The sequence below is a fragment of the Myripristis murdjan genome, chromosome 20 (assembly GCF_902150065.1).
Source record: "Myripristis murdjan chromosome 20, fMyrMur1.1, whole genome shotgun sequence".
NCBI lineage: Eukaryota > Metazoa > Chordata > Actinopteri > Holocentriformes > Holocentridae > Myripristis > Myripristis murdjan.
Genome location: NC_043999.1, coordinates 22997361 through 23101747, shown reverse-complemented (window position 1 = coordinate 23101747; position 104387 = coordinate 22997361). Strand labels below are relative to the sequence as shown.

Here is a 104387-nt window from a genome sequence, read left to right as displayed (position 1 = left end):
AAGCGGGGCCCGGGGACCTCCAGTGGTCTTCAACGAAATGAGCAGTCGCTTAATTTCACTGTAATTCACTAAGAACTGACAATTTTAACCTCTGTCTTTCTGCTTTAAACTCAGCATAATCTGTTATTGTTCAAGCATGACACTAATATAAGGCAACTGGCAAAAAATACAGGGAACATAAAAAAAACAAAAACACCCCCATCCTTCCAAAAAAAGATAACAGAAAAATGACATCCACCAAAATTAAAATAACAAAAATAAATAAATAAATAACAATGATCATGAAAATGATCATAATACATAAATGAATAAATAAAAATTACAATAAATTATTTATAATGATTAAAATTATATTTCTAAAGGTCCAGTCAGTGATGCTGAATCTCATTCAGACGCTTTAAACACAAGAAATCAGACACCTTTCACAAGTAATACTGAACACAAACGCAAAAAAAAAAAAAAATCTCTAAGGGAGCCTGCAGCTCACTGAAAGTCAACATGGGGGTAAAGAACATGAAAAAGTTGGAAACGGCCCGATTCAGCCCCTGCGTCCTGCTGAATGAAGTTAAATTCAGCCGCTTAGGTTTAAATCCTTACAAGTTGTGACTGTAAAATCGCTCTGCAACCGCTTCTTATTGACCATTTCATCATTTTGCAGTTAGGAAGCAAGAAGTTGTGGGGTGATGGCGTGACTGGCTTCTATTTGCTTAGTAGATTGTGTGCATGAATGTGTGTGTGTGTGTGTGTGTGTGTGTGTGTGTGTATGTGTGTGTGTGACAAACCCTCGAGGACTCCTCATCACCACCGTGGGACATGGGGAGGGGAGATGTTGTGTCTGTATTGATGCATCTGCCTGGGTGTGTGTGCGTGTGTGTAAGAGAGAGTGGGTGCGACCAATTAGGGCAAATGGAAGAAGTGGGTATGAATGGTCACGCAACCTTGCATGGTATAGGATTATAGGTTTTAGTGTGTGCGTGTGTGTGTGTGTGTGTGTATCAGCCCCTCCCACCTCTTCCCCCACAGATCCAGCTGTCAACAAGCATCACTTTGCTTACACTACAGTTGCCCTGAGCTCTCACTCCCCTGTCCTGATTGGACCGGCTCTTTTCATTGTTCTCACCCTCTCTCCTCTCTCTAACTTGTCTTCTGTCACCTCTCCATCTTGCTCTCTCACTCTGCCCCACTCCCTCTCTCTCTCTCGCTCTCTCTCTTTCTTTATCTTTGACTTTGTCATTCTCGCCCTTTTGTCTCCCTGCAGAGAACAAGTGTCATACAGATGGCGTGCTGGAAGATTGCATGCATGCTGACGAATATTAAACATTTAATGTGGATTTCCCCACCCTCACCTCCACCGCCACCCCCCTCCACACACACACACACACACGCACACATACACTTCCATCCTGGTGTCAGTCATGGAACTACTCTGAGACAAAAGCAAAGTACTCCTTTGGGAGAGAAAGTTAGTCACTCATGAAGAGAAGCCTGGCCGCAAGATAGTGTGTGTGTGTGTGTGTGTGTGTGTGTGTGTGTGTGTGTGTGTGTGTGTGTGTGTGTGTGTGTGTGTGCGCGCGTGTGCAACACAATTGCATATGGTAATTCATGTTATAGCTGTTGGAAAGAGCCGTGGTTCTCATTCAAGCTGTTCTGACGCTGCGTGGCGGTAAATGGAGTGGTGTGCATATTCCATTATGCCTCTTCATGCTGTTTCCATTGTTTGAATGTGAGCACACTGAACTGAAGAGCAAATCAAACACGTCCTTCTCCTGTGAGGGAAACAGGCCAGAGCTCTGAAACTCTGGAACGCCGTGGGTTTTTCATGGATGATTATGAATTAGAATGAGTTATGAACATTGTTTAGACTGTTTTTTTATTGCTACATTTCCTGATGAAAAGGCATTTCTTTCTCTCTGGCAAGCGATCGAATCACGTCAGATTTCTGGTAGGCACTTTTTCATTCAGACGCTGCGTGCAGAAGGGAGATCCTCAGAAAGTCCCAGCTGAAGGCCAGGAGAAGCTCGACGCCTCACCTGACACACTGATGGCCACAGAGCCTGCAGTCTCCAGCAAAATAATTATTTAATAATCAATAATGATATATTCCTTTAAAAAAAAAAAAAAAAAAATTAACAATTTTTTTGTGGTAATTATATTGTAATTCCTCTTGTAAGATAAATTTAAATAATACTTAGAATACTCACTTTTCTGATTTTTCATTTTTATTCATTTATCTATTTATACCAATTTTATGTTAATTTTGTGTTTCTTTTTGCAAATTTTATAATCATCTGTTTTTCTTTTTTTAATGTTTTTTTTCTTTCTATTTGTTTTTTTTTTTTTACTGGTCTTTTGCTATTTTGGGGCAATTTTGTTGCAATTTTATGGCAATTTTCATGCTCTTTTTTTTACTTTTTATCTGCAATTTTCTCTGTTCATTTTGTTTGTTCATTTTGATCATCAGCTATTGCCATCTTCAGTTAAAACTCTCTCTCTCTCTCACACACACACACACACAGGAATCAATATTGGTCTTAAGAAACCCACGGGCTGAACTCTAGTGTGCTGTGAAAACACCTCCTGTTCTCCAGTGTACACTGTGAGCCACCAGGTGGGACTTGGCTGGATCACATCATGGCACAAAAGAAGAAGAGGGTGGACTTTCTGGAAATGCTGGATGGTGGAATAAGTGGAAGGTCGATGGAAAAATCCTTTTCAGTGAAGACAAAGATAAAATGCATTGGAGTGATGAAGTGAGACAAGGAGAAACAGCATCTTTAAAGCAGGAGCAATGGCTTGAAAGGGAAAAGATCTTCATTTTGATCAACTCCAGCACTGACAGTAAAGGATGTGACATAGTCTGCCAGGCATCTTCACCATGGTCTCATTTGTTTGAGACAAAGAGTAACAATTCATTTGGTTACATGATAATATATCAACAGTCTCTGTTTAATGCTCCAATGTGGATTTCCACTATATGACATGGTGACGCTGCTAAAGAATAGTTGCACTTCCATACACATGCTTGGAATGATGTGCACACACACATCATACACACACAAGCAGATGTTTAACATACTAGAGGAGGGAACAGCTCGAACTGTGATCTTGAAGATGCGCTTGTGCAAATACAACTGGTTTTTACAAGCTTCTTGTCAAACATGCACTGTGTATTAAGACACACACACACACACATACACACATAGACACACAAATCCCTGTTCTCACCTACCCTGGCGCATGTTGCCATTCAAGGCCTTGTTAGTGTGCCAACAGTGCTGCAGTCATGCTGAGTGATTGGCATGGCCATTCAAGTCTGACAAGTGTAAACCTCCACCCTTTATATCCACTGTGTCTGGGGCCGGGCTTTACTGTAAGCTCCGCAGTGGATTAAAGGCAACCTGACGCTCATTAGTGTTAGAGTATCAGTGAGAGACAGCTTTTTCTGTCTGTCTCTCTCTTTGACTAAAATGTCACCAAGATTTTTAAGTCATTCTTAAACATTTTAAACACTGAGAGACTGAGAGACAGAAATCATCATACCAGGTAACAAACTGTTAACATCCACTTTTTCCCTTCCCTTAACATTTTGGTGTTTATGAAACATACTAAAGTAGATGAAATAACCTTTTATAAAAGTGATTACTCCATACCCACTGATAAATGTGATACTGCACACCTGTATTTATCTATGTTTGCTTTTGGCATTTTGTTTCTGTTGCACACGTAACAAAAAACAAAAAAATGACCAATTACAGTTGCTATCAATTATTATGAGTGCTGCCAGTGATGGTGAGTGATGTAGAAAAGCAGAAGCTTTTTTTTTTAACTTCTGTTTAAACTGTCTTCATGTTTGGGATCAGAAAGTCTAAGCCGGTAGAGAAAGAAAGCCAAGCCACGGCCGCTGGCTGCTGCAGGACAGAGGAATGAGTGCAGTATAGACTTTGGCCATCAGGGGCAGTGCCGAGTAAAATACATGGTGGTCAATGGGGCTAAATGCAATACAATGACCACTACAATCCAAATATTTAGCAGTAACTGGATTATTCCTGTCATTGTTACACAGCCCAATATTTACTCTGTATGCAGAAGGGAGATCCTCAGAGAGCCTCTGTTCAGCTGAAGGCCAGGAGACGCTCGATGCCTCACCTGACACACTGATGGCCACACAGCCTGCAGTCTCCAGCAAAATAATGATTTTTTTGTATTTCTTGTATTTCTAATTTTATTTTTCAATTTTGGTGGTACTTTTTATTTTTTAGTATTTTAAATGTTTGTTTGTTTCTTGTTTAGTTGGCTAATTTACTATCATTTCCTGCAACTTTTTGCAAATTCTATAGTCATTTTTAAGAATTTTCTTGGATTTTTGTATACTGAGGCTTATGTCCTGTTGACAGGTTGGATAACCAGTGTTTAAAAAAAAGCTGTTTTTTTTTCTCTTAGTAGTTCCAGATTTTATTCATCTAAGCACATAGAAATGTGGATCTAGACAGCAACACAGATACAGACTCCCCCGTTGTTTAAGAGAGAGATACAAGAAATCATTCACACCCACCGCAATACAGATGTACAACTCCTCCTTCTGATTCATTCACCTAAGCACCCTGAATCCAGCACTTTTAACTCTTTTAACTTAACTTTTTTTTATACGCACATTTTATCAATATATTTATTATCCATTATTACTGTGTGCTTTTATGTATTTTCACTTCTGTGTCCCATGATTTTGTGTTTGTGTTGTTTTTCTCTCCATTGTCATGTATTTCTTTTTCCTTGCTGCTGCTTGTGACATTTTAAATTTCCCCTTGGGGATTAATAAAGTAATCTATCTATCTATCTATCTATCTATCTAGCTATCTATCTAGCTATCTATCTAGACAGCATCTATGATAAAAAAATAAATAAATTTTGCTACTGCTACTCATCTGACTCTGTTTAGCCAAGTTTTAGTGCTCCTCACATATTCTTCTAGGCGGAATATCACCTTATAAAGACTGTCTCTGGTTTCATGTCATTCATGAGAGGAGTCTAGTGCAAAATATTACATCTGGTGGCAAACCTATAGAAATAAAACCTGTTGGACATTCACACTGCACCTCCTGTTCTGATGATAAATGATGAATGTACTCAGTCATGCTTGTGTGAAGGTTGCAAGAGGATTCCCTATAATTTCATTATCAGCTATAGAGCCTGTTTGCAAAAAAAAAAAAAAAAAAAAGCGGAAAAAACAACTATAAGCTGTTGTTATCTGGTGCGTACTAGATCTCACATGCTTGTACACACAAACTCATAATCATCCCAATGAGTAAAATCCCTCCTAACTGATCCTCATATATCCTGTAATTCCGCATTAAGCTATACTCCAACTGTGGTGAAACAAACAGGCAAGGAGGGATTAGCGGGCAGGGATGACGGCTGTTTAGGAATGAGGGAAAACCAGTCAGAGAGTCGATGCCGCTGCAGGTAAGAATCACAGCGCATCAAGCAGAGCTCAGGCCCGCAGACCTCCGACAAACTGACGACAAAATCTGCCTGATGCTTGTTTCCATCTCACAGTCAGAACACTGTGATCACGGCATGATGCAGACGCTCCAGTTAGCTCAGCGGCTTGTTAATCAACACATCCTCGTGTCTCTTTGGGGGCCTGCTGATGTGTCCTTGAGCAAAACACTGAATCCCTGACCTCTGACCTCGCTGGAGAGAAGATCATTTACTGCAGGGATCATACAGTCTCATTACTGTTGCCAGACTTGAGCAACATGATGAGATATAGAAACATCCCAGTATGCAGGATGCACACTGTCCAGTCAATACAAAGTGTACATTAACTACTAACACACAAAGTATATGTGTGCATTTTGGAGCACTTTTTCTACATAAATTTGCATATTCATGACAAAAAAAAACTCATTTTCTTGTCTATAACTGCTAAAAGTTTTTTAAGACATGGATTTGATATTAATTCCACCCAAGTGTTATGTTATCCATTAAGATAGATTTTTACTTTATATGTTCTTGCTTTATATTATTGTTTGCCCTATATTTAATATTTATTTATATTTATATCATTTTTTCTTCTCAGTATGTGTTATCTGCTACTGCACTGATCCGATTTCTCTGCTAAAAGTTTCGTCTTATTTAATCATCTCTGTGCAATATATTGCACAGAGATGAGATGCTCAGCTGACCCAAGAGAGCTAAACTTGCACTAATGATAAAGCAGGTCTGTTGCCCAAATGGAAAACGTCTCTTCAAGATGAAAACAGCTTTTCATCTTGAAGCCGCACAGCAGATTATGTCAGAAACAGCAGCAGCGGCTCCACTGCAGTGAAAGTTCAGAGGTCAGAGACCACATGGCTCTGAGTCTGCATTTAACTCTGACCTTTTATTAGTCTCTACAAAATGCTCTCTTTGACTGCTGAACTCCTGCAGACCTCTGCCGCTCCCTCTGAACGGCACCAGGAAGGAATAATATAAGCCACCGTAATCTACAGTAGTAATTCTCTGGAAGTCTCTCTCTGAAGTAAGGGATCATGGTAATAATACCAAAAGGTCTAATTCTCTTAGTCGTGACACAGCTGTTGTGAGGCTGATCTTAGGGTTAGAGTTAAGAAAATACTCCATGTAGCCTGTCCAGGTTGCATCCATCAGTTTTAAAGTTCTCTGGGCATTTCTAGACCACTATACTTGGAATAAATGAGAGCCCTCCATCATATTGGTGATGGATGACATGGACTGGCTAGCAGATCATGCTGTGTCTGTGTTCACTCCCATCACTGCAATTGAGGCTTTGCAGGTGTGTCACAAATGTATTATGGTACTGTCAGAGTAATACATGGAGTAATACATGGAAGTCCAGTGGCTGAGGGAGCAAAACTGAACTTTGGTAGTGTTGGGTTGTATGGTTCCCTGGGTGTGTTATGAGTCCACATGGTGCTGAAATCTCCTCAGTAGTTGCTCTGTGCTCCTCTGAGCTGCTAATCCATGATGCTGTATTTCTATCTCTTCATTCACTTCCACGGTGCTCCCAAAAAATGACATGACATGACAATGCCAATATATAAACATTTTTTTTTTTTTGTGGGGAAATTAAACAGTGCTTTACTTGTTATTTTCCTGTATGAATTGGAAAGTAGATGCGACAAGTATCATCTGCCAGAAACTTCCACATAGTAACCTTACACCAGGAAGAACCAATCTGATAGAACTGTCACAAATAATTGTAGCTAATGACATGAAAAAAAAATGGGTACTGGGACTAGCTGTTTTTTTATATTGACATAATTTGCTTTTCCTGTTTGTTTCTATGCCAAAAATGTTAATTTGAATAGAGTGAATGGAGAGATTCAAGTAAAGTATTATGAATTAGTAGCCACGTTTGAACACAGAGCAGCTAATGACAATATTTTAATATTTCACAGTTTGTACAGTTATACTTTAAGGTTTTGCTTTAGAGTAGATTTGTTTCCAAATGTTGTTTACTGTAACACAGTAACTGTCCTGCCCAGTTTCTACTCCAAAACTCTGAGTTGTAGCTTGAAGAGTTAGCTCAGTTAAACTGGACAAACTGTTGGTTATGGTTTGTTAGTTAGCTAATTAGAACACAGGCTAATGAAACAGAGCAACTGATGCAGCCACTAGCCTCAACTAACGCTTAGAAAGAATCATTCTAGTTCCTGGTGTCCTATGTTCCCAAGGTCCTATGTTTCCCAGAATTTTATGTCACATAATGGGAACATAAAAAAGGGTCCTGTGCTCCCAAGGTCCTATGTGGATTAAAATTAAAGTTAATTAAAGGGTTAATGTTAATGAGCGTTAACAGAATATTGAACTGGGGAAAAATAGGACCTTGGGAACATAGATCCTTAGGAATTTAGGACCTTGGGAACATGGGCCCGTAGGAACTTAGGAACCTGGGAACATAGGTCTTCACAAACTTGGAACCCTGGGAACATAGGTCCTGGGGGACTTAGGACCCTGGGAACATAAGTCCTGGGGGACTTAGGACCCTGGGAATATAGGACCATAGGAACTTAGGATCCTGGGAACATAGGACCATAGGAACTTAGGATCCTGGAACATACGTAGATGCGCTCCTGTTTGTAGTACGTACATTGTATCATGTGCTAATCAGATGCTAATAATAAGAGAGCAATGGCTGGCTGAACAGATACTATGGTTGACAAGCTGTCATCTTAACACAAAATTAAAAAGTTCTCAGTAAAAAGCTGCTGGTTCTCATTCTAGTCAGTTTTCAGCTGAATGCAATTAACTAGCCGCTGTGACAGAAAACCAGCAGCACTCTGAGGTCCAGGATTAAAGGAGCGCTGCTGTTAGATGATGCAAGCTGTTTCTCTGTGTTCTTGCTCCTCTCTTGCCCTCTCGCTCCCTCCCCTCCTGTCTCTGGATGGCGACAGTCCCCAGGCTCTAACCCCTGCCCCAGCCTGTGGTAAGAGATGGGTGTTAAGTTTCCCTGATCGTGTGAAGGAGCTGTCATGCCGACTTTACAGCACATTAATCATACAAGCGATGTGGCTAGAGATATTCAGTATCCTGTTCTGTTGAGTATTCATTATTAATATAGACACAAATCATAAGGATGAAACCACATTTGGTATGTTTTAAAAATTCAAAGGTGACTAGAGACAGCAGTTTTCTACTGAACAATAGAAACTGGCTGCTGTTCATAGTGGAAGCAGTTCTGGGGTGCAGGTGGCATATAAGGCTAGCAAAGTGATCAGATATTGAGGTCATCACTTGTTAATGAATTATAAAATTTTTCCTATGACCTTGACCTTTTGGTTTATGTGCATTTGCAAGTGTGCATGATTTCGTCAAATATTTTTAGCTCTAACTCTGCATTCATTTGATTCTCTGATTCTGGTGTGTCTTTCCTTCACATTCCTGCACATTACTGATAACTGAAAATGAAAAAATGAGCATTACAATCAAGGTAAATAACATAATCTGATTGCTTTCACTCACCTTTGTATTGCTTTACTTATAAAATAACTAGAAAGGAAATTTAATTCCAATTTCATTCCAACTGTAATAATGATATCTGTGTAATATTGTGTAAATTCAAGTTTTTTTTCTGAGGAATCCAAATAGAAATTATATATTTTTTTATTTGCATCAGTAATTTGATTTTTTTTTTTTTTTTTTTTTTTTTTACAATAACTGACATATTACAGCAACCACCCTTCGTAATACTATTACTGAAATAGCATGTCATATGCTACTCGCCAACCCAGCTGGCGGTAAAGTCCCGCCCAGTACCTTATAGCCAATGTCAAGAGAATGAAAACACTTGAACCACATTTTCCATATAAAGAACAGTCTTTTAATAGAGAAGTCCCATTTGCAAAAACACATAGAAACATTGGAAGACACTGCAGTCTGTACACTGTGTTCGCTACCTTGCAGCTACCTCCTCCGTGAGACAAGCCTGTTTTCGAGAGTCTTGTTAACATTTATCAAAAAGATACAGAAGAAAAAGCCTTATTTATTGTCCTTAGTGAGACAGCAAAGCCTTCAAAACTTTAATTTTTAAATATACACTTCTGCCTCTTACAATAAATACGAATCATCAAACATTTACTGAACAGAACACACAAAAAGAAAGATAAATTCAAAAAGGTGACACCACTTGCAGTTGTGCGTGTCGAGTCGACAACCTGTCTGGGTAGGCTGAACTTGAACTGAAGTACTCCCAATAGTGCAACTCAGAAACTACAACAGTAGCTTCACAGAAACTGAGACTTTGATATTGACTCATAATTTGGTGCTTTTAATTCAGTTGTGCAAAAAATACTGATTGTGAAGACTATAACTGATGATTTTTTTTTTTACTTTACAGACACAATACAAAATGTGTATATTCATTTCAATGGAAACATGACAATGCTGCAGTGAGATAGGCTATAATCAAGTTGAAATGCTGATCTTGCCATAAACGCTAATCCAAAGCTGTACAACATTAGTTTTGACATAAAATGACATAAATTAATATAATATTGTATGCTTGACAGGGGTTTCACGGTGGTGACTTCAAATGATGAAAGTTTGTGCGCATAACAAGAAAAACTCGAACCTCAAAAACAATGGACTGCCTTCTTTTCCTTCCATGAGAACTAGATGACCCTCCCCCCCAACACACAAGCTCCCTCACACACACACACACACACACACACACACACACTCACTCACTCAGGCACACATACATACACAAAACTGGTCTGAACAATCCTTCAGTTACTTGTAATATTCGGTTTAGCCAGCGGCATGCAAAACATCTCGTTTGGTAAATGGTCAACAAGTAAGGTCACCTCGGGTCTCATGCTGTCACGGATTGGTGCTACTGTAGCTTTTTACATGTTTAAATTGATGATAGTGCATAGACAATACAGCCACAAGTTATAGGTATCTGACCTCTCATTTAATTTGATATTCTAATTCAATCCTACAGGAAATCCTCTTGTCCTGCCTCCACAAGAAGGTCAGAAGTCACAGAATGCGCCACCCTGCTACCCTTATTTACATTGTTAAACTAAATTTCATGGCAATAGAGATTATGAACAAATCTTGTGGGTATATTTAAGTCATCAAGACTGGTTGCTCCTTATGTTGTTGCCATTGACTCCCAAATGTGCTTTTCCAAATCACCCATCTCTCCTGAATAAGCCCAGAAGGGCTAAAGTCGCCTCCTGTGTACAAAGTAAATAATAAAACAACAATCTTTTTACAGCGAAAAAAAAAACAAACTTGTTCAACCCCCCACAAAAGCCAGGTGTACACAACACAAAAGAACAAAACAAAACTGTGTGTCTAGACAAGACTCGCGTCATAGTCACTATATCCAAAAGTGCCTGGAAATGATAACTACAAAATTTACTCCTTAGAAACGAATGCAAATATCCCAAAAACTGGATCGAAATGATTGATTTTGATTGTCACAACGCTAGTCTGTCAACCTGAGCCTTGTTTGTGACCTCTTCATCAAATCGAAGAAGTAATTTAAACGCTAATATTGTGGGAGTCCTTATAATCAAAGACAGTTCATGGTAGTCTGAAACTGATAAAAGTATCATGTACTACAATGTACATACTCAGATTGTGGGAGGGAGTAAGTACTTATGTGAAGTTTTACAGGGATGCATTGGCCAGTCTTTTATTGCATATATATGTAGGGGTTGGATTTGTGGTGCCCTGTGCTCATCACACATGGCATAACGTTCCTCGGACCGACCATCATGGACTGACCCATGTCATGACCACTTTCTGACCACGGGGGAGAGTCCATGGGCTCCCGCTTGATTGAATGGATAAGCCCATGACCTTTGAACTCATAACTGCCATGCTTGTTATAGTCCTGGGGCATGTAGGCCTTGTGGGGGTCCAGTGTAGCGCCTGGATAGAGGTGCGAGTCCATGAGGTTGATGGATTGACTGCTGCACAGAGGGTCTGAGTGAGCAAGTCTCTGAGGACTAAACTGGTTGTCGTTGTTGCTATTGCCCATGTCTTTGTCGCACTTCAACAAACGTCCAGCAGCGTTCCCGCTGTTGTTGATTGCATAGTTCTGATAGTGGCCGTTGTTGTATGGCGGGCTGATCCCTGCTTTCCCTCGCTGGCAAGGCGAGTATTGCTGATCATAGTAATCTCCCTCTGATTTGAGCTGGAGGCCGGTGCTTGGGTCGTATACCCCGTTTCCGAAACGGCGATCGATAGACTCTGGATCGCGACAAGCCCATGGTCGCCCGTAGGCATCGCAGCCGTTCTCTGAGTCCGAGTCGTGCTCCACCTTGATGGGCGGCATCTCAGGCATCAGATGGCCATCGTAGCATTCACCATAGCCGTTCTCGCTCTTGACCAGGTCCACGCAGTAGACGTCTGGATCTGTGGGACTCTGGAGGTTCCCGTAGAGCTTAGAGACAAACACCTCGCTGCCTCTGCTGCTGTGGCAGCTAGGGGAAAGGCGGTATGGCTTCCCATATTGCCCAGCTTTATTCAAACGGTTGGAAGGGATGTAACCAATGCCCTGACCTGCTCTGAGGGGTCCTGAGCTGGGGCGCAGAGGCCACCCTCCACCCAGGCCTGGGCTGAGGCCTTTGTGGGGAGCCATGGAAGTTTTGCAGTAGTTGAGGGGTTCCTCCTGGTTATAATAACCATCAGGGCGGTACTTGAGGTTGTCTTTGGAGAGGGGGGTCCAGGGGGTGTGGTGACCTCGCTGGCCACCACCAGGAGTGGGGCAGGATAGGAGGAGAGGGTCTCCAATGTCACCCATTCCTCCACTGAGAGAGTGCCGCCGGAGGTGCTCCCCTCGCTCACTGTGAGAGAGAGGGATGGCAAAGGAAAGTGGGGTGGGGAGGAGAGAAAGAAGAGAAGGAGCATTAGTCACAACACAAGAATCCAGCTATATAGATTCAAACATGCCGTCATAGCTCTTTAGGACATTAAGGACAAGGTATTCTCTTTAATATCATAGGTCCACCCAGCTGTCAGTGTGGGAAAGCCCACAAATTGCTGTTTTCTGTTTTACTTCTGATTGATGAATGAGTCAAAACACAAATATCTAGAGTTGGTTCACTTCAGTCCATGCAAACATCTTTCCAGAGGTGACTCATATTTCCCAGGAACCGTTCTCATCTAAAAATTGAGAACAGAGCCACAGCCAGAACCCACAGATCAGCTGGGTCTCTGCATAACTCAGGAATTACATAACATCAATTGGGAACTTTCTGTTGACTCATGCTAGTTCATTTACCTCTGAACGTCATGCACTATAAATGTCAGCTTATTGATGATCAATCGATGAGGGCTGTTTGGTGGATCAGACCTCATAACATTGCTGCCGCCAGTCAGCTGGCACTTTGAAGTTTCCACCGAGCTTACTGGATTGTCAATCATACACAGACGGCTAGGCAAGGTGGAAACTATTGACTGTAATAATACCAAGCAAGGCTCCAGACAGTGGGGGTCTTAAAGTAGTCAACAGTTTCCATTTGCCAAGTGTCTCTCAAGACTTCCCTAGCTGTGTTTCTAACCATCTGTCAAGTGAACGAAAACACAAAATTTCGCAACAAGTAAAATGAGTGAACAAATTCTGTCTTCACATGGTTTGAAGGGAATTAACTCATGCCCTGAATGTGAGAAAAATTGTCCAACAGAGAAATGTAATTTAAGAATTGGGTAGTGTTTGTTTGTGTTGTTTGAAGTCAGCTAATATTGGCTTTGTTTCATGTTGTCTGAAAATGAAAATAAAGAAATGTCTTTGGCAATATTCTAACACATCAACTCACGGCCATGACACCATTTGTCATTTGAGAGCAAGTTATACATGGAATCAACAGGTGCAACATGTCTCTGAGGTTGCAATGGACAAATATTTGAAAGACATTTGAGAAACTCCAGCTTGTCATGCCAAGCCTATGATATTACTTGACTGGTGAAAAAAAAATCCACTTCAATGAGCATAAAAACTCTATTCTTTTCTGTTTCCCTTCCTGTCCCTTTTCTGTTTATTTACATATAATTTAAATTAAAATACAGAGATTGTGATAGTATGGTCCTCTTAATCAATTCAGGTTAAGAGCTTTGGAGCCAGTATTGATTGGTTATACACTATATGCAGTCAGTCAAACTGTATCTTTCATATGAGAAGTGGATGACACTGAGGCAAATAACTGAAATTTAATGAAAGGCCCATATTGGCTTGATAGATCAGCAAATCGACTCATAAGTCCAACCCTAACCCAAGCCCCGGACACAGCTTCAGTAAGTATTTTCAACTTTTTTTTTTTTTTCAAGCATATAGCCAGTTCCCAGGGAAACGAAAAATGACTAACTCTTACTAATGTGTTCAGTGTGCCCTGCGTATCACTCCACCTCTCCTTAGCCCCTCTCTGCACTCTCAGCTAGACCATAAAACAATGTAATGAGGAGAAGAGAGAATAAAAGATAGCAGATATGGCTTTGGAGTGCTATCAAAGCTCTAGAGGTAAGTATTTTCCGTGGCTATATCTTTGCTCAAATTACTTAAAACAATCCTGTCCTATTACGGTATCTTTGTGTCAAAGGCCTTCATGATGTAAAATCATGTGCTGCACAGGTGGAGACGCACCGGCAAGGCAATGGCATCATCTGTGTAGATCCTGACTGTACATTCGCAGAGCATGCATTCACCCAAATAGTTGATAAGCACACATGGAAGCAATTTAATCTTCTCTCTCCAGCAGACTTAAAAAAAATACACATTGCATTATATCAAGCCATATTAATATTAGCTAGTGCTCATTCTAGGAGTGTTGGTAGAGGGAATGAGTCCTAACTCTTGGATACCTCATGGCCTCCTTATCCAAACTGCCCACCTGCTGTCCAGTTGTAAGTCATTTGTATTTTACAGAGCAAACTAACATTATCCATGGCAACTTGCAGGACAACAAAGTTTTGGAGTAGAAGTAAACACAAGAGGTAGTGGAAAGGCTCTACTGGCTGACTGAGTGCAGCTCAACTCTTGGCTTCTGCACCTCCCAAACTTGATAATGATGCATAAAGCAACGAGAACCTTTTCCAAGCTGAGATGTGTATCTGCTGCTAATTGGCCACAGAGACGCCGTCCAGCACTTGTTTGGTTTGGTGTCAGACGTTTGCAAGAGCTCGCTGGGGTGAGGGAGGCTTGTGTTCATGCATCGATGTGCAAGTGTGTTTGTGTAGCTACTGCTGGGTGAAAAACTGGTATCTCCAAAAAAAAAAAAAAAAAAAAAAATCAGCTCAAAAATGTATTAAAAAGTCTAATTTTTTTCATTGATGTATTTTCATTGCACTGTTTAATACACCAGTGCTGTTCTGAATGACTTTCATAGGTCCTTAGTTTGGTACATAAATACATTTGTTTATACATTAACTATGCATCTAATAATGAACTAACAAATGCTGTCCTCCATGAATGATGCAGGCACCTAGCAACAAATTCCACCCGGTATCACTACGCAACAACTCGCCTCAGTGCTGTACGTTTAATTACACACCTAGCTGGGTGAAGCTGTTACGCAGTGATACTGAAACAAAGTAGTTCCACCGGTTAGAAAGCAATAGGCAATGATAATGATAATGATAATGTTGATAATGAGTCCAAAACAAATCTGTGCTATTGTGCATCCCTCAAAACATTCTGTAGTAGCAAATACTATAATATGAGTAAGAACCCAAACTATCATTTAGTGGCTAAATCAGGCCCATCAATGGAATATTTTTTTAATACGAGTACCAAAATGCATCATCTCTTTGAGTTTTGTCAGTCAGAGCAGAGCAGATTATATTTGAGTTAAAAAAAAAAAAAAAAAACATTTGACCTTTACATGTAGTGTTCACATTTGGCCACTCTGTGTTTTTTTTTTTTTTTTTTTAAATGCTAAAATGCAGTACAAAGATGCATCATCCCTCCAAGTTTGATAAAATCTGACACTGCTCTCTGAGATATCACTTTAACTTATATCAACCCCCTCAACATTTCCCCTAAATTCATGTTCCTAAATCCAATAATCACATTACACTTACTAATCAAACTATTCTGTCATTACATGCATCATGTAAGTTCTTCAATTATCTGCATGACTGATAGATAGAAAAAAATCATCAAACGTGACTTTCATGTAGTCTTGTGCCACAAATGCCTGACCTCTCGTGACTATGGCTAGAGTTTGTGGCAGAGACAGGACAAAAATGGCAGAGCAGTCTACAATGTTTAAGGGTTGGAGAAATGCACATTACTTTCAATTTGTTGGAGACAGGAGACAGTGAAGTGCAAACTGTGTTGAGGCCAGAAACAACGATCCACTGCTGTGAGCACAACATCAAATCTCTCCAAGCACCCGCAAAGTCAACATGCTAACACAAAGCTACAGCACAGATGAATGTCATATGTGAGGTTTAATGTTAGATTGTTAACTGGTGAATAAGCAACAGTGCATCTTAGGCAATGTTGCAGAGTAATGCATAAGTAATGTCAATGAGTAGTGTAACAAATTACTTTCCACAGGGGTAAATAGGAAAATTAATGCATTACTTCTTTTAAAAAGTAATGACTAATGTGTAATACATCATTTTTATGGAGTAAGGACCCTAACACTGCTCACTGCATGCTGCTGTATGAGGTTTCTTTTCCTCTTACCCGTGCTCCAGTGCAGAGATGAGTCCTCCTCCTCCTCCTCCCTTGCTCTTTCCCCTCATCAACATGGTCTTCATCTTCATCTCAGTGATGGATGGCAGTAGGAGAGGTACGGCTACACAGAAAAGAGCCAGCTGCGGAGGCAGCAGAGCTCCGGAGGCCGACTTCTTTTTCTGCCCGTGGAGAAACTTCAGCCGGCCCTGGAACTGCATAGTCTGGAAACAGAAAAGATAACTGATTGACAGACTTGACTCGATTAACTCACGGTTTCAAGGATCAGACAAAGGCTTAAAACAAGTCATCCGATTTTAACGCCTTAGAACGTATTAAGATGTTTTGTTTTTTCACTAAGCAATGATAAGTTTCTCTCTTAGATTCATGCAGAATCAGGTTAGAAATGCTTTTGTTTCCATTTCATCATCCACACTAAACACAGTTGGACTTTATGCTGCTTAAAATTTAATTTCCTGTTGTCCTTTTCTTATATTGGCCATTTACAGTTTCAGGACTTTCATTAGCTATGTTCAACCTGAAACAGACTGGGTTTATTTCATCTTGGTTTCTTTATTTTGGTTTTAAATTCAATTCCAGGTAGCTTTTATAAGGTTTTTAAAATGTGCTAAATGCTTTCTGAAAACTGCAGATACAGTGTACCCTCATTTGATAATTCTGGCAAACCAATATATTTGATTTACTACTCCACACCAGGGACTATATTGCACACATTATTCTTTGAAAAAAACTATCAGAGATAACACAATAAAGCAAACAGTCCTATTATTAACAGATAATCAAGATGCTGTGGCCTTCTGGCTGAGCACAGGATGAGGATTATGTGCTAAAACAATATTTGTGTCTTCATAGCAGCTGACTGGAGTTGATTGATGAGGGAAAACATCTCATGTATTAGCAACCATTACTCACCACATAGCTGCAAGAGCTTCCAGCACATATAGTAAACAATGTCAGAAAAATTGCTATCTGTTGTCCTGCCAGCGCAAGTGCAGCCAGAGCGGACTTTGTGAGCGATGAACTCTCCTGACCCTGATAAAACGCGCCAAACGCAGTATTCTTGGTTCTCTATCATCAGACCTCATGGCTTTCCTTTGCTGCTGTCCAAACCAATCTGGTCACAGCCATGAGGGGTGAACCAGGCTGCTGCACTGCTGCTGTGTCCAAGCACCAAATCTCCTCATAATGCCTCGCAATACAGACTATAAATAACTAGACACAGTGCAATTATAAACTACATTTTGTTGCGCCAAATGGGAGATATTACTTTTTATGGGTCTCGGGTTTTCTCTCAGACAGAGGGCAAGTTTTATTTCAATCTCTAATTTCAATAGTTATTCAACCTTTTTTTTTCAGCATTAAAACTTTGAAAATGAAGCCGCAAGCTTAGCTTAGCTGGATGTTTGGGTTGGACCACTTACCAAGAATCCAGAGGTGCTGTCCAACAGGCAGCGGACCCTGGCTATGAAACATCTGTTAAGGAAGGAGGAAAGCTCAGGAGGAATCCCCCCCGCCTCCGGAGAATGGAACAGGCTGCTCACAACATAGTCCTCACCTGGCAGGTAGAGAAAGAGAGAGATGAAGGAGAACAAAATAAAGAAGAGGTGTTATTTGTGGAACAATTTTCAAAAGCAAAGATGCAATATGCTTTACAGTTAGGAGAGTAAAAAGTTACAAAACAAAACAATATCACTCTGACCAAACAAGTCCTCCAGAATTTAGAGATTGATGAGATTTCAGCAATAACTTTTTCCCCAAAGCATACTCTGTATAGATTTTATTTTTAAGAAGTGATTTTGACAAAATATTCTGATTTTGCTGTCCCGATTTCAGATTAGGCAGATTATTCCAAAGCCACCACACTCTTGCAGGCCAAGCGTGATCAACTTTTGATTTGAGATAACTAAAAGAGTCCTGCCTGATGAGCTCAGGCCGCACTTCTTCATTAACATGTTGATGAGGTAGGACAGCCACAGTTCAAAAGCAATCAGCAAGTCAGCAGAACTACCCACCAGTCCCTGGAGCTAGCTGGCTCTCCTGGTGCTGCGATGGCGCCTGGTGCTGCGGAGGACACATGGCCCAGTGGAGCTGGCGTCTGAACTCCTGGCGGTCGTCGATGTGGATGTAGTCAAACACATTCTGGTGCATCACATCCGTCTGCCAGGGGAAAGCAAACAGGCATTCAAAAGGCACCGGTTAGTTTAGTACACTTGAATTTGATTGGAAATTTCAGGTATGAACACGTAAGAATAGCTGTTGAAATAGTGATCAAGATGGACTATCAAGAGCATCCTGTCCGCATTTCCTGTCTTACTCCAATGTAGACGATCCCTCTCAAGTAAAACAAAACTTATGACAATAATCTAAAAAAAGAATAAACGGGAGATGATTTTGAGTAAAGTCCATCCATGATATTTTTCTGATCAGCGTCAAGCAATAAATGAAAACATCGGCTTTCATGTTTTCACATTGCACTGTAAGTGACTACAGACACAGGGTTTGATCAGGATTGCGTGTTCGCAGCCACATCAGCAGTGTGAATTTGGACGAGTGTGTGATGCTGCTCAGTGCCATCGGTGCAGCTGGTAGCTTTTGTGTGGAGGGCTTTTCTCTCCTGCCACTGCTCCTCACACAGACACACACACACACACACACACACTGCCTCAGGATGCACAAAAAGCAGGTGAACTGTCCACACAAACAAGGAACATACCCACATGGTCCGTGACAGTCCCTAAAACATACACATGCACACTTATATACAGATATGACTGCAGATATCTACACACACACACACACCGGGAACAATTTACAGACCCAATACAGTAAAAGTCCTAGGGCAGCTGCAGGGCTAGTGAGGGCAGCTGTGTTTGTCAAACATCGCGTGACATCAACTCCCGAAGAGAAGTCCAGCCCTACTTACCCTCCCCAACCACACACACACACACACACACACGCACACACGCACACACACACACACACGCACGCACACAGTGAGTCGGGTTCCAGCCCACTCTCGTCATGCCTCTCTCTCTTTTCCAGCAATAGCTTTGCTTTCTGTCATTCCATGACAGATTCCTCACTAAAATGTTCAACCTTCTCCTCTTCCCTCTCTCCCTCCTCCCTCCTCTCCCTCCATAATTTCCACACTGGAGGCACGCGAGGTTTTTTGATCGGCTGCCTCTGAAAACACAATCCGTTCCCACCGTCCTCGGCGTGCGCTTCGCCCTGTGGTTTGGTTCCCTACCGGCAGTCGGGCAGACAGACGGATCGGGTGACTATTGTTTATGTTTCTCGTAAAAAACAGAGAGGAAAGGAAGAGAAAAAAGGAGAATAAGTGATATTTTCAGTGACCTTCAAAGGGGTAACTGCCACAGCAACAAATGGGATCAAAGGCCAATTGGGAGTTTTCTACTTGACTCCAGAGCTTTCTTGTGGTGCTACTTAGTAAAGCCCTCTTATTTTAGTTTTGCTCTGTGGCATATTAGGGAAAAAAAGTGTGTTTCTCGCTAAGATTGTGGGCACAAAATGATGTGACATGTTGTCAAGGTCTTAAAGCAGAATATGTGACTTAAAAAGAAACACCAGGTCTCCTGAAAAAAGCAACCATTTGGGAAAGGATGGGAGATACGTCGGTGACAGCTTCATTAACATAAAGGATTGATCATCTGCAAAAGCTCAAAAAAAGATTTTCAGTTTCTTTGAAGCACTCCTCACGACAAATCTACGCACGTGACAAAGTCAAATTCCTCATACGATACAGCTTCAGTGTTCCTGGTAGTTTGGCTATAAATTCTCAGTCAGTTAAATCTGATTAGAGAGAACAACATCATTTGAATTTACAAGCTGATAATGGTGGGGCTAGGGAGGCAGCGATTTTTAAACAACAGAGATCACACCCTAACCTCAACGCACAAAACGGTTTGGCTGATTTGCATGCTGGGATGCTTTGGTTCAGTTCTTGGCAGCACACGGTTTTGACTATCTGTCTAAATGCCCTGCAGCCAGATAAACACTGCTATACCTGCTCCCTTTTGCTCAAGCTAGAAACATTTTTGAATAAAACTTTGTGCCTTCGTCAAACGGGACTGGCACGACTGGCGTGACAAATGGCTCAGTCTCACGCCGCAACAGTTGAAAAGTGGCCTCTAGATTGTTCTTTTTTAAAATAAGTGTTCCCTCTGATCTCGGAGGAAATGTCTAATGCACTGTTGCTGCCATGTATAAGGCAGCCACTGTGGTTGTACGGGTATTAGATGGTGCATTAGGCAGCATGACACATGGCCAAGGCTACTGACACAAGAATAACAACTTGCTCAGTGCTAATCACTTCTTGAAAGACTTCTCTTTTGTCTTGTGAATGTGTTTCGGCTGCAGCTACATTCTGTGGAAGCTGATTTATTCACTTCAACCGAGCTGCTGGAACCGAACCTAGCCACATTTTATTTTTTTGCAGCATTTCCAAAAATGTGCTTATTTGCCTGACAATTGAATGGAAAAATCGCTTTTGGTGTAATAAACTTTTTATATTAAGCAAAGTGCTTCACAATTTTAAGCTTCTTTGTCTGCCTTTTCACGGTTAAAATCCCTCCTTTGCCCTCATGTCTGTGCACACACACACACACATGTACACACACAAACAGACAAACACACATAAAAACTGACACACAGCAGACTATGGCAGCATCTTTCAGACCACTTTGGTTTTCATGTCGATTTCATGGCGTTGTGTTACTGCCCCTGACTGCTTGTAAGCCAAGTGGGAGCGCCGTAGCAGAAGAATCTCTACTCCAAAGTGTCAGTCTGTTGTGTGTGTGTGTGTGTGTGTGTGTGTGTGTGTGTGTGTGTGTACAGACGTGAGGGCAAAGGAGGGATTTTAACAGTGAAAAGCACTTTATTCATGGTTTTGAAAGAGGGGGAAGAGTTAAGCGTAGCAGGACAGGCGGGCCCGTGTTGATATCATCCATAATTAATGACTGGCTGGTAGAGTCGGCGGAGATGGAGCTTAACTGTCGGCAATGTGTTAGTGCCCCCCACACACACACAGACACACACACACACACACACACACACACACACACACACACAGAGTCTATTCCAGGGTGAAACAGCGGTCTTGACCTTGCTGTGGCCCCTCTGTCTTGACTTCTTTGTAGATGGCGAGTTATCAGGCAGCCAGAAAGAGAGATTTTTTTTACTGGGTCTAGCTGGCTGTGGGCTAAAAATGGAAGGGAAATGTGAAGAGAGAGAAGAAGGGAGAAAGGGAGGAATGGAAAGGAATGGGGGGACGAAAAGCAGAAGGCATGGGCTGGGGGAGAGAAGTGAGGAAAGGTAAACTGGCTGAGTAATGGAGAGCGCTGCCTGCGCTGACCCTCCTGACTCAGGGGGGGTTGACCCTACGTATCCAAATATTGCAAATATGTTGTTTATTTGACTGCATATGTAGGTACCACTCCACAATAAGACTGCCCTTATTAAGGAATTTGATTTTGAGTGCTTTATAATTAGGTTATTAAACACTTTAGAAATCATTACTAAATAATGCAGGCTCACTATTTGGCAAGAGCAAGTCACTGCTGCACTGCATCTATTGCACTGCATCCTGTAAAATCTCAGATCCTGCCAGTTGCTTAGTTTACTGGTACAACTTTACAATAAGACTAACCTTATGAGCCTGCATTGATGTCAGAAAAATGTGTTATAACTTGTTTGAAATTTTTATTAATGATTTATAAAGTGTTTGCAACCTAATTATAAACCATTCATAGATCCTTTATAAGGGTGGTCTTATTTGAAAGTGGTACCCAAATTTATTGTAACTGATCAAGATGATGAAGGCAAGTCTAGCAACAAAACAGTTTAAAAAAAAAAAAAAAAAAAGATTGACAGAGCTAAACAACAAGACCTGTGAACATCAGCTGTTCTTGTAGCTGCTGTTTCAGGAGCTCATTGATGTTAATTACAAGTGTTGGGACGGGACCTCGGGCAGCTGGGGGTGAGCTGCTGCCTCAAGGAGAAAGGTCGCATATTGTGGTTTTGATCAGGTTTCCATCCTCATTTGCCAAATAAAATTAAAATGAAACTCCAAAACTTTTCTGTAACTATAACCCTAATGTCTGTGACTGTATTTCAGCGGTGTAATGAGCAAAAGTAAACTTTACTGCAAGACAAATAAAATATGTCTCATTGTTACTGCCATGACTCTGGCCTCTGATTGGCTGGCTTCCAGCTTATTTCCAGGGGAAAAAAATCTTGACTGTTCTCCTTTCTCAAGTTCTAGTACCACTTGTCAAGATTACGATCATTATTAAACATTTCCATGACTTTTCCAAAACCTCAGGGATTTACCATAGCAACCCTGCATGTTTGAAAATGATACTGTCTGTGATTCTGTTGGGATTTGCTGAACAGACCATCCTTCATCTAAAATGTGAATGACAAGACGTTCAACCCACCTGATGGAAGCCAAGATAGTCCACAATAGTGGAGGAAGCGTAAAAGACCATCCCATCGCTGCTCACCACCAAGGCAAAGCCTGTCAGAGACTAGACACAAACAGAGAGACGCCGTCAGTGACTCAAAGTAGTTCAACAAACAAGAACACGTGTAACAGATATATTATTGACAAACACAAACAACCCCCATTTTAACTGCTACACTGTTCTAAAACTGACTGCAGATGCCGTCAGTAAACATATTGAACCTGCATCCGAGTGCAATCCTTTTGGAGGATCACATGGTTTACTCTCCAAACCATTTCTGTCATCACTGCAGGCGAAACACTGCCAAATTTCAAACTGCAGCCAGAACTTATTTTATAGCACAATGCCCAATTTCAAATGTACCATTATTTCCATTATTCTCAAAACAGCAAATAACAGTGGAGAGGGAACAAAAGATAAAATCACACAATGTTGAGGAAGAAATGAAAGACAGGTGGTTGTGGGACCAAGTTGGCAAAATAAAAGCTGTTGATTTGTGGTGCAAAATATTACAGTTGACTAGGACTTTTATTATATTTCCTGGTGGAATTTATATTCAGGATCATTTTTCCAGCAAATAACTTGGAGATGACATAAACACCCATACTCGCCCACAATCTCCCCGCGTTAAAAAAGAGATTTAATGGCTCAACTGCGGTATAAATTCAAAAGTTTGAAACTTTGATAATTTAGTCTATTTGACTAGAAGCATCCCCTCTTGATTCCTGATACCAAACATGCTGATTAAAAACAGAGGAATATAAATATATGGGAATGTACTCTCACTTCTTCTTTCTCACACACACACACACAAATCCACACCCACTGATGAGGCTAACAGAGCTTACAGTGACAATTATTCATTAAACAGGATTTGCACAACAAATACACAATCGGGTTTGTTCATATTCAGAGGGAAGGATGGACAGATGGAGTGGGAGAGGAAGGAGTGAGAAGGAGAGACAAGAAAGTACAGGAAGAGGTCTCCCAGTGTGTGCGCGCATGTGTGTGTGTGTGTGTGTGTGTGTGTGTGTCCATGCTTACTGCTGTGATAGCGTGACTACTGCAGTGCTACTTGACTTGCGTGACTGCTGCTGCCAGAGTCTGTCACCTCTAGTTTACTGCGAGACTATGCAGGTCTTCCCTGTTGTGTGTGTGTGTGTGTGTGTGTGTGTGTGTGTGAGTGTATGGATGTGTGTGTGTGCGTGTGTGTTTTATGTGGCGTGTACCCCTGTGGCTTCCAAATTCACACCCATATTCTCCCCCTAACCCCGCCCTCTCGCTCTGCCCCCCCTCCCCTGTCCTCACAGTGATCTCATGGGCTCGGCATGCAGTGTAATCCTGTGCTTACTGGACATGCTCCATGCTAATGGCCTAATGGACACTGATACCTGTCTGTGAATTAAACACTTGAGACAGGTCACTTCATTCACATGCTGGCCATTCTTCATTCACATCATAATCAAGGGCTGGGAAACCTGCCCTCGGGGTGTAAGGATGAACCAGAGGAAAATTCAATTTGGTCTTTCAACAAATACATTTATCTATATAAAGCTATCCATCTATCTATATATGCACACACACACGTATATATATATATATATATATATATATATATATATATATATATATATATGTGTGTGTGTGTGTGTGTGTGTGTGTGTGTGTGTGTGTGTATGTGTATACATTTATATACATATATATATATATATATATATATACGTGTGTGTGTGTGTGTGTGTGTGTGTGTATTATATATAAAAAATTTAAAACAAATTATATTAAAAAATGTAAAAAAATATTAATCTTCAGTGAGCAAGCCAAAAGAAAAGCCTCAGCTGCTGTATTGGAACATCTGTGAGGTTAGCCAGGTTCGATGGTTAGTTAACGTGACTTCACGTTAGCTTTGTATCTATATCTACAGGCTATACGTTTCAAGCTAAACTTGCGGTTTTAAGTAATTCATGTCACCTATCATGCTAGCATTATACAGTATTAGCTAAAATTTAATTGATCTGGAATTCTACATTAATGATTAGTTGCCAACTTTATTCTTATCACACAAAAAAATTTGAATCATTTGCCAAAAAATCTCAATGTGGAGCTGCTTAGGGTGGATACATGGTTCAGGTGCAATTATCCTTAAATGTAAACCAGACAAACATCACTGTTTTCCGTTCCCATAGAAATGGAAAGTGGAAAGAAATTTCTGGGGGTTCATATCGATGAATTTTGAAACTTTGAGTTGGTGTTCCCTGAATGGCTTGGGACACTATTTACTTTGTTCTGAAATCCATTTTAACTGTACTGTTATCTCCACTTGCCATAAATATCTATTTATTCTCTCTTAACTCTTTACTCAACGGTTTGACTGAGGATATAGACATTTTTCGACCATTTAATAGCAGTTTTTATGGTTTTAGATTAGTCTGAGGTGTTTTGTAGGTTACTGTAACATACATGCACATTTTCAAATCTATATCTATAAAATGTATATTTTAAAAGCTATCTGTTTAGTGTCTGGGACCTTATTTTCAGCCTTAATTTCACTTAACAGGGTGTCTCATTCTCACATGTCTCGATTAGCCTATGTCTTATATGATTGCTTTTGCACTTTAATTGGTTTGGGAATTGAACTTGAACTTTGTCTGCAATGCCGCAGAAAGGCTGTGCAACACATTATATTACTAACGCTGAAAATAAAGCCTTACAATTCATAGCAATTCAACTGAGCTGGTCTGGCTGCAAAAACAACATTGACAACATTAAAGTGGTGAGCTGCTGACATTAGTGGGTAGCCTATGGATGTTCCCTTGTTTAGTCTTTGATTTAGAGCCTCACCAGCTCTGCTCCTCTCTCTGCAACACCACAGGATAATTATGACATGTATTTCTAGCTATGTTTTAAAAATGTGTCAACTTTCTTTCCATCTGTTTCCCACCCCAATAATGACTTAAATATGGCTGCCAATTCCTAATGCTGTGCCAGTGAGAGAGCTACTGGAAGAGGGTGATAATAAATGGCACCACAAATTACACCACTTGAACGTGTTAATTGGAAATATATGGAAAACGCAAGCATTACGTTCAGAGTGGATGGTATGCGGAATCCACAGCAGTGGAGCAAAGTAGGGACGAAGAAAATGAATGGAAAAATATGTATGATATGAAAATATATGAGACTATGAAAACATATGGCGGGTGGAGGGTGCAGAGGGAGAATCAGAGAGACAGAGGGAGCTGGGACGTTCAGGCGGCAGCCACCGGCTTCTTCATGGCGTAGAGGCTGACAGTGTTTGACAAATTTAACTGGCACATATTTCTGCAGTTGAGGGGGGCACTGTGACCCTGCACACACACACACACACACACACACACACACACAGCCTCCTCCTACTTGCCTAGTGTTAGCATGCACCCATGAGCGAAAACACATCAGGCTGCACACTGCACTGACGTAAGGAACAGAAACCTCCTGGGAATGCATTTCTAGCTTTCAAATTCTCTCCATTAGTAGTGATTTGGACCTGAATTTGGACCTGACTTTCCATTAATTAAACCCGGTTTGCACACTGAAGATAACCTTTAAGGCAAGTCTGCTTTTTTATCAGGGAAATATTTACTATCAAGAGCATCGCAGTTACGCTGAGGGCCACTTCATGTCCTCTGGTCCGCTCTGAGGCTTTTGAAACAGAGCTGGGGTGATTTGGGATCAATATACTTCACTATAGTTTCCAGTGTATTAGTGTTGAAAGTAATAGAATTGGTCACTTGGGGCTGTGCAAACATCTGGTAACAGTATGTCAGGTCTAAATCTAATATATTTATGCTGAAAACAGTATATTGTGTCCAATTCCAATGTGTCGGTGTTGAAAATATGAAAATGTCTGGTTTTTAGACCAAGAATTTGACTTTCTGGGATCTTTGCTGTATTGAAACCATCTGTTTGAGGTGGGACGGGGTGTTGAAGCTGTGAAGCGTTTTGGTGTACAATGTAATCCAAAGCTGTCATATTGCTTGTCCTATTCAAGTGCATCCCCGTTCATGCTACATACTGAAAACATCCTGTCCTGTTCCAGAGCTCATCGTGATTGAACACTGAAAATTTGAGGGCTCTAGCACCTACCCTACGTATGTCCAAAAGTCTTGTAATGACTGAGTTATTCTACATTTGGTCAGAGCCTTGTCCATAAAAAAGCATATGAAAATGACTTGCATTTACGGGAATGAGATGTTGCCTTTATGGGGTCGTGAAAGGACATAAAAAGGCCAAAATTAACATGCTGGGTTCATTTGGATTTATTCAGCCAGCTCACCTTTCTTCATTTCTCTTTCCCAGCTTTTGAAATGCCAGGATAAATTTTAAATTCTGGACCCCCTCTTTTTATTAAAATTTGGCATTTTTCTACCTCTGGAACAAACAGGCCTTGGACTTGGATCCTGAAACAGCATCTGCAGGTCAAAATTAGTGAATTTTATAGACTGGTTAATTTTTATTGGCTTTCCACAATCCATAGTGGAGAACAAATTCCGTGCCATTGGGTTTGATAAAAATAAAAAAGAAAAAATGTTCCACAATAATCCAGAAACCATTAAAGGAGGACTGGATGCTCCATTCCCAGTGACACAAATCACAGTATAAAAGAAACGCTCTCCTTTGACTTTCCTTGAAATACTAACGGCTTATGTCCATTTTAAATCAACCACAAATATGTAAACAATCCTTCTAAAAAAATAAAGTGTGCCCCATTTGAATCAAAAGAAAGCAAGAAAGAGAACTTCAGCTTCCTGCATGGAGGCTGAGCAGGTCTACATGCTGTTTCTGTGTGTTTTGTTCATACAGATTTCTCTCAGTTCCTCGCATGCTGAAGTGTTTAGGTAATGGAAACAGGCACCTGCTGCTGGCCCGGTCCACCACATATCTGCAGCGACGACGCCCCCGGCTCCCATAACCGCCCCTGGGAGGTTAAAAGCTTTGACTTACAAATCTTAAGGGGCGCTTTGCACGCAGAGCCCAAAATAAAATATATGTTCACTAGATTTGGAAAGCATGGACAAGGGCGGTGGGGGAGAGCGGAAGGCCATCCTCTTCTCATTGTTTCGACAGGGTTTCTTTGGTTTTTCCTGCCGCCTCAATGCCAGAGAGGCAGAGATGAAAGCGGCGATGATGAGGTCACGGCAAACTGGGAGACCTCCTGCCACCAGGAACTCACCCACATCCTTCACACACACACACACACACACACACACACTAGGACTGCATTCATATGGATGTGGGAAGCTGAAGCCGATATTTTTTTGGATTGAATCTGGATATGATATGCTGACAGCCTTTAGCTTTTCCCATTTTCGTCCTCTCTGTCAATTTTATTAAAATTAATGAATAAAAAAAAAATGATAAAAATAAAAATACATAAATAATAATTAAATTAAAAAGTAAACAAATAAATACAAAATAATTAAAAACAATAAATGAAATAAAAATTGAAAAAGTAAATGAAAAAATAAAATAAAACCATTTAAGTGCTGGATAACGCTAATGCTAATAAGGTATATTTATGTCCCTGCAGGGATATCTGATTTAAATGTCTAAACAGCATCAATTTATCAAATAAAATATAGAATATGTATGTAATTAAACAAATTAAAGCAGTCATATGCATCATATCAGTTAAATAAATTAATAGAGCTCACATATACACACTAGTGCTTGGAACCTTAAGTCAATTAACTGATTAGTCGATCAACACAAAGTGCATCAGTTATAGCTTTGATAATTAATTAACTGTTTTAAATTTATCAATTAAATATACCAAATAGTTGCTTCACAAAAGCTACTATAAAGTCTGCCTGCTTTTCTCAATTTTATATTGATCCGTCTGTGATGGGCATTTGTTATTATTTTAACATGTTGTAGACATAGTTATTAGTCGATTGATTAATAAAATAGCCAATAGCTCAAACAATAATGTTGTCAGTAATCAGTGGTTGCAGCCCACACACACACACAAACACACACACACACACACACACACAAACACACCACTCTCCTCTCTCTCCTGGGATCCCATCACCATAACAACTAATGCACAGTTTGCTGTGGGGCCCCGGTGCGGGTCGAGTCACGCAACGGGAGGCGACACATTGCCACGGTCAATCTAGCCCTTTGTTTACCAGCCCTATGAGACGACCTAACACATTAACAGAAGCATCAGTGGATCAGCTCTACTCCCTGTGTGTGTGTGTGTGTGTGTGTGTGTGTGTGTGTGTGTGTGTGTGCGCACACAGGCGATTGTTGGGTCATGAACAGTGTCATAATTTGTTCTATGACAGATAGCTATTAGGACATTGAGTGTGTAACAATGATCTGATGTCAAGGCCAATTCCCATGTAGCCAACACTGGGACACCACTTTGATTACAGAAACCTGCCGGCCCCGTCGCCCCCGACAACCACAACTTCTCCTTTCTAGGAGTATAGGAACCTAACGCCACCTTTTTTTTTTTTTTTTTAGCCCAAAATATTCAAAGTATATGTCATGTTTCCCAAAAAAAGGTCAAGTCCAACTGGGTGGGATTTGATGTCAAAGGACTGAGAAATGATTCGTCCCTTGTTGATTCTCAAGCCGTCATGTTGAAAGGAAGAGAGGAGAAGCCAAACCCGATGCTGCTTTCTCCTGAGCGACTTTTGGGTTCAGTGTCAAAACTTGATCATGAGCAGCGTCGCTACGCCCATACTTGTCCCGCAGCGCGAAAGTGAGTGTAACATGGTGAGATCATTGCAATGGATGATTGATCTGCGATTGAAATGTGATTTTGGTGTCTTCTCGACAAGAGCCGAGGCTGCTTGGTGACACGACATGCCCCAGGCCTGTTTACAGCTGATGAGAAACAGATTCCATATTTGCTCTCATTACCGCTGACACGCTCACTGTTTTTGTTCTCACTCTCTTCTGCTCACATCCACACATACACTTAAATACACACACACACACAAACACACAATTCATTGGTTCCCGAAGCCTTGGGCATCTATTGGCCCCCACCTCCACCATCAGCACCGACACTCCTGTCTCACCCTTCTGTCACGCACCACAGCTCCGTAAAAGCAGGTCAGGTCAAGGGGCAAAGGGCGCACACACACATACACACACACACACACACACACACACATGATGCCGTCTTCTCACAGACACACACACACACTTATGCACATGGTTGCCTGAGAGGCTGATGTACAGTGATGCGCAAAAGATGTCCACATTCAGAGTCAATCTGAATAAGTAAAAAATGTTTGACAATATGATGTTAAGGCAAAATAAAAACAAAACAAAAAAAAAAAATCACAATAACCTTTGGAAACTATTTTGCACTGATGTGAGAAAGATGTTTCTGATTAAAAAAACAAACAAACAAAGCAGATATCAGCTACAGATGACTGCACAGCTTTCATTTTATTGCTGTATTTGTACAGATTTTCAATTTTGGAGCAGGTTGTCGCACAAGTGTCTGTCCAGTGTCAGACACACACACACACACACACACACACACATGCATCCACAAGCACTAGAGGAATGATTGCACACATTGCTAGTGAACATGAATGGGGCTCCCATGCACAGAAAAATACTGAAAGAGACAACAGTGTCTTACTTCCAGAAGGAGGTTGCTTTCAGTGACGGTGGTGCCCAGCGGCAGGCTCTCTTTCCTGGGCTCGGGGTTAGACGATGCAGGGCTGATGATGTGCTTCCTGGAGGATTTGTCTTGGTTTGCTGGAAAAGAGAAGAAAGTTCAGATGAAGTTGCTGCCTCACACAGCTTATTGATAATTCACGTAATAACACCTTTGTCATAATAAAAGATACAAGGATGGTGAACAGATTGGATATGTGCTTATGTAGTGTTTTAAATACTTAAAACTATGACTTGACTACACTGTTGCTCACTTCTGTCCTGTGTTCCCAAGATCATAAACATAAAGTTAATATATTTGAGGGCCCGCAGCACAGACGAAAAGCAGCGTCGACATGGAAAAAGTTGACAGAACTAATAACAAGGCTAAGTCTGTTTTTCAAAGTATGTTCTGCGATCCTCCCACAACCCCAGCGGTATCTCAGCGAGAGAGCTGGACCGGCGCTCGGACAGACATGTGGCGGACACATTAACTATGTCAGGCGAGCGTCTCCTCCTGCACTGGACCTAATGCCAGGTATTAGCCCGTGTGGTGGGCCTGTCTGAGAAAAGAAAACAGTGTGGGATTTCTTGTCTTTACAGGATTCCTCTCACACGATAACGCCACATGCCGAGAGCTTTGCCTCAGATGGGGAGAGAGAAAGAGAGAGCACAACAGCATCTAGCGCCGGCATCTGGGACGTCTGATTTGGGCCGATTGTTGACTAGCATGAGAAAGTCAGAGTGGGTCAAACACGCAAGTCCTGTGTACTTGCTCTCAGGCTCACGCACATTGCAAAAATATCTGTTTTGACAAGTCAACTAATCTAGCATTTTTTCAATATTTTTTTTTTTTTTTTTTGAACAAGTCATGCAATCTGCCAGCAGGGTGAAATCATTTCACTTGTTTCCAATGCAAATCAACTTGCCTCGAGAATTATCCCTTAATCAAGTGTTTTATTGATACTAGTGGAGCGATCCGCCTCATTCGGCCTTGTGTCAAGATGCTGGCAGCCATTTGTCGACAAGTCAAACTGCGCAGGACGCAAGTTAAATCATGGGCCCTGACATTTTAAGAACAATACGATTTTAAGACAGCACATGAGATGAAATGACTTATTGAGTTGGACAATTACGCATCGCTGGCGTTTCACTCTCGCTGCTTTTTATCTCCCCGCATACAACACTAAATCAACAATAACCAAAATGCTCCCATATGGATTCCTGGGACAAAACCTTATCAAATGGGGATTCATATTTGGGGGGTTAGTGGCATGGAAACGTGGCCTGGATCACAATAAAGTAAAACATTATTACTTGAGCCCGCCTCCTCATCATGCTCCTGTTCTTCAGTGTCTAAAAGAACATAAACGCCTTCCAAAATAAAATAATAATAAAAAGAAAACGGGACACAAATAAACCTCCCTCTTCAACAACTGCTGCACATGCACCTTCTGTTTTCTTTCCCCACTTACAGGGCGGCCCACCCACCTGTTATACAGTGTTTGTACAGGCAATTAGCCCACACGACTGTGGCGTGCAGAGCTCTCGCATGTGCAACGCTCGGCCCGTGACGTACTGCGTTGCGTGTTGCGAGGCATGTTTGCGTGTTCCTGTCATGGCTGTGCTGTCAGGGGGCATGTGGCTCACTCCGAGAGATCAGCCCTTCACCCCCGTCACTCAAGTGCAGCAGGCGCAGATTAGTCACGCGAGATACACACACACGCGCGCGCACACACACACACATCACAGTCTCTGTACGAGAAACGATCTAAGTATGTATGTGTCTGTCTGTCTTCCAGGGCTTCATATTTTACCCCACCCCCCCTCTCAATAACCCGATTACTGCTCCCCCTTATTAACCTCCAACCATCCTCCACCCCCTCTTCGTCAGCCCTCATCATTTCTCTCCCTCCTCCTCCTCCTCCTGCCTCCACGCCTCCCTTGTTCAGCTCAACATCGCAGGCAATCGGCAGCTGATTTCGTGATGTTAAAGAGTTTCCCCTTCTCTTAATTTCCATCCCGGAGCACGCAAAGCTAATGTAGCCGTCATTTTTTTTTTTTTTTTTTTTTATCCACGCTTTTCGTGTTTTTCTTTTTTAAAAAAAACATTGCAATCATTTATTTGCCCCCTCCCCCTTGCTACAACGGTGGGTCTAGTCATGCTTAGGGGAAATAAAGGCGCCAATGTCTGTTTGTCTGTTTCTATTGGTGAAAACTGGGCTAAATGTTAATGGCTGAGCTGCGACGTGGCCTTCGTAAACTCATAAATGCCAGTAATAAGTATTTTGTCATCACCTCCCCTCGGTGTAAACAGACTCAGACAGACAGACACACACACACACAAAACTATTCTCTTCAATCACCGCAATATCATCCGACCAGTGGAAAGCATTGCAGAGGGAAACCCATCTAATAAGCCTCTTTATTTCCCTCCTTCAACGCCCCACGTATTTTTGTTTTCTCTCTTACGGCAGGTTTTGGAGAGGATGCGGCGCCGGGAAAGACAAACACACGGGATGATTAATTATCGGGACCGGCACTTCCTCTGCCAACAATACAGGCTTTATTCATCGCTTCTCATGTCTTCAGGTTTGCTTTTCTTTGCCTCTATTTTCTCCCTCGCTCCTCTAAAAAGGAAAACAGAGTAGGTAATGGTGAGGCGTTTATGTGCTCTGTGTGAGGACAGGGTGTTAAGTAAAAAGTGACAAGTAGTGGGAGGTTGATGCTGCCAAAGGGTGGGGCTCAAAGTGTCTAGCTCGTCCACTCGGCCAGGCCTGTCTTTCCACTTCCACTGAGTATGCAAAATATTACGACCACCTTGTAAATATGAAGCTGTACCACCCCCTCTTCTGCACAAACTGTAACTGTCCTGAGGTCAAAAAAGTCTTCTTCGTGCTCATGAAGTACAACTGGCTGGGATCAATAAAAGATTTTAGCTTTTGTCCATCTGTTTGACTGAATATCCCGCAAAGAAATCGGCGATGTGCAGGATTCTGCAAAGGTCAACATGAACCCAAATGAGTGCAAACTTTTCACAGTGTGAGACTCTGGCAGGCAAAAAATACATATTCAAACAGCTTTATGAACTGGTTTGAGATGATATCAAATAGGTATTTAGCAGGGATGGAGAAAAAATTGATACAGCATAGTATCGCAATATTTTGTGTGGCAATATTGTATCGATACATGGGTGCCAAGTATCGAGGTGCAAGAGGTGTTGCAACATTTATGACAGATTTTTATGACAGAGATGGTCAGTCTGTCTACTTGATCGTCCCATTTTGCTGCTGTAAAAGTGACTGAAGTGAGATGAACAGAATAAATCTTGTTAGATAAAACAGATTTTGACAAAGTTTTCAGCTACAGACAACTACAAACAGCTCTCAAACTTTCATTTCAGCGCGATATTCACACTGCTTTTCAGTGTTGGTGCAGGCCGAAACAAAAGATAATCACATTTTATGGGCGGTTACTTAAGGTAAAGAGATGAGGGGGAAGTGAGAAAAGACCTAGAGAGACGTGAAAGGCTTAACAGCTGATTGGTTTTGATTGCTGAGTTGATCCTGCTGCTAAAATGAACATGTGAAAGCACAGGCGCAAAGCTCAGCCGCCTTACAAACACTTGCAAACCTGCCTTACAAAACACACCACCGACAGGAACACATGCACGCAGAGTTGACTCAGGCTCTGCTTAACTAAGTTGCATCTGTCCCCTCTCCACACACACAACCAGCAAACACAAATTCAGGCTTCAGCCGTGAGCAGGTATACAGGAGCCGGGAGTGAGTGTGAGTGCTTGCATGTGTGCAGGAAATATTTGCTTGATCAATCAGACATTAATCTCAGCTGCCTCTAGGGGGTGAGGTGAGCCTGGCCATGCGCCTGTATGTACAATACAGTCTGTCTGTATGTGCGTGTGTGTGGGGGTTTTCAACATCCCCTCTCTAAACCACTTCCTCATACACTTCCAATAACAGTGACAAAACTCAAAGAAACAGAAATGATAGAAAGAAAAAAGCAAAAACGCAGAGACGCACATCGGTTTTAGAGAGAGAGAGAGAGAGAGTGACTGGCAATGAAAAGAGAGAGCAAGAGAACTGTGGTGTAGCATGCCATCAGATAAAACGATCAAATCGTCTGCTGACATGCTCTTATTCTAGGGATAATGTGGAAAAAATACAAAGAAAAGTGCGTAAAAGCGATGACAAATGCAAATATGAATAATTCAACACGATTGGGAGATACTGAAAGATGGCAGGGCCTGACATTATGTCTGCGTGTGTTGCACACCTCTGAGTTGTGCTCTGACTTGTGGAGTATACTGACCTGAATGGCAGAGGGAATTCACGGTCCATTCAGTTTCAAATCACATGAAAATGCTTTTTACATAGATAGATAGATAGATAGATAGATAGATAGATAGATATACAGGTTTGTGTTATCTGCAATTTTTGCTGCTGCTGGATAAAAACTCCAACAGGTGGTAAGTGTTTTTTTTTTTTTTTGTTTTGTTTTTTTTTTTAGTATTTCTGTCAGTTTCTGGGTTGAGTTAAATGCATTTCAAAAGCCACTTGTGCCTTTAGATCATATTAGAAGTTTCACTCTGTTTGAATCATATTGTCTTATCCCTAAATGGAAGCTTCATTTTCATAAGGGAGAATATCAACTTTCTGCACCTCACTGAGAGAATGAAACTTTCTACATGAGTGATGCTCTTGCACATCAGCATGTTATCTGTCTGCATCCCGGCTCTCTGCCCTCCCCCCACCACCCTCGCTCAACAGCACGGGTGCCATCTTTTGGCAGCTGCGCCTCTTGCTGTATGTTTGGCTTGTAAAGAAACGCTCCGCTCCTGAACATGCAAACTCTGTGCAGCACTGCAATCCCTCCCCTCCCACAAGGCTTGCGTGAGTAGAGAGTAGTGTGTGTGTATGTGTGTGTGTGTGTTGAGGTTGGTTTGGCTTACAGCCACCTCCTTTGACTATTCCCGCCCCCATCCCTCACCCTCCAACCCCCTCCTCTTTGCAAGCACAGGAAATCCACAGAGCAGAGAGAGCAACACCAACAGAGAGAGAGCGAGAGAGAGAGAGAGCTGGCCGATCGAGGGCTGGTTGTCACGCGAGCGAGCCGTCTGTCAATCTCCCCCCCCTTCCTCCTGACAGTGTGTTGGCGGCCCGCCAAAGCCTTGCGTGCAAGTCGGCGAGCCACATTAGCCCATAAAGAATTTCATAATAGCAACAGCTGTTAAATATTGATGACTGTTGGCAAGCGCTCAATGGCGCTCCGCAAAAAGGTTAAGCCTGCAGTGTAATGGAAGCTAATACTTCATTATGCCACAGATCAAATGTCCGGATCTCGCCCCATCCAAATCCAACCCTTACTCTTTATACTTTTTTTTCTTGTTTTGGCAATGTGGCTTGAAATGGAAGGATGGCAGACGAGAAGAAAAAAGATCTCGCTCTGAGAGTTTTTGGCGTTTTCATGATTTTCTGAGCAGAAACAGGAGCAGATTTTTTTCCACTTGCTTAACTCTTGTTATAACTGCTTGGATATACAGTGCTGTAAATGCATTACACCGTAATGATACAAACATCAATAATCCTGGATTCAATGTTGACCTTAGACCGAGGTCGGTAATCTGGATCTGAAATATTAGATTACATTTGGATTTAGAGCAATTTCCTTTGTTAAAAAAAAAAAAAAAAAAAAAAAACCCTACAAGAACTCTTTTCTTGAAGTGGTGAAGTGGGGGTGGGGATCATAAAAATTCATCTTTCAGTGGAGATTATAACGTGAGGAAGTGATTTCATGGAGAGCGTGTGCATCTGGAGCTGCGAGGGGAAGCCTATCTCTAAGGAAGGAAAAAAAAAAAGATTCCTCTCTGAATAGAATCTAAACAAAGGCCTCGGTTGTGCGCCCAGAGACCGAGGCAGAGGGGAAGTGATATTATGACAAAGCAAATGGGATCACACAGAATGAAGGTCGGGATGTAAACTTGATTGTTTCCACTTCTCTGTTTTGGTTGGCAGGCAGACGCTCCAGTCACCATGTTGTACAGAAGTAATGTGTCTCCGCACTGCAGCCCTTGGGCAAAACCGACTTGTGCTGTAACTTTTGTACAGTGTGTTCACTGCTACTGTATGTGGCTTGACTGCAGACTCATAAAAGTGGCGCCATAGTGTAAAACCATTACAGCAATCATATTCTTAATTGACTCTATAAATAGAAAAAAAATGACTGGCTGCAGTGCAAATGTTTTATGGGTGCGTTCTGTTCCTCTGATGGCAAAATTGGTCTTGCGATGAACCCGCTGCCATTTTTTCATGGCGAGTTTTCAACAAGCTGACTGCAAAAGTCAAAATCACGAGGGTAGTGACAGCCGTGGCAAATATGCAGATTCCTCTAAAGGGACATCTAAATAATGCTTGCTTGTCAGGCCATGGGAAAAGTACCCACAACAAACGGCCTAATTTAGTAAACTATTTATTCAGACAATTAGGAAAACTCGAATGCAAATTTCAAAGATGCCTGAGGAGAATATGCTTGAGCGGGAGATGATGTGTTTTCTGCGCGCATACACACACAGCATTCAGTTGCGTGAGATGAGCCAGTTACGCAGCAAGGGCCTTTTTTTTTTTTTTTTTTTTCGACTGAACCAAATGAATGCAACAGTGTATTTCTAATTGAGGACAAGAGCCTCAAGTTGTCCCACTGCTGCCAGGTACCTGACATGTGCCACCGGCCAAATATCAAGACTGGCTCTGCGTCTGGTCAGGAGGGGGGTGAATTCAGGATACAAAATACTTCATGAGTCACATATATTCTAGCTAGTATCCCACCCGGAGGCAAAATGAGGACGCATGTCCAAGCACGCATGCACACAGCGGCAGTGACTCACTCGTACACTTGCGGAGCTTATTCTCTAGAAGGCGAGGGGAAACTCTATTGTTGGGCGGAGGCCTAGTCGCCGTTCTCCCCCAACGTGTCTCCTTCTGTTTCTATATTTATCAGTAGCCATCTCAAACTTCCTGTGATAGGCTCATTCAAACAGTGACATAACTCCTCTCCCTGTGGGGCACCTCGGTGTCCAGACACCAAGACGGTGGTGGTGGAGTTTATATTCTTCCTGGTCTATACTAGGCTAGACAGGGATGGGCTGGGACCCAATTTATGTAACTACACCCCCTGCGAAGAGCACACTTCCTGCCCGCTCCAACTCGTCCAGCTCGGGCACATTTCTTTTTCGATTGTTGACGCATAGTGAGAGATCTGTTTGTGGTCGGCTAACTGTGGAATGCAAAATTGCAAGAAGTGGAAACTATGTGAAGTTAACAGCCATTACAGCCGTAATAAAAGACTGGAGCATTGCAGCATGTATATCTGCTACTGAGGTTGCAGACACAGTTATTGGGTGTAGATTTGGGTTATTCTGTGTGTCTGTAATGATAGTAAAAAATCTATTTTGGAGAGCGGGAGGCCAACTACTTGCTTTGAACACCAACAATTGCATCTGCAACATGGACCTCACACACTGAACACGCTTCATTACAGTGTGAGGTATCCGCTCCTATTAATCCAGTGCTGGTGCGTGTGTGTGTGTGTGTGTGTGTGTGTGTGCATGTTGTGTATGCATGTGTTTGTCTGTATGTGTGCGGTTATTCTGTAAATAGCTCATCCTTGGATGCATGTTTTGACGAGAATGGTGGTGAAGGAGCTGGTGGTTAATTCAGCAACCCCACCTGGCCACAATAAAGCACTCGTATGCTATTTCTGTAATCACATAATCTCTATTTTCACAAGCAGTCTGAAATATAATTCAGCACTGTTGTAATTGCTCCACAAGGGCTTGAAATTCATGTACAGCCCCTTAAACTTTTGTGGCGTGCAGTTTATGCACAACACCCTCGCAAGTTGTCATATTCAATAAGCTGTAAACCCTGTGTCACTGATTTCAAGTTTAATTAGAGACAAATTTGAAATGAAAACTCCTTGTGTTTTGTAAATAAACAAAAACCTGGGAAACAGATGTGCCACAAGTGGTGAATTTTATTGTTTTGAATTATTTATGGAAGATTGGAAACACAGGGAGACAGACTGATAGGAATGGGGAGAGAGAAAAAGAGACAGAGTGAAAGGGAGCGTATGATATTTTGGCTCCTTGTAAGCCAAGTTTTTCTAAATCTTGGTCTTGGTCCAAGGGCCCATAAAGTAAATTCACTTCATCAAAATCTTGAGTCAGACAAATATACTGCAGAGCACAGGACCTCTGGCCCACAATGTATAGAATAAACAATCATAAAGAAGCCATTATGTCTTTTTTTTTTCATAAAAGCTACGGTGTACATTATCCATCTCACTCATTTCACTCAGTCATCCTGCACTATTCAGCACCGCAAAATCAGTTTTTCATTACAAGAAACACCAGTTGTTTTGACTCTCCTGCTTATTCATCCTGAAAAAGGAAATACTTGAGACAAGTCAAACAACTCTGGGAATAATTATTAGTTTTCTACCCCTGTATTTTAGTCTAGTTGCATTCTTGCACGAGAGGGGAGGAGAGAAAGAGAAAGACAGACCAGATATAGAGAAGGTACAGTCGAGGATAGACGACTTGCACATGCATCTCCACTTTAGAAAACTACTGGTCCATCATGTTGCGTGACAAGCAGCGCTGCTCACATTATTCAAAATAACAGGGCCAGAAGAAGTGCAGCAAGCCTCAGACTCTCCCTCCCATATTCTCCCGGTTGGCCGGTCAAAAGCAATCATCACTTGTTTTCTGAACACCGTAAACAGCAAATTCAACAGGTTTCTGGGAGAGAGCCATTCCATGAAATGACAACATTGATTTCACCAGCAATCCCCTAAGCATTTTTTCTTTCACTCATGCTGCCTGTCAATAACAAGGGAGTAATCTGTTAAAAAGATTACGGGGCTGTTTCGGCTCATTGAGGCAAATAATAATGGGCAGATGGTCCCTGGGGCTATATCCATATGGGAGGGAAACTATGCTAATGCTGCTGTAGCACGCGATGCTAAACAACTGCTAACTGCTATGCAGGGCTGGAAAGTGTATATACTTATTCTAAAATAAAAGTACTGATAATGTGCTGAACTTTTATGTGAAGAGAAGTAAAGAATCATTCTGTCAAATGTACTTAAGTAAAGGTAAAAAATACCTCCCTGAAAATGTAGTCTGAGTTATACTGAGTTATGTGGGAAACTATGCTAACACTGCAGTAGCACATGATGCTAAGCAACTGCTAACCACTAAGCTGCAGTGGTAAGTGTATATACAACTACTAAAGTGAAAGAAATGATAATGTGCTGAACATTTAGGCCAAGAGAAGTAAACCCCCTTGTAAAGGTAAAAAGTATTTCCCTGAAAATTTAGTCTTAGTAATACTGAGTTATAAAAGATAATGAGGGAAGCTACGCTAATTTTGCTGTGCCATTCAAGGCTGAACAAATGCTAACTGCTAAGCAGGGGTACAAAGTTTGTATATTTCTACTGAAGTAAAAGTACTGGCAATGTGCTGAAATTTTATACTAAGAGAAGTAAATTTACTTGTGCAAAATGCACATAAGTGTTTTCTTTCTAGAGTACAGTATTTAAAAGTTCGGCTGGAAATTGTACGTGCCATGCTAAAGAAATGCTAACAGCTAAACAGAGGTGGAAAAAGTGGCAATCCTAGTACCCTGGAAGTGAGCATGCTGTTAATTAGCTTAGATTTTATTTCAGAGGTGATTGGTGTCAAACTCTACTACTTTACAGAATCCACTACACACACACACACACACACACACACACACACACACACACACACACACACACAAGCTCCAGCAAGTGTAATTAAATGGGTGCGAGGTGGTTAATGTGGCCGGGGTTGGGGGAGATCAAGTGATAGCTGTGATGCAGATCATGCTTTATGCATGAAAGCCATTAACCTGTCAGTCAAAAGGCGCTATCACAGGTGTTATATGTCTATTGTGTGTGTGTGTGTGTGTGTGCCCAGGACCAATCTGTGAAGCAGGTAATACAGAATAAGGCTGTGTCATGTAGTGTCAAAGATCTCTCTCTCTCTCTCTCTCTCTCTCTCTCTCTCTCTCTCTCTCTCTCTCTCTCTCTCAAACATACACACACACACAGACACAAGATAAAGTCATTAGGTTTTTTATGCACATTGCATAAAAAGCCAATCTTAAAAAGCCATTCGGTCATATTAAATCTTTTTTGCCATTGCAGCAAGATCATTCCACTTGTTTCCACTGCAATTACACTTGTTGCAGGAATTTTCTGCCTGCCAAATAAAATTCCCTCAATATCTAATTCTAAAACACAGAAAAAAGCAAAAGAGTCAGCTAGCATCAAGAGAACCTCTCTTAATTCAAGAAACAAGCTGATTTTCACTGGAAGCATGTGACTCTGTCTCACATTTGAAGCAAAAAGCAGCCTCAGAGCTGGTTCAAATGGCTGTTAGGATGGATTTCTCTCCAGTGCAAGGCCTGATGGCTGCAGCCTGATATCACACATCATGACTTGATCTCATCTGTTAACTTCACTGCAGCACCAGTGAGTCACACTGCAAAAAAAAAAAAAAAAAAAAAATCCTCATGTTAGCAGGCTATTTAATCTCATATTGTGTTAAAAACTTGCTTCTCTTGACAAAAGTGAAAGTGGGAAGAAGTGGGATGAGATTATCCCACTTGTTTAGGAATTTTCAGGGGAGAAGTAAAAGTATGATGAAACAAGGCATTGGTTTATCTCATCTCCCTGGGACATTTTTTCAATCGTTTTTAAGATTTTAAAGCTGAATATGTGTGTCCTTCTCTCACAAAAATATCAACAGTGTGGCCTCTAATAGAACTAAATCCAAAAGCAATCCGATGATCTTTCTACCAGCGCCTCATCGCCACGTTGCAAAGTACCGAGCTGAGTATCTCGACTGCTTCTTTTTTTAATCAACACTTGACATCTATAAAAACTGAATGAATGCTGGCGAAGCGAAGAGTAAAACGTTAGCAAGGCGATGGGTGAAAGGGCCTTCCTCGGGTCTCGACATATCGTGACTGTCCACTTCACATTCTTCCATCTGTGCCTCTCACATGTCAACACAACACTCTAATCCAGCCCTGTTTATACTAACAGTGTTTCCTACAGCCTGCTCCGATCACTTCATTTGGCACAGGGAGGGAGGACATATACACCCTGTGTGAATCTCCCAGCGGGTGATATGTGTGTGTGTGTGTGTGTGTGTGTGTGTGTGTGTGTGAAGGGTATGGAGGGAGGGCTTGACAGGGAGTGATGGTGGGATCACGCAAGCCTGCTAAAAGAGGAGAAGTCAGGAGAGAGTCACGCATGGTAGGGCTTTACTGCAGACGCCACTCAGTCACCACTCTGCTCCCTGGCATCTGGTGTTAGCGTGATGCTACGAGTGTATGGATGTATGTGTGTGTGTTGTGTTTAATTCCCAACCAACTGAGGAGATTTCTAGAGTGTAAACAAACACCAACTTGTCTGCCCTTGCCAACCAGGCTGTCACTCTAAATAGGAGGACTATTTTTCTCACTGTACATGCAAAGCCCCCCGCCCCGCCTTCCCAACTCTCGCTCACTTGTTTCTTCTCTCAGGACTAATCAGAAACATGAATACAATACATAGCTGATTGGATTCGCTGGTTCTGCGGAGACGGAGGGAACGTTTTACTACTGTGGAGCTGGAAGCGGGTTTGCATCGCTGTGAGATGAGGACCAAATGTCCTCGCGAGGAGAGAAAGACGAGGAAAATCCTCCAACATTTGGACGCTTAGATGAAGTTTTAAACAGAACCATGTTGAAAATAACCAGACTTTATTTTCTTTCTCCCTTTTTCTGCCCTTCCTTTCTTCTCACTGTCCCCTCACTATTATCATCAATGTATATTATGGCTTCATTTTTATTACCCTTTTTTTCCTCTTTTCCTACTCTTTCTTTCCCTCTAATTTTTGCTTTTATTCCTACTTAATCTTCTTAATTTAATAAATTTCAAGTGTTTTGCACATAATGTCAAACGTCTGTTCTCTTTCTACCTGTTAACTGTCTTTGTGTTATTGTCCACAATGTTGTCTGACTATTGTCTGTCCATAAATGTACTTATCCAATAAACAAGAGAAGAAAAAACAATATAAGCAGAATCATCCTTTAGGTTTAGGCATATACTTTGAGAGGGTGAAGATCATCATTGTAGGTCCTTACAAGTATAGCAGTACAAATGTGTTTGTGTGTGTGTGTGTGTGTGTGTGGTTTTATATATCTGTGTATTTGCATTTGTGCCCTGTGTTTGTATCAATGGGTACTCCATCGTACGGTTTGTTTGTGTGTCGCTGTGTTCCATGTGTGTGTGCAACAAAGCAATTGTTTGTTTGTGTGTGTACGCATGTCTAAGCCCGGTGATGATCTCATTACCATGCGGTTCGATCTCTCCATCCACTAAAATGAAACCCTGCTTCTCACGGAAGCCTGGTGTGTGTGTGTGTGTGTGTGTGTTTCAGAGAGAAAGGGGGATTGTTTTAGACGGCTCAGTAGAGTACAGTAGGGCAGAGCAGGGTCAGCAGACAGAATCGGGACTCTTCGTCCACTGACCCAAAAGCTTCCCTGACCCTAAATCGCCATTATCAAAGACACTACAGAAGGAAAAAAAAAAAAAACACTAAACTACATATTTCGCAGGCTGTAATCTCCACTGTCTGGATATGATCCAAAATACGGTTCAGGCTAAATGGGGTTTTGTAAGTCACAACCGATATTTCGTGCATATTTCATGATCTTTGATTCTGACCATCTTCATGCCAAAAAAAAAAAAAAAAAAATTAGAATTACTCAGTATTTCCCTCAGAATTTGATTCGTGGCAGGGGGGAGAAGCCTTTGACCACAGGACCCTGAAACCCAGCATAATAATAATAATAATATGTTCAATCTTTTTTTTAAAAATATTGTTTAGCAGTTAGTGGTTCATTTGATGGTTGATAATGGCAGGAGGATGACATGCAAAGAGGGTCCCAGGCTTTGAACCCAGGATGTTGTGGGTACATGGTATGCATCTAAGCCAACTGAGCCACCAGGAAACCCCGTATTATTGCATATTTGTGTGGAATCTGGTCCAAATGTCGCATTAGAATCAACTCAGGTTAAGCGATTCACATAGAGACCCATGTAATGCTTTTCAATTACACAATTAATGTGGAACCAAACAAACTGCATCATATCCATCATTTCAGAGCTTCAGTCCAAAATGCATTTCAATTTCCTCGGTGGAAAAGCACACTCATAATATTAAAGACATATATTTAGATGATAAATTGGCGCCTTCATGTATTTGTGCTTTATGGTAATCTGTCGATGGAGAAGAGCAAATTATTTTAAGACTGAGACGAGGGACAAATGTGGAAAAAATCTCAGAGCAAATATTGCAGGCTAATTTGATTTATGTAATTTGTATGTAACTTGCAGTAATTATATAATTTGATTTGTTGCGACTTATGGGACTTCTAAAGGCAGCCTCTTTCAAAATCCTGGATGCGACGCGCGGTGAGATCATGTGCATCTGATATTTGTTTTCAAGTTGGAGACAAAAATGCGATCAAACGGAAAGCCACGCATGTATCTGTCAGTGTCTTTGAATCCAGCGATGGCCGGTGTATAAAGATTCCTGACGTGACTTATGATGTTTGACGTTCAAAAGTCCTGCGATTGGATGCAGTCTGACAACCAGAGGCCGCTGAATTGTCGAAGCTCAGAGAGTCGCTCGGCGCCGTCACAACCAGCAAGTGGTGTTTTCCCTGAGAGGAAGAGGGGAAGACTAAAGAGAGGTGGAGAAACTTGCGTAATGGCTGTGCGCTACACTTCAGGAGCTCATGTGTGGCACGCTTCTCACACAGGCCTAGCAATTATCGCCTCCGCACTAATGAACTTCACACACCACCCTGAGTGAGTTAACCACGGTTTGGGCTCAGCAGCAAATAAACCTCCACTCTGGCCCTTTGGTGGCAGGCATACAGCTGAGACCTGTGGGCAACACAGTTGGACCAAGGCCCGAATCAGCGGGTTAACAGCTACATGTGGCTGCTGTCGTGTGAAAAATGGAAGGATTACATGCTGGTCTACGGGTGGAGAAGTTGCTCTAACCTCTTGGGCTCGTGAAACCCAATGCACTACTGGCATAGACCAAAAAAGCTTTTACTCTTAGATTCTGCCAGTTTTAGAGTTAAAAGGTTTGTACCCTAGTGACAATGTGCCACTCACTGAACAAGCTTATTTGTTCATTTCCATCTGTAGATTTTTGTCAGATGGTTGCCTACAGTGCACATCTGCACTATCTTTACACTCTTCCATCTGTACACCTGATTGTGTGGATGCACACTTGCTTATCCTGTTCAACCTCTTCTGGTGATGAAACATGCTGCACCTTTATTTCATGTAAAAACCTCACCATTATTCCCACAATATTCTTCAGAACTCAGTGTTTGTTTCTTTCTTATCTAGATCGCACTCGGTTGCTGTAATAATCAGAATATCATCTAATCTAATCTCACTATGGTGTGGTAAGTGAGATCGTGGCCTTTAAAAGATAAAATACTCTTGAAGAGACATCTCAATTGAAAATGCACCGCGGTCTTGTGGTTTGGAACGCAGATTCAGAGATGAAGTCGTTGCTTTGGCCATTGTTGGCTCCAAAATCAACTCCAGTATTATGACTTGCCTCAACCACAGATATTTGGCTTAGCCTGAGCCTTTCCATCAATCACCTATTATGAGCTGCCTGTTATGCTAATAAAAACCTTTTAATGAATGAAAGGTTTTTACTATACTGTACATAGCTCACATTTTGAGAATATTTTCACCCAGATGAACTCGGAGTGTGATTTCCAGGTCAAGAAACCACAGTTGAGACATCTTACACCAAACATGCCGGTAAAAGTCTGAGGTAAAAGTGAAAGAACATGTGTTTCCAAAGCAGCTCTTTGGAGCTGAAGGGTACGTCACTCCGCAGGCGAGTCCTCCATTGCGTTCAGGCTGCAGCCGAAGCCTGATTTACGAGCATGACCACAGGAATTCTTCTGCAATGGATTCAGGATGTCTCCAGGAAGAGAGGAATATTGCTGATTTGGGAAAGTATTAGCAGCTCAAAACACTCCTTGGTGTCACTGTGAGCAGCTCACGCAAGGCAAGGCATCTCTCTGTGTCCTGTTCCTCTCTCTCTCTCTCTCTCTCTCTCTCTCTCTCTCTCACACACACACACACACACACACAGACACTGAGTTACAGCTTGTTTTATGTTCTTATACTCGTCCGTTCTGGTTTTTAGCAGTGAGCTGTGAATTCCCTTGGGGGTCAGTCTGGATCTGCAGGGACTTTCCATCATTCTTACCTGAATAGACTTGTCCATCACTAGCATTAACCTGATATATCGGCCTAACACTGGCCTTTTACAACACAGTGTGTACACTTGCTGTCAAAGGGAAGCCCTAATCCCTCTGAAACCTGAGCAAATTCACTTTTGTTTCTCATTTGTTTCAAAGACATGGGAAAAAGGGGATAAGAAATGACCCGAAAATGAACAAGAAACAAGAAAATAGTTACAAGAAAATTACCAAAAAAGGGTTTTAAAAAATAATAAATAAATAAATAAATAGAAAATTTTAAAAACACAACAGAAATTCAGCAAATTATTACCAGAAAATTAACGACAAAAAGGTTAAGCTCCTGGGCTTCAAACAGTTAACCTGAACTGATTCTGATGTGGCATTTGACCAAATTAAACATTTTAGCATGATTATACTAGAGTGTTTTAGTGTCCCATGATTTTCTAAAATTTCTCAAGAATAAACTTTTGTGAAAAATACTGAATTTTTTTTTTTTTTTTTTTTTTTAATGTCAGATTTTAAAAGTATGGAATCTCCAGTCTAGTGCCAGGCATCAAAAACCCCTGTATGTCAGTCTCTAGTGATGACTCAACAGGTTAAAGCCAGATGGTGAAAACTCCATCTTATCTGACAGAAGGTTAACCTGCAAGTTCAAGTCTTACTGACACCCATCACATCACTGTTCATCAGATCACAGATCTGATCTGGGGCAGGTGAGAAGAGAGGTGAGAGGCTGTTCCTGGGTGTTAAAGCAGGAAGCACACATGTTAACCTCTTTACTGCCAAAGAAGAAGAAGAAAAACAGAGAGCAAGAGAGGATTCGAGACGGGCGAGTGAGGGCAAAAAAGTTTCTGCTGCAGTTTGGAGCGATCGTCACAAATCATTCCAGGCCCTGATCCACTTACAGTTTGGTATGCGCACAGACACACCCAGATTCAAATGAAGGCATGATGCAAGCATGCACACATTTACATTTCACATATTTGGCATTTAGTGCAGCAGGAATTTGCTGTCTTGCTCAAGGACACCTCAGCAGGACACGTGGCTGTTGCTGGAGATGAACCATCCAGTCAGAGGGTGATCCCTCAGTACACACTCACTGTCCACAAATGAACTAAACATGCACACACACACACACCAAATACCCACATCCTCCTCTCACAACAACACTGCTGCAACTGGTGCTCATGTGACAGAAGGGGAGTGAGCTGCTGAGCAGAGGGAGTGGCAAGGAATAGCGTGCGAAGACCTAATGCAACATTTCAACCCCAGATGGGTCACATCAGTAGCCCGCAATCAACAAATTTGGCCCTGCCAAGTTTACACGCTTTACATCTCAAAAAGGGGACGGCAGAGAGCGACCTGTTTCTGCTGTTTTTTTCCCCCCATGCTGCTCTTTATCGCCTGCCACAGCTTATAATTATTAATTACTGTGACTGGTTTTTCCATTGTGCTGGAGAGGGCAGAGGAGGAGAGGAGAAGATAAGAAAAGAGGAGAGAAGAGCAGGGAAGAAAAAAGAAGAGAGGAGAAGAGAAAAGAAGAGAAGAAAAGAGAAAAGAGAAGAGAAGGTGGAGTTGTTTAAGAATAGATGATAAGAGACACTTAAGTGAAAATCAAAGGAAAGAGTTTAAAGTAATCATCCACATTTTTTACATAAATAGTCATCTGTTTTCCTACTCCCTTTCACTGATTCATATAATAGATGAATGATTCATTCTGTATCCAGTTCAGGGCAGCTTTTACATTTTCTGTGGAAAACACAAAAATCCTCTGCTGCACAGGGAAGTGATAAACTTGTGACACACACTGTTTGATTTCAAAGTGATCTGTGGGAAGTGCCGAGGAGAAAAACCACAGCAGTGAGCACTTTCAAGCAAAAGCTCAGACATAATAAGAATAAGAATAACAATAATAAATATATATGTATATATAAAATATATATAATGCCTAGGATTACCACTTAAAGAAGAAGACAGAAACAGAGCAGGATGGGAGCAGGAAAGCCAAATGGAGCATTTCATAGAAACTTTGACCAAAGAGGTACAGGAGAAGTCAAGAGTCATGGGACGGCGTTCATGTCCACATTTCAGATGTTTCAGACATGCGAGGGGAAGCGTTCAGTAACAGCTGTGCGGTTGACCGATCCATTTCCTCACTACCACGGCCATTCAGCAAAACACCAGCGATTATTTCCAGCACCGCGAAGAAATGAGTAGAGAAGTGTATGGGTTGACACACAACACCTTTGTATCTGTCCAAAGTGGTTAAGATGAGCCCGGAGGACACAGGGTGTGTAACTTTGACATGGGATGGCTCCTAATCTGTTCACTGTGTGTTTAAATGAGGCCAACGATATCGCTGCCCCTGGAGAAATAAGGTTCAAGATAACGACGGTTCCAGTGAGTTAAGCAAACATGATGCATCCTGCTCCAAATTATCAGTGATAAATCGCACACCACGCATGCTTGCATTTGCAAAACAAACCCCTCAACATACCAATATGTATGGACTCTCTCTCTCTCTCTCTCTCTCTCACACACACACACACACACACACACACACAGAGAGAGAGCGGTGTGTGGTCTTGTCATTCAGGCTTTGTTTCCACTGTGGTCCCCTTCTTTATATAGACTATAGTCATTTATCCATTTAAACACACACACACACACACACCTACTGTAGCTTTAAACTAGATTTTACAGCGGCCAGTGCTGGTTAAAATCTGCTGCTCAGACGGGACTGAGAGGTCTGAGCCCAGATCTGCCTCCAAGGTTTTCCACATGACACCTACAGAGGATTAACAACAGTGGAAACAGACCACCAATGGTCCTGGAGAACTTCCACTGAGTTTCTCTGCTTTTGGAACTTGTCATTTTTCCACGCCAACAGTGACACACAATGAAAGTGATAGGGATTAACTAATGAACAGAGTGTCAGAATTAAAAAACGAAGAAACGGAGCGGCACCACCCTGCAGCTATCTGCTTTAGGTCAGAACAAAAGTATTTCGATTGATGTTGCTCTGAGATAATGATGTGTTAGACTGAGTATGTGCTAATCGTCATTATGTCCCATGCCGTCATCTGAGAGTTCACTAACAGAGAAGACAAGGAATGTACTCCGCTTTGGAGAAAGACAGGAAAAGATGAAAGGAGGTAAGGGAGGGAATTGTCATAAAATGAACAGAGGATGAGATTCAAAGTCATTTTCCCGACGGACAGTAAAACATGAAAAAGAACGTGACAGGACGAAGCAGAGGTCCTCTCACAGCTCCAGTGTGCTGTGTGAGACCGAGCGCTCCAGATGTGTCTCTAACATGGTTCAGGTTTCATGGAGGTTCTTAGTGGGTCCTGGCGAACCGGACCCGGGTTCTAATAAAACCCAAGGCGGCCCGGCCTGGCCGTGTTCATGCAGAGCCAGATGGCTAGCATATGCTACGCTGGACCTGTGTTTTTACTCTCTTCTTTCGAGGTAATTGTATAACTATGTTTGATATAAACCTAGAAAGCATCCGTTTGTACTGTGTACTGCTGACATCTTAAACAGGCACAAATCCATTTCACAATCACGCTCTCCTTTTGTCTGTGTAAATTCAGCGCACCCCTTTAATTTGCAGCGATGCACTTTCACCGCCCCCTAAAAGCCCAAATTCATTGTGGCATGTTTCTATTTAAATTTCAAGGAAATCCACTGTTTCGACAATTAAAAAAAATAAATAAATGCATGATATTTCCAAAGTCAGTGAGTAACTGTGTTAATTAAGTGGAATCTTAATATTGACCAAAATAATCATGATTATGATTTTTGCCGTGATCAAGCAACCCTACCTGGATCCCTGCTTCAACAAAGCCAATTAAAGCATTTTGTTTACAGGTACAAAAAAGCTTTACATAGGCAAAAACAAAAGACAGCTGTATGGACACACTCTGAAAGCAAATTTTACCTGCAAGATAACATTCATAATTGTTTTTTGTTTGTTAGACCCATCATCCAAGTAGCACCTGTGTGCATTTTGAACAGATCCTGTGTGTCTTATTTTATTTTATTTTAATATGTAGAGATGTGGCCAGAATCTAATTTGGTACACTTACAACTAAATATTGCCAGCAGGGAATACACACCTATATTTTCAACAGAATGTTCTATGTACGCATGCATTTTTCAGGATTTTTTTTAATTTTTTTTTTTTATTTCTAATACTTACATACAGGAAAATATATGCATGTGCAGTTCATGGAAGCAGAATGCCAGAGGATGCAGAAGATAATGTAACAGCTCCGTCATCTCATCCCAACACCTCCTGAGTGTGAGAGTCGGCGACTGACATCACCTCTCAAGCCCTGCGTCTGTCCCCCCGTCCTGCTCCTCAGCACACGGCCACAGCTTCTATCTGTCCAAACATTTAGCCCATTTATGCCACATACAGAGAAGTTCACCGATGATGCCTGGGGGCGCTTAAGTGACGCAGGCTGAGGTTCAAGACACAAAGGGGAGTGAAGAAAGGAAGTGTTTATGCCTTGTTTGCTCCATTTTCAGGTAGGGAGTTACATAACAAAGCAGGGCTAAATAAGCCGGGCCTTCACTATGTGCCTTTATGCCAATACAGGAAAGAAAAAGCTGAATGGAAGTTGTATACATTTAGACATTTTGCTTGCATTAAACAGGTCTGCAAATGCATAATACGACCATATCGGACAACATAAAAAACAAATAACTTGCCTAATACTAATCTTGACGGACTTGAGTATTTCTGTGTTAAGGAAGTCAAATTATTTACAAACGTACATCTAATTCATGTTTTATTTTTTTGCGACGTTTCAAACACTCCCGTAAAACCACTCAACAACTGGCTGGAAACGTTGCTTTACTTACAACGCCATACCTACCTTAATTTGACTTCATTTTTTTTGACCTCAGGCTTAATTAGCCGCTGTGATGTGCCGCCAACTGGACCATAAACTGCTTCTGGCTACTTCTATGCTGTGCACTTTTCACTCCAGCATTAAGGCGTAACTCTCATCTGGGGCAATTATAAATTATTAATCTGGCAAATAATCACATAGTATTGTCAATTAAGGAGCAAAATAACGTACAGCTTGCGAGGAGACGGAAAGAAAAGACAAAATACTTTATTCTTTGCCTGATTGCTTCTCCAGGTGTAGATGGTGTGTGAGTGAGTGTGTGTGTGTGTTGCTTCTTTGTGAGTGATTTCACCTGATCACTGTTAGTTATGACAGTTCTGTATCCTAGAGGTGTCTGTGCGTGTGTGTGTGTGTGTGTGTGTGTGTGTGTGTAAGGGAGTGTGTGCATGTACATGCGTATTATGCCTTGCATGTGTGATTGCACCTGATCAGTGTCAGCTTTGAGTTTTGTGCTGTGTGTGTGTCTGTGTACATGTTGTGTCGTTGTGTGTGATTTCACTGGATCAGAGTTAGCTCTGACAACACTACATCCTGGAGATGTGTGTGTGTGTGTGTGTGTGTGTGTGTGTGTGTGTGGTATGTGTGTGGGAGGGAGAGAGCTGGGATTCCCAAAGCGTGTTCAGTAAATCCTCAACCGGCACGGATTCCCAAGCATCGCGTGCAGCAGGGCGGGACTCCCCAGCTAAACCACACCTTCACACACACACACACCACACACACTCCAGCAGCTTATGACAGAGGCTGGTTTAACAGTGAGGTGTAAGGCTCAAGTTGGTGTCGTGGGAGGGTTAATGGATTTCAACCATTTATTCACCTGTCATCCCCATTAAATCCATAGCTTGTCCTTCCGTGACCAAATGAGACCTCTTATCTTTATAACAGCCCTCGTCTGGTTAACCTCAACCCCCCTTGCTCTCCAGAGTGTATGTCAGTGGAAATGCATATCCCTTGTACACTCGCGGCAGCGCTCATGGAAACACAGAATGATACTTATCTCATGTAAATATGAGAGCATTGATCCCGTATAGCTGCCTTTAAATGGATCGGTGCGTACGACTCGGAGGGAGAATGCCTTTGGACTAATCCTCGGTGTGTTTCCACTTGAGGGAAAATGTTTGCAAATTTGTCAAGGAGTGCCACGGAAGCACCTTGTGGCAATCGTGGTTCTGAAGAGCCTGTTTGGCCAATAAATCTCACTTGGCGAATGCGTGTCAGATGCAGCGTGGGTGGTCAGTCCACAATAGTTTGGTGCACTGACAGGAAAAACCAGTCGAACTGTTTGTCCTGTTTGTGTGTGTGTGTGTGTGTGTGTGTGAGGGATGGTGGTGGTGGTAAGGGGCAGGGATCCAGTTATTATGGCCGACTGTACCAAAACATGTCATTGCTGAAGAATAGCTGGTTCTCCGCCAAACTATTCTCAGTTAGCCTCATTAAGGAAACCCATGCACTTTTCATTCAGGACAGTCTGGACAAAATGCTCTTTCATTTTTGATTGCAGCAACGTCTGTCAGGGAACTTGAATTTTAGTTTGGGAATTTTTAAAAATTGTGATGTGAAAAAGTCTGTGTATCTCTAAATTATGAAGTACTGATGCTGCTATGTTTCAGGCAGTTCCAAGGCCCACCAAGGTAGCCAACACATGAACCCTTTGTTAACCCTTTAAAACCTGAGCAGATTCACTTGAATTCTTTCGAAAAGAAAAAAGGCGGAGCAAGAAATGACCTAAAAATTAGCCAGAAAACCATAAAAAATGAAAAACAAAAAACAAGAATACCACCAAAAATTCCTTTTCAAAAATTAGTGGGAAAAAAATCTGTACTAAAAATGACAAGAAAATTACCTGAAAATGACAAAAAATTAAAATAAATTAAAAAAAAAAATAAAATAGAAATAAAATTTCTTATCAGAAAATTAGCCAAATTTGGTAAAAAAAAAAAAATAAAAAAAAAAATAAAAATAAAAAAAAGCAAAATTTTTTGAAAAAGAAAAAAAGCATATTTATAAATATAATTATTATATATTTAATTTGAATTTCAAAATTATCAGAGGATTAAAGCAGTCTGTGGCTAAAAGCATCTTGCTGCTTCTCCCTCATTTGCCAGTCTGAAGCCTCTAAATATCAGTTTAGTTTAGTTTTAGTTTAGTTTAGTTTAGTTTATTTGCACATTATATAACTTACATAAAAACAGTGAAAATAATACATTTAAACATTGTGCAGGAGAGGTAGAAGCCGAAGAGGCTTATAAAAATACCTCCCCTATGTAAAAATTAAAATAAAAATAAAGACAAAAACAACAGCAGTGGTCTATAATACAGATAATACAGAAATTCATGTCACAACAAATAAGAGAAAGAATAGGAGAAAGAAGAAAATAATAATAATTATAATAATAATAACCAATTTGCACAGAAAATGAAAGATCAAGATTGAAAATCCAGAGGTGCTACAACTTGTGGCTAAAAAATGATTTTTTCAGTTGTTTTTTGAACAAAGCCAGTGTAGATATTGACAAAGCCAGTGTAGATATTGAAACATTTTGCCTGTCTGACATGCTGGGCTCTGCACTGTGGGATGGGTTGCTTAGACCCGGTGAGGTCAGTCCAACAGTCCACAGTCTTCTTGAGAAACATTTGACATGAACTCTGGTTTATAACAAGTCCACAACACCTGAGAAAGAGCCTCCTAACAGCTACTTGGCACGCTTATGAATCCAGAATCAGTCCTGACGTCAGCTGTCATTAGCTGCTTGAAATATACTTACTGCCTTGGAACAGGCTTTTCAATTTATTGAAACAAAGTTTTTAGAATAAATCCCTTCTGTTTCTAGTTTGAACCAGAGTGTTTAAGCTGTACGCCTCTCAACTCTTAGGAAGCAGCATACCTGGACCCCAGCTTTCTGTGCTCTATCAGCTCTGTCACAACAGTCTTCACTATCACTAGGTGAACCACCACAGCGCTTACTGTATACATACCCCCCTTATCTGTTAAAATACTCCATAATAATAAGAAGCAGATAGATAAGAAACTCCAGGGATGGCAGCTCTGGACAGATTGATTACTGCACCAAACCTGTGCAGCTCACAGCCAAAGTGGAACATCTCACTAAACTATTTGGTTTATCAGTTTGATTGATTTGTATTTTCAGTTTGTATCTGAGTTGCATTGTTTTGGAAATGCACAGGAGTTAAAAAAAAAATAAATAAATAACCCATGGGATGGAAAATATGCAGCCAGTGTGTGCACACATGCTCATCGTGTATATGTGCTAATGTGTTCATGCAGACTTAATGTGTAAACCTGACACCATTACAGCATGTGATGCACACCACCTGTGCAAACAGCACTACAAAGAGATCCCTGTTTTCACGGACTGGCCCTTTAATTAGCCTTTAATTGGGCCACAGCTCCCACTGTTAAGACAGTGAGGCAGAACCAGACAGCTGCGGAACGAACAGGAGAAGAGAATTGAGATTTACTGTATGAATGGCTCGGAAATTACTTTTTCCCACATCAACCAGTCACTAATCAGTCATTTTGAATGGTGTGATCAGCATTTATGATGATTACAGGGAAGTGCATGCACAAAGAGTATGGTGAAGAGCATGCATGTTAAACTAATCTTCCTCTGGCCAATAAAAGTTCCAACACAGATGATGATTTAGTCCTTCATTTCCTCCAAAACAACATGCGTACGTATGTAGGAGATACGCTGCAGCACAGGAATGAAGACCGACTTCAAAGTCAGAAAAACACTGGTGTGATGGAAAAGTAAAAGCCATTAAGAAACAGGAAATGTTGATGGATATGTCACTTAATTTGCATGAGGGAAGAGGTGAGCTTTTCAATCAGACATGCCTGCCAATACACACACATACACATACACACACCTTTCTCTTCCCCCAAAAATACACTATGATTTACAAACCGCCTCTGAGAAGTTATGTAATGTTCAAACATGTGGCCAGTATTGAAAACAAGTCGTGGCACGCAACGGCAGAGAGGTCACTTTATACACAGGAGAAACTGCACTTTCCCTGCTCTCTCTCTCTGTCTTTCTTTCCTCTGTCTCTGCATCTCTCTCTACCCGCACTCCCTCTCTCTCATTCCCAAAGGAGCACTTGTGCAGCTCACAGGGAATGCGGTCAGTCACTATTAGCTCAGCAACATGCCATTGAGTTTCTCCCGACATAAGTCCGCGTCTTAAATGGGCTTTACGCTGCAGCATGGACACGCGATGGCCTCTTCTTTTGGAGTCGCTGATGAAAATAGGAAGCAATCTGTTGACCACTCAGAAAGCATGTGTGCGCCGAGCCTGACCAGATGGAAAAGAGAGACCGAAAACTCCGTATAACAGAAGTAAACGGCACTGGTCTTGATTTGGCACGGCAGATGCGTTATAGAAAGGTTGCTGAGATGATGACCTAAGGCCAAGAAAGGCAATGGACTGAACTAAAGCATGTGCTCGCTGGTTGATATGAAGCATCTGAAATCTTCTTTGAGATATTATTTGCTGTGTAATTTTCAGTTAATCGCTGCCACACTGGAACGGCCAGACAGAAAGTCACGCCATAGATTTTATACCAGCTCCAACTCAGCTTCACCATGTCACATTTATTAAGACACAACCAATGAGGCAACAGGACTCATATAGTCACAAAAAGTTTGCCTGTGTGAGGGAGGTGCGCTGGGGAGCTGGCACAGACAGCTGTTTACAGGAAAAATGTGTTTTTATGATTTGATTATAGCAGCCTTGGGAGCCTAAAAATTCTTATGCAATTATAATTTGATAACCATTCCATCGTGAATTTGGCAGGACTGTTCATACTAAACACCAAAGAGACTGTAACCACTATAAATCTGGTGTGAGATTTGTACATAATCAGGGATATAATGGAGCATTTATGAATAATAGTGGTTATTAATGTTTTTGGATGACACAAATCTAAATGTGAGGCAAATATATACAGCACACAGTTAGGCAAAGACAGGGTTGTGACAGCAAGAAAAAAGCATGGAGGAGGTCACCCAGGTTATTATTTGCAACTGCATCACTAATGATGTGAAAATGCTTAAAAATGGTAAACTTGGCCTATGGATGCTTGCACCAATTATAATCCTATTTCATGCAGAACATAACAGAGCTGGAGAAAAAGAAGAGTTTTGTCCTTTCATGCTCTGCATTACATCCTCTGTCTTATTAGGGCGATACAAGCTGGATTTCATGGGACATTTGAGAATCTCACCAGCAGGTGATCTAAATCAACAGTCGACTCAATGTGAATGATTTTTTTTTTTTTTTTTTTTACAAGAGAGGAGTCAGCAGTTGTAAAGTAAATGGGAACAGCATGTGTGGATCCATTGTTCTGTGTTTGAGTATGTACAGTATGTGCGCGTGCGTGCATGTGTGTGTGTGTATGTGTGTGTGTGTGTTGCACTTGTGTATGCGTATGCTGCTTCCTCTGGAGAAGCAAAGGGAAACCATACCATTGTGTTGGGTGCGTGCTACAAGCTGCCACCTCCTTCCTACCTGCTGCCTCTGGTGACCAACACTACCACTCAAAGGAACAAACAACAATAGAGCAATGTTGTTGATGTTTTTTTTTTTTTTTTTTTAAGTTTTTTTTAAAGTTTTTTTTTTTTTTAAGTTTTTTGCTTTGTAACAAGTTAATTTAAGCACTTAAGCGTGAGGCCTGTATCACACAACAACAAAAGGAAGGGAAAGCACAATTCAGTTTGACAATAGCAAAGCAGCTTAATATTTATCTAAGGAAACTTCCTGAGACACCTGATAAAAAAAAGGGAGAAAAATCATTTATTAGGCAGATGCAGATGCAATTTTTGTTTCAAAAGTGCCTATTCTCATCTAAAAAAAAAAAATGTATAAAACAAAAAAACTATAGAATAAAAAAACTTGACTTTTTTATCCTTTAAAAATATTTACTTTTAATTTAATTTTAATTTATTAAACCTGTATGATATTTAATAATTTATTTATTATTTATTATTTGTTTTATTATCTATGTCTATATCTTTGCTACTATCATGCAAAGAAAATTTGTTTATTCATTTATTTATTTATTTATTATTGTTTTGGATTCTATTCTCAACAGTTGACTATTGCTGCGGATTTTTTTTTTTTTTTTTTTTTAAGATTTGTGAAAAGAAATAAGGGATTTTTTTGGGAACATGTTTAAAAAAACATGTCAAAATCGATGGGATCCTGGGTTTCAGTGGATAAACACAAGAAAGGCCCAGAGGAGGAAACTCTTCTCATCGTCTCGTGCAGCCGCAGTAAGCAGATTTCTGCACCATCCAAGGGGAAAATCTACAAAAGGTGCAACTTTTGCAGCTCTGGTCACCAGACCTACTTGGTGTCGTGCAAGACGCAGGACACAAAAATCCTCTTTGGAAACGCAGCGGTGGGGTACGGAGCTTCTTCTCGGATGCCCTGGGACAGGAGAGAAATGCCTCCATATACATTGCAAATGACAAACCATTAAATTCACATTTACTCAAATTCTGACGTGATGCACCAGCTGCGTGGAGAATGAATTACTACATGTACTACTACTACAAGGGATGGAGGGATGCAGGGAGGGATACACATATGGAAGGAGGGATGTATTGGCACGAGCTGGCAGTAATGTATCGCTTCCACAGGATGCCCCGCACGCTCAAAACAAGCTGTAATTGGCCTAGATCACGCTCAGCCATTGAGATGTACAGTGAAAGTGACAGGCAGAGAGAGAGAGAAAGAGAGAGAGAGAGAGAGAGAGAGAGAGAGAGAGAGAGAGAGAGAGAGAGATGATAAAGCAGTGTGGCAGAGTCATTTTACAGAGGAGGATGAACTGTAAATATTGACTCTGGAGTGAAGGCAACACACACACACACACACACACACACACACACACGCACACACAAAAGCTTTTACAAAATGCAGCCGCTATGGATCTAACAGCAGCGCAGAGGCGAGATCCCATCGCTGCACATTACGCATCTTCATGATGGTTATCTGTTTAGCCTCAGAAGCGATTTTAACAGTTTACTAATCACTTTTAAGGCACGCACGGGTGTGACACTATCTGAGCTCCTATTGGCTGTTCAAAAGCCTAAATTAAAATCTGGTGGGTTTTTTTGTCACCAGGACTCCTCGGCCACTGAATCCAAATCACCTTTTGAATAAAGTCTTGATACTTTTATAATTCAGTGTAATAACCCTTTATGAATTGTCTTTGACCTCCTATTCCTGGTTTACTTGTGTTTTCCACCTTGCCTTCTCAACTTTTTTCATTGCTTTTGCTGTTGATTTTTGTTGTTTTTATGCCTCTCTCAGAAATGATCTTCCTGCTCTTGTGTCTAAGGGGCAGCAGTATTATTTTTATCAGGTTCTTGTTAAAGTGCCATGTCTGAAAAGCCTGTATTAGTAAGCTTTATGAGCTGGGTGCTGGACCGTATGAATGAACGAGTGATTTTGTTTTTGTCACACCATGAAGTCCATGGCCCATCATCCTACATGAGATTACAAGACACCCACAAACAATAGCACATTTTATATTAGACTTCCGGCATTCAGCATTCAAAAAAACAGCTTAAAGTAACATCACTGCCTACCTGCCTGCCACACACAATTCCAGGAAAACAGTGACTAACTGTCCAGCACATTATTTCTCAATGTCCATGCTTTTTCTGAGAAGTCTGCAAATAAAAGACTAAAAATAAGTTTCTTTCTCAGAGAGATTTCTCACTATTTCATAGTCTTCCAGTCAAAAAGAGTGATGGTTCTTGACTATATCAAATAAAACCTTTAAATCATAAATCAACGGACAGTGCAAAACAAAGCACTTTCAGTTTCTTGAAGACTGCAAGTTCTGTTTTTTTTTTTTTTTTTTTTTTTTACATTTTTCTGCATTTCAAAAACACTTCAGAAGCATTTGGCTCACTCGTAGCACATGCATATCAGGTTTCCTGGCTTCCTGATGAGGTTAGCCATGCCATTTTACAACATTACATTGTTTGATCTATGTGAAAAATACTGGTTGCTTGACTTACACTTACTCATAAGTGGATTTAATGGTTGCCTGATGGAGCTATAAAAAAAACAGGTTGCTCATTACAGATACTCATATTTATCAGGAGTGTGCGGTCACTATTCGTACAGTGTCACGGTTTACTTCTGACTTTCATATGAGCTCTTGCAGAGGCCACCACGTCTAAATCCACATGCTTTTTCCTCTTGTGGTTGATACTTTGTTGAGGATGTGACAGTAGGCGGACGTCACATCCTCTGGGTGTTGCTGCTCCCTCCCCATGCGGTCAACAAGGTTGCCCACTCTCACTTATTTGGCATGAGACAAACACTTTCAGGCTGTCTTTCACACTCTCCAAACAAATCTCACGGCAGTTTAAAATATAGCAAGCGTTTTAAAACATTTAAAAAAGCCTACAGCGAGATTCCACTAGGCAAAGCGAGTAGGCTATTGTAAACACATCATCTTGCACACAATATTTTCCCCTACATGATGAGCTCATGTTGGCTGAGGACTGGCTGGGGATTGGCTCATTTTCTCCCGCAGCACTGCTGTGTGTTGCTTTCTGTACGCACAGCACTTTCTGAAAATCCAGCAGGCGGTTAGAAGAAAGACACTGATGAGTAAGATGATGTGTTTCTATATGAGTCAACATGGGCTGTCATTATTTCTCGACTTAATAAGGAAAAAGCAAATGATGATAATCACACTCAATTCATTGTAAAACTACAGGGAAACACCTGAGCACCTCACTTCTCGTTGTTTGGAGCATTCTCTTACATTCTTCGTGTGCTCACTTTCAAAATCGACGACTTTTCACTCACAAGCAGCCACCCAGCTCCAAAACTGTGCACATACACAGCAACACAAATCAGACATTCAGATGTCAACGATTAAAGCAAAACAGTATTTTTACTTTTTGTTTCCATTGTTATTTTGATTTATGTATCTTATGTAAAAACGACTGGACCCGCATGACTGTAGAACGTGAAAAAGTCAAATACTCTGATCTGTTCTGCTGTATTAGTTTTTGTTATTTTTTAAACAACAGGTCCCACGCCGTCTTACAAGCAAAAGTAAAATAATCAAATTATATGCTGTCAATCAAAACTCCAGACAGCGCCTCACTGCAGTCTTTGTGGGTATTGTTGCTGTTTTCTGGGTCAGCGTGTACCTGACAAACAGTGGACTCTACAGACAGGATGCGCTGTGGCTGATTGCATTTTGTGTGCGAAATTAATTGGTCAAACGGCATCTTAGCGCTGACAGCTGCATTCAGAGTTGTGAAAAGTGACTTCAGTACCTGTCATCGAATGTCAACAACTGTAAAAAAAAAAAAATCATGTTTTATTCTTCTCCGCCGCCTCCTGTCAAATGCAACCGATTTTTATAACGCTGACTTGAATGTGAAACCGCTGTGTGAGAAAATGATTACAAAGCACACTGATAAGCCTGCCACAGGGTATTCTGTGTTGACTATAGAGGTCTATTTAACATCACAGGCACAATGCAAACATCAGAGCGCCGCAGACTAAATCAACAATTTGGTAATGCTACTGGCATCACCTGTAGCTGATCTTTGATGATATTTGTTCACTATAATGGCACTGTTATAGGGTTATGCACATACTTTCTGGTGTTTGACATTCGTAACACGAGGCGCCACGGTGTCTCACTCTGCAGAGCGCATGCCACATGGCACTAAGGCCTGGCACATGACACGAGGTGGCCAATTAAGAGTCTTCTGTGGATATTTATTCGAAATAAATAATTGTTTGTGGTAAAGACAGGCAAACACATGAATTACAGCACATGATATGAAATTCTCAAACCACCCAGCTGACCAAAGTTGGCAGTTTTCCTGGCGGCGGGTGAGCGAATGCTGAAGTAGTGCTTTTGCCTCTCCTACAGGGAAGATGAAAACGAGGACTTTCTAATTTGATATTTTTCTTGAGAATGATAATCACCGTCCACTGAGAGTTCCTGAAGGTCTGCGATGAAACGGCATTTAAGAGTCTGCATTTTCGACAGTATGCCACTCCAGCAGGCCTGGCTGGGCTTTAGTTCTCCTTGTAGGGAAACATTATTGTTGACAACGAGGAAAATATTCTGCTTGCTGGGACTGAAGTAGCTGCAATATGTTACGTAGCTAGTGATGTGATATGTAAGCCATTTTTCACAGGGGACACTAGCAGTGGAGTTGATGTGAGAAAGCCAAAATCTGATCAATTTCAGGTGTCCCGGTGTCAAAAAGCAGAGATGCCAAAAAAACTAATTGTCACAAATGTAAGATTGATTTATATGCAGGAACAGCACAAACATGGGAAACTTGAGGGGGAAAAGAGTTCCAAGCTATAGCTGTAAATTAACAGCTACTTTACCACCTCTTTTGGGCTTTGGGGTTTTTTTATGTAGCACCTTACTGCGTGGTGCAGTCCCAACGGACCTAACGTAGGTTTTTAACGTTGCCGACCGCAAAACCTCCTCCAGGCTTCCCCCGCGATAACCTGCGGTGGAAGTCGGAAATCTGTGGGTCAGAGCTCCGACCTCTGAGTTGTTTTGAACACAATAAAAACAAGTGCTGCTCCGTCATAGTTACATTTTGGGGTTTTGCAATTCATCTTTGCGTAATGCATTCATGCTATTCTTGCCCTTTCTTGTAAACTTTGTAAAGTCTGCTTTTATATAAATGCCGTGTAAGCACAGTTCGTTTTTTTTTTTTTTTTTTTATTCTAACTATTAGTAGTAGTCGTATTATTAGGTTAGCTGTAATGTCAGTTTTCCAGTTTCAGTAGTGAGTTATTATTGGCGATTTAATTTTACAACGTTATTTCCCAAGACGCTCACAGCTGCCAGGCTTTTAACAAGCGCGAGGCCGGTCCTCACTTGCTCCCTCTCCATGGTGAAGCACTTTCTCGCCTGTGTTTTTGGAAAAGGGATACATAAACAAAGATCATAATGACCATCACACAGTCTCTCTCCATCTCCGTCTCTCTCGGCCCTCGTCCTGGGCTGCCCTCCCTCCCTCCCTCCCTCCCTCCCTCCCTTCCCCCGTCATGCTGCTTGTCCCTGTTGAGCGACTCATGCAGGGATACAATGTGCTGCACTGTTTCCCCTGAAGGCTAGCATTACGGTTCACACGCAATCTGCACAGTACACCGATATGTCTCTCTCTCTCTCTCTCTCTCTGTTACTCTTTTTTCCCTGTCAGCCGCCTTTTTCCCTTTTTCTATCCCTCTTTCATGGGCAGAGCTGGGTAAATTGGCTGAGTTACACTAATATTCTTACTTTTCCGAAGAACAAGCGTCTTTGATTCCAGTGACAATGTTACAGTTAGCAACCAAAACAAACAAGTTCCCGAGTTCCTACTTTTGTAATCGCACCCTCGAAATATCAAATTGCTCCCATCCCCCGGTCTGTTTTCCTCAACGTTAGCCACCGTGTTCTGAAGTGCACATGAGAAATCAGAGGGGGAAAAAGCCGACTTCCTGCGAGTGACTCATTACTTTTATTTTATCGGGCCAAGAGTGACACAACATTGGCCATCCTCGCTGTTTGGTTTCCTTATCATTCTCAGGAGGAGAAACTGAGTTATCATAATGTAGTTGATGATTTTGGGGATGTAGAAAGCTAATGTTGTTATGAGTTACTGGTCCCAGAGAGTCAAAAGGTAATGTCACAATATTACTTTTTAAAATTGAGTTAATGAATAACAAATTAAGGTAACAAAGCAACACACATGTAGTCTGCATGTTGTTGAATCCGGAGCCCCGGGAGCTCGGTCAGCAGAGTAAACTGGCTCTGTTGGAACTTACAGTTTTCTTTGGTTAAAAAAGTAAAACCCTTCACTTCCTGTGCTGCGGAGGATTTCCCCCAGAGAGATCTGTGTTTAGAACAGCAAATCTGAAAGTTTCATGAACTGGATATGCGCTGAACCGCTGTTAAGTTGTATCATTCAGTCTATCAGATGTATTTATCGGAAAATGTCACAGATTATTACTTGAATGATCCCCTCCCCCCGGAGAAATCAGGCCGTGGCAGCAGTCAAATCATAGGATAAAGCGCAGAAAATGAAGTATAAAATAAAAATAGATCACAAGAGCAAGTGTGAACTGGTTCAGCCCTCCTGCTCCCATGGACGGCTTTGTCATTGCTTTGTTCAAACCCACAGAACTTTATTTTAAATTCTAGTGGCCATCCCAGGGTTTCCACAGATCCCAAATATATCCTGCTGAAATACCCTTTATAAAATGATGCACAAGTCCTCTGGACATTTTCCATTTGATGAAAAGCCACAGCCATAAAACAATGGCATCTCGGCACTGAATATTACACTCAGCATAAGTGTGATTCAATGAAGCTGCAAGCAGCAGATAAACAATACAGATGTGTCACTGTCTTACAGAATAAATAAAGAATATGTACGAAAATACAGCAAAAGAATGCAGCAGGAAACAAGTGGGGGAAAAATGGCAAATATCGAAACATATGCGTGCAATAACTGAGAAGAGTATAAGTTCTTCCTTCCGTCCTTCCTTCCGTCCATCTCGGGCTAATTGTTTCCATGTGGCCGGCCACAGGAATCGCTCTTTGACATTCAGAGCATGCCATTCCCACAGAAACAATCTGATACCTGACTTTCTCTCTTTCTACTCGCTCCTTTTCCTTTTCCTCTGAGCCTCGACGACAGGAGTATTTGCTCTCTCTCTCTCTCTCTCTCTCTCTCTCTCTCTCTCTCTCTCTCTCACTCTCTCCCTTTTTTTATATCTTTTTATATTGCTGCCGTCCGAACATGCTATCTGTTCCCCTGCATGACTTGGCCTTTAGTTTGGTTCACTTAGTAGTCATGGATCAGAAGGAGACTGATCTGAGGCTGGCCTCTAGTAGATCAGGAGGTGTGTGTGTGTGTGTGTGTGTGTGTGTGTTTGTCTGCAAATCCACCAGTGTTTGAATACCTGTAGGAATAGCTGTGGAATTAAGTACAACTGTGAGTGTGTGTGTGTGTTGCTCCCCAGTGCCGTACAGTGAGTGTATTAAGTGTAGGAAGCAAACGAACTCATTTCTGCAGGGCTGGTCTCTCTCTCTCTCTTTTCTCTCTCTCTCGCTCGCTCTCTCTCTCTCGCTCTCTCGCTCTCTCGCTCGCTCTCTGCTCGATTCGACAGATCGTTTTCATAACCACTTTTCTGAGGTCACAGCCTCGTCTGCAGTAGTCACGCAACCCCTCGCCGCTCAGTCAGCCTGACACACACACACACACACACACACACACACACACACACACACACACACCAACAGAGCACTACTACACTACACTAAGCCCAGCCTTAAAGAGACAGTGCACCGCTCTCTCTGGGCAGCCACAACATGTTATAGACTCCTCTTTTTTAAAGGCTCAGCCTGTCTATTTTTGGCTCTGCCTTTTCAAAGCATTCCTCCAGTGCTGCCATCGCACATGCAACCTGTGGCTGCTGAGTGGAATCGCAGCGCAGGCAGATACTGCTTTAACTCCCTGATTGCAATGATTTGAAATATTTTTACATCTCCTTTGCCATGTGTGACAATGTGAGGAAAGTTAGGTGACAGAAACATAACAGAAAAATAATTTTTATCTCTAGCACGCTGACCTTTTATGCTAATGATGATGTTTTTTTTTTGTCATTGATAAAACATTGTGGTGTTACGCACTTTCTTGCAACATGCATGAAAAATACCACGTGTTGTCTGTGAGGAAAATAAATATTAAAATGATGTTGGTAATATGGCTGTTCAGCATTCAGCCTGAGGGGATTCTTAAGTCTGTCTCTGCAGTTAGCGCATACTTAGGAAGCAATTGCTCTGCTTCGACTTCATAAACCACAAGTGAATTAGTGATGTTGGCTGTTAGCGCAGGTGGGAGTCGACGCTAGAGCAGCGCACGCAAAGGCACGCACACACACACACACACACACACACACTCACACTTTCACAGGATTGTTACTGAGGAAAGGCGAAGGAAGGCCAAACAGTTTTATGTGTCCATTTGAGCTGCTATTTTTTGCTTTACGATCTCCCTTTGTCCCTGATGGTCTCTTTCTTTGTGTGTGCTTCTTTGCTGGTGTGTGTGTGTGTGTGTGTGTGTGTGTGTGAGACATGGTAGTGACCGTCTAGAACAGTTGAATTCTGTCGGCTCCCTGCAGACAAAGACTCACATTGTCCAGTCCTGACCCGGCCTGCCCGTCGCTCCCTCTGTCTCTCTCTCTCTCTCTCTCTCTCTCTCCCTCCTTCTGTCTCTCTGTCTGCCCCAACACCTCTCGATCCTCTCAGCACCTTCCCATTGCCAGCACTGCCTAAGGAGTAATATAACTGCAGCAGACAGGGAGCCAGAGGAAGAGAGCGGGCACACAGAAAATGAGTGCCAGTGAATGGAAGTGAAAGAGTAGAGAGCAACCGAGCCAGACAGGAACAGGCAGAAGGACAAACAAAGGCTACATTCACGCAACAGGCCTAATACTTCACTTCTGAATTGCCGCTCATATCTGATATTTTTGTTGGATAACGAATCGCGTCTATTCTCGGACATAAGTGATTTCTGACACTAACAAGCACCGACGGCGATGTCGAAAAGACACACAAGGAGAGGGAAAATAATAAACGCCGTCACATGTGTTTAGGCGTTCGTGCTCCTCCTGCTTGTTTCAGCACCTTTCGGTCACCGTGTGCCTTCATGTTGTGGCAGAGGTGGTTGAGGTGATCTCCTTAACCCTCCTGTTATGTTCACATTTTTGAACATCTTTTATGTGTGGGGTCAATTTGACCCCTGCAGTTTAAACTTCCACAAAATTATTATAACTAAAATTGTTATCAAAGATTATGTGTAAAGTACTTCATGTTTCTTTGTTGATTACCTAAATAGCCCTTTAAATAAAACATAACTCCCTCCCACCCCCACTTATACATCCAGTATTCCTATTATGCGACAATGGAAAAATATTCAAATCACCATAAAATCTCACTGATTGATCTAAAATTGGAAAGAAATATTATTTTTTGGTGTTTTAATGGCTTTATATTATTTCTAAGTACAGATTTTTGTTATTTATAACCAATGCGTTACAAAGTGTGTACAGGACATTGAAAACATATCATCATGTCAATTTCATGTTTACCCGGTAGTGCCCATTACATTAGGAACACTCATTAAATATGAAGCAAAAAAAATTATGTTAATCATTTATTTAGAGACGTTAAACATTGGCTGGGGTCAAATTGACCCCAAACATAATAGGAGGGTTAAATACCACAAATACTATTTTATACTCTTTCCATTCAAAATAGTTACATCTCTTTGTCCTCCATGCTAATACCAGCTCAGCCAAGCCGTGCAGTTGTCTCAGGTAAGTTTTCTGCTAACAAATTCCAACTTGAGTGTTCAAATATAGGTGTGTGTCATTTATCTGATTCCTCTACATAGCCCATATATAGTTGGATAGAGAGACAGATAGATAGACAGACAAATAGGTAGTTTATTGATGCCAAAACATCAGATCTGTGTCACATGTATTGGAAAACATGCTTGCAGCTGCAGTGTGAGTGCAGCAGTGCTGTGTGTTTCCAGCCTGAGAGCCGCTGCATGAGGTTTAGCTCAGTGTCTTAATTAAGCCTTACTGGCACACACCAGTAATGAACCCTGGGACCATTAGCTGGACACAGATGGCCGGCTGCAGACACTTGATGCCAATAGCCTTAGTTTTGTCTAAAAGGCTCTGTGCACATTTTTGCACACATGCCCATGCGCGCCTTCCTGTGCAAATGCATGGACGCACACACACACACTCACACGCGGCCATGCACACGCGAAACCTGGACGATTTCAAATATCATTACCTGCGCTCTCGCTTCATAACTGAAGCTGACGTTTTGACACGCAGTCCACGCAGAGTGCACAATAATTCTTTACAAGCTGGAATGAGATTTTCCAGCTCATCGAATCCCAGTTTGTGTTTTTCGTCATGACGTCACTGGTGGGGGAGCGCGGGCCAGAAGACAGCCTCGGCACGGCCTGGGAATTGACCGAGAATTTGGCCACGAGAGGTTGCATGAGAAGGAGAGGGACTTGAAGTAGCGGGGAGGAGTGTCTTGCCAGAGAAAAGGCTCATGCCTGAAGGCTTTTGGCAGGTGTTTTGTCTCTGCTATCCATCCAGCTGCTGACTGCAAACATGAGAGGTGTTACAGGAGAATCTGTTTGCTGTACAGAGAGACAGGTCGTAATCTCTCTAATCTACTGTCTTAACTGTTATTTTTTTCTTCAGGGGTTTAATGTTTTTTTGTTTTTTTTTTCTTGGGAAAAAATGGGATCACAGTCCTATCTCTAGGCGGATCCCTACATAACAATTTTTAAGATCCTGGATCGCGGTGCTGTTTCACATGAACTCAGTCTGGTTCTGGGGCTGAAAAGCTTGGCTTTAGATGCAAGTGAGCTGTAATTCATCTTCCAAACAACCCCATGAATGTTTAAACAGATTCTGCAAATATTTGATGAACTAGTAGGTAAAGAAAAAGACAAAGATAAAGATAAAGAATAAGATACAGAATAAGATAAAGATAAAGAATAAGATACAGAATAAGATAAAGATAAAGATAAAGTTAAAGATAAAGAATAAGATACAGAATAAGATAAGGATAAAGATAACGAATAAGATACAGAATAAGATAAAGATAAAGTTAAAGATAAAGAATAAGATACAGAATAAGATAAAGATAAAGATAAAGAATAAGATACAGAATAAGATAAAGACAAAGATAAAGTTAAAGATAAAGAATAAGATACAGAATAAGATACAGAATAAGATAAAGACAAAGATAAAGTTAAAGATAAAGAATAAGATACAGAATAAGATAAAGACAAAGATAAAGTTAAAGATAAAGAATAAGATACAGAATAAGATACAGAATAAGATAAAGACAAAGATAAAGTTAAAGATAAAGAATAAGATACAGAATAAGATAAAGACGAGGATAATAGACAAGATTTAGCTCACCATGAGCAGCAATAAAACTTTCAACAAAGTAGCTTAAAATATTGAATCAAATTTAATTCAGTGAATTCTATGGTGGCCCTGAGAGCTCAAAGTGCTACAAGTTAAGAAAAGACATGCAACTACACAAAACCCAAGCAAATTAAGAAAACATCTTCAATGTTCAGCATTTAGAAAATGCACTGCGATCACACTAAATGGCAACACAAGTGTCTCTAGATGACACTCAAAAGCGATTAACACATCTAACCTGTTCACATTAGCCTGTCAGACGAGCCACAGGGACTGACACGGCGGGACAGAGCTAATCAGTAGCTAGCCAGTGTTAGCGTTACCCTGCCAGTGTTTTTAGCTGACCTTGTGTTGGTCTATTTACATTAGTCTCCTTTAATGGAAAACCCATTTTCAGGGGCTCTAAATTAATTTTGGGGGTCACTGTTCACAGTAACCAGACATGTTCATCACTTTTAAGTGTCCTGTTTGAGATATTTTTTTTCCGTAAGATGGCGATGACTTAACTGGCTTATACTCATTCTCTGCAGCCTTTCCCGAATCGCAGCCATGGCCAATTTATGCCTAACCCACATCTGAACCAATAAGCCAAAATGACACCATCCAAGGAAAAAAATGTTGCATTCTGTAACCAGTGACCAGATCTAAGCAATGTGCATGTGTTGCCAAAATGATGAAGATGTTTTCTTACTTTGCTTGCATTTTGTCTATTTGCATGTTGTTGTTGTTGTTGTTGTTGTTTTTTTTTTTTTAAGTTGCAGTGTGCTGAGCTCTCAGGGCCACCGCAGAATCCTCTTGTTTATGTCAGATCTTTGTCTGCCACAGCAGCCTCATCAGAAATCATCTGGCTGTGCCAATTAGGTCAAGCCTCAGAGCTTTCTATACGAGTTAGCCCACCCGACAGCTAATAAAGATGTTGGTCCAAGGATGGATGGATGGATGGATGGATGGATGGAGAAGTGGCATTGTGATGGCCCAAATGAATTATGCAACAGGGTCTTGCTCTGTTTTTTCACTACCCCATCCTTTCTTCTCCGCCTCGTTACGCCTTGTTTCTGCCTTGTGACCCCCCCATCCAGAGCTGTGTTAAAGTCATTCATGGCGTTATGCTGTTGCGTGACACGCTGCCCTCAATGCGAAGCGCCTCTTGTTTAGCGGCATCCATCTGCCAGCGACGCCGCGAATCTCACTTACAGTATCTGTTCAGTGAAACCTTGCTGCTCCCCTCCCCTCTTCTGTCCATTTTTCCAAAAGTCATTAGGACAAAGAAAGAAGGGTGGTAAGCTGTGATCAGGGGAGAGCAAGAGAGATGGGTGGAGGCATGGAGAAAGAGCAAGGCGGGGTGCGGTGTGTGTGTGTGTTTAACAATAAAAAGAAAGAGACAGAGGCCTGAATCGCTGAGATAACAACAATCCGAGGTGAGTGAGTCAGCCTCGCTCAGTGTCCGCTGATCTGGCGCTCAGAGAGAGAGAGAGAGAGAGAGAGAGAGGGAGAGGGAGAGAGAGAGAGTGAAGCTGAAGCCACGCCAGGAGTTCGCAGTCAGGTTGAGGCTGTGCAGGCCTACGGGCCAAGGAGTGGTGGCACAACCAGAGAGGAAGGATTAGATTCAGATCCACGGGCTCAGAGTTAACCAAACAAGATAAAACATACGCTGTCACCTGAGAGCTGAACACAAACACTCAGTAGCAGAGGTCAGGGGTCAAGAAAACATTTGTTAAAAAAGAGAGACGTCAAAAGACCTCAAGTGCTTGTGATGTGAGAAAAGGTGACAAAAGTGCTGTTGATATATATGTATACTTCCCCTAAAGTGTTTAATATTGTGTTTAATATTTTAAGTCAAATGAATTGAATTTCTACAAATGAGCTGAATTTTGATGTGTAGTAAGTGTGCATGCACTGAGTTATTTTAAAGGGACGACTGAAAGCAGCATCAAGACAAACAGAAGAGGCAGACCGACAAGACACAGCGATGCATTCAGTCACACAGTGGATGATCTGCGCATCAACAATGCATTAATTCACTGATACATAACAAAGAAGAATGAGTAAAATATTTGCTGGTTTACTCTTCGTGCGTGTATCAGAGCGCGTATTTACAAACCTATCATCACACTATCATGCCTCAAACATGTGAGCGGGTGCGGCATTTTCATCCTTAACTCGTTTAGGACATATTGAGGTCATTTTCCCCGGGTTTACACAACATTGCGTGAGAAGGGAAGGGTATCCGGTGGATCCAATTGCCCTCTGTGAGGGCGGCAGCGCCTCCATGAATGTGGCCTTTGAGCGGCGAGGCCAGCAGACATGCAGACAGCCTGTACTTACTGTATCTGGTAAATAGGGCTGATGCGACTTCAAACGGCCACAATGATGTTATTATGGTGCCCCCCCCACACACACACACACCCCTCTCTGTCTTTCTCTCGCTCTCTCTGCCTCTCTTTCTGAGAACTTGTTGCTCATGAGTCACAAGGAAGGAGTCTGCAGCGATCTGTTGTTTACCCTCATGGTCGAGCCCGGACGAATCAACATTTCAGTTTCAGTGATATTATTCCAACAACCAATCAAAGAAAGATGGCTCTCTGGTTATCACCCCCACCAAGAAACTGATTGAAGTTGAATTATCCAAAAACTATGATTATCCCCATTGTCCTTGATGAAAATTAAGTTGGCTTTTTCTGGGTGGAGGATTTGACTTTCAGAGCAAACGGATGACAAGAACATTGGGCATTAAAGCTGTGTGGTTTTCCGGATCATTAACAGAGGAGGGAAAATCAGGACTATTCCAGATTTTTGAAGGTAGAAAGGGTTATTCTGCGGGGACTGTGACAGAAAAATAGCATAACAAGTACTGGAAGAAGTAACTGCTCCCAGTGAGTAATAAATACTGAACTGAAATTACTTTTGAAGTGACAATTGACATGTTGACCCCCGGTTAACTTGGCTCTCAATCTGGACAAACAAGCGGTTCACACTGACTCTTTTCAAACTGGCTTATCCGCGGCTTTTTAACTTTCAAGTTTTGCACTTTTTTTCCCAGGAAAACCAAATAACACCCCTCCCAACAAGGGGCTTTGTCGCCAGCAACGTGAAGGACGTGGTCAAAAGTATTTTGAACTCCTAAGAGGAACATACACTGCAAAAAATCAAAATCTTACCAAGATTATTTGTCTTATTATATATATCTACTTATATCTACTTGAAACAAGTGAAAATTAGCTTGAAACAAGAGACAAATTTTGCCAATGGAACAAGCAAATTTTTACTTGTTCACTTGTGTCACAAGTTAAAATTTGCTTGTTCTATTGGCAAAATTCACTTGTTTCAAGTAGATTCACTTGTTTCAAGTAGATTTTCACTTGAAACAGTGAAAATTGTCTAAAGATAAGTTATTTCTGAGCTGATCGTGTCTTAAGTGTAATGAGATATTTTGACTAGAAATAAGACATTTTTACTTGAAATAAGACAAATAATCTTGGTAAGATTTTGACTTTTTGCAGTGTATTTAAGCCCTGATTTGACAAAACGATGCAGGTAGCAGCTAGAGACTTTAATTTTGGTGTGAGATTTGCACAGATTTTCAGTGTTGTAAGCCAGAGTGTCAACATCTGTTCAGTGTCAAAATGTTTGTTGGGCCGCACTAACTTTTGGCAGCGGCAGCCTGGGTTGGATTTCAGAGTGACAATTTCATCACATTCTCACTGTCAAATCATGCTGCAAAAACAACAACAACAAAAATGTGTCTTAACAAGCCATTCAGACCAGTATTGAGTCTTATTTTTGTTAAAACAACTGAGCATATGTGCCGATGGCGGTTGAGATCATTTCACTTGCCACTTGTTTCAAGTCAGTTCTCACTCACCGCCCGTGCACTTGTCTTTTTTGTGGTTGGTAACAGTTGACACGGCTTCAATTGAAATTGAGATAACGGGCTAGTTAATTCAGTCAACACATGGGCATGCCAACATGCCACTCAGTTCTCCCTGAAATCTCCTGTGAACTCCAACCAAGTCTTCTCCCAGCCTCTCAGGCTGAAGTGAAAAGCCCTTGCATGTGTTAGTCTGCAGTAACAGCCAGGCAAAGCAGTGAGATCTATAATAAGTTGAGAAATCCTTCATTAGGAATCAAATATGATTGAAAAATTACGGGAGTGGTGTACGAAAAATAAACATGGGTGGAAGCCGCTTCTAACAAAACAAAACAGCTCTAAATTTGACAGATGACACTGCATGAAAACAAGGATTAGACTGTCAATGTCCCGACTGGATAATTGTGTATACATGTGTGTATGTGTGGGTGCGTGTGTGATGCATATTTAAAACATTTGCAATCTGATGATGAAAACAAACCCTGGCACATTAGCATGGAGAATTTCCCGGCTCCGCACGCAAACTTAGGCTAGGGGAGGGCCCCAGTGTGTGTGTGTGTGTGTGTGTGAGAGAGCGTGTGTGTGTGTGTGTGTGTGTGTCTGTGGGTGAACCCGGCAGCTGTTTAAATTCAGTCTAACAGTGTTCTCTCTGCAACATGCCAATTTAAACATGATCCTCGGGGACGGAAACAGAGCCTGACACTTCTCCTCTCTTCACCACCTCTCTCTGTCGTTTTCTCTCTTTCTCCGTGGCTCCGACCGTTTCCTTGTTTTCTCTCCGTCTGCTCCTCTTCCTCCTTCCTCCTCCTTCTAGCTAATCGTGCTACTTTGTCGGCAGTACTTCCTCCTTTTCGCTTGCTGTCTTCCCTCTCCTCCTCCTCCTCTCCTCATCCTCCTCTCTCATCAGCTCCTGTTTGCATTTGCTAAGTTGGAAATCAACTTAAGAAAATCAACTTAACTGTGAATTACGACTTTTTACCAGAAACTACCTCGGAGCGGTTTCTCTTTTTTTCCACGTCATCTTTCTTTTTACACCACAGAAGCTAACAGGCGCTCCACACTCCTCCTCTCTCCTCCACATTAGCTTGTGCACTGAGCATCAAGTCACATTAACCCTGATGAGCCGATGAGCTCCCCCCGCCCAGTATGATATTATGATATGACCGGTCCCTTGCTTTCTGTCATGTACCGTCTTTAAAAGATCGTGCCATTGTGCCTGATGAATAAGTCATTAGATCAGCGCTGGGCTCGTTCCTGAAAGGCCCAGAGGCTTCGTGCCTGTAGCTCGATTTCTAATAAGGTCACGAACACAAAGGAGCCGCGATGACAGACAATGGCGCTGCCATGATCTGGATCAGGATGGGATGGTGGAGCGCATCACTCAGTTGTAAGTTAAACTACAGGGTCAGATCAGTATTTGCTTATATATGGGGCCAGCATGGGCCCCAAGAACAGTGGCCTGTGTGCTCTCTGGGACGCTGCAGGTTTGGCTCCTTTGACATCGGCACAAACACAAACAGGAAATCTTCACCAGCCACAGAAAGTGAGGGATCAATGGAGACAACTATTTCTATCTTTCCATTTTGACCTTATGTTGACACGAAAAGGTTTTTGATCAACAAAAACGGAACTTTTGGAAAACGCTGTCTTCATTTTGTCGCATGGACAGATGAAAGTGAACACGATTTGGAAATGCTGATGTCACACAGGTGTGACTTTGATAATGCAGTTATTTTCAACAAATTGTATTCATTTGGGACTTGCAGGAGGAGCTCAACCTCCTCCTCTGTCCATACAAACCGCTCACCTGGTTTTTATCATTTTACTTTGTCTTCTGTAAAGTTTTGGACGTTGTTAACTATTTTGCACGTGTGGCTGACAAAACCGCTGCAGTCACTCCTCAGCTTCACTGCACATGCTCTTTTCAAAAACGCTGGACAGTTTTTCTTTTAAATAGAAAAATAAAGCGTTAAAAAATAGTAATTGACAGTGAAATACCGACAGCCACAAAAACAGCAGCGAGGGAGCGTTCCATACAGGGAAAAGCCCAATCCAACAACAACGGCTTTTTCACCAAGAAGTGGACTTTCCATGTACTGTCGTCACTTTACAGCATTTTTACATATTCAAGAGTCCAAAGCCAAACAGTTTCCGCTCACTGCCTCCTGCGGCCACCAGCTCGCAAAACTGACATGTGCAGCTTTTACATTCAGATACAACCCTTTAATAGAAATTCAGCACGAACCCCTGCAAACTATCAGTGACTTCAATTTCAATAATATTGGCTTTGGCGGTTTTAGCTCCGAAAACCCTTTAAAGGTGATTCAATTAGCGTTACAGCGGCATAATCCAAGTAAGTCATCTTTTTGTACTCACTAAGCGAGATTAGCTCACTCAAATCTGACAGAAAACAGCAATGACGGGAAACAATTTGCTTCATCGCTCACTAATCCCTGCCAGAGACTGTTAAAATGGGTTAAAGCATTACGCATAAACATTTATAAGCACCTGTTCTGTAAATTGTACCGCTTTATTTGCTTTTAAATTACAAATGAAATAGACTTGCAGCATGCTTCATGATTCAATGGTTTAATTTTTGAAGCCACTTTCCATGCAAGGGAATGAAGTGATTTCCAGTGACCGGTGCCTTACAATACAAGAAGGCCACAAAGAGACAAAACAACCACAACGCATCTCATGAAAAAAGAACGAACGGCAACAAAGCCTATAAAAATAGCATTCCTCTCTTCCATTATTCACTCACTACATCCTTTTCTCTTTTCTCTTCTCTTCTTCCCCTTTCCGCTGAAACTACAGTTTTAGCCACTCAGAAAGCCTCAGAGAGCTTTTAACATGAACTCCCCCAACGGGCCTTCAGCGCCAGTGATGTCAGGAAAAAAAAAAAAAACTGGGGGCCAGTGATCCAGTGCATAAGCGCGCACGAGCACACACACACACACACACACACACACACACACACACACACAAAAGAAAGTTGTCTCTGGAGCAACACACTCAGATTCTGCCTTTTATTTCAAGGTGCAATAAGGAGATTAATCAGTGTTAACTCACTGATGTTCCATTTTCATCAGTCAGGCTGTGATGAAGCTCACACACACACACACACACACACACCGAAAGGAGTTGACTGCCAAGGTTTTTTTATTTTGTATCCTGATTTTTCAGGCTTATTCCAGGGTATTTTTGACAGAAAATGAAACCTTTTCTGGGCAGGACATTTGCCTTAAATAAACAATACTGTCCTCAAAAGAACGGCTTGTCTAAAGATTTAACTTTCGCAATTGTTTCTCATTTTCTGCAGTGTGTGTGTGTGTGTGTGTGTGTGTGTGTGTGTGTGTGTGTGTGTGTGTGTGTGTGTGCTGAATCATCAGCCCCCTTACTGACATCACCAGTGTGAAGAAATGTCAAGCAAGGTTGATAAGTGTGGATACAAAACAAAATCCCTGGCCAAACTTGTCATTTTTTGCAGCGCACACTCCCTCTCTCTCTCTCTCTCTCTCTCTCTCTCTTTGTCTGTCTCTCAAACACACACTCATGCTTACAAACATACAGGCACAGAGACACACACACACATACGAGCGCACATCCCCGGCTAAATCCCAGCAAGCATTAGGGCCCCGTCTATGTTCTGTTTACTGTTGAACACTTAAGACATACCTTCCTTTCTGCTGGCTAACAAATAACGCCTGGGGGGCTGCAGGGCTGAGCCAAGGACTAGTCACGCAACTGGGCTCTCTCTCTCTCTCTCTCGCTCTGTTCCCAGAGAGAGAGCAAGAGAGAAACACACACACACACACACACACACACACACACAGACTCTCCTGACTGAGTGACTGGATTCCTGGCTGCCTGGGTGAGACGCTCCCCTCTCCGGAGCGCTGTACCTCTTTAATAATGTGCCTGAACGCCGTCAGTCAGATATGATCTTGCTACTGTTAACTGACGTTCGCCTTGACTTTCTCTTTCTTTGGGGAACGTCGTGTGTGTGTGTGTGTGTGCGTGCGACAGGGTGATGACTTTAGGGCTGTCTTCGTAGCCTCGCTCCCTTTTTGGTTGCACCTTCTGCTCGCGTCCCCTCTCCACCCTAAAAATATTTTGTCAGGTTCACTCATACGATCATAATTTGGGAGAGAGCAAGGGTTCACGCAGGGTTCAGGCTCCTCTGGGTGCGCGCGGTGCGGCGGAGGCCTGCCAACCAATAACAAAAAAAAAAAAAAAAAAAAAAAAGAAAGAACCAAAACACACACACAAACCCTTTTAAACACCCTCTTACGTCACATTTGCACGTCCCTTTTAATTAGACGTTACCAGGCTCTTTTCTCGGTAAAATACTGCTTTTTTTTTTTTTTTTTTTAGAGGGAGATATTTTGGGTTGGTATCAGGGAGATTTAGATCTGGAATTTGCATTGCACTCTGCCTGCCTAACCTCTTCTAAGACTGAGAAATACGAGCCCCCAAAGCTTCCCTGAATAAACCTAACTTCATACGACATGATCTGAGCAACTATTTTTACTAGGGCGCGTTACCCACTCCTGTTCCCCGTATCAAATGCTGATGAAAGAGGACCTCATCTGGCTGACGCTAGTTAGTGTATCGAACTGTATCGGGTCATATGCCACCTTTGGTTAGCGACCTTTCCAACCGCACGGAAACATATCGATTTACATTAGCGAGCGACAGCAGGCGCTGGGCCCGGCCACCGCTCCACGCCGACCCGCGCTTCAATTAAGACAAATGGAGGTGACAGACATAACAAATGGGCTGACGTACGGCAGGCGTCCAGCCGTGTGTGTGTGCGTGTGGCGCTGGTGGAGGAAAATTATCCTAATCTGTGTTTCAATTCATTTCATTCCATTCCATCATTTGGTAGCATCTCAGCATTGGTACTCCAACATATAATAAATGGACAAAATACTGGGGACTTTTTTTCACAAATTACACTGATGAGGTAAAACGAGGTAAAAGTCATTATCCCTTATTGACGTCCCTTATTAAAGGACCACCATGTAGTCTAATCGTACACTAATAAAGAACCACAAATAAATCTAAACAGCCTAAATTGTAATGAAAAAGAGAAAAAAATAAATAAATACAGATATAAGCTAACTTCTTTAGTTTAATTCCTCTTGGCAACAAGCAATTTAGCAAATCAGCTCAACTTGGCTTCTCAGCTTTTTTGCTTTTTTTTTAGACTCGGCTGTTCTTCACAGAGTTCCTGTGTTCCCCCTCGCTATCGTCACTGCCTTCTTCCACGGGTTCCTCCCTAAAAACGTCACCCCCGCTGTTGACCCTAACTCGCAATGTCGCCACCTGCTGTTGTGACTGCATAACGGCATGCCTGGTCCTCAAATATAGGTCAATCTCACGTTTTCAAAGCTAATTTCAAGTTGAAAATATCATCTATATTCGAGCCAGTGCAGTACCACTTCACGTTTCCGTACTTTAGAATTCTGACATCATTTTTCCAGGTTTTATCCCGCCCTTTGTTTCTATTCATTCCACCATGAAAAATGAGCAAAATATTCACAATTATTGGTATGATCCTTCAAATGTCTTCCGATGCCAAAGGAGGAGCCATCGCTAAAGACGAGCGGTCGAGTTCAGGAGGTTTGAGACATTTGACAGCCTCAAAGAAGCCTCAAATATTTTGTACTTTGTTTTGGTCGTGTATTTTGGACTTCAATAGAAAAGTCAAGCTTATGAAAGTCTGAATCTCCTATATGCTTTATGAATACCTCCGTTTAAAACCAGTGAGAAATTCAATCATGACTTTGCTGTTAGCTTGCCACGGTAAGGCTTTGCCATGTATCGTGCCAGGGCAACGGTGTGACACAGTTTATTCATCAGCCGCGGTGAATAGCCCCTCCATCGGCTCAGTTTAGCCATCAGCAGATCGTATTACTGACACCAATGAGCCTTTTATCAGGGCAGCCATTTTAAATTGGGTGTGCAGTAGCTAATATTCCCTGGATGTTCACTGGGAGGAAACTGGTGGCAGTGTGAACCAGGATGGCGGCCAATATTGGGTTCAGGGGAGTTGAGCTGTGTCATGTCATCAATCGGTCCATTGTCGGCCAACCATGTGCAAAGTCTCACATCCACGCAACCACAACAATAGACGGAGATAAATGAGCCTGACAATGAAGGAAACAGATTAATACTCCAAAGCTCTTTTGTGACAGCTGCATCAATTTGTTCATTTGCATTTACACCATGTTAAACTGTCAAATTCCCACCCAGGCCAGATTTAGAGGACTGAATTTAAACCTTCTGTAAGAAACACACCATTTATGTTTATTTTTCCAAGACATACCACGGATCACATGCAAAACTTTTCCTTAGGTCAAATATATTCCAGCATTTTGCAAATGGATTGAGTTTTCTGAAATCCAGCAAACCCACAATAAACAGTCACAAGACTTTGTCTAAACTCAGAAAGCGGTTTCCGTGCAGAACCGCTCAAATGCCACAAAACATTTAAAAAATGACTTTTCCCAGGCTTAATTAGTTATCAAATGGGCTTTTAACATGTGGCTTTGGGCAGTACTAAGTCTGTTAGCCGTATTGTATGTTTGCACGAAGATCAACAAAGTCTGTTTGCTGCGTGGGGGATGGAAATAAATTGGATATGTGAAATTGTTAAATCTAACCCAAGAGGGTTGTCGTGGGGGTTGAGCGTGGCTCGAGTGACATACTTAAAAACAGTGCAACTGTGCCGCTCATCATTGGTACAATACATGATTCAATATTATTTTCAGCTCAAGTAATAGTTAAATAACAGATTTGCAGTTTACATACTCTGTGGGGACCATCTTAAACACTTGTTTTCAGATCATGTGAGATTTCTAATCTAATTGTTTCTCCAACCAGCATATAATAAACAACACTGTGTGACAACAGCCGGGGTTGGTCACGTTTGTAGAGTGTCTGCATGCTAAATGTGCTGCCATGATATTATCATCAGCCTAAACTCCAGGGGTATCGGTGCTCTTGTTGCCTCTCTCCTTGTTCCTCTGTGATTCCCTTGCACTGGCGAAGCGGCGCACTAGGCGGTAGCTGTGATAGTAATTACACAAGACAGCTTCCAACAATAGTGTTGGGCCAACAAAGGCTTCTGCTCCCTCTGCATGAGTCCTGGCTGTCTATTCACACTCACTCAAACTCAAACACACACACTCGACTTGTCCGTTCACACACACACACAAACACACCTCCCATTGCTCCTCGGCCGCCACTAGCTGTTACAGTTAGCGTCTAACGTGGGGCCCCCTCGGCGCTGATTTGAGTAATTCACTTATGGCCTTTTGTGATCCCAGGGGGCTCTCCTGGCCCCCGGGCTTTGTTGGAACAAGTCCACTCAAGCGAGTTCAGTGTCCGTGGCACGAGAGGCCAGGCCAGGACAAAGCCAGTGTCACGCCTTTGATTCAAGCAACTAATGAGATAGCTGTGAGGATCCTAAATGCATACAGCGGCTTCGCCATTCACAGCTCCCGACACATACAAGGGATTAGCATGGCTGGGCTGTCGCACTAGTTAACAGCTATTGTGTGGCTGATTATTGTCAAGGGGGCAAAGACACATGCAAGTGGGTGGGAGAGCGAGCCTGCATGCAACTAAGGCGCTGTTTGGCATGGAATCATTAGGCGGGTCACAACATCACGTTAGCCGCAACAGAGGGAATACAGTAACATTTACATTGCTGCAATACGTCAGCCAGCATCTATGAGCATCAAAACTAGGATTAAACTGGAGTGCGGGTCCTTTTTTGCCAGTGTTGGGGTTTAGAATAGCAAAAGCAGATAGCAATAGCTTTGGTGTAACAGAGTCAGCGTTGTCCTTTTATAATATGACAGAGATGATTTGAATCAACCGTCTGTAAAAGCCGCAGTGAAATCTGCTTTACCTTGCCTTAACAAGCAGCCATGCAACCTTAAACAATTTCACTATAATGAAGAGTTTTATTATCCCATGATGGTAAAAACACTAGTCCCTGACAAATGTTTTTTTTTTTTCGTATAATATCAGCACGCAAGTGTCCAGTATCAGCTTCAGTCCATTAAATTCAGTATTGGTACTGATATCCGTATCACGATCGGCGTTCCAAAATCCGTCTAACCCTACTCAGAGCATATAATTACAGTGATTGCATGCCAAAATAAAGTAAGGGAATGATAAAACCCCGAGCATTGGCTTTAGGTTAACCATGACAGCAAGAACACATTAACATTTACACAGGAGATGTATTAAGCGGCCATACATCTACTTTTGTATATAGAACTTGTGGCACGGGATTATAGACGTTGCATGCCGAGGAAAGAGGAAGGAGAAAAGCCTGAGCGCTGGCATTTAGGCTGATCACGCACTCCTCATGAAGCACAAGGAGATGAGAGGTGATTTTCTTTCACGGAGGTCAGTGAAACACACAGGGGCAGAACCCCATAGGGAATGAAGGACAAACGGAGGAAAAGAGAGAGAGAGAGAGAGAAAGAGAAAGAATGAATGGAGCGTTGAACACAGAGACGATGATAAAGGAGAATAACAGAGGAAGAAAGGAAGAAAGAAAAAAGAAAGAAAGGCAGTAACCGTGGGATGCTATGACGCATTGTCTGCTTGGACGCTAATAATCAGCGCGCATCACGAAAACGGGTTTACTGATGTGTATTGATCACCACATCGAATATGGGTCAAGAGGAGATGATTCACCCAGTGATCCAATGAGCTGTCAAACTAAATCATGAGAATATGGCCTGCTGGTGGGACGGTTCTGTATTTTTCCGGGATATGAAAGCTCAAGTCACAATTTGTCCCCTTTGTGTATGTTTCAGGGGAAATTCACTACAAGTACAGTATGTACACGCAGGGCTTCCCCTTTCTTAGTTTTAAAAGCTTTGTAATCGCTCTGGGTGAACTGGGGATTCCGTGCTGCGAAGGCCACAGCAGCGATGTCCAGTCAGCCTGCATCCGTCCTCAGGCTTGTTTTGACACATGACATTCAACTGATATGATGGGCCGGAGTCCTCGCTCCCCCGCGGGCTCGGAGGCATCGCGTGCTGGAGGACTGCACTGTGCAACTGTCCAGTGCACCGTGGGCTTTGAGAAATCAGCATTTCAGCACGGATTCAACTCTCTTCAAGTTGATACTAATTAACCGGGAAGTTTAACTGACAGCGATGATCCTACTGGCTAATTCCTTGTCCTCTGACACTGCGCTTGGATGCAGCGACGAGGGGCACATGAAAAGGTCAATGGGTTTGACCTTCAGTAGTTTTGCGGTTTACTTCAAAGACGCTAGATCTCATGATTCACTGAGAAACCCTGTGGCATGCCACTCCCAAAGGTCAAATCCACAAGCCTTTGTTTCTTGCCAGTCTTAATTGTATCAGCATGAGGAAAGAAAGAGGCGAAATTTCAACAGGTGCCTCATCAGGAGGGCATCGAGAAAGCTCTCCAATTACTCAGAAATGACTCAGAAAGGATACACTGAAAAGGCTGTGACCTCCATTCCCTGTCCATATACGCTGGATACATAAATATTTGAATAGTGGATATTCGGTTTACAGAGATGGACCAGTCCATATTTTCCTGCCCTCCACCCAGTGCATGCTGGGTTGGGCTCCAGGAATAATTGCACCAAGTGGGTAAAGAAAATGAACGAGTGAAAGAATCTTATGTTTAGAGCAAAAACATATGCATGGATCTGCAGTTACTTAACACTAGAGGGGCCAGTGGATTTTGGAGATTTAAGAGCAGGCCAACAAACCATCAGACAATTCTACTTACTATTTCCTTGCATGATTTAAAAATTATAAAAATACTGGTTTGCACAGAGAGTGGATCCTGGAAAATCCTGAAAAAAACCATGATATTTCATATCTAAAACTAAAAACAGCAGTCAATTGACCACAACTTGGCTTTTCTAGTGCTAAACTTTTTTTTTTTTTTTTTTTTTTTTTTTTTTTGAGTGCAATTGTAATCCATGTAGCTTCTTGCTGATTTATCGTGGCCTCTGCCCTACTGTCTTGTCTGACAAAGGATTGCAGAGTGGATGGCAAAGGGACAGTCCTGGGTCACCCAGAGTTTAGTAGACACAGGGGCTGTCCATAATGTGACCTGATGCACATTTTCAGCCGTAAGCAAAGCCTCCATTCAGAAACAACTGCACAGCACTTCCGTCTTCGGGAAGAGGAAAGGTCTGGACTTGTGCTGTGACTAGATTTGATGGCATAAGAGATAATAACAAGACGTGAACTGGCTGCAGATAGAAGTCAAGAGGAGAACGGTTACACTCTCTCAAAATGCACCGATGAAAGAATAAGGATCTAGACAGATAACTTTGTCTTGTTTCCTCTTCCCTCTGTAGCGTGACGGTTGGGGCAGTTACAAAATCTCCTGTCTGCTAGTTGACGTCAGGAGTGGCTGACGTCGGCCTGGCGTGTGTCTGTGGGCCCTGTGGCCTCTCTCTTCCCCTTTTATTACCGCTCAACCAGCATTTAGAGCCAGACTGCACACATCCAGAAACTACGGCTTGCACAGGCTCAGGAGCAATGCAGATGCACACACTGCTGGCTGTTGTGCGCATGCTTGTGTGTGTGCTTGTTTATGTAGAAGGTAGCGAGGCGACCTGCAGTTCGGGTTACTGAGCTGGACAGAGACGGGGACAGTTGCTCTTGAGTCTCAACACCTTTGAGCGTGTGCATGTGCGTACGGCTGTGCATGTGTGTGTACCCTGTCAACACCCTGACAGGATTGACAACTATGGGGGAGGGCGGGGCTATAACAGAGCACTCCAGACACACACTTGTAAACAAACTTGACTGGGACGCGGATCTGTTTACACCACAGACATTTATATCTGGGAGCTGGGTTTGTTTTGAATGCTGGCGTTAGGGGCTGATATGATATATTAGAAATTGATGATTTTCACAGCTGATCGTTTACTGAAAGCAGAGCGGCCGAGTGCTGCAGACATGGTGACGTCTCTTGCAGGAAAGCCGGCGCACGTGTTTAGATTTTGAAAAATAGAAAAATTATGTGACTTATGAGAGCCAATTGGAGGATCCCACTGCAGTGTGTTTAGAGTTGTGTTGTGTACTTAACAAGGTGTAAAAATGTAAATGTGTGTCTTTGTAAAAATTTCAAGGTTGTCGCTTAAAGAATAACTGCGGTCATCGCTGTTGGTGTTGCTTCCAGTGTTCCTGTTGTTTATGGATGAAGCAATAAAAATGATTTTTAAAAATCCATCAACTTAAAAAAATTAAAAAAATAAAACAATGAAATTAGCCTGGTGACCTGGCGTCCTTGCTTCCTTTATTATGATCAGTGCGTTGCTGTTGTCTCTAAGCCAAATCTAATAACCAAAAGGGGAAGTGGGCATGCAAGCAACACAGGCACAGAACTAAAAAACAGACAAATGGGAGACTGTGAGTGTGCGTGGATGAATGCATGTGCGCATTCTGTCAAGACTGTCTTTTTTTTTTTAGCCATTTAGATAGCACTCTGAAAAGGAGAGACTGATTTCTAGTGACTGACAGGAGCGCAGTGTTTGGTGGACTTTTACCAGACGTCTATTTCTGGCTCTCCTCATGCAGCCTTACCCGGTCCAAGACGTACATTAGATATTCCAACACAATCTGCTGCATAAAGTCTAAATATACAGTGTATCATTGTGGTTATCATCTCACTGGAAGCTCAAACATCAGCTTGGGCTAAGTGTTGGAAAGTGACTCCTGCACATGCCTCATGTTCCTGTGTTTTGGAGGGCGTTAACGTGATGAAACACAGCCTCTAGCAGCCATTTGGCCGACAATCGCTATAAAAAGTTGACCACGTTTCAGTTCAAACATGCCCATCTCAACAGAATTCAGGTGATGTGGTTAATTCTGTGCTGTTTTTGACTTGACTCATCATTTCACCTGATCCGGTGCTTTGACCATCTCAACTTGTTGACTAGCTGGTTTATCTGGTCATCTTGAGGCCTGCTGTTGCCAAGAGTTTTCAGCACGTCACAACATGCAACATTTCAAAACAGCACACCAATTCTGAAATACTCTGCTATGAATGTGATTCATGCGTACGGAACCATCTTTCAACGACAGAGAAAAAGTGGAACAATGAGAAGAAACATGGCAATCAAACGTTGACAAAATGGGAACCTGTGATTTTAGCATCACCTAGGCTAGTGGTGATAGCTAAGTTCTCCTCATCATCATGCAACTTGGCTGGCCAACAAAACCTAAAACCAGCAGTTTTCTCAGTTTAACTGAACTGACTCTCCTCAACAAAGGGCTAAAGACAAGACAGTTCACGGTGTCATACTTATCTTTTTTAGAAACAACTATGTTATTGGACTATTAAATTTCCCAGAATGTTATTGAATTGAGTTACAGCAATCATTTACAGGTTTGTCTCTTTTTCTTGTCCATCTGTTCTATCTTTAGACATTATTTCTGCACAGCTAAAGCACCCATTCTTCAATTCACCCCCATGATGCTGCTGGATGTGGTTGAGAGATTTCCTATTGATAACTGTCAAACAGAGACGGGCACACACAGAATGAAAGTACATACCAGATACTATATATAGATGAATACCTGCAGGTAATTTGATGGATAAATAAAGACCCACATACCTCATAGAAACACAGTCATGCACGTGGTGAAAGAGACAGACATGACTCTGGTCTCAGAGCTGTCAGTTTGCTTGAGAAGCCACTGTAACATGCTGGCAGACAAAAAGCACTTGTAGGAGCATGCCTCAGCTTGTGCTCAATTAACCATGAATGTCTGATATTTCCAAGACACTACCAAGGTCTCTAAGAAACACCTTAGTTGAGTGAGAAAATACAGGCAAGATGCCAAAAGCCATGAGCATCAGTGGGCCGCAAAATAGTGCCCTAGAAAATGAGATAATAGACCTATTTCACAGCAGCCATTTTGACATAAAATAGCAGGGTAAAGACGGGTCTAATGACATCAATTAAGGTGCAGTTGCATTTAAATGAACCAGTCTTTCCGGTGAGTCAGCATGAACAATAGCAGGACCCTGGCTCTAACTATATGCTATATGGAACTGAACCATAATTCATGTTATTAGTAACACCTGTGTTTACCCTGCTATTTTGTGTCAAAATGGCTGCGATGAAAAAAGTCTATTTCACTGATTTTCAATGGAGTTTTTCATGCATCAGTAATTTTAGTGAAACAAGTGAAGCCAGCAATACAAAGACAAATCACTCCACAAGTACAAAAAAACTATATTAACAGGTTGCCTTGGAAAATCTCTCACCAGCTTCCAAAATTCTGTTCATTCATTCGCTGATTCATTTACTCACAAAAAGTAACACTGACATTCTATACCACAATAAATGTTTTTTTTTTAAGATATGCATATTGCAATAATGTGGGAGAGCAGTGTGGTGCAGGAAGAAAAAGGTGAAAAACACGTGGAAAGGAAAGAAAGCTCTGCTAAACCAATTCCTGTTATAAGGCGTTCATAAGAGTGAAAGAGCAGCAAAGTGCAAAGGACACACACTGACACAGCTGGGGGAAAATTCCTTCCTTGTGCTCCCAAGGATGATGATGATGAGGGAGAGAGAGTGAGAGACAGACAGGGGGCATGACACATGCATATGGATTATCTCCAATGCCACTTGTCACCAAGGGAGTGATGCGGAATCTGATCACGGGGCCACGAGGGTCGAGACCACAGATGATGACAGACGCCGTCAAAATAAGTCTCCGTCACACCTCATCAAAGACTCACAGTCAAAATAGCCACCAAGGCCAGTGCGCGCGCACACACACACACACACACAGATACACACTATCACATATGCAATTTAATCTCTAACCGACAAATGGTTTGAGTCTTGCAAAGTAAAGGTACATTCAGCTCTTATCACTGGCAAAGAGTACACGCAAAGAGGCCACAAGCTGGATTCAAACTCATGAGGCTATGACCACATTACATGCAAACCAGTCCAAAGAAAGGGGTACCAATGATGCATTATATTTTCTGAGATATGCAATCATGCCAGCAGCTTATAATAATGCATTAGCATTAATACATGAGCTGAAATTAAGTCAGTTATCGTGGGAACCCTTGTTGTACATTAGCACCTATTGGATCCATACAGACAATCGCGCCTGTCCTTTATTATCGAGGCTCCAGGTCCTACGCCTGAAAAACCCCCATCTGATTCTCATCACAAGCCCTGTTGACTTCCACTCCCCTCTGCTCTCTGCACACATGCACACACACAAACACACGCACACACACACACACACACAGACACCATGAAACGGCTAGACCTCATTAGCATTCATAACAGTCCAATAGGCACAAGAGCACAAGAGGAAAAAGGGCAAGAAAAAAAAAGAAGGAACGGAAAAATGAGTGAAACTCCAGATCCCAAAAAGCACTGCATGTCACACAGGGCTAGACAATATAATGATATTATATCAATATGGTGATATAACACTAGATATCGTCTGGGATTTTGGATGTGGAAATATCTTGATATATCACAAGAGGTTTTTTTTTTTCTTCCTGGTTTAAAATGCTTCATTACAGCAAATAAATGCATTTTGTCTGAACTTATCAGACTGATGTAGCTAAATTATTATTTTTTTCTAACTGCCTTACCATTATATCCAAATACCAAAGGACTGTTCATCAAAAATATCATTGTGATATTTGAGTTTGTCTATATTGTCGAGCCCTAATGTCACATTTACTTTAAATAATGATATATCTAATAATTTTCTGAACCCTCTTTTGAGTCAAAGCAATGACTGGAAGGCTTCGATGTCTTGACAAGATATAAAATAATTGTAGTTTTTACCATTTCAGTCCTGTGTTGACACAATAAAAGCAGCCTCACAGCATTAATGCAGTTTCATTACCTAAAGGAATAGTAAAACCAAACTGAAGATGCAGTACATCCGCTTTAAAAATTTCACCATAATTACCTGATTCTCCCTAAGGTTTAACTGTAAGCTGACAGAGTTTGAGACTCAAAGCAAATTCCCAATTCAAACAATGAGATGAAAAGCGGTGAGCGAACACACACACACATACACACACACACACACACACACACACACACACACACACACTCATAAAACACATATGAACAGGGCTGGAGGAGGAGAAATAAAAGCAATCAGGGCAGAAAGACAAAGGAATGGGGATAGTTAATCCTTAGGGTAAATATTTAACGAGCTCAGCAATTACAGTGAGGGCAGAGACCTAACATGGAAGAGGAGGGGATTACAGCCTGCTGACTGTCAACGTGCGCACACACATACACACACACACACACACACACACACACACACATGAACATACAAGCTTGCACATATGCCTGAAAGTGCTGAAAATATAGAAACCCTGACCTAAAATAAAAGCTAAATAAACAGCTACAGACAGACAAACAGTTCCAAGTGGCCTGTAGGCCATGAACTGATGATTTGGATTTTTTGGGGGAGTTTGGTTTGTCCCTGTGGACTTACAAAGAAAGGATGACCAAGCAGTGAACAGTATGTGCACTCTGAAGTTGAAAGTCTGCAGGCGTCCTCTAAGGTTCAGGCATTTGAAAAGCTTTTCTATACGGTTGATGTACAATACAGGGCAGAGGTCCAACCACTCGCGTTGTGCAATAAAAAAAAAAAAAGATAAAATAAATAAATAAATCAATGAGACAAAGAAATAACTTGGGAGGGAAAAAAAAGTCTGGCTAATGTGAAAACTGAGAGATGCATTCAGCTTCCAAGTATAAAGGCTGGAAACTATATAAGTATCCTATTGTATGTCCACTCAGTCCAACATGGTTTATTATACAAGTTCAGCTTTATTCATGTAATTTTATCTCTCACCATCAAAATGTTTTTTTCATGTCTATCGCTCTTGTTATATCTTATTTTTTCACGTGCACTAATGGATATCTGCGTCCTCCAATTATTATCCAAATAAAATGAAACCCTGCATGGGGGCATTCAGTCACTACATCAAAGCTGAATTTCATGGAATATGATGATCTGACGATGTGGATCTCTATCTGATATTGCGTTTTATTTACACATACACACACTCACACGCAGATGCATACACATACAGCCTAGAGGTGTATTTGCATACAGTGCTCATGTACACACTGTCTGCTGTGCTCCACCCATGTGTAGTCACGCAACAGAGAACTGGAGCAATCTCCTGGCACCTCCAAAAACTACCTGCCGCTCCATTAAATGCATTTCTTTTCTTACACAACTGATGTAAACCTTATGATACGCTGTACTTGGGTTTCCCACAGTTTTGTTTCTGTTGAGTTCATCTCCAACTCAGTGGCAGTCTATAAATGATATGTTTTTGAAAGGCCAAAACAAAGGCTGGTTTGACCTTTTAACCTCTTGACCCAGATTTAGAGTCGACCCTGTCCAGCCAAATCACCATGCCTGGTCATTAGTGATGGTCGTGGGACATCAGTCATGACTCAACAGCATCCCTGGCCTTCACTCTCCACAGAGTCCCCCCAGTGGACTGGGAGGAGAACTGCATCAATATGTGTGGAAAAACCTTCATACCAGCTCTGTAAAGCTGTATGTTTCCATTTCTAAAAGCGATCAAAACTAAAAGCTGCAGGTTTCATGTTTTCAGAGACTGACTCATGCATTTGAAATGAGAAGAGAAGATTGAGGTATCAGTTTAGACCACAGAAAGGAAGGGGAAATGTCCTTATTACTCATCATAGATTGATCTGGAACTACTCTGGCCATACTCCCTGTTCAAATATCAATGGAAAAAAACTGTAATTTTACGAAACAACTGAGACGGCCAAGTTGAGGGAGAGCAGAGTGTGCAGAGTGTATGGAGAACCAAATCCCTCATGTTCTTCTCTAATTAATCTCATTAACGTAGCATCAAAAGACAGCTAAGCTGGTCACTACTGCCGCAGTTAACAACAGGCTACCCGACCCAAGGCAGGCAGGAGAGGCACAGTAAACAAACACAGGCCAGGACATCAGGTGCTTGTTCAAGCACTTCAAAGACAAGGAGTTAAAATAACCTCAAATGAGCGCATCTCTCAATGTGGCTTTGTGGCTGGTTGGTGAAACTGTAAAAAGTGAGCGGAGAGAGTGAGTGCATCCATTCAAATTGCAGTTCAAGGCACAATAAACAGGCATTATCACCAATGACTTTCAGCGGCTTCAACACACAGCAGTTTCACAGATATGCCTGAACCATCTCCACTCTCCATCCAGGCCCTCTGCAGCTCACACAAACCTATGCTCTCCACTGCGATAGTGGCAGACTCGTTCACCTCTGCGTGATCCGTCATCCAGGAAAGGCAACCTTAACAAGTCCAATTAGCACTTTTACCGCAGCATTGCGTGATGGTTAAGCTAACGAGCATCGATCAGGCTCAGGTGACGAGTGAGATGAAATGTGTGTAAAGTTGCGTGAACTCAACCACCAGGGCGCCCGTTGTTGGGTGCCTTGCCAAACTGCGATAGCGGATGAGGGAGATTAAGGATAATGTAATGCGGCAAAGGATCAGAAAAGGAAAGGGTGGGCGAGGACGGCCGCATGAGTCGAAGGAGGGATGACAGGGAACCGTTCGCCTCATGCGGCTCAGAATGAACAGTGAAAGTGGGCACACTGTTTGATTTGAACTTGCAATTGGTTTTAGATCTTAGCTTTGGTCATATCAAATTGTACAGAGTTTATATTCCAGACTCTTTGGGCATGCATTGATATCACCAACTCCGATTGTTTGCTGCCTCTAATTCAAGTTCAGCACTCCACAGTAGTGTGGCTCTCTAGGTTTTGACCTCTGTGATCACCACGGATCCTCTGCACTCTACCAGGACCTCACACATTCCTATCCAATTGCTTCGAAAAACAACTCCTAGCACTGGGAAGTCAATGAACCCCGGAAGACCCTTCCACTGCTGCTGTTCGCCCTCCCTCCATCGCCCAGCTTGCACTTTAGCAGTTGGGGCTTCCCTGGCAAGAAAAAGAAGAAAGATATTTGTTTTTTGTTTTTTTTATTTTAAAAAAAGGTAGCTCTTGTCATGCTCTTGTCTTCAGCGCTGTCACATCCAGTTGTGTCTGTAGCCTCTGTGTTGGCATGGCAGCCGCTGAGGCCACCGGCAGCAAAATACTTTCTGAAAAGGCCCATGCATATTTGAGTGCTTTGAGCAGATTGAAAAGCAACGCAAGGAGAGGACGGGAGGGAGTTAGCGGAGAGAGGGAGGGAGGGTGGGAAAAAGAGAGCGTGCCTCAGTGTGCCTTTTATTTACAGGCGGCTACAAGAGTTGGGTGACAGGGAATTGGGGCGCTTGGAGAGAAATCTGACTCATAAAAGTAAACTACACCATTCACCGTCCAGCGTATCAACGCGGTAGCTGTGATGTTATTACAGATGCCTTCGTCAAATTTAAATTACTTGCTAAAATTAGCCAGCCCAACTGAAATGTCATCGTCCCACAGGATAATACAGAGTGTATTATGCAAAGCTACATCTTTTATAAAGTAAGTCCCGGAAGAAGGGCGGCAGCAGACGAGGGAAAGACAACAGGAGAGCAAGCTTTCAATACTGCAGCAGCTGAAGGGGCACGACCACAACACAGTGAGCGAGGTAAACAAACAGAAAGAGGGCAGTGAAGACAATGTATCCAGACAACACAGAGGAGTACAGGTCCTATAATGTGCTCTGTACTGTTTATTCAGGGCCCCTGGTGTTGTCAGACACTATCTGTTGGCCTCGGTGAGAGTCAGTTCATGTCAGGGGGCCCGGGGGAGTCTTAGTCATGAGGCGTATAGGAAAAGCCACAAGGTCATGGGTTATTCTAGGATTCCAACTGATCATCACAGCATAATGAGTGCTGATTATTAAATCTTTTACTTTCAGTTTGTAAAGTGGGAGACATTTCATTCGATGCACTCAGATAGACGTGTATACACAATGTAAATAAATAAATGATAAATACCTAAATCATGATATCAGTGCTTGTCATGCTCACTGGGTTTTTTGGTTTTGTTTTGTTTTGTTCTTGTTATTTTAGACAAAGATGCCATGTGATGGTGGACTTGCTGACAATTTTAGCAGACAATGGGAGTCTGTAGCCCGGGGCCGCTGTTGTGTAATAGTGACTGTCGCTCAGCACCGCGAGGTGTCCTCCGTCTGACACGCAACCACTGACAAACGATCAGCCAGCGAGAGGCAACGCAGATGCAGATGAATATGCAACGTCTCTGCCTTTATCAGCCTTTTTCAGACTCTTTGAGCATCACACACTCACACACACACACACACACACCGTCAAAGTCAAACACACCAGCCTGAATTCTTGCCACCTCACAACGCACCACAGCACTAATGTCTTCCTGAAGGCCAATGCTGATGTTTTTTGAGCTGAAGACCATATTTTGAGCCCACATACATTTTTGGACCATGGTCTTGCCTAAGGGTTACAAAATATTTGTGTTTGCTGCTTGAGTTGTAAAATGGGATGTTAAAACTTTGCATTGAAACACAGGATACGGTCACAACTACTAATACTACTGCTATCATCATAACTAATAATAGCAATATATTCATATACTAGCGTGGACAACAATAAAATAATGGCATTAAATGGATTAAAGTAATTTCAGATTCCAGATTACCATAGACAGCCAGCTTTTTCTACAATAAAATGTAATCAAAATGCATCATATCCATCATATCAGAGGTGGATGACACTGATATCAATATACCAATTTACTGTGGCCAATATCTCATTCTCACAATAACACCAGTATCATTCCTGTATATCTGTCTGGCCCCACTTAGCACCAAATACAGCAACTGTCCTACAAACCCATGGGCCCTCATGCTCTCTCACACACATACACACACACACACACAGTCCCCAAAGCGCTCCACCACTGGAAATGCCTTCCCCCACCCTCCTTTACCTTGGAAGAAACTCTTGACACGGAGGTAGGAGACGGCGAGGCGCAGCACCGACAGCTTGTCCAACTTGGAGATGACATCCGGGGGGAACGGCAGCAGGCTGGCCAGCCGGTCCAGCTCGGCGTTCAGCCTGTCCCGGTGCCGCTTGGACGGGTTGGTTTTCTCATTGGCTGAGGACGGCTTCCTGATGAGGAGACGGGACAGAGGGGAAGCGAGAGGGGGAGGAAAGGAGTTGGATTCAGGTGAGAGAGGGAGAGAGAGGGATTGATGGGGGTGTGGGTGAGGATTTGTGTGCGTGCCCGTGTGTGAGGCACATGCAATGCACCATTTCCAGGGATACAACTAGATGTCATGCATTTGCGTGTACAGTGAGAGGCCTTTTTGCTAAATGACTTACAGCTATATCCCATGTGATGCTCCAGTCTAAATACCTGGCCAGATTGAGAGCCACTTCCACACGCATTTCAATTAATAACAGACAGCATCACAGTTCATGAGCCACGCAACTAGGTGACCAAAATATCAGTTTAGAAAGAATATTGGTCCAAAATGCTCCCCTATTGTTTATCTGTTCATTTACTTTTATTTATCTGGCTTCCGAATAGATTTCTGGTGGTCCTGTGTTATCTTTGCTCCCCACTATAATAATAAAAATAAGATCAAACTTAAGCTGAGGTATGACAAGTTTTGACACCTGTGGACACCCATGACCATAATCAACTCGCCCCTACACAGTCATGTTTTTCTTTCTGCTGTATTTCTCTTTTCCTCATTCTTTTCTCACAAACACCAGGAACTGCTTCTACTTCCCACCGAAAAAATGAGAAATTCCTTACAAAATCAGCCTTTTTAGCTTGACATAAAACTTGTACGTTTACATCAGTGTAATCTTACTACAGCCACTAACATTCGCTGTGGCTGCTCAGTTCTTTTTTTGGTGAGGTATTAAAGGTACTGGATGTACAGTCCCTCTCAGCGTCGGAGAGAATGTAGAATGTATCTCAGGGATAGGGTTGTCTGTATATTTCAGCGTGGTGTGCCAGAGCTTTACCAGCTGAACTAAACATGATACGCATATTCACTGGTGGCGTCTGATTTCTACACCCGAGAGAGATTCTGTTCATCTCCAGAGAGACACGCAACTCTCAGATGAACGCTACCCATAGCATTACACTGTCTTTCACTCGTGTTGCTGATGAACTGAACAATAATGTAGATTTGTCACTGAATTTCACTGATATCTATAACAATATACTGTACATGAGTTACACAAGGAAGCAAAAACAACTCTGAGGAAATGCCAGGCACTGCTGATCCTGATATTGAAAAACAACTGATGTTAACTACAGCATTATAAAAGTTCCGAGTAACATAACACAATCTTATACCAAGTAATCTAATTCAGAATGCCAATAAAGTTCTGTCAAATACATACATCAATGCTGTGGCGAGGAATTCCCTTTAGATCTGCAGCAATGATGTGGCAAAACATGAAAACTTTATACAGGCCTGGTTAAATTACCACTTCCCTCCTGAAGATCTTACATAACCGACGATGCAGTATTTATGACACCAGCTGACAAGACTGTCCAAAAAAAAAATATGTTTCCCTCAACATTAAAACTAAGGACACTGACAACATCAACAGCAAATAGAAGAATTTCTTTTAAACTTTGGGTCAAAACATGTAAATGAAAATTAATTAAATTTTAAACTTCATGTGTTAATTCAAAGTATCCCTTTTCATCCAGTGGCCAGCACTGAGGGATTTAGTGTGAGGTAAAATTAACATGCTGTAGTAAAAGCATGTTATAAGCATGCCACTGTTAATGAAACAATAACATGATAAAGTGAGCATGCTCTACTAATAAAATATGCTATACCAAATATGAATAAAAAAAAATAAAAATTAATATCATGTTTACACAGTGATAGTCCTGTTCCTTGTAGTCAGAATAAAGTGGAGCTCAATTCTTCACCACACAAAACTTTCACTCTAACTCAATTAAGAATGCCACAAGTTCTCCCTGCACATCACCAAAGTGAGTGATCACGCTTTTTCCTTTTGTCAGTACACTAAGCATTTACTGAACGGAGTTAAGAGTGCTGCTTAACTGTTTTTGGACGGGCTTCCTCCTCTTTCTGCCCGCATACATGCAGTCTCCCGGAGGGATCATGGTCCTGCTCTCCGTGGAGGTAACAGGTGCGCTGCGGATGAGAGAGACACATTAACTTTGCATAGGAACAGGGAGAGAGAGAGAGAGACGGCACTATAAACATGTACAGCCTGTTGGACTGACTCATAATAAATTATTGCATGGGGTGTAATTGTGCAGTAAGTGCCTGCATCCTAAAATGAAAGTAGAAGTAATTAATATAATAATTAAGAGTAACAAAAAACACCCATGTTAATTAACACGGTACTGAGATTTAGACATCTGGAGGCGTGAATTCAAGCTCCACATTAATTGCAAAATGAAATATATCTACAGTATACTGCAAGTTCACATCCACATTTAGGAAAGGCGGAGAAGTCCCGCTGCATCCTTTACTAGAATAAAATAAATACATGCGGTAAACTAAAATACCACAACAAACATTAAATAAAATAAAAAGACTGCTTAATTACAAACTAGGTCCAAATGCAAAGCACTCACCAAGACGATGTGTGGATATCAGTTAATTCCAGTATAGTCTCTAGTAAAGAGTCTCATTCAGTTTAAATGGAGAAAATAGATGCGTCTCTCCGGGTGCACCGACTCGGTAATACCAAATTATAAATCCACAGGAAATAAAATGGAGCGTGGACGTCCTGTTAGAGCTCCGAGCTGATGTTTTCATCAGCTTTGCACTGCTCGGGGCAGATGTTGGCTGATGCTTTATACCCAATTGAGTCGCCTTCACTTCCTCGCGTTTCAGGTGGCGGATTCCTCTGAATGACATGTCGAGCTCTTCGCACGCAACTCTCTGCCTCACAAACAGAGCAGCAGCGCACACACACACACACACACACACACACACACACACACACACACACACACACACACACACACACACACACACACACGGCATATGGTGCCTTCGAAAGCTGTCGGAAAGTATGAGAACTAACATTCACAAGCACACATCAACAAACAGTCTGCACATATGAAGGGGCACACAGTCACTTCATCCTTTAGGTCGAGTCCCTATAACTTATATTTTTTTCCACCAAAACTTACCATGTTGTTAACACTGGCTAAATTTCTGCTGTAAAAGTGTGGAGCAACGACTAATGACTGGCAAAATTGCGTTTGATCTTCATGATAAATAATCTGATGTTGGATCATGACATATATGATTTCCCGTTTTATAGGTTTGTGGCAATTTTGCCTGATCGCCTGACGATATTTAATGATTAAACCACAATATGTAATTTGTTCTCACTCATGCTATCACTATGGTATTTTCGTGCACTTATACATCATCACATAACTAACTGAAACGCATAAGGCGATTGCACCGTATCTCTTTTCTCAGCTCTGTATGCGCTTAGTTTATTTTCCACTGATGATTTTATTATATAACTATTTCCAAAATCGCCTTTAATGTGCAGTAAAATTGGAATTTGCAATTTTACGAGCAGGATTTGAAAGCAGCAACAGCCAAATCCGGCCTGAGCGGAGCAAGGGCGCGCGGGACACGCACACACCCATTGTGAGCGGCGCGAGGGGAGGGATCACACGCGAAGGGCAGCGAAGCCTCTCAGTCCCGGATTCACAGCGAGGCTCTCTCCACTGCTCGCATCGCACGGAGCGAAGGGTGTTTCGACAAAGCGACTCGTGTATGGACAAAAACTCGGTATATTTGACAACGAAAGCGACTGAATTTGGATATCACGCCGTATGGGACCGGACTGGGATTCTTTTAATAATTATAAATCCACTGGATGCATTTTTGACGTCGAGTTGGCTCGTCTGGACATTCGTAGCAGCCGAGTCAAGCTAGTCAGAATTAGCCCGGCTGTTATCGGAAATAAGGCTACTTGGCCTTCAAAATATGAGCATGAATCGCTTGGAAAAATAAAGACCTAATGGTATGGCCGCGATTAGGGATAATGTTCGTCATAGTTATGAGTGTGAAATAACAATTCAAGCATATTTGAAACTTCTGGTGCGGATATTGCGTGATTTTATAGCACATTGGGGCGGCCCATTCCTTGACCAAATGTATTTCGTTAGTTTGTTGACACAATGTTAAGAAGAAATTGCGGACTGTACTTCGACAATTTATCAATTACTGCCGAAATAAATAATTACTGCAGGACTTGGCGTTAACTTCACTGTGCAGAGCCGGCACGATACTTTGCGTTCATCATCAAGGCCTTTATTTGTTAAAGTAATGGCCGGAAGACCTGGTTTATTCTGGGTGGCTTGACTTTGTAAGCTTCTTTACTATTTCAAATAGCCGTCTCTTACAATCTAATTAATTAAGCGATAAGCCACAATAAGCTGTGGTTTACAGAATTCTTAGAAGAACAGTGAGGAGGCGGAGTAAACCTTTTTTCCAGGTCCTTAAGAGGCTGTAAAGTGCCTGCCGCTGGGTCGGGAGGCGTACACATCACGCCAGTGTTAAGAAGCCAAATGTTTAATTCAGCTCTGATTCTTTAATAAGTTTAAAAAAAAAAAAAAAAAAACACTGAAGACTATCTCCTGGTTTTAAGACAAGCTCTGTAAACTAACAGGTGGTAACCAAGCAACACGGGTACAGTCCACCAGTGAACTTTTTATTAGTGGGTTAGATAGCCGTCGGACCTAACTCAGTCAGATTTACTTACAATACAGTATTAGTACTGGGTTGTTAGTGGTTATTGCAAATGACTGTAAATAAATGATTTGCTCTCCAGGCTTTAAGCTTATCTGCTTAGTTTTGTGATCTGTGGACTATTGCAGGACAGCCGCAAATGGCTGCTGTGATCAGTGGATTAGAGGATGTAGTCTGAACACAACTCCTCGTTATTTCACAGTGTAACAGCACAAATCATTTTCAGTGGTAAAATCCCATTTTTTAAGATGTTCATTATCTCTCTGTGCTCATTCAAACAGAAATGGTGTAAATGACCTCTTAGGATTGCATGAATTGTTCCACACCAGTAGTACCAAAAGAAATGATGTTAACCACCCTGAGCCATTTGTTTTGTTTTCTGAATGTATTATGGACCAGAAGCTATGGACCCTCCATGTTCTGTGCTTTTGTAAAAAATGAAGTTGACTTCTCAAGGATAATTTTAGCTTATTGTTGTTTTTGCAACTTTGAATGAATAAAGTTATTTTCTGCATTGAACTGTGTCTCATGACTCACACAGCAGGAGCAACTGAATGTGACTGAACTGAATGTAGTGATTACTCCAGTCCACGACACTGCACCCTAGTGTACATGTTCATGCACTTGTGCAGGCACTCATGACCAACCATGTGCACAAATGCTGCATGTTGGATGAATCAACCAAGCCTGTGTGTAAAGATGCTCTTCTTTTTAAATAAAGATGACATAGTAAAGGATAATCCTCTTGGTGTTAAGGCCCTACATGTCATGAAATAAACACGCACACAAGGAACCCCCATGGATTCTTTGAGCATGCATTAGCAACAGTTTATACTACTACTACTAACAATAATAATAGGAAAAAGGTTAAATGAAATAATGTTGAAAACTTGCAATTACAACTTAGAGATCAAATCTAGGTAACAAGTGCCATACAATGTAGAAGAAGGCAATAAAACAATCTGGCATAAAAACCAAACTGAACATCTGAAGTGTGTTTGGAGTACTTTGACCAGACCTGAAACTGTTCCCAACAAATAAAAACTCTTTTCTTTCTCATGGAAATGTCCAACAAGTCAACAGGGTGAATACTTCGGATGACTCGCTCTCTGTTTGGGCAGGCCCTTTGAAGAGCTCTGACAAAAGAATGGAAATGACTCGCTTAAGGTTAACTAGGCCTAGCACAAACTATGCTTAAAATAAAAATAAATAAAAAAAAATAAACATCACACCCAGGGCCTGTTCCCTGTCAGATGCTTTGAATGATTCTCGTCTGCACCCCAGAGTGAGGTGCGGCTGGGGGTAAGTCACAGCAGGGAAACCCACACGTTAAGAAATCAAATGCATCTTTTACTGACAAGAAATGTGGGCTTCCTCTGATCCAGTGGCAAGATACAAGCCTTGTCTATGGCACCATCACTGATACAGATAAGTAGGCTACTGTCTCACGTGTGTGTGTATGTGTGTGTGTGTGTGTGAGTGTTAGAGTGTTAGACAGACAGAGAGTTGGAGTGACATCCAGTGGCTCTCAGGACTGATTAGTTTATTCTGTAGTGTGAACAACATCACTTGGATTTCAAACATTTGATTTTGTCAGGCCAGGTCTGCCAGGGTTCCTGTGGTGTGACTTGGCAATTCTAAAACCAACCACCAAATTGCTCTTAATCACTGTCACAAAACAAACTTAAATAAATAAATAAGATCAAATCCTAATTGCTCTGTTGTATCAGGCCTAATGCGCAAACTCTCTGCATTTGCTAATTTAACACTGAGCCTTGAAATATTTATGTGCTTGCTGTATAGTGAAATTAATATAACTAAGACAAACCTGAACAGAGAGGAACATAGTAATAGTTAAATAAAGACTTCAACATTTTGGACAAAATACCCTTTTTCCGACTTACCCAGAGTGAGACAAGATGTTTGATATCATTTTCATCTCTCTACATCCAGTGGTTTGGTTCCTATGGGTAGCATTTCTTGTTGTCAGAAGACTTGAAGTCTATGAGAGTTGTTAGCCTGGCTCTGTCAGAGTGAAAAATAAACCCTACAGCAACTCTGAAGCTGTCTTATTTTCGCAGTGTATCGTGGATTTGAAAGTCTTTTTTTTTTTTTTTTTTTAATAAGGCTAATTTCAGAAGGTAGATGGTGAAACTATAACTGCTGAACACATGTATCCTTTCATCTATCGCAGTGATCCACACACTGCTGAATGTATAGGAAGATCTGGTGCAAATTAACTTCTCCTAATACATGCTGACAAATAGACGACACACTGTGTAAATAAGACAGCTTCGGAGTTGCTGTAAGGTTTATTTATTCCCTTTGATGGAGCTAGGCTAATGACTCCTATAGACTTCAAGTCTTTATGCTAAGCTAACATGAAATGCTACCCATGGGAAATGAACCACTGGATGTATGCAGGTGAAAATGGTATGAAACATCTTGTCCCACTCGGGTGTGTCGGAAAGAGGATATTTTGCCCAAAACATTAGAGTATTCCGTTAAAATAAACTTACTGGCAAGCCAGTATGGCAAAGAACGTGCTGCAGTCAAAATATAAAAAAGCCTTCCTGTGCATTTCAAATGATGGTGCAAACCCAATTCATAATTTTAATTGGGCCGATTTTCAGCACAACCAAGTTGCATGGATCTGAAGATGCATTCCAGTGAGGCATCACTTAACTCTGGCTCTACAAATTGAGATTTAACTGAACCAAAGAGAATATTTCTGCCTCCAGAACAGCTTTGCCTCTGAGAAATATTTGTATAACTAACACTGTAATCAGCAAGCTAATGAGCAAACCCTCCACGACTAACAGAGGCCAGAGGGACTTTTGGCAGTTTCGTAATGACAGAGTAAATCACTGTTTAATCACCACTGGAGCTCAAAATAATGTCAGAAGCAATACGGTCAGTGTATGAAACAATGAGGAGGAAAATAGTCTGGTGCTTGAGGCCGGTGGAGTCAGGGAAACCTGAGAGATGACTACAACTCCACTGTCATTCAGTACTCATCATTTTCATAGTTTCCCGATGCTGGTTTTGAAATTATATTCACGGTACTCCGCAGCCTGGAAGCCATCCTCTTGGCCGGATTACACCTTTAACAGCGCAGATGGCTGTCAATCTTGCTGCTCTATCAAAGTGTCCGTCAGGGGTGATGTTTTTATTTGTTGTGACAGGTGGAGGCAGGGGCTGAAGAGGTCCTAAGGTCCTGTTAACACTGTCAGTGGCTGCCGTTAAAGCAGTATCAATGCAAATCCACAGGCAACCCTATCCAAGCTGCCTTCCAGATTAGCCCTGGCTTAGAGCTCTGCTAAGCCCCGGCCAGCACTGCGGGGGCAGACCTTTGCACGCAACCATGTGTGTGTACGTGTGTGTGTGTATATACATGTCTGCATCTGGGGTTTGTATATATGTGTGTGTGTGTGCATGTCTGGTTAGATACACATTTCGGAATACTGTAGAGGCAAATAGCACTTATCGGAAGCCATCTGCCAGGTGCAATAGTGTGGCTTTCATTGATTAAGCCGTCTCTGTTTGCGCCGCTGTGGCATTTCAGTAGACATGTCAAGAGCTGTGACACGACAAGTTTGATTCTAATGGACATTCATAATTGATGATACGGTCAATATTGGAAAGCACCGGGCATACGCTAATTTCATCTGTCAATGTTATTTAGGGCAAGCCCGTTGTTGTCCTTAAGCAGAACAGGATCACTCAATGAGAAGCAAAGCTATTTGTTAAAACAAGATAAGCGATTAAGATATAAATAACACCCTGTGTAGCTAACTGCTATGCAACGCGACATCCTGACCTCACGTGGGGATAAAGTGCATTGAAATCAGAGAAAAGCAGTGTCAATCGCTCTGTATGCAATGCAACTGAACAGCCCTTGTGGATATGCGGCAAAACAGCGAGATAAAGCATTGCGGAACTGAGGCTTCTGGCCTGAATTTGATCTTATCCGTACAGTGGGAGTGATTGTTGGAGGTGATGGCCTCATTCAGAGATGACCTCACAGCTCAGGAAAAGGGTGGGGCAATGGGGGGGTCATGGTCCAGATGTAAGCTCTTATTGGTTCAAAGCAGGCATGGTGCTGTTGGGATTTGGGGAACGAGAATGTAATCCATGATAGGAGAGAGTTGCTGATGGAAAAGTCCAGCTCAAGAGGTCCCTTTAGGTCAGATCAGAGGCATGCTCTAACCCTCAGAATATGCAGGAAATATGTGGTGTACACGCCAACACACACACACACACACACACACACACACACACATATATACCGTTTTAATTGTTCAAAGGCACTGCCCATGCATAACGCAGATGCAAACACACATACTCACAAAGACAGGCTGACCCAAAAGTGTTTAATGCCACATTTGAGCAGATTGAAGGTCTCTCAAGGACAGGGGATAGATTTGCTTCCATGTCCCAGGGCTACAGAACCCAAAGTCCAGGATAAAATTAGATGACAAAACCCCAAATTGTCGGACAAAATTAGACAGCAGAACCGAAAGGCGCGGGGTAAAGTGGGTTGCAACATGGAGAGTCATTTGACCAAATGCAACCGCATACAAAGCCAAGAAGAACAGGACCAAACAGCTTGGGATATCTTTGGTGGTATGAAGGTCGACTCAACATCAATCTGATAAACAGCATTCTCAGCCTCTAAATACAAAACAGAAAAGGGCATGGCAGACATGCACTGTAAGTATTTGAAGAGGATATTCAGTGTTTAATATTTTTACATCCTGAGAGAGATGCACAGTAGCTAATGCACACTGATTGCAAAGATCTGCAATGAGATCCTATCATAAGCATTTTGTAAAGGTCAAAACATGTCTTAATGCAAGGGTGGAAGCCATACCACAATTTATATACACTCTAGGAATAAAACCTTGCAATAAATCTAATGTGAATCTCAATTTAAATTTCTCAGAAAGATAAGCTTTTGCTCCAGGAATGATAGAGCTGGAGATCTGTGTCCAGAAAGTCATTGAAGGGTTAAGAAAACAATAATCCAAGATTTATTTATTTATTTATTTATAATCATATTCATACTAAGGAGCCTTCTCATTACGTACACTTACTTTATGAGCAATGGAATGCATTATAAAAGTAAACCCACAACCCGTGCTTCGCTGTCACATTCCTGTCAGCCCGTGTATCAAGAGGCGTGTCAATCAGTTTGAGAGGGAAAACTGTGTTTTGGGACTCTGTGGTGGGGATAATCTTTTGTTGACAGTTGGATTACGGGTTTTGGCTTTTCATCGGTCGTTTGACGGTCAGAACATGGGTCATATGGAGGTCGTCTTCGTCCTCTGTTACCCTCCATCTCTCTAATCTGCCCCCTCCCAGCACTCAAGTTTAAGGTCTGTGTTTGCATCTGCGTATGTATGCTTGGGAAGGATAGAGAGATAGAGAGAGAGAGAGAGAGAGAGAGAGAGAGAGAGAGAGAGAGAGAGAGAGAGAGAGAGAGCTAGAAAGATGAAGGGCCACACTGTTGTGTAACATCAGGGATGCTGGGAGACCCTGGGAGCAAATGAGTCACTGTTGCAAGGATGAATGTTGACAGTGGGATGCTAATGTGAAATCAGGCAACGTCTGTTTGTTTGGACGTAGTTTGCACAAACAATATGCAAGGCTATGAATTATAACAGTGCATGCTTATAAGCGGTGGCTGCAGTTAACGGGGGCTTAAAATCTATGTACTTTATCATGGATGTGCTCAAGCTATGGCATGTCCTCAGCTTGGGTAGAAATAATGCACGAGGACAAGTGGGGAAGAGAGAGGAAGACAGGGAGGGAGAGACTGCGAGAGAGAGGGAGAGATGCATCAGTGTGGAAGGGAGTGTGTAAAACATAAGGTCACTGAGTTCAGAGTAAAAGCTCCAGAGGGCTCAATCCTGCAATCCCTGCTACCCACTAAATCACACAGGCTGAGAGACCAAACATCAGTCTGGGCTGTTCACATTCACTTTCAAATGAATCGCCTGAGATGACCTCCCCTCCTCCCCTCAATTTAAACACACGGACACATGCACACACACAGATAGAGCATCATAAAGCTATTGCCCTAGGTTATGCACATCTCAAAAACCGCGCTGGCTTGTACAGCCAGAGGCTGATGGCCACAAAGTGAATTTTATGGTCATGGTACCCTGGCTTTTGGAGAAGACTCCTGAATGCTGGGAAAAAAATTTTCTCTGTACCTGGAGAACTGTGCATACTGTGTCCCAAAATCTGAGTCTGTTTACGTTTGCATAATGGAGAAGAGAATTTTAAATCCTAAAACCCTATCTGTCTCTAAAAAAAAGTCTTACAATTGCATGAGGTAATTTCAGTGTCATTATCTTACTACTAGTGGAGTAAACTGCCTTATTCTGCCTTCTTTCTTTATATTGGCATTTCTTTCAATACACTTCCAAACAGATAAAAATGCCATGGCAACAACCTCATCTGGATATCAGATTTTTACTCGTTTTAAAGAAAAGGATCTTCAGACTTAACATGAGACCGAATGGCGTAAGATGGACTGTTTTTTTTTTTTTTCCCCATCATTCAGGGTATTTTCAGAATTTCCTGTTAAATTTTGATGACTTTTTGCTATGTTGCTGACTTTGAAACACAACTTCTCCTATAGTTTCGGGGTTGGCTGATGGTCAGCCGCATTGGCATCTTCATTGAGGAATATGTTTACAAAAGCAGAGGGGAATAAAGATGGGAAAGCTGCTGCTGAGGTGAAAATTACACTCTACCGGGAAGCTTAACCTAGGCTTTGACTCAGACAGACCCAGTTTCCTTCTGTCAGCACATTTTAGCATAGGCAAGAGACCACTTTCAGCCCAGGAAGGCAGACACCTTGGCTCAAGCTGGAGGGAGCTTAGCAGTTGCTGGGATAGTGATCTAACTGCTCCGAAACTTATAATGAAGAACCTCACAAAACAGAGTTTGGTTTCTGCTTTGTTATTCATCAAAGAACTAAAGATTTTAGTTGCTGGCTTGAAAGCAATGACCTTCCACCCATTATTTTGCCTTTGTGCTGTCTGTGAAAGTCATCTTCATTCTTGGGTATGCAGTCACATCACTCAATATCTCCACTGCTGTTGATTTGGTGAACTGCGAGCAGCCATGATCAATGTGCACTGTCCCTCACTACTGCACGACTACCGTATTGACAGCTACAAACAATGTTATTCATTCTGCCAGATAACTGCACCAATGCATGGCCAAAACCAATCAAAACCCGATGTGTTTGAAAACAAGTGAGAGGAAATTGAATGAGTCACTCCATTTGCTTCCCACATGCCGCAAAGATGTTAATATATTCCAAATGTACTTCTCTCCCTCTCTTCTCCCCTCTCTCTTGCTTTGTGTCTCTCGTTACAGCTCACATATGACTGTACATCTGAGCGCTCGAGCAGCCCGAGCCCTGGAGAGGAAAGCTGTCTTACGCTGAGTGATGCTTTTCATTAAACTCTACAGGAACCCTGTCGCCTGCCTGTCGGGCCAGTCTATATCCAGGTCATCAATAATGATTTCAACAACGCCAGCGTGCTGCTCTGCGCTCATGTGTGGGATGGCCCGTGTATGTGCAATGAAGAAAAGGTGGTTAGCTACATGTATCCAGCATTTTAAACTGACACATTTTTCGGTGGTCTCGTGGCAAGAGTAGTTTCAGAAAAAATAAAGGAAGAATTCAGCAATTGCCAGTAAAACCTTTATTTTTGTGGTAATAGGGACAAAGAATCCAGGCTCATGTTATGCCTTTGAAAAGCAACACGGTATATCTGGCAAACACTGATTTATCAGTTTATCCATAATTTCAGGCCAATATCTGCTTTTTGTGAATATCAGATTTGCATGCTTGTGTCATCTCTCTGGAGCATCAAAAAGGTTATTCTGGAGCTCTGGTTGTGTTTATTTTTTTGAGGTTTTTAAAATTGCTTGACAGTATCTTTCACCTTTTAATTTTGCACTTGCAAAATTCTTTGTCCTTTATTTATTCACACATTTCATTAGAAAAA

At 41.9% G+C, this 104387-nt stretch overlaps 1 protein-coding gene across 1 annotated transcript; it reads right to left on the bottom strand.

The window, feature by feature from the left end:
• Positions 1 to 9317: 9317 nt before the first annotated feature.
• ahrra (aryl-hydrocarbon receptor repressor a) lies at positions 9318 to 94468 on the bottom strand. The gene is made up of 9 exons (XM_030078867.1): positions 94209 to 94468; positions 93667 to 93759; positions 91554 to 91735; positions 30308 to 30426; positions 22630 to 22719; positions 18187 to 18331; positions 17596 to 17729; positions 16166 to 16377; positions 9318 to 12323 (listed from the first exon to the last, which is right to left on the bottom strand). The coding sequence occupies exons 2-9, from the start codon at positions 93726 to 93728 to the stop codon at positions 11168 to 11170; spliced, it is 2100 nt and encodes a 699-aa protein (XP_029934727.1). The 5' UTR covers positions 93729 to 93759; positions 94209 to 94468; the 3' UTR covers positions 9318 to 11167.
• Between the last annotated feature and the right edge of the window lie 9919 nt (positions 94469 to 104387).

Bases quoted from the DNA above. Each gene is read 5' to 3' on its own strand.
- ahrra (XM_030078867.1), bottom strand. From the start codon at position 93,728: ATGATCCCTCCGGGAGACTGCATGTATGCGGGCAGAAAGAGGAGGAAG. The intron at 18,332-22,629 runs GTGGGTTGAACG...TTCCCCTGGCAG, and splicing joins ACTATCTTGGCTTCCATCAG to ACGGATGTGATGCACCAGAA. The intron at 12,324-16,165 runs GTAAGAGGAAAA...TCTCTCTCACAG, and splicing joins ATCTCTGCACTGGAGCACGG to TGAGCGAGGGGAGCACCTCC.